Source organism: Coregonus clupeaformis, chromosome 29 (genome assembly GCF_020615455.1).
Source record: "Coregonus clupeaformis isolate EN_2021a chromosome 29, ASM2061545v1, whole genome shotgun sequence".
NCBI lineage: Eukaryota > Metazoa > Chordata > Actinopteri > Salmoniformes > Salmonidae > Coregonus > Coregonus clupeaformis.
The window spans coordinates 14,885,153-15,029,331 of record NC_059220.1 but is presented as its reverse complement, the minus strand read 5'-3'; the positions used below and the strand labels follow the sequence as shown (position 1 = coordinate 15,029,331).

At 45.7% G+C, this 144,179-nt stretch overlaps 1 protein-coding gene across 3 annotated transcripts; it reads right to left on the bottom strand.

The window, feature by feature from the left end:
* Positions 1-39,960: 39,960 nt before the first annotated feature.
* On the bottom strand, positions 39,961-126,307 carry LOC121544681 (B-cell lymphoma/leukemia 11B). 3 transcript variants are annotated; one of them, XM_041854742.2, is made up of 5 exons: positions 125,269-126,306; positions 102,594-103,037; positions 43,559-45,454; positions 42,349-42,418; positions 39,961-41,488 (listed from the first exon to the last, which is right to left on the bottom strand). In XM_041854742.2, the coding sequence occupies exons 1-5, from the start codon at positions 125,324-125,326 to the stop codon at positions 41,470-41,472; spliced, it is 2,487 nt and encodes an 828-aa protein (XP_041710676.2). In that variant the 5' UTR covers positions 125,327-126,306; the 3' UTR covers positions 39,961-41,469. The 3 variants fall into 3 exon arrangements, with proteins under 3 accessions (XP_041710676.2, XP_041710677.2, XP_041710675.2); XM_041854743.2 differs by lacking the exon at positions 42,349-42,418; XM_041854741.2 differs by lacking the exons at positions 39,961-41,488; positions 42,349-42,418 and having other exon boundaries at positions 42,908-45,454; positions 125,269-126,307.
* Positions 126,308-144,179: the final 17,872 nt, after the last annotated feature.

The following is a 144,179-nucleotide window of genomic DNA, read 5'->3' as shown; positions in this document are numbered from 1 at the left end:
CACAACTGCACCGCCCGCAAACACAGGGTTCTCCAGAGGGTGGTGAGGTCTGCCCAACGCATCACCGGGGGCAAACTACCTGCCCTCCAGGACACCTACAGCACCCGATGTCACAGGAAGGCCAAAAATATAATCAAGGACAACAACCACCACTGCCTGTTCACCCCGCTATCATCCAGAAGGTGAGGTCAGTACAGGTGATTCAAAGCTGGGACCAAGAGACTGAAAAAAAGCTTCTATCTCAAGGCCATCAGACTGTTAAATAGCCATCACCAGGTGGCTTCCACCCGGTTACGTAACCCTGCACCTTAGATGCTGCTCCCCCATATACAGTTGTGGTCAAAAGTTTTGAGAATGACACAAGTATTGGTCTTCACAAAGTTTGCTGCGTCAGTGTTTTTAGACATTTTTGTCAGATGTTACTATGGTATACTGAAGTATAATTACAAGCATTCCATAAGTGTCAAAGGCTTTTATTGACAATTACATTAAGTTTATGCAAAGAGTCAATATTTGCAGTGTTGACCCTTCTTTTTCAAGACCTCTGCAATCTGCCCTGGCATGCTGTCAATTAACTTCTGGGCCACATCCTGACTGATGGCAGCCCATTCTTGCATAATCAATGCTTGGAGTTTGTTAGAATTTGTGGGTTTTTGTTTGTCCACCCACCTCTTGAGGATTGACCACAAGTTCTCAATGGGATTAAGGTCTGGGCCATGGACCCAAAATGTCGAAGTTTTGTTCCCCGAGCCACTTAGTTATCACTTTTGCCTTATGGCAAGGTGCTCCATCATGCTGGAAAAGGCATTGTTCGTCACCAAACTGTTCTTGGATGGTTGGGAGAAGTTGCTCTCGGAGGATGTGTTGGTACCATTCTTTATTCATGGCTGTGTTCTTAGGCAAAATTGTGAGTCAGTCCACTCCCTTGGCTGAGAAGCAACCCCACACATGAATGGTCTCAGGATGCTTTACTGTTGGCATTACACAGGACTGATGGTAGCGCTCACCTTGTCTTCTCCGGACAAGCTTTTTTCTGGATGCCCCAAACAATCGGAAAGGGGATTCATCAGAGAAAATGACTTTACCCCAGTCCTCAGCAGTCCAATCCCTGTACCTTTTGCACAATATCAGTTTGTCCCTGATATTTTTCCTGGAGAGGTGGCTTCCTCGCTGCCCTTCTTGACACCAGGCCATCCTCCAAATGTCTTCGCCTCACTGTGCGTGCAGATGCACTCCCACCTGCCTGCTGCTGCCATTCCCGAGCAAGCTCTGCACTGGTGGTGCCCCGATCCCGCAGCTGAATCAACTTTAGGAGACAGTCCTGGCGCTTGCTGGACTTTCTTGGGCTCCCTGAAGCCTTCATCACAACAATTGAACCTCTCTCCTTGAAGTTCTTGATGATCCAAAAAATGGTTGATTTAGGTGCAATCTTACAAGCAGCAATATCCTTGCCTGTGAAGCCCTTTTTGTGCAAAGCACGTTTTTCCTTGCAGGTAACCATGGTTAACAGAGGAAGAACAATGATTTCAAGCACCACCCTCCTTTTAAAGCTTCCAGTCTGTTATTCTAACTCAATCAGCATGACAGAGTGATCTCCAGCCTTGTCCTCGTCAACACTCTCACCTGTGTTAATGAGAGAATCACTGGATTGATGTCAGCTGGTCCTTTTGTGGCAGGGCTGAAATACAGTGGAAATGTTTTTTTGGGGATTAAGTTCATTTTCGTGGCAAAGAGGGACTTTGCAATCACTCTTCATAACATTCTGGAGTATATACAAATTGCCATCATAAAAACTGAGGCAGCAGACTTTGTAAAAATTAATATTTGTGTCATTCTCAAAACTTTTGACCACGACTGACTTGAAATCACCTGCAACTTTAATAATGGAATACTAGTCACTCTAATAATGTTTACATATATTTGCTTTACTCATCTCTTATGTATATACAGTACTGTATTCTTTTCTACTGTATTTTAGTCTATACCACTTCGACATTGCTCATCCTAATATTTCTAATATTTATATATTCCTTAATTCCATTCTTTTACTTTTAGGTTGTGTGTATTCTGTGTATTGTTATGAATTGTTATATATACTGCACTGTTGGAGCTAGAAACACAAGCATTTTGCAAACATCTGCTAAACATGTGTATGTGACCAATACAATTTGATTTGACATCTCTATCTCTTCCTAAATAACCCTTTATTCTATATAGATATAGTGAATGTGTTAAACATGTAGATTCACATGTTTTAAGAAATACCTGTATACCCTCAGTGTACAGTTTAACACATGAATACACAAACAACACGCTAACAGAAAGATATGTGTTGTCATGAACAGATTACTGATTTGCACCTTACAAATGCAGGGGTCCATTAAGTACTATAATGACTGTAGAACAAAGGCAGGATATGCCTGGGGGAATAATTGCTATATCCGTGAATTAATTCAAGCCCTCCATAAGGTGTATTTATTTAAAGGGATACTTCACAATTTTGACAATGAAGCCTTTTATCTACTTCCCCAGAGTCCAATAAACTCGTGGATACCATTTTTATGTCTCTGTGTGCAGTTTGTAGGAAGTTCCTAGCTAGCATTAGCGCAATTGCTAACTAGTGTTAGTACAATGACTGTAAGTCTATGGTAACTGCTAGCATGCTAGTAGATACCATAGACTTCCAGTCAGTGCACTAAAGCTAGTTAGCATTGGCTCGTGAAACTACCTCTAACATAGTGGATGCAGAGACATACAAATGGCATCCATGAGTTCATCTGACTCTGGGGAAGTAGATAAAGGGCTTTATTGCCAACATCCCGAAGTATCCCTTTAAGCAATTTAAAAGCCATAACAGAATGCCATCAGATATCAGTGATATTCAAATAACCAGTAACACTCGTTCTCTCTTTTCAAATTGTTTTATTTAATTTTTTCACAACGACAGAACGAGACAGAATAGTGACATTATTTACATCCAAGCTCATTCAAATGCATTTGAGATTAATCTGTAGGAGCGGAGAGCATTCACCGTTACAATGGAGACCTTTTAGCATGGCAACGACGAAACAAGCGTCCTAACATGTATTTACCTTATTCATGAGGCTATTCTCGACTATTGCTTCTCTATGGTGCGTTAACATGTATTAAGAGAGATTTTGGGAGATGTGGGTTCACAGTGAATGGGTTTACATTACCCAGCCAGCTAATAGGGTTGAGTGAGCAAATTGCGTGAACAAATTTCATGCAGTTCATACCCTTGTAACAATAATGTAATTCTATGGAGGCACAAGACTTTAAAATCCCAGCGTATTTAGGCCGATTTTGTGTACATCTTAGTAATCGATTTCATTGGATTTTAAAAGAAGCAAATGAACTGTGCTTGAACTAGCAACTACAAAGTTGAGTGACGCTACAATTTCACACGTCAATGATTAGGAGTAGAGACCAAACCAGTAAATAAGGAAAGTAAGAAGTGCTGATGTGACTTAGCGTTGTATGTTGTGTTGCGTTAAACAGGAAGTTTCAACAACATCTTAGCAGTTCCAAATCCTTTGTGTGAACTCACATTCTCTATCGAACGGAAAACAGTTGTAGATGAGAACTACAGTGTCTCTTTGTACCGTTACCTCTTTAATGAACAACTTCTGTTTAGCTTTGTTTCCCTCTTCAACTTCATCTGCATCCCAAATGGCACCCTATCCCCTATACAGTGGGGGGGAAAAAGTATTTAGTCAGCCACCAATTGTGCAAGTTCTCCCACTTAAAAAGATGAGAGAGGCCTGTCATTTTCATCATAGGTACACGTCAACTATGACAGACAAAATGAGAGAAAAAAAATCCAGAAAATCACATTGTAGGATTTTTAATGAATTTATTTGCAAATTATGGTGGAAAATAAGTATTTGGTCAATAACAAAAGTTTCTCAATACTTTGTTATATACCCTTTGTTGGCAATGACACAGGTCAAACGTTTTCTGTAAGTCATCACAAGGTTTTCACACACTGTTGCTGGTATTTTTGCCCATTCCTCCATGCAGATCTCCTCTAGAGCAGTGATGTTTTGGGGCTGTCGCTGGGCAACACAGACTTTCAACTCCCTCCAAAGATTTTCTATGAGGTTGAGATCTGGAGACTGGCTAGGCCACTCCAGGACCTTGAAATGCTTCTTACAAAGCCACTCCTTCGTTGCCCGGGCGGTGTGTTTGGGATCATTGTCATGCTGAAAGACCCAGCCACGTTTCATCTTCAATGCCCTTGCTGATGGAAGGAGGTTTTCACTCAAAATCTCACGATACATGGCCCCATTCATTCTTTCCTTTACACGGATCAGTCGTCCTGGTCCCTTTGCAGAAAAAACAGCCCCAAAGCATGATGTTTACACCCCCATGCTTCACAGTAGGTATGGTGTTCTTTGGATGCAACTCAGCATTCTTTGTCCTCCAAACACGACGAGTTGAGTTTTTACCAAAAAAGTTCTATTTTGGTTTCATCTGACCATATGACATTCTCCCAATCCTCTTCTGGATCATCCAAATGCACTCTAGCAAACTTCAGACGGGCCTGGACATGTACTGGCTTAAGCAGGGGGACACGTCTGGCACTGCAGGATTTGAGTCCCTGGCGGCGTAATGTGTTACTGATGGTAGGCTTTGTTACTTTGGTCCCAGCTCTCTGCAGGTCATTCACTAGGTCCCCCCGTGTGGTTCTGGGATTTTTGCTCACCGTTCTTGTGATCATTTTGACCCCACGGGGTGAGATCTTGCGTGGAGCCCCAGATCGAGGGAGATTATCAGTGGTCTTGTATGTCTTCCATTTCCTAATAATTGCTCCCACAGTTGATTTCTTCAAACCAAGCTGCTTACCTATTGCAGATTCAGTCTTCCCAGCCTGGTGCAGGTCTATAATTTTGTTTCTGGTGTCCTTTGACAGCTCTTTGGTCTTGGCCATAGTGGAGTTTGGAGTGTGACTGTTTGAGGTTGTGGACAGGTGTCTTTTATACTGATAACAAGTTCAAACAGGTGCCATTAATACAGGTAACGAGTGGAGGACAGAGGAGCCTCTTAAAGAAGAAGTTACAGGTCTGTGAGAGCTAGAAATCTTGCTTGTTTGTAGGTGACCAAAGACTTATTTTCCACCATAATTTGCAAATAAATTCATTAAAAATCCTACAATGTGATTTTCTGGAAAAAAAAATCTCAATTTGTCTGTCATATGTACGTGTACCTATGATGAAAATTACAGGCCTCTCTCATCTTTTTAAGTGGGAGAACTTGCACAATTGGTGGCTGACTAAATACTTTTTTTCCAATGTGCACTACTTTTGACCAATGCCATAGTAACGTACTATATAGGGAATAGGATGTCATTTAGGATACAGTTTGTGTTTAGCTTTGTTTCCCTCTTCATCTTCCTCTCTAAGTCTCTGTCCTTTTCTACCTAACATTTCTTACCAAGTCAATCAACACCTCAGGACGACGGCGTCACGGCAACAGCTTATGTGCCAGAAAACAACGGCCTCTTTGTGACTTTAACAGCTTTAACAACTCTGCAGCTATCAGAGACTGTTGAGATCTTCTGTAGTGCCAGTCACAAGACCTGCAAACAACCACATATGATGCAGGTGATTTTAACTCTACGAGTTCCCGACAAAGAACCTGCAGACAACCACATGCAGGTGATTTTATGACGTGATATGCCTGGTAACAGTCAGCTCGGAGCAGTCATCTGGAACAGAAGTCATTCTATTAGCTATTTATATTATATCGTCATATTGTTTATATTATCTTTTTTTGTGATAATTTTTTTTTAGGATAAAAAAATACAAACCAACAGACATTACACAAATACACATTTATCTCCACACGCCTTCACACCCACAGAACCTGCTTACTTGAGTGCATATATCAAAGTAGTGATTTTAAACTGTCAAGTGTTGTAGTCCATATGTTAATATTGCCTGATTTTGCAGATGAGCGTTGCAGTCGAGAGATTGATTGTTCCAGTTGAGCTATGTCCATGAATGAGGAAATCCATTGCTGATATGAAAAAATATATATAATAATGTATGCACTAATTGTAAGTTGCTCTGGATAAGAGTGTCTGCTAAATGACTAAAATGTAAAATGTAATGTGGCAGAGTGTGTGGTGCTTGCCATCATAAGGCTACCATTCTCTTGGCTGCTGTTAGGCAAATAAATCCTTCTCTGTCATCATCACCCCCCTCCATAAAGGCACTCAGTCGGGGTCTCAACTTACTGTTGAGAGTTAGAAAAGTAGAATACAAGGTGCAATTTCGACAGTCACTCAATTAGCCATGTCAGCAAATGTTGTTTAGATTGGTAAGTTAGTCTACACTCTTAGAAAAAAGGGTTCCAAAATAGTTATTTGGCTGTCCCCATAGGAGAACCCTTTTTGGTTGCAGGAACAACCCTTTTTGGCTCCAGATAGAACCCTTTTGGGTTCTATGTAGAACCCTCTGTAGAAAAGGTTCTACATGGAACCCAAAAGGGTTCTAGCTGGAACCAAAAAGGTTCGACCTGCAAAAGGGTTATTGAAAGTGTTTTCCTATGGGGACAGCTGAAGAACTCTTTAAGGTTCTAGATAGCAAAGAAATGTGTGTGTAGCCAGCTATCTAAATTTGTAGTAATCATGGTTAAATTACCGACTGGGGGGCCCCCATTGATTTTGTTAGTCACTCTCACTCAGATACTGGGCTACCCCAAAAATATTCACTGAAGGCCCCCAAAAGGCTAGGGCCGGCTCTGAATGTGTGGGTACGCAGACCCGAGAGCTACTGATACTCATGATGAGTTCTGATTTTTTCAATTTTGCACAACCCTGGTCAAGAGGGTGTATTGCATGTGTTAACTTCATGCCATGATGATACCCACAGACAGACAAACAGGCAGAGAGGGAGAAGTGCCTCTCCAAGCTCATAGAGTTCATAGACTGATGATCTGTCATGGTGTGAATAAAACTGAATTATCATGTATGATCTCTGATGAAATGATAGTAGCTTAAGTCTAGGCCAGGGTTTCTTAAACTCAGTCCTGGGGACCCCAAGTGGTGCACGTTTTGGTGGACCTTTTATGCTTACCTTTAAAAAATATATATAAAACGGTTTTAACTGAGTATGTTGCTGGTTATTATTACAGTATAATAACTGTATTATAAGTTGAACATATAAAGTTAAATTTCAAACCATGCAGTAAGTAGAGCAGCAGTAGTAACAACCTGACAGGGGAAGTGAGAAAAATACAAGGAAATTAATATTACAGTAGCAGAGAAAGAGTACAAAATGGTTGTTTAATTGAATATATCCACATGAACAGTCCCACTGGTATTCAGTACAGTATGAATGGCCATGGCCCTAAGACTGATTGGACTGTACCAGAGCCTGTAAGTGCCCCTCTGCAAGGTCCCCCTTAGCCTTGTACATTTGCCCATTTGTAAGTTAATATTTGTCTGTATCCTTTTCTCAAAAGTCACTAGAAATGAGCATTTAAACCTGTTTTTCCACAACATTTCTGGGGGCATGCCCCCGGACCCCCGTTTCTTAATTGGGTCCCCCACCAAATGCCAGAGTTGCTCCTACGCCCCTGACCTCTGGGCACTCCCAGACCATATGAGTGAATGTGCCAGGAGGACACTGGGGGAAGAGCATACAAACAGGAAGTTTTTGGGGAGTCACATAACTCATGTGGGCCAAATTGTAGTGGGTCATTTGGTGATTTGGGTTTCTTGTTGAGAATGTAATGTTGGACCCGACAGTACTCCATTTAATATCTACTGCTGGTATATGTTTGCTCCATTTTGAATAGATTGTTAATTGGTGCTATTTTGTTTTGAGAAGGAATATATATAATTTGGAGACTGCCCTTACTTACCCTTACTGTCATTATTTTGTGAATAGGATGAAATACTACACACATACTACAAATAAGGTGCCATCTAGAACCTAAAAGGGTTATTCGGCTATCCCTATAGGAGAACATTTTGAAGAACCCTTTTTGGTTCCAGGTAGAACACTTTTGGTTCCAGGTAGAATCCTTTTAGGTTCCATGTAGATTCAGAACCCTTTCCGCAGAGGGTTCTACCTGGAACCAAAAAGGGTTTTCCTATGGGGACAGCCGAAGAACCCTTTTGAAACCCTTTTTTCTAAGAGTGTAGATTTGAACCCCCGGGTACTTCATAAGCACGTAGAGCCAAACAAAGCAATAAATAAAAGAGAAGTGAATAATCAGACAGATCGTATTGCTTTTTTCATGTCCTCTAGCTCAATTGGTAGAGCATGGCGCTTGTAACGCCAGGGTAGTGGGTTCGATCCCCGGGACCACCCATACGTAAAAGCGTCTGCTAAATGGCATATTATTATTACATGGGATACCACTTTCCAGTAGCGGTGAAAGTAAAATCACAGGGGAAGCCAGAATAAAAAGCCATATTACAACCTATGTGTTGTGATAATTGCGTTGTTTGCTCTATAACCTGTTAGTTCATATGCCTTGCAAGTGTGATATATAGGCCTATAGGCCGAGACAATAAGAAGAACTCAACCACACCTTTGTTTCATCACAAAACCGGATAACAAACTCCGGTGAAGTCCACAATGCATATTGCATGTAACAAACAGTTACATGACCTACAACATGGTCAAGCAAGTGAATGTTTCAGACAATTTCGGACCACTAAACAACTATTGATTTAGAACCACGGAGAGTTACAACAAGTTGCAAAGAGCTGCATCCACTATTCCAGCACCATCACATCACCTATGCTTAGTCTAATACAGTGACAACTAAAAGATATCGAAAACAATTTAGTCCAATCAACGTAAGCTGAATATATATGTGGCTGTCCATGGTTCTGATTTCTGTGTATGTGTATGTTTGTGTGTGCGTGCGCGTGCGCGTTCGTGCAAATAGAAAATACATGTTGACTCACTCTACAATGCCATCCTCCTCTCTTTAATGTTGATGAAACGGTCTATGACTCTGTCATACTGTACACACTTTTATTTTTTGTTGTCCTAGACTACCTGGCTAAAATGCTTGCTTGCTAGCCTAACTTCCTTCCATGTGCAACATCAGCTAGTTAACATTAGCCTTCTACATCTAGCTACATATTGAACTTCCATCCTCTCAGGCCAGGGGCACAATATATGAATAAAAACGGGCTTCCCTTGACACCTTTTTTTGGTGTGCCAGGACCATTCACAGTTTAGCTCACTCAGTTTAGCTCAACACTGATTGGCTATTATTTTAATCAAGGGAGGCCAGATGCTTGCTGGCTTCCCTTGCATTCAATGCTATGGGCGGCAACAATGTCATACTCTTTTGGACCAGACAGCATTAGATAGATGGCCTACACATATAGAGACAGAGGGGCACTGTTTCGCTCGCTCGGATGCTTTCTCCGGTGAGATACATTCAGCCTCTTGTGAATTGAAGGAAAACTATGAAACACAGAGAGATTAAAGATTAATTATTTTATCTGTTTTGTTCTTGGTAAATTTTTTGGGGAAGCCTGGCTTCCCTTGGCATCCATGAATACACACCAGTGCAACTGTCCACAATGTCAGCACCTTATGGGTTCTGGTCAAAAGTAATGCACTATGTATGGAATAGGGTGCCATTTGGGAAGAAGACTTTGTCTACTGTGGTATCAATGTAATCTGCTGAAAGATGCACAATATTGTTATCGTAATAATGACCATCAAAATTATATTTTAATGCTGAGATCAGCACTGGCAGGCAGGCAGTTCCACCCCAGGGAGGGAAGTGCTTTGTACAGACAGACTGCTCCTAGATGTTATCCACCACGCAGCCAGCGCTATCAGATCTGCCTCAGACGATGTGTGGCTTCTCAAAACAGAGCTAGCGAGGAACAAAAACATCCTAGAGTAACTTCCAGGACAACTAGTAGAGGACACAGACACATGCACATGAAAACGTCCCTGTCCATGTAGATATTAAAAACGTATCTTTGTCTCTGTCTCTATCTTTGTCTGTCTTTGTCCCTGAGTCTGTGCCTCTGAATCTGTCTCTGTCTGTCTCGCTCTCTCCCTCCCTCCCTCTCTCACTCTCAATTCAATTCAGTCTCTCTCAGGGACATGGCTTGCAGGATTTTACTACTATGCACACAAATCATGACACCACTTTTTTTACATGTCTAATAAAGTGCCTTCAGAAAGTATTCAGACCCCTTGACTTTTTCTGCATTTTGTTAGGTTACAGCCTTATTCTAAAATTGATTTTTTTTTTACAACATAAATCTACACACAATACCCCATAATGACAAAGCAAAAACAGGGTTTTAGAAACTTTAGCTAATTTATTTAAAATAAATAACAGAAATATCCCATTTACAGTTGAAGTCGGAAGTTTACATACACTTAGGTTGGAGTCATTAAAACTTGTTTTTCAACCACTCCACTAATTTCTTGTTAACAAACTATGGTTTTGGCAAGTAGGTTAGGACATCTACTTTGTGCATGACACAAGTAGTTTTTCCAACAATTGTTTACAGACAGATTATTTCACTTATAATTCCCTGTATCACAATTCCAGTGGGTCAGAAGTTGACATACACTAAGTTGACTGTGCCTTTAAATGGCTTGGAAAATTCCAGAAAATGATGTCATGGCTTTAGAAGCTTCTGATAGTCTAATTGACATCATTTGAGTCAATTGGAGGTGTACCTGTGGATGTATTTCAAGGCCTACCTTCAAACTCAGTGCCTCTTTGCTTGACATCATGGGAAAATTAAAAGAAATCAGCCAAGACCTCAGAAAAAGAATTGTAGACCTCCACAAGTCTGGTTCATCCTTGGGAGCAATTTCCAAACGCCTGAAGGTACCACGTTCATCTGTACAAACAATAGTACGCAAGTATAAACACCATGGGACCACGCAGCCATCATACCGCTCAGGAAGGAGACGCGTTCTGTCTCCTAGAGATGAACGTACTTTGGTGCGAAAAGTGCAAATCAATCCCAGAACAACAACAAAGGACCTTGTGAAGATGCTGGAGGAAACAGGTACAAAAGTATCTATATCCGCAGTAAAACGAGTCCTATATCGACATAACCTGAAAGGCCGCTCAGCAAGGAAGAAGCCACTGCTCCAAAACCGCCATAAAAAAGCCAGACTACGGTTTGCAACTGCACATGGGGACAAAGATTGTACTTTTTGGAGAAATGTCCTCTGATCTGGTGAAACAAAAATAGAACTGTTTGGCCATGATGACCATCGTTATCTTTGGAGGAAAAAGGGGCCTTCTTGCAAGCCGAAGTACACCATCCCAACCGTGAAGCACGGGGGTGGCAGCATCATGCTGTGGGTGTGCTTTTCTGCAGGAGGGACTGGTGCACTTCACAAAATAGATGGCATCATGAGGAAGGAAAATTATGTGGATATATTGAAGCAACATCTCAAGACATCAGTCAGGAAGTTAAAGCTGGTCGCAAATGGGTCTTCCAAATAGACAATGACCCCAAGCATACTTCCAAAGTTGTGGCAAAATGGCTTAAGGACAACAAAGTCAAGGTATTGGAGTGGCCATCACAAAGCCCTGACCTCAATCCTATAGAAAATGTGTGGGCAGAACTGAAAAAGCGTATGCGAGCAAGGAGGCCTACAAACCTGACTCTGGCTCTGTCAGGAGGAATGGGCCAAAATTCACCAAACTTATTGTGGGAAGCTTGTGGAAGGCTACCCGAAACGTTTGACCCAAGTTAAACAATTTAAAGGCAATGCTACCAAATACTAATTTAGTGTATGTAAACTTCTGACCCACTGGGAATGTGATGAAAGAAATAAAAGCTGAAATAAATAATTCTCTCTACTATTATTCTGACATTTCACATTCTTAAAATAAAGTGGTGATCCTAACTGACCTAAGACATGGAATTTTTACTAGGATTAAATGTCATGAATTGAGTTGAAATGTATTTGGCTAAGGTGTATGTAAACTTCAGACTTCAACTCTACATAAGTATTCAGACCCTTTACTCAGTATTTTGTTGAAGTACCTTTGGTAGCAATTACAGCCTCAAGTCTTTTTGGGTATGACACTACAAGCATGGCACAACTGTATTTGGGGAGTTTCTCCCATTCTTCTCTGCAGATACACTCAAGCTCTGTCAGGTTGGATGGGGAGCGTTGCTGCACAGCTATTTTCAGGTCTCTCCAGAGTTGTTTGATCGGGTTCAAGTCCGGGCTCTGGCTGGGCCACTCAAGGACATTCAGAGACTTGTCCCGAAGCCACTCCTACATTGTCTTGGCTGTATGCTTAGACTCGTTGTCCTGTTGGAAGGTGAACCATCGCCCCAGTCTGAGGTCCTGAGCGCTCTGGAGCAGGTTTTCATCAAGGATATCTCTGTACTTTACTCTGTTCATCTTTGCCTCGATCCCCCCAGTCCCTGCCGCTGAAAAACACCCCCACAGCATGATGCTGCCACCACCATGCTTCACCGTAGGGATGGTGCCACGTTTCCTCCAGACGTGACGCTTGGCATTCAGGCCAAAGAGTTCAATCTTGGTTTCATCAGACCAGAGAATCTTGTTTCTCATGGTCTGAGAGTCTTTAGGTGCCTTTTGGCAAACTCCAAGCAGGCTGTCATGTGCCTTTTGCTGAAGAGTGGCTTCCGTCTTGACACTCTACCATAAAGGCCTCATTGGTGGATGATGGTCCTTCTGGAAGGTTCTCCCATCTCCACAGAGGAACTCTGGAACTCTGTCAGAGTGACCATCGGGTTCTTGGTCACCTCCCTGACCAAGGCCCTTCTCCCCTTATTGCTCAGTTTGGCCGGGCGGCCAGCTCTAGGAATAGTCTTGGTGGTTCCAAACTTCTTCCATTTAAGAATGATGGAGGCCATTGTGTTCTTGGGGACCTTCAATGCTGCAGAAATGTTTTGGTACCCTTCCCCAGATCTGTGCCTCGACACAATCCTGTCTCAGATCTTGGTTTTAGCTCTGACATGCACTGTCAACTGTGGGACCTTGTATAGACAGGTGTGTGCCTTTCCAAATCATGTCCAATCAATTGAATTTACTACAGGTGGACTCCAATGAAGTTATAGAAACATCTCAAGGATGATACATGGAAACAGTATGCACCTGAGCTCAATTTCAAGTCTCACAGCAAAGTGTCTGAATACTTATGTAAATAAGGTATTTCTGTTTTCAAATACATTTGCAAAAAATTTATAAAAACCAGTTTTTGCTTTGGCATTATGGGGTATGCGTGTAGATTGCTGAGGATTTTTATTTATTTAATCCATTTTAGAATAAGGTTGTAATGTAACAAAATGTGGAAAAGGTCAAGGGGTCTGAATACTTTCCGAAGGCACTGAACATGAGTCTGAAACCTTTTGGGCGATGATACCACAAACACACACACACTCACACACTGTCATACACTTGCCAAAAACAATGTGCAGTGGCGTACAAAGAGATCAGGTCATGGAATAAAATCATAATTAAACACGTCTACACTTGATGAGAACAGATCCTAGATTCCTGGGGTCTCGTTACATTATCCCAGCATGTTGGCTCTTTAGTTAATGACATTATAAAAACAGGCTGTAGTAAACATACATAACCAAATATAGGAATAGAAATATAGACAGTATATATAGTGGATGAACATGTGTCCATTTTCGTGATTATAATGACTCAGAAGTAGATCACACCATTGAAAGGAGGAAGAGAGAGAAATAGAAGAAGACAAGAAAAAATAAGTAGATAAGAGAGGAGGGAGGGAGGGAGGGACATGGGGATGCCTTTTATTAGAGAGACTAATGGTACACTTGAGTAAACCTCCTTTCCAATATCTGGTCTGATACTCTGACCTCTCTCCCTCTCTCTCTCCCTGTCTCTCTCTCTTTCTTCCTCTCTTCTCTGTGGCCTGCTTTGAATAGAACGTCTGTGAGATGTAGAGTGGACATAGGCAGGTCAGATGATTCAGATCTTAATATCGCACAATACCAGGCAGGAAGCTGAGAGGGTTAACCCTTCACATGCCCAGGACTCTACTGTATACAAGGGACTGTACTGTGAATAAGGGACTGTATTGTGTATCAGGAACTGTACAGTGTATCGGGGACTGTACTGTGTACAAGGGACTCTACTTTGTATCAGGGACTGTACTGTGTATCAGGGACTCTACTGTATACAAGGGACTGTACTATGAATAAGGGACTGTATTGTGTATCAGGAACTGTACAGTGTATCAGGGACTGTACTGTGTACAAGGGACTCTACTTTGTATCAGGGACTGTACTGTGTATCAGGGACTCTACTGTGTACCAGGGACTCTACTGTGTATCAGGGACTGTACTGTGTATCAGGGACCATACTGTGTATAAGGGACCCTACTGTGTATCAGGGACTGTACTGTGTATCAGGGACTGTACTGTGTACAAGGGACTCTACTTTGAATCAGGGACTGTACTGTGTATCAGGGACTCTACTGTGTACCAGGGACTCTACTGTGTATCAGGGACTGTACTGTGTATCAGGGACCATACTGTGTATAAGGGACTCTACTGTGTATCAGGGACTGTACTGTGTACCAGGGACTATATTGTGTATCAGGGACTGTACTGTGTATCAGGGACTCTACTGTGTACCAGAGACTCTACTGTGTATCAGGGACTGTACTGTGTATCAGGGAATCTACTGTGTATCAGGGACTGTACTGTGTATCAGGGACTCTACTGTGTATCAGGGACTGTACTGTGTATCAGGGACTGTACTGTGTACAAGGGACTCTACTTTGTATCAGGGACTGTACTGTGTATCAGGGACTCTACTGTGTACCAGGGACTCTACTGTGTATCAGGGAATGTACTGTGTATCAGGGACCATACTGTGTATAAGGGACTCTACTGTGTATCAGGGACTGTACTGTGTACCAGGGACTATATTGTGTATCAGGGACTGTACTGTGTATCAGGGACTCTACTGTGTACCAGAGACTCTACTGTGTATCAGGGACTGTACTGTGTATCAGGGACTGTACTGTTTATCAGGGACTCTACTGTGTATCAGGGACTCTACTGTGTATCAGGGACTGTACTGTGTATCAGGGACTGTACTGTGTATCAGGGACTCTACTGTGTATCAGGAACTGTACTGTGTATCAGGGACTCTTACTGTGTATCAGGGACTCTACTGTGTATCAGGGACTGTACAGTGTATCAGGGACTCTACGGTGTATCAGGGACTATATTGTGTATCAGTGACTATACTGTGTATCATGGACTCTACTGTGTATCAGGGACTGTACTGTGTATCAGGGACTCTACTGTGTATCAGGGACTGTACTGTGTATCAGGGACTGTACTGTGTACCAGGGACTCTACTGTTTATCAGGGACTGTACTGTGTACCAGGGACTGTACTGTGTAGCAGGGACTCTACTGTTTATCAGGGACTGTACTGTGTACCAGGGACTGTGTATCAGGGACTCTACTGTCTATCAGGGACTCTACTGTTTATCAGGGACTGCACTGTGTATCAGGGACTCTACTCTGTATCAGGGACTGTACTGTGTATCAGTGACTATACTGTGTATCAGGGACTGTATTGTGTATCAGGGACTCTACTGTGTATCAGGGACTGTACTGTGTATCAGGGACTGTACTGTGTATCAGGGACTCTACTGTGTATCAGGGACTGTAATGTGTATCAGGGACTGTACTGTGTATCAGGTACTGTATTGTGTACCAGAGACTCTACTGTTTATCATGGACTGTACTGTGTACCAGGGACTGTGTATCAGGGACTATACTGTATATCAGGGACTCTACTGTGTACCAGGGACTCTACTGTGTATTGGGGACTGTACTGTGTATCAGGGAATCTACTGTGTATAAGGGACTCTACTGTGTATCCGGGACCCTACTGTGTATCAGGGACTGTACTGTGTATCAGGGACTCTACTGTTTATCAGGGACTCTACTATGTATCAGGGACTGTACTGTGTGTCAGGGACTCTACTGTGTGTCAGGGACTGTACTGTGTATCAGGAACTCTACTGTGTATTAGGGACTCTACTGTGTTTCAGGGATGGTACTGTGTATCAGGGACTGTACTGTTTATCAGGGACTCTACTGTGTATCAGGGACTCTACTGTGTATCAGGGACTGTACTGTGTATCAGGGACTGTACTGTTTATCAGGGACTCTACTGTGTATCAGGGACTGTACTGTGGATCAGGGACTCTACTGTGTATCAGGGACTCTACCGTGTATCAGGGACTGTACAGTGTATCAGGGACTCTACTGTGTATCAGGGACTGTACTGTGTATCAGGGACTGCAATGTGTATCAGGGACTCTATTTTGTATCAGGGACTGTACTGTGTATCAGGGACTGTACTGTGTACCAGAGACTCTACTGTTTATCAGGGACTGTACTGTGTACCAGGGACTGTACAGTGTACCAGGGACTCTACAGTTTATCAGGGACTGTACTGTGTACCAGGGACTGTGTATCAGGGACTCTACTATATATCAGGAACTCTACTGTTTATCAGGGACTCTACTGTTCATCAGGGACTGCACTGTGTATCAGGGACTGTACTGTGTACCAGGGACTCTACAGTTTATCAGGGACAGTACTGTGTACCAGGGACTGTGTATCAGGGACTCTACTGTATATCAGGAACTCTACTGTTTATCAGGGACTCTACTGTTCATCAGGGACTGCACTGTGTATCAGGGCCTATACTGTGTATCAGGGACGGTACTGTGTATCAGCACTGTCCTTTGTATCAGGGACTGTACTGTGTATCAGGGACTGTATTATGTATCAGGGACTCTACTGTGTATCAGGGACTGTACTGTGTATCAGGGACTGTAATGTGTATCAGGGACTGTACTGTGTACCAGGGACTGTACTGTGTAGCAGGGACTCTACTGTTTATCAGGGACTGTACTGTGTACCAGGGACTGTGTATCAGGGACTCTACTGTGTATCAGGGACTCTACTGTTTATCAGGGACTGCACTGTGTATCAGGGACTCTACTGTGTATCAGGGACTGTACTGTGTATCAGGGACTATACTGTGTATCAGGTACTGTATTGTGTATCAGGGACACTACTCTGTATCAGGGACTGTGCTGTGTATCAGGGACTGTACAGTGTATCAGGGACTGTACTGTGTATCAGGGACTCTACTGTGTATCAGGGACTGTACTGTGTATCAGGTACTGTATTGTGTATCAGGGACTCTACTGTGTATCAGGGACTCTACTGTGATTCAGGGACTCTACTGTGTATCAGGGACTGTACTGTGTATCAGGGACTCTACTGTGTATCAGGGACTGTACTGTGTATCAGGGACTCTACTGTGTTTCAGGGACTGTACTGTGTATTAGGGACTGTACTGTGTATTAGGGACTGTACTGTGTATCAGGGACTCTACTGTGTATCAGGGACTGTACTGTGTATCAGGGACTCTACTGTGTATCAGGCACTCTACTGTGTATCAGGGACTGTATTGTGTATCAGGGACTCTAATGTGTATTAGGGACTGTACTATGTATCAGGGACTCTACTGTGTATAAGGGACCCTACTTTGTATCAGGGACTGTACTGTGTATCAGGGACTCTACTGTGTATCCGGGACTGTACTGTGTATCAGGGACTGTGATGTGTACCAGGGACTCTACTGTTTATCAGGGACTGTACTGTGTACCAGGGACTGTGTATCAGGGACTCTACTGTGTATCAGGGACTCTACTGTTTATCAGGGACTCTACTGTGTATCAGGGACTCTACTGTTTATCAGGGACTCTACTGTTTATCAGGGACTGTACTGTGTATCAGGGACTGTACTTTGTATCAGGTACTGTACTGTGTATCAGGGACTGTATTGTGTATCAGGGACTCTACTGTGTATCAGGGACTGTACTGTGTATCAGGGACTTTACTGTGTATCAGGGACTCTACTGTGTATCAGGGACTGTACTGTGTATCAGGGACTCTACTGTGTATCAAGGACTGTACTGTGTATCAGGGAATGTACTGTGTACCATGGACTCTACTGTGTATCAGGGACTGTACTGTGTATCAGGGACTCTACTGTGTATCAGGGACTCTACTGTTTATCAGGGACTCTACTGTTTATCAGGGACTGTACTGTGTATCAGGGACTGTACTGTGTATCAGGGACTGTACTTTGTATCAGGGACTGTACTGTTTATACTATACTGTTTGTACTCCTGAGTGGCGCAGTGGTCTAAGGCACTGCATCGCAGTGCTAACTGTGCCACTAGAGATCCTGGTTCGAATCCAGGCTCTGTCGCCGCCGGCCGCGACCGGGAGACTCATGGGCGGCGCACAATTGGCCCAGCGTCATCCAGGGTAGGGGAGGGAATGGCCGGCAGGGATGTAGCTCAGTTGATAGAGCATGGCGTTTGCAACGCCAGGGTTGTGGGTTCGATTCCCACGGGGGGCCAGTATAAAAAAAAAAATGTATTCACTAACTGTAAGTCGCTCTGGATAAGAGCGTCTGCTAAATGACTAAAATGTAAATGTTTATCAGGGACTGTACTGTGTATCAGGGACTGTACTTTGTATCAGGGACTGTACTGTGTATCAGGGACTTAACTTTGTATCAGGGACTGTACTGTGTATCAGGGACTGTACTGTGTATCAGGGACTGTACTGTGAATCAGGGACTCTACTCTGTATCAGGGACTGTACTGTGTATCAGGGACTGTACTGTGTATTAGGGACTCTACTGTGTATCGGGGACTGTACTGTGTATCAGGCACTCTACTGTGTATCAGGGACTCGACTGTGTATCAGGGACTCTACTGTGTATCAGGGACTGTACTGTGTACCAGGGACTGAAATATCCTGCTTTTTGTTCTTATGCTCTTTCAATGTACTTTCAGTTGATAAAAACATGTTGTTTGTCTATAGGATAACTGACATATTTGTGAAAATGTGATGCTTTAAGTGAATACAATTTTCAGAACGACATCCATCATTCCTACTCAGACAGTTGACTAACTTTACTTTGTCTTTGTAATGTATGCACTTTACATAGCAAGAGAGTCTCTCAAAGCATTACAGTAAATAGCATATTTATTCATCCTTTAGTAACACTAGAAAAAGGTTGGTTCTCAACCAACAAAGAAGACATTGGTTGCATGCCAAATGGCACCCTATACTCTTTGTATTGTCCCATAGGGACAAAATGTGTGCAAAATATAAGGCATAGGGTGCTTTTTTGGAAAGAGACAAGAGACACAAAGAGAGATCCCTGTGAAATGCGTCCAACCTGTCTAGCAAATATTTCCCCCTTCAGAAATGGCAGTCTCCTGCAAAATCATGGTACCACTGTCTGGTCTTGTTCCACTGGAATGTGGTAGGCCAAATGGTATGCACAAATGGGAGAAGAAGAAAAAAAGAGAGTGAGGGAGGGAAGGAGAGAGAGAGAGAGGGAGAGAGGGAGAAAAATGGAGAGGGAGAGGGGGAAAAGAGAGAGAGAGAGAGAGAGAGACAGACAGACAGACAGACAGACAGACAGACAGACAGACAGACAGACAGACAGACAGACAGACAGACAGACAGACAGATATCTTTCCCAACTCAAGGATCGTGGTGTCAACCCTTCTACACAGGAAGGACACAATGCAAAGAATAAACGCCAGCCTCTCCCGGGACTGTGCCCTGCGACCCAATGTACACCTGGCCCACCATCCCACCCTCGATCTGGACTGTCTCTATGACCATGTTCACCTGTACAGGGAGACAGTCCCCATCCTTGCCAAGACTCTCAAGGACGTCGCTTTCAACCGCAGCCCGACCTCTCCACACAGGAACAGCGGAGCAATCTCCACCCCCCCAAGATCACTGAGACAACACCCCGGACCAGCACCCTGGACCAATCAGCCACGGCCACAGCACCACCAACCTCAATGCCCACCACAGCCAGCGCAGCACAGACCACCCCAGCCCAGCTTCAGACCCACCCAGACGAGGCCAAACACCCCCCTCCCCCCCACCGCAGACCCACACCTGGAGGAGCCACAGCCTGGCAGGCAGAGCTACGCACAAGCTGTGAGAGGAGCAACTGGCCCAGCCCCCACCAACGAAATGAGTGACATCAAACAAATGATGAATCTACTATGCTCACGTGATAGGCCGAGGGTCATGGTAAGATGAGCACAAGAACTCCACCATCCTCACACTACATCCACCCAAGTGGCATGACACAAATGCTATCTTAAATGATAAACAAATCACATTTGCATAATAAGAGTTTACGTTAATTGAAAAATCCTATTTTAATAGTTATTGTTGGATTGTGAGTGTTTATCTCATGTTGAAGGTAAAGAAAAAACAGTTATTAAATATTTTTACGTTGCATGTTGGAATTTACAAGGATTGAAGTCCTCTGCTTTTGGGCTAAAGAGCAGAAACCCAGACTTCCTTAAAGAAATTGATTATGTTGATATTGTAGTACTACAGGAAACATGGTGCAGAGGTGATGTTTCCACTGGCTGTCCACTAGGTTATAGGGAGATAATCGTAACATCCACCAAATTAAAAGGAAACACACAAGGCAGAGACTCAGGGGGAATGCTAATATGGTAGAAATCTGAACTAACTCATTCAATCAAATTGATCAAAACAGGATAATTCTTTATCTGGCAAAAAATCATCAAGGAGGCTATCTTAACAGATAAAAATGTCTTCCTCTGTGCTACATATATAATAATAAGCCATTTAGCAGACGCTTTTATCCAAAGCGACTTACAGTCATGCGTGCATACATTTTTTTTTGTGCATGGGTGGTCCCGGGGATTGAACCCACTACCTTGGCGTTACAAGCGCCGTGCTCTACCAGCTGAGCTACAGAGGACCACATATTCCCCCCTCAGAGTCACCCTACTTCAATTAAGAGAGTTTCTCCATTCTAGAGGGGGAGATTAGTCACTTTCAGGCCCAAGGCAATGTGCTGGTCTGTGGAGACCTGAATGCTAGAACACCAGAAGAACTAGACACTATTAACAGTCATGGGGACAAACACCTACCGGGAGTACAGCTCCAGAAGCTCTGTCAAACACTGGGTCTGTACATAGTCAACGGTAGGCTAAGAGGGGACTCTTTTGGTAGGTACACCTACAGCTCAACCCTTGGCAGCAGTACTGTAGACTACTTCATCACCGACCTCAACCCAGAGTCTCTCAGAGCCTTCACAGTCAGCCCACTAACACCTCTCTCAGACCACAGTAAAATCACAGTGTATCTGAGAAGAGCAGAACCCAACGATGAAGCATCACGGCCCAATACATTACATGGTACTAAACAAAGACCTATAGATGGAGTGCAAACAGTACAGAAATCTTCCAAAAAGAAATTATTAGCCAAAAAATACAATCTCTCCCAGACAGCTTTTTAGCCTTAACATTCTCCTACAGCAATGAAGGTGTACATTTGGCCGTTTGGAACATAAACTTTATATTTGACAAATTAGCCTCCTTGGCTAATCTAAAGAAACATAAGAGCAAACCAAAAAGAATAGATAATGAAAAATGGTTTGATAATGATTGCAAAAATCGAAGAAAGTCATTGAGAAATATATCTATTCAAAAACACAGAGACCCAGACAACAAAAATACACGCCTTCAATATGGGGAAACACTGAAGCAATACAAACACACCCTAAGAACAAAAAAGGAACAGCACATTGGAAATGAGCTGGATGTAATTGAGGAATCGATAGAATCAAACCACTTCTGGGAGAATTTGAATAAATTAAACAAACCTCATAATGAGGAATTGGCTATCCAAAATGGGGATATGTGGAGAAATCACTTTGCAAACCTCTACAGCAATATAACAAAGAACCCAGAACAACAACATATACAAGAAAAATTACAAATCCTTGAATCAGCAGTCAAAGACTATCAGAATCCTGTGGATACCCCAATTACAGAACAATAATTATTGGAAAAACTTTGCACTCTCCAACCCAAAAAGGCCTGGGGTGCTGATGGTATTTTAAATGAAATGATCAAATATACAGACCACAAATTAAAATTGGCTATACTCAAACTGTTCAACATTATCCTAACTGCAGGTATTTTCCCCGATATTTGGAACCAAGGATTGATCACACCAATCTATAAAAATGGAGACAAATTTGACCCAAATAATTACAGAGGAATTTGCGTTAACAGCAACTTGGGGAAAATACTCTGCAGTATAATAAACAGCAGACTACATCATTTCCTTGATGAACACAACGTCCTAAGCAGAAGCCAGATTGGATTTTTTGTAAATGATCGTACAACAGACCACATTTACACCCTCCACACTCTAATTGACAAACAAGTAAACCAAAACAAAGGCAAAATCTACTCATGTTTTGTAGATTTCAAGAAAGCATTTGATTCAATTTTGCACGAAGGTCTTTTTTACAAACTAATAGAAAGTGGTATTGGAGGGAAAACATATGATGTTAATAAATCAATGTACACTAAAAACAAATGTGCGGTTAAAATTGGCAACAAGCAAACAGACTTCTTCTCTCAGGGATGTGGAGTGAAACAGGGCTGCCCAATAAGTCCAACACTATTTATCATCTACATTAATGAATTGGCAAAAACATTAGAAGAATCGGCAGCACCTGGTCTCACCCTACACAACACTGAAATCAAGTGTCTGCTGTACGCAGATGACCTGGTGCTACTGTCTCCCACTAAGGAGGGGTTACAGCAGCATCTAGATCATTACATTTACATTTTAGTCATTTAGCAGACGCTCTTATCCAGAGCGACTTACAATACATTTTTTATTTTTTTTATACTGGCCCCCCATGGGAAACGAACCCACAACCCTGGCGTTGCAAACGCCATGCTCTATCAACTGAGCTACATCCCTGCCGGCCATTCCCTCCCCTACCCTGGACGACGCTGGGCCAATTGTGCGCCGCCCATGAGTCTCCCGGTCGCGGCCGGCTGCGACAGAGCCTGGATTCGAACCAGGATCTCTAGTAGCACAGTTAGCACTGCGATGCAGTGCCTTAGACCACTGCGCCACTCAGGAGCAGCCGGCCGCGGAGCTCAGGTTCTGTCAGACCTGGGCTCTGACCGTTAATCTAAAAAAACTAATATTATGTTATTCCAAAAAAGGTCCGGAAATCAGGATGACAAATATGCATTCTATTTGGACACAGTTCTATTAGAACACACCAAAAATTACACTTATCTAGGACTAAATATCAGCAACACCGGTAGCTTTCACATGGCTGTGAATGAGTTGAGAGACAAAGCAAGAAGAGCTTTCTATGCCATTAAAAGGAATATTAAAATCGAAATTCCAATTAGAATCTGGCTCAAAATGTTCCAATCAGTTATAGAACCAATTGCTCTATATGGCAGCGAAGTATGGGGTCCGCTCTCTAATACTGAATTTACCAAATGGGACAAGACTGTATTGCAAGTGCAAAGAAAAACTCAAAATAATGCATGTAGAGCAGAATTCGGCCAATACCCCCTCCTTATTGGAATAGAAAAAAGAGCCATCAAATTTTACAACCATCTAAAAACAAGTGACCCCAAAACATTCCATCACACAGCTCTACTATGTCAAGAGATGAAACAAGAGAAGAGTCCCCTCAGCCAGCTGGTTCTGAGGCTCAGTTCACTAACCAAAACCAACCTCATAGAGCCTCAGGACAGTACTCAGAAAATCTGGCCCAACCAAATCATCACAAAGCAAAAAGAAAAATATATCACCTATTGGAAAGACACCACAAAAAAATCAAAGTAAACTTCAATGCTATTTGGCTCTAAACAGACAGTACATGGTGGCAGACTATCTGACCACTGTGACTGATAGAAAACTGAGGAAAACAATGACTAGGTACTGACTCAGTGTGCACAGTCTGGCTATAGAGACCGGTTGTCACAGGCAAACCTGGCTGCCCAGAGAGGACAGGCTGTGCTCACTCTGCCCCCTGGGGAGAGGTAGAGACAGAGCTGCATTTCCTATTACACTGTGACAAATACTCAGACCTAAGAGAATCTTTCTTTCCCAAAATTATCATTCAGTACAAATAATTTGAAACTATGAAAGAGGAAGAAAAAATCAAATATTTATTTTGTTGAGACTGGTCGACAACTATTGCTTTAATGTATTGTTATTCTCATTAATATTGTTGTTGTAGTTGCTGTTAATGGTAATCCCATTTCAACTACTACTATTATTATTGCTGTTGGTCCCACCATTTTTGTTATATGTATACTTTGACAATGCAAATCATTTAACTTGCCATGTCAATAAAGTCTATTGAATTTAATTTAATGGAATTGAGAGAGAGAGAGAGAGAGAGAGAGAGAGAGAGAGAGAGAGAGAGAGAGAGAGAGAGAGAGAGAGAGAGAGAGAGAGAGAGAGAGAGAGAGAGAGAGAGAGAGAGAGAGAGAGAGAGAGAGAGAGAGAGAGAGAGAGAGAGAAAGAGGGAGAAGATGGAAAAGAGAGAGAGAGAGAGAGAGAGAGAGAGAGAGAGAGAGAGAGAGAGAGAGAGGGAGACAGAGAGACGGATAGAGAGAGAGAGAGAGAGAGAGAGAGAGAGAGAGAGAGAGAGAGAGAGAGAGAGAGAGAGAGGGAGAAAGATGTAAAGAGAGAGGGGGGAAGAGAGAGAGAGAGAGAGAGAGAGAGAGAGAGAGAGAGAGGGAGACAGACAGAGAGACGGATAGAGAGAGAGAGAGAGAGAGAGAGAGAGAGAGAGAGAGAGAGAGAGAGAAGCTTGATGGAACTCTCCCTTTGATAGCATGTACAGTATGTACAAATACCACAATTCAAACTGCCCTTTTTCTTTTCATCATGGGAGTATTGCAATAACCGTTCAATCAGATCGCAGGCCCAGATTTCCAAAAGGTCCATTTATCTCACCAACGCACATATACAAGCGATGGAGGGAGAGAGGGAAAATATGTAATGATAATTCACTGCTCAGACAATGAAAGGGAAGAAAAGATGTTATCATTAAATAAAATATTTAGATACAAGTATAGGAACAGGTTTTTTGTTGGACTCGAAGGGGAAGGGCTTTTGCTTATCAAATACAATCTGCAAGAAACACAATTCCCCACCACACACACACTTCATCTCCCTCCTCCCCGGGAACCTTTCATCATTGCGGTTGCCACTGAAAGAGAAGGTGACCAGTCTCGCTATGTTAGTCTGAACCTTGCTCAAGTGGAGTTAGATGTCTGTCAGTCCTGTCTCCCTCTCTCTCTCTCCCTCTCTCTTTGTCCCTCTCTGTCTCTCTCTCCCTATCTCTCTCTCCCTCTCTCTCACTTTCTCTCTCTTTGTCTCTCCCTTCCCCCTCTCTCTCTCTCCCTCTCCCTCTCTCTCTCTCTCTCTCTCTCTCTCTCTCTCTCTCTCTCTCTCTCTCTCTCTCTCTCTCTCTCTCTCTCTCTCTCTCTCTCTCTCTCTCTCTCTCTCTCTCTCTCTCTCTCTCTCTCTCTCTCTCTCTCTCTCTCTCTCTCTCTCTCTCTCTCTCTCTCTCTCTGTCTCTTCCTCCCCCCCTCTCTCTATCCATCTCTCTCTCGCTCTTTCTCTCTGAGGGTAATGGTTTGAGGGGGCTGTGGATAAAGAGGTTGAGGGGATGGTGGTGTGGGCTATGGGGTTATTAAGAGGAGGAAGGGGTGGTTGCTTTAATAGTCCTGAGGCATGGTCCTAGGGCTCAGGTCCTCCGGGAGGGGAGAGAGAGAGAGAGAGAGAGAGAGAGAGAGAGAGAGAGAGAGAGAGAGAGAGAGAGAGAGAGAGAGAGAGAGAGAGAGAGAGAGAGAGAGAGAGAGAGAGAGAGAGAGAGAGAGAGAGAGAGAGAGAGAGAGAGAGAAGAAGCAGAGGAGAGTTGAAGACGCTACGCAGGATAGAGGAAAAGAAAAGCAGGAGGGAAGGATGAAGATAAATGCCTTTGGTCATGAAGAGTAATCCCATCCCTCCATTTATCAGCCAGGTAGTCCTGAGGCATGGTCCTAGGGCTCAGGTCCTCCGGGAGGGGAGAGAGAGAGGGGGAGAGAGAGAGAGAGAGAGAGAGAGAGAGAGAGAGAGAGAGAGAGAGAGAGAGAGAGAGAGAGAGAGAGAGAGAGAGAGAGAGAGAGAGAGAGAGAGAGAATTAGAGGGAGCATACCTAAGATCACACAGGACACCAGATAAGACCAACCAGCTCTAACAGTCTCATGTCAGAATTAGACGTTCATCCATGTTTCTGAAACGTAAAGCTTAGACATTTACTCCGAAAGGCAACTCCAAATGGTTAAGGTTTGGGGTAGGTTAAGGTTTGGGGTAGGCTTAAAACAAAAATATCCTCCCAAGTGGCACAGTGGTCTAAGGCACTGCATCGCAGTGCTAGCTGTGCCACTAGAGATCCTGGTTCGAGTCCAGGCTCTGTCGTAGCCGGATGTGACCGGGAGACCCATGGGGTGGCGCACAATTGGCCCAGCACCGTCCATGGTAGGGGAGGGTTTGGCCAGCAGGGATGTTCCTGTCCCATCGCACACTAGCGACTCCTGTGGCGGGCTAGGCGCAGTGCACGCCGACTCGGTTGCCAGGTGTACGGTGTTTCCTCCGGCACATTGGTGTGGCTGGCTTCCAGGTTAAGGGGGCACTGTGTCAAGAAGCAGTGCGGCTCGGTTGTGTTTCGGAGGACGCACGACTCTCAACCTTTGCCTCTCCCATGTCCGTACGGGAGTTGCTGCGATGGGACAAGACTGTAACTACAAATTTGATACCACGGAAAAGGTGGTAAAATACCAACATAATAATATCACAATCAACTTTTTATCGCTGGATTCGAACATGCAACCAGAGGCAGATCCGCCCATCCGCCATTCCCGTCCATAACACCCTAGCAAAACTGAAACCCACTTGAAGGTAACAGCACTCACTTGCCCCTAGTGGCTGGTTTCCACATCATCTCCTGAAATCTTCAGACATGGATGGACGCCAAGTACTGACTTGTATCACGGTTGACCTGGCTGGATAAGACAGGAGAATTACACCAGATATGACAGACTCACCCTAGCCCCTCGGCACATAGACTATTTCAGCATAGATACTGGAGACTGAGACAGGGGGGTCGAAGGATATTGTGGCCCCGTCCAAAGTTACCCCCGGACAGGGCCAACCAGGCAGGATATAATCCCACCCACTTTGCCAAAGTACAGCCCCCACATGAAGTATAGAACCCTCAGAAACAGGTCAGAGTGGTTCTTCCAAACAGGACCCGCTGGCTGCTTTAACCTCTGGGTTTCTGGACCAGGTGATTGCCAAGCAGGAGGAACAGCCAGAGAAGGTCCAAATGAGATCCAAAGAAAGTGTAGATGACAGCCAAAATGGATGCCATAGACAGAGAAGAAACGATAGTGAAAGACGGCAAATATACAGGAAATGCCAAGGCAAGGCCAGAGAGAAGGGCTTATGAAAGACTGAAATGGTGCCTGAGAAGGTTGAGAGAAGAGACAGAAACATGTAGGTGAGGGAAAGAAACTAGAGGCAAAAACAGACAAGAGCCAGGTATTAGACTGAGAACCCAAGGTAGGGCCAGAGAGCAGTCGAGGAAGGGCTAAGTGGGGGCCAAATGGGTACCGCAATAGGGCCAGGCCAGATATGGCCAGAGCAAAGTCAGAGAGGAGCCACAGCAGGGCAGATGGAGGTTGAAAGGAGATCAGAGGGGAGGCCAGATGACGGATCAGCTAGAGAAAAGACAGAAAGGTTGAGGTCCACGTTAGAGAGAGAAAGAACCAGAGCGAGAACCATTCAGACAGCAGTGGGCTGAAGGCCAGAAAAGAACATGACTGTATCTCTGAAAGGAACCCTGCTCTGGCCTGATTCCCCCTCCTGTCTCCCACAATAAAATAACCAATGGTCAAGTCCAGTTTAGTCCTTAACATGTGAGCACAAGATGATCGCTGAGGGGGAAGAGATACTTTATAGTGGTGACTAATGCCTCTCATTTGAAATGATGTGCTGCTCTAAAGCATTTTGAATTATTAAGGAGGTTTAAAAAGTTGAGCCAACCTTACGAGCAGTACTTATTGTAAAAGTGGGGTGAAATGAAATGGGTAAATGGGGGGAAAGTGAGAACAATGGACATAATATTATATTTAGAGGGGGTTCATATGAACCTGTAATAATATGGTTGATTTCCATAGATACTTATGACAATCCTCTCTTTGTCCCTGCCCCCCACCGGCCTTCCCCCCCTCAACCACCTAATGTACATATTGAATCACGATTAATATCCAACCAGCACTCAGCTTCCCCAGGTCTGTCAGAGTCAATAGATCCCCAGCTCTCTGGTCATTGACCCTGTGTCCTTCTGAAGCCTCTCTGGTCATTGACCCTGTGTCCTTCTGAAGCCTCTCTGGTCATTGACCCTGTGTCCATCTGAAGCCTCTCTGGTCATTGACCCTGTGTCCATCTGAAGCCTCTCTGGTCATTGACCCTGTGTCCCTCAGAAGCCTCTGTGGTCATTTACCCTTTGTCCATCTGAAGCCTCTCTGGTCATTGACCCTGTGTCCCTCAGAAGCCTCTCTGGTCAGAGCCAGTGTTCACTTCGCTAGTGTTTAATAACCGGATACAGGTTTTCTTTGGGGCCTACAGTAGGGCTTTTCACTGCAGCCAGATGAAACAGCAGAGAGCTGTGTGAAGCTGTGAGGTGGTGGTGTGTGGCCAGCCCCAAACAACAGAGCCCAGAGAGCACCATGTTCACCAGGGGCCTGGTTTTACACAGCCCTTTCATTTTGGTCTAACCCCATGCAGTCGCTGCCCTCAGGAGCAAACCATTGATTACGCCTTTCAGGGGGAGTGAAAATAAAGTGAATGCTTTTTCATTCTTGTAATAGCTGATTTTTCTTGTTCGTATTGGACTATGCATGGTTAGTGGGAGAAAAATATGTCTGCTAGGCTCAGGGAGGGAGATTGACGGAGTCCCATGGGGCTCTGCTCAAAGGTAGTGCTCTATATAGGGAGTAGGGTGCCTTTTCAGGCGAAGCCACGGCGTTAGTTTCTATTGTATTTACAGAGACACAGGCCTGAGGAAGCGATCGGTAGTGTTGTGTACTGTAGTGTAGCTAGTGTGTTTGTGTGTGTGGGGGGGGGGGGGCTCATCATAACTGGAGGCTGACAACCTTGAAGCAAAGAAGCCTAGGCCAGCAGAACAGCATTCTCACGTTCTACACAGAGAGCTTGCATCCCAAATGGCACCCTATTCCCTATATAATTCACTATGTTTGACCACGGCCCTGGTCAAAAGAAGTGCACTATATAGGGAATAAGGTGCCATTTGGGATACAGACAGAGTTTCCCATCAGGGCAAGTGATAGCGTCACCCATCCCAACCTCCGGGCATTCCCAGGATAATTGCAGGCTATGACAAACAAATGAATGTCTGAGAGAGATTTGAAAAGGAGCAAAACTAAGAAATAAGGAGGTTGGGATGGGTGACGCTAATAATATTGAGGAGGATTTACATTTGCGGCCGGCGGAGTAGGCATGCATTTCAGTGGCGGAGACTGAGACACTTTCCCCTGACAATAACACAGCGTCGACTTGGTAGCATACCTAGAGCAGTCCCATCCCTGACCTCAATTTGCGGACTTCCTTAAAGATTTGGTGGAAATGTTGCCCTTTAGTCTGCTAGGTAATTACTAGTATTAGGATTTCTCCTTTGGGAATAATGCAATACCTCTGTCACTCGGCTAGCTTCCATACTGCAGGCCAGGTGGCGGGCCAATCGGTTCCTGTGGAATCCACAGCATTCATCTTTTGGACACAGACTCATTGGGCTGTAAATTAGAGACTAATTAAAACGTACTCATCATCTTAACACCATGACACACACACATACTGCACAAACACAAACACACACACACACACATCACCTTTTAACGGCATCATGCTGATAGACTAGACAGGAACACATGGCTACAGCTAACACAGTGTGGAGATGAGATTTGAGCGGGGAGTACATGTACAGTGTTATGTTCAGTTTGTTGTTTTGTCATCCTCTTAGCCAGTTGAGGAGCAGTGGAAATCTAATGCTGGGAATTACTTGGCATTGGGGTATAGGGGGAGTGTGTGCGCTCATTCACATTTGTGTGTGCATGTGTGCGTGCGTGTTCGTAGAGATAGACAGGTGAAGAGGATTAGTTGTAGCTGTATAATCCACTGCTATGCTGCTTTACTCACATCACAGGTGTCCTTATCTACTGACTGGTAAATACCTCTGGACGATAGATCACTCTTTCTCATAGCTAGAGGGATGCGTCTCAAATGGCACCCAATTTCCTATGTAGTGCACTATACTTTTGACCAGGACCCATAGGACTCTGGTCAAAAGTAGTGCACTAGATAGGGAATAAGGTGCCAAACGGGACACAACCAGGGTGTCATAACGAGGCGTTTTATACCAAGGAAATGTATACTGTACGTAGTGTGTGTGTTTGTGTGTGCGTGCGTGCGTGCGTGTGTGTGCGTGTGTATGTGCGTGTGTGTACGTGTGTGTGTCCACATGCTTATGTGTGTATAACAGAAAGGGACAGAGAGAAATATGACTTTGGAAGAGAGCAATAGGGAGAGAGAGAGAAAACCCTTGTTGGAAGGAAAGAAGAGCCCTCCTAGAAGATCTTACTTTTTGGGCGTTTGCCATCGGCCCCCAGGAGCAAAATGGACCCCATGGGTAAAGAAAGAGAAAGATACAGGGAGAATGAATGGAGATGGACATTGTGTATGTATTTTCTGCAAGACAGGTTTGTGCCTATCAAGGCCATCTGGTTCTAATGGAACATCAATTGATGTGAACAGGAACAGAGACCAATTTGTTTTCTCACCAGGGGGCTGGAGAGAGGGAGAGAGGCTGGCTGGCTGGTGAACCCCCCCTCCCCTCTTCTCCCTCTCTCCCTCTCTCTTTCTCACACACAGAAATATATGTGTACACCAACACAACACACACACACACACACACACACACACACACACACAGAGAGATATACTCATGTACACAAACACACAAGCATAATGCTCTGTCTTCAAATGAAATAGGCTCCCCGTTGGCACTGCTAGGGATCATCTCTCGTCACTGAAAAGGCCCAGGGCTATACGTGTGTGTGTGTGTGTGTGTGTGCGTGTGTGTGTGTGTGTGTGTGTAGTGAGGATATAGGGATGGCCAGAGGGAGGTGGAGGAAAGGGCAGATCAAGATACACTATGGGCAGCAGAACTCCTGACAACCCTGTGTGTGCGTGTGCGTGCGTGCATGTGTGTGTTTGCATGTGTATGGTTGTGTGTATTGGCTAGGGGGGGTTGGCTGGCATTACAGAGGGGGATTGAGTAGCGGGGAGGGAGAAGGGAGGGGAAATAGCCTGATTGGGCCAGCTGGCAGGCTCAGTCCTTTGTACAGCCCAGCCTCTCATATTGTCTGTTCAGTTTACAAATAAACATGACAGGGCTAGGACTGAGCCACTGTTAAAGAGGTGTGCCACTGTGTGTGACTGCCAGTGATTGGTGCTGCACTTACTGCATTTTATCAGACTTACCTTAACCCAACCCTAGCTTCATGTCCACATCCCAGTTCACCTTAACCCTAACCCTAACATACAGGGCTGTACAATTGGTTGCATAAATCCCTCCCTCCTCCCTCCCCCCTCCCCGCTCCCGCCCTTCTGCTTTCCCTCTTCCCTCTCTCCCACTCTCCCACCCTCCCTCCCTCCCTCCCTCCTGCCCTCCCTCCTTCGCCCTCCCTACCTCCTTCCCTCTCTCCTGGCCCTGGGAGCTACTTTGTCTTAATTACCTCAGGAGGAGCGGTTGGCCCCTGAAGCAATCATCTTTGTTTGTTAAAACAGCCGTTATCTGCCTCAGTAAGGTCTATAAATAAAACATGGACCAGTTTACAATGTCATGTTCCTGAGGACTACAGGACCCCAGTCTGTAGCTACTGATCACAACACAACACAACCAATAACAACATCCTCCCTGAACACAGCAGAGAAGAGCCATAATAAGAGAGAACAGAGAGGATTTGATTTGATTTATTAAGATCCCCATTAGCCGACGCCAATGGCAACAGCTAGTCTTACTGGGGTCCAACACATAACGAAAAAGACATTACAGACAAAATACTTTACAATTTACATACATTTAAAAACATGAACATGTAGTGTGTGTGTGCATCTATCAGTTACACTATCCCCCCCCGGTAAGACCTGTCATGGCTGAGTGATCTAGCGTGGGCAGATTGTAAGTTCCCATAGATGTAAATAACCTCTTCCTCTGGTTCAAGGTGGAACTTCAGTCCACTGTCATTTGTTTATTTTATTACCACCGACGCAACGCCTATAGTGAGGGAGGGATGGAGGGAGAGGGGGGAGAAGAGAGGAGGGGAGAATGGGTGGCAGTGAGGGTTGGGGAGTTGGGGGAGGAAGCCAGAGGGGTGAACGGTAAAGGACAGGGGATGGTGGCAGAAAGTGAGAGAGATAAAGAATGGAATAAGAGAAGGGTAGCAAAGAGAGAGAAGAAGGGGTTAGGGAAAGAACAAGAAAGATAATGGAGGATAATGGTGGCATAGTAAGAAAAGGGGGGGGTGAGGAGTCTATAGGAAGTAGAGTCACCATAGAGTTGCCATGGCAGTGGCATTCTATGTCTCTGTAGTAGTAACCAGCTGGAGTCATTCAGATACAGTGGGCTGACTGTGGTCTGGGCTGCTGCTACTGCATTCACATACATAATTTGCTTCCCTATGGGCCCTGGTCAAAAGTAGTGCACTATATAGGGAATAGGATGTATTTTGGGACACTAGGCCGCCAAACACAGCTCACTTCACACTAACGATTTATTCTGCATCCGATTGGTATACCAAATAAATAAAAAATATGATTAGCTCACAGTTATTTCATTCATAAAATGGTAGTTTAAAATGGACACAGAGTGGTTATACAATTATTTGTTAAATATACAAACACAACTTCAAGAGGCCAAATGACAGAACATTTGTTGCCAAATTGGCAGTAGCCTTTTTTTTAAATAACTGGATGAACGTGAAAACAAAGAGCGGAGGTAATGAAAAGGGAGGAAGTGGGTGTGGGCGATGTGAATCCACCAGCAGGTTATTTGTATAATGACAAATATTGTAACTGTAATAAATATGAGGTAAGACTAAAGCCTATCCACGGGAAGCCGAGAGATAATGATGATGCTGATACTGTCTCAATGGTTCAACAAATCTCTCTCTCTCTCCCTCTCTATCTCTCTCGCTGTCTTTCTCTCGCTCTCTCTCGCTCTCTCTCGCTCTCTCACACTCTCTCGCTCTCTCTAGGCCTATAATCTAAATGTTACACTAACCTCCTCTCTATTTAAAAAGAGAATCGCCTTCAGTGGTCAGATTCTGATCCAATCTGCTGGCTTTAATGTAAGCAGATTCACAATCAGAGGATAAAGGAGGAGGAATCCAATCAAACGGAGGCGAGAGGAGGAGAGGGAGACGCAGGAGGAGAAGGTGGGGGGAGAGAGAAGGCGCAACCATCTAGGTCAGTGTGGTGAATGACTGCTACAGGCGATAAGATTAGAGCAGGGAGAGAACGGAGCGCGATGCTACGCCTTTCACTGAGAGACGCAGTCAGAGACACACCACTAAATCATCCAACACTGAATATAACGCTGCTGAACACGTTCGCCTCTCTGCTTCTCTCTTTTATTTTACCATACAGACATGCTAATGCGTATTCTTTTCCTCCCTCCCTTTTTGCACGTCTTTATTGTGTCCTTTTATTTTAATTTTTTACATGGATGCCAAAAATAGAGTGGGGAGGATAATGTATCTTTGCATCGACACAATTGTGGGTGATTTAAAATGAATAAAACTTTTTTTTTCATCTTCCCCTCCCTCCCTCCCTCCCTCCCTCCCTCTATCTCTTCTCTTAGCCTCCCAATTCGCAGACACCACCACGCCCTCCACTTTCCTCTTTCTTCCTTCCCCAGTTCTAAAGCTTAACATCATTGTCTCAAACCGCCTTTCTTTCATCTTAAGACAAAGATTTATGTAAATCTTTGGGCCCGGCATTAATGTGAGGCTCCGTGTGAGAAATAGCATCCCTAAATCACAGTATTGTTATTGGAAATGACAAGGCTGCCTGCTAATCCCACAATGTGATCATCCAAAAGTGTCATAATGCGGTGTGTAGGCAGGCAAATCTGAATATCAAAAAGACACCTCGTGCCGGCAAGCACCTCTCCTCTGTTGCATACGCCTAGCTTCCTTCATTACTATACTTTCTCACAGACACACTTTTTTTCTGTTTTTCTTTTAGAAAACGCATCCCGTTTGTCACTTAGCTAATAGAAATAAAAAGCAGTCAAATGAGAAGTTTGACTGATTTGAACTGTTTGTAGTTTGGTTGCAGCAGGAATCGTATTGAACATACATAGCCTGGTTTTCCTTTCTTTTATTTAGTGTTTTTTTGCCTCATTTGAGCCGAACAATGCAAGGTTTGATTTAAACCTCTTTGTAATTGAATGTGTCACAAATGGCACCCTATTCCCTAGTCCACTACTTTTGACTAGGCACTGGTCAAAAGTAGTACACTATTGTATAGGGAATAGGGTGCCATTTGGGACACACTATCGTCTCAGTGGGTGTAATTAGAAGAGAAGATAAATTGATCCGTTTTCTTTGTTTCCGACGTCTTTATTTCTAAACAATTGGATGATGCTTTGTAATACAATGATACTGATACATTGACACAAATACAATGCAACGTTTCAACATTACCTCACTCATGATTTCATGTTTCAACATTTTAAATTGAGTCAATTCCTTCTGTACAACTGTATGTGTTTATAACACATATTTTTATTGTACATTGTGCGAGGTGGGTAGGTTGAGTGAACACAGAACGATTTGCGTTCAATAGCCACATCTGATCAGCCTCCAATGCAATGCGTCAAATGGAACACTCCAACACTCCACATTTCAGGGATCAAATTATCTCAATAAAACTTTGATCAGTCTTGTTGTAATTTGACATGCTTCTGAAACTGTCAGAGAGAGAGGGAGATGAGACACACACACAAACACACACACACACACACACACACACACACATGAAAGAAGGGATAGTGAGTGATACCACTACTGCTTTTGGAAATACCCATGAAACAGGCATGCCAATCAATTGGACAAGGACAAGAGTGGTGAATTATAATGTTAATAATTACCAAGGAAGTCTAGGGACCCTCTGATTCGCCATGACACCCTCATTCAAACACCGTCTACAGAGACAAGCTTGTTCTTTTACCATAATTAACTATAGCCCTATCTCTCTCCTTTTTTACATTTCCTTTCCTTGTTCTTTCACCCTCTCCCCCTTTTCCCGGCCTTCGCTCTGGGTGTCTGACACTGACACCGTCTCCCACAACTCCTTTCCTCCGGCTGCTCAATCCCTCGCTCCATCCCTCCTTTCTTTATTTACTGTACCTCTATCTATCTCTCTCTCTCGCCTCCCCTCCCTCCCCTCTGTCCTCCTGTCATTGCTGCATTCCAGTCCTATCAGTGCAGTCCCCTGTGAGGGGTTTTGTCAGAGAGAATAGCCATGTTCATCTTGAAGCCTTAAGACCTACTGTACCTGACAACACTGTGGCTTTACGCTGTCGACCGACAGGGGCTTAAGTCAGTTGAAGTTGCCTTCTAATGAGTGGAGGAGAGGGGAGGCGCGAGAGAGAGACAGATAGAGAGAGAGGGGGAGAGAGATTAAGAGAGAGAGAGAGAGAGAGAGAGAGAGAGAGAGAGAGAGAGAGAGAGAGAGAGAGAGAGAGAGAGAGAGAGAGAGAGAGAGAGAGAGAGAGAGAGAGAGAGAGAGAGAGAGAGAGAGAGAGAGAGAGAGAGAGAGAGAGAGAGAGAAAGAGAGAGAGAGAGAGAGAGAGAGAGAGAGAGAGAGAGAGAGGGAGAGAGAGAGAGGGCGGAGGCTTGCTCACCCTGACGGGCAGAGAGGAGAGGAAAGCAGAGCAGAAATGATTCCTCCATACCTCCTGTATAACCCATATGTGTGTGTACAGTATGTGTGCGTGTGTGTGTGTGTGTGCGTGCGTGAGTGTGTTGGCTGTTTTAATTCCCACAGTAGTTTTAGGCAATGGAAATAGCCAGGCTGATTATTGAGAGGGAGATGTTTCTGCTGTGTACTAAGAGACATCCACATCCCACATTTGTATTAGGATGCGTATAGTTGTACCCAAGCACCAATATGTCGTAGGGAAAATTAGCCATTCTACTTTGACAATGTTTTGTCTGGTTGACCCTGTGTGTCTCAGTGAGTCCATCCTAATACCTTGACACTTCCAGACACGTCCTCAGTTATGTGTGTTTCAGTGTGTGTCTGCTTCCATCTTTAGTTTGGTAAGTAATACTCTTTTAAATGTAATTTTTATTTATAAGTAATTATTGTCTTTCTATATCTCACTTCCTCTTCACCGGTGATAATCCCTCCTGATGGGGACTTCAAAGTGCCGGCCAGTCAGGGTTTGGTTGAATTAGCCCCATTGCCTTTAAACTGATGCCAGATCACAACCCAGTCGCCCCAACCCAACACAGCCACTCAGTCAGTCAATCAGTCAGTCAATCAGTCAATCAGTCAATCAATCAATCAATCAGTCAGTCAATCAGTCAATCAGTCAATCAGTCAATCAGTCAGTCAATCAGTCAGTCAGTCAGTCAATCAGTCAATCAGTCAGTCAGTCAGTCAGTCCCACTCACTACACTTTCCCTACACCACCACTAATAGTGAAGCTGCATTTATTAAGAAGGACAGAAAGAGGCAAATTCAATCAAAATAAGATAGGAAGGAGGAATGTGAAACTCTGGTGAGGGAGACCACTACATGATAAATGACCTCTCTGAGTATTGTTTAGGTCTCCCTGGCTCTCTGTGTTTCTAGGTAGTGTGTACTGTATATTTGATATGATATTGTAAGGTTATGTGATCTGGCAAGCGTTGCCTAGTGAAAGTCATGTGGTAAGTGAAAATCATGTGGTTTGTTAATGCAGTGGAAGCTCAGTTTTGATTCCCTGTTGTTGGTTCACTGTCTTTTCTTGAATAATAATAATGATAGTATATTATTTATATGGTGGCGGTGGAGGACTTGTGTAATCTTGTGGCTTTTGTGTGTGTGAATGAATAGCAATATTTATATCAATTAAATATTCAGTAAATGCTCATGCTCATGTTTATTCAATAGCAGAGTGAGTGTGTATATGACTGTGTGTTGAGAGAGAGTGTTGTTATTAGAGTGTAAGTTCATATGAGTGTTGATAGCGTGAGTTTATATGAGTGTGAGTGTTGATAGTGTGAGTTTATATGAGTGTGACTGTTGATAGCGTGAGTTTATATGAGTGTGTGTTGGTATGAGCGGCATGTAGAGGTCTTGATGATGGGAGCTAAGTCAAACTCAACAGCCCTGCTCAGATCAAGCGCCCGCAGAGCCAGCCCGTCAGTCAGCTTAGACACCCTCTGCAGGACCCCAAGAGGGGGACTGTACCGGTACAGTACAACATCCAGTTCCCTTCTTCAACCCCTCTACGTCCTACCCACAACCAGCCCCAATGAGCCGGCAGGAAGCAGATAGAGTGACAGGGATCAGTGTCTGCAGTGCAGAAAATTTGACACCAAGGATGCCTTCATATACCCAGGCATTTATGTAGGTATATCCTGAAGTGGAGTTTAGAAGTGGTTTTGGTTGAAAAGACAGAATAAGTGTGATGGTATTTGATTAGTTTTGATGCACATGGAATTGCAGAGGGCGAGGAGGAAGAGTGAAAAGTGTTATTTTGTACGTTTCATGTCAGATTTATTATTTTCTATGTATTTATCCATTTCTAAATTGCAGAAGTTCCATTACTTACAAATGTGTGTGTGTGTGTGTGTGTGTGTGTGTGTGTGTGTGTGTGTGTGTGTGTGTGTGTGTGTGTGTGTGTGTGTGTGTGTGTGTGTGTGTGTGTGCGTGCGTGCATTTGTCCTGTTGCATAATGTGGTGAACATGCATCTTTCTGATGCATTTCAAATAAAAAGCGTAGAGACAGGCCAAGTGATGTCTGAATGTCATGTTTACTGTAACGAACCAATGGCATTGGACTCATCAGGCCTGAGAACGACGGAACACTGTCCTCACCTCAGTGACATCATAGACAACACAGCCAATTGCAGCCTAAAGAATCAGTTCATGTATTTAAATAAAGTGACATCACACACAGCATAACATCCCCACTCAAAGCCCCCAGCCCTCCCCCTGTATGTCCAGACACGCACTACTTCCCTTTGTATTCGAACATTATTACATATAAAAAATTACAGATTTCTCCATGTCTTTATCCCAACCATGTATTAATCTTTAAATACAAACATGAAAAAAAATCTAAAAGGAAATAGTAAAATTATTGAATGTCAAACCTAAAGAGTGGAAAGCAGCAAAGCACTTTGTCTTTTTATTTCATAATTCAGGACAGGCATATTAACGTCAACTCGGTCTCTCTTGTAGAGGGGCTACTGGCCTAGCCCAATACACCTGAACCTCTGAAGGAAAACAAAATGAATATACCCACAGACTGGGCAGTGTTCCATTAATATATCTATACACAAAGTGAAAACCATCAACAGCCTAGCTTAGCTAAACTCTGCTTGGTGATCTGTCTACTGTGCCCAGGGGCGGACAAACAGTGCAGCCAACATGGAATAGCTCTTAGCACATATCAAAGCACCAATATTTTAAGGGAAACATAAAATCGTAAAAAGAAGATAAAACACAGGTACGGGTGTTCTGTGCTGCTAAACAGTTGGAGGACAGTTCTGTACATCTAAGTGAGCAGGTTTAATATACACACCCTGGTTCTGACTGATTGATAGGTGTCCATATGATTGTAGTCAGGTACGGTAGCTACTAACTGCCTGTAATTGTAGCTTCTGGTTTGAGGTGAGTGCAGCTTGTAGCTTTGATCGTATCCATCCAGCCTCGACTGCTCTGCATACACCTCATGGTTCTGTGAGAGACGATGTATAGGAGTCCAGATATATTAAGGTATCCAGATATATAATCTCCCTGCACTTCATAAGAGACTTTACCATATTTTCTCTAATGTGTGTGTCTTTTTCTACACACTATATCCATGTCCTTTCTCTGACTGGTGGCCACATCAGAAGAGTTAGCACTTGCAAGAAACAAAATGACACAAAAAAGCGAGAAATGTAACTGCTTGTATTTGTGCTCTATTCTTCTCATGCTGTGAAATCTGTGGGTTGGCAGGTCAGGTTCCTGTACAACTGACACACAGGTCACCAAAGGTCAAGGGTCAAAGGGCAGCTAGATGACCCCAAAGAGAGAAGGTCACCCAAAGAGAGAAGGTCACTGCCAGTGCCAGTTAGAACACATAGAAATGTTAACCTCTAAATAAAATGAAATAAAAACTAAATATATGTCAGGGTAGTCATAGAAAAATATGTACAACCATTAGAATAGTAAACAAAAACATCTACTTGTATATTTTTGTTGCTAAAAGGTCAAACAACCTTTTATTTCCCTGTACAATAAGGTTCATTTCAACAATGCAAATACATCAGGGGTTTTTTTGCCACTATTTTATCCTGCCAAATTAAAGAAAACATATTGTGGCAGCCTGTGAATTGTATCTTGAAGTTGCAATGTTGTCCCCCTCCCCCAAATAAGATAATGACATACAGGTACTTAAAGTACCCTTTCTCACAAAGGATGCACATACAAGTTAAAAAATGCAAGCTTCTGTAGAAAGACAGCAAGTGCCTACACAGCCATGAAGACTACATTCCAGAAGCAGAATACAGATACCTGTCAGTATTTTACTGCAAAGCAATAACAATGTTCCATAGTTTCTACGAGGGAAAATTTCTGACGTTATGCAGCTGGCCACCCCCTTCCAAGTTTGTTACAGTTCACTTTTTTTAATGAATTTATTTTCATTTTATTACACCCAAGGCAGAATAAAAGTTACTAAAACTTAAGACTTTTACAGTTACAGTGACAAAAACATTTTTAAAAAGACCCACAATTTAAATTGGACTCCAAAATAAAAATAAAAAAACATCTTTTTTTATATTTTTGTAAAATGCCCAGGCATTCTCCAATATTACAAATACTGGTATACTTTTACAGTAAACAAGAAAAATGTCATATATATATATATATATATATATATATATATATATATATATATATATATATATACTAAAACCCCATCACCAAAAAAACAATATACACATCGCCACCATGGCATTCAGAGAAACTGTATAAGCAAACATACACACAAATATTATTTTACCCTTGTACTTGTTTCAATACTGTAAACGTATTTTAAGACAGAGTGCACTAAATTATGTTTTTGTTTCTGCAGTTCCTGATTTTAGTCCAGTCTCTTCCTTGACTATTGTGTGACATAACAATCCGCTCTGGCCATGTTTCTAGGGATGCAGTCCTGACATAACAATCCGCTCTGGCCATGTTTCTAGGGATGCAGTCCTGACATAACAATCCACTCTGGCCATGTTTCTAGGGATGCAGTCCTGACATAACAATCCACTCTGGCCATGTTTCTAGGGATGCAGTCCTGATTTGAAGAATTTGATATATATCTATATAGGTTTATGCATTTCTATGTACATATGTATACATATATACACACACAGACACATCAATGTTGTGCTGGGTACTCCTAACCTAAATGCAGCTATGTTTTATTTTTAGAAGTAATATCTCTGATATTCTATTGAAATTTCATAAGCAAATTAGAAACTAAGTTGACATAAATTTGATACATTGTTTTCATTTTGTTCAAATCCTTTGCATCACAAAAGTGTTGCATTTGTCTTGAGAGACGGTGAATAGGAAGATCAGTATTCAAGGCACACTCATGTCAAATTGAATGGCAGTACAAAAAGTGTCCCAATAAATTAATTTTCATTTTTATAGTAACAGTATTGGGAAAGCCAAGCTTATAGCAACGCTGGCACTTCAATATCAGCTGATCCCAAACTCTAGAACCCTTCACCCAGGCCGAGTAAATCCAGTCAAAGTAATTTTTTGCTCAGAAGCCATATTTTCCATTGTATTTTTTATTTATATTTTTTGTGTGTAAAAAAATGATTGACAAATCATAATGCGGGTCAACTGCAAAGAGATGTTAATGTTTTTCTCTCTTTTTTTTCTTCTCAATGACAGATTTTTACCTCAATAAAACATTTTTGCTTGGATGTCAAAGGTCAACTTGAGAGGGTTGGACAGGGGTACATTATTCAAAATAACAAGGAGTGGTGATTTGGGTAAAGGTTGGTGCTTGCTGAAGACCGAAAAATCTTTCCTAAAAAGCTCACACAGCTGTGCATTCTGTGTGTGTCAGAGTTGCTACTTCTTTCAGAATGCGTTCAACTACACATCACAGGGAGCCCTGAATGAGGAAAGAAAGAAAAAATAGTCTTACTGTTTGGGCACACGCTCAACAGAATTCTACAGACACTGTTTGTATCTATAACTGTGCAATTTACTGGTCTGCATACCACTAAGTAACTAACTGCCACTGGTTCTGTCTCACAGCGAACTAGACCATATTAACCAGAAGAAAAAGATAACATCAGAAACATTTTGACTATGGCACACTATACAATAAGACTTTTTACTATACAGGTATAAATTCATTTTTTCAAAATGATTGATAGATATTTCTAGAAAGAAAATGCATAGGGCAGTGATATCATAAAACATTGTCACTGAATGTATGTAGAGTTAATAATAATATAGAATTACATTTTAAGGTACGTAATTCTCATCTGGTTAAAACAGTCCGCTTTGGTTGTGACTACTACCACCACCCAGCCCCTTCCTAAACCACCACCCAGCCCCTTCCTAAAATGTTGATGACATATTACTTTACCAAGAGAAACATTAAATATGAATGATCAAAACAGAGAAAGCAGAGTTTAAGAAGATACACCTTGCCTACAGTATGCAGTTTGAAATTACTGCCAGGTATTGCACTCTGAGTGAGACTGAGGGTGATGAGACTGTCTGTAATGCTACTCTGTGCTGAATGTCCGATAGGGAGTTTGTAATAGTGCTGGGAGTTGTAATAGTCAGCTGGCAGGAGAGTGAGACAGTGTGTATCAGAGATGAGGGACGGGGGATTGGGGGGAGGGTATAATATATCCCATAATCTGTGGGCACGGGCGATTGTGTTAAACTCATCCATGGAATGATAATGAAGGGGTGAATGATATCATAAAGAAGAGGGAAGAGACCCCTATAGCTCACCCTAAGATCTCCCTGCTCTCTCTCGCTATAAAGCTCCGCAGTTTAGCCCGACGGTTTAGCCATCCTACAACTGTGTGATAAAAGATAGAAAACATCAGTATGTGCATTGTCATAGCATTTATGTTATGTTTAGTTGGATGAATTAGGGTGAGTTTAGGAGGAGCTGGTTTAGATGCAAACAGTGTGAGAATACTGTGATTCTATAGAAATACACAATGTCTCTGTGTTTCTAGCGTTGTCTGTCAGGGGTGGGTACTAGGTACAAGTAAGCAGCTGCCTTTGTGATCATCTGTTTCTTCTTCGTCTTCTTTCTTTTTAATTTGTGTATTTACTCGAGAGGAGGCAGGGTTTGTGAAACCCCCGGATCCTCTTTAGATTTACTGTCATAAATGACATTCAGTGCTACATATCCAATTAGATTGACATGTTTAAAGTCAGTTCATGCTACAATGCCAAAGGATTGTTGTCCGCTCACGTATATCCTATCATGTATAACAAACAAAAAATAGCTTTCTCAGTTATGCTTAAAAACATTTTTGAAGGTTAAATTCGGCTTCTCTTCAAGAAATTACAAGTTTAGTTTAAATATACAATTTTCTATAAGCAGTGACCTAAAGATTATTCAACTGTTTTTTTTCTGTCTGCTAAAAAAATCTCAGGATATCCTCTGGGTTTAAAAAAAAATGAAATAAAATCCCAGCAATTAACATAAAAAGTTAAACAAATTTAAAAATGACAAAATAAAAATGTACATGCCAAAATATTACAAAATCCAATAAATACAGAAATTATTGCACAGTTAAAGGCTCCACAAATTTTATCATTTAATTAATCCTCTGATCAACCGTTAAAAAGGATCTTTAGCCAAATGAGGCAGTTTAGACCGGCTTTAATTGGTGCTGTTAATATCTGTTTGTTTGTTTGTTTAATTGTTTTTCTCAGTTGGCAGTTTCTTAGGCAAAAACATAAAATTAACCCAAAATGCGATATTTAAGAAAAAGAGTATCCAGCTACCCCCTTTTGTATTTGTTTGTTTTTCAAGGTTGTGGCGAAAGAGGCAAAATAGGAAAATCTGGCTTAGCTTCTCTCTGTTCAATTTTAACCTTGTTGGTCATCAAATGTTCCCCATGCCACTTTTTCATGTGTTTCTCGAGAGTGCTGTACACGCTGAAGGGCATTTGGCAAATGTCACAGCGGTACACTTCCTTACCCATCTGCCCGTGGGTCTTCATGTGGCGTGTGAGCTTGGAGCTCTGGGCGCAGGCATAGTTGCACAGCTCGCACTTGTAGGGCCTCTCTCCTGTGTGGCTGCGCCGGTGCACCGTCAAGTTGCTGCAGTTCTTGAACACCTTGCCGCAGTACTCGCAGGTGTCGCTCCGTCGGCTCTCCTTGGAGCCGGGCCGGCCGGATCCCAGGCCCCCCAGGTGAGGGGTGCTACCCCCGCTGGCTGTGCCGCTGCGCCCTGACAGGCCACCGTCCAGGAGGTCCCCGGGAGGCGTGGAGAAGCGCAGGCTGCCGTTCTCAGACGAGTGCTCGGAGGAGGTGCCGAAGGGAGATTGTCTGGAGTCGGTGAAGCCTAGGAAAGGGTCTTTGATGAAGTGTCGTGAGGCGGCATATCCCACCAGCCACTGAGAGTAGACGTTCTCAGAGGGGATGAGTGGTGCCGGGGGCATGTCCAGGTCCTTCTCGATCTTGATCCTCTTGTTAGAGGAGTTGGACAGGCTGGGGCTGGTGATTGGTGTGGGCTTGCGGGGGAAAAGGCTTGAGAAAGAGTTGCCGGAGCCACAGTTCCTGCCGTTAACAGTGGGCCTCTGGTGATCCCTTTCCATCTGGTGGTGATGGTGCTCCCTCTCCATCTCTCCCACCACAGAGTCCTCGTCCCCAGTGTCCCGCTGCTCGTCGGACCCCCTCTTAGAGACGGGCATCCGATTTTTACGATTGTCGACTATCAAATTATTGTACTGCTGTATAGTGCTCAGGCCCACGTTCTCCACCATCTTGCCCAGGGAGAGAGAGTTCTTCTCGTCTGGCGACGGCTTGGAGCCGTTTTCACGGTTACGGTAGAACTCCATGTTGTCCATGCTGAAGTTTGACTCCGGCCTGCTCTCGTTCTCCATCTCCTCTTCCTCCTCCTCCTCTTCCTCCTCTTCGCCCTCACCCCTGAAGTCTCCCTCTCGGTTCTTCATGCCCTCTCCGGTCACGTCGCTGGTGCCCGGCTCCGGGGAACTGGTGGTGGAGAGCCCGTCGTCAGACCTCCCTGTCATTGAGCCAGACTTGTGCATGTGTGTCTTCATGTGTCTCTTCAGCTTGCTGGCCTGGGAGCAGGCATGGTCGCACAGCTGACACTTATAGGGTTTCTCCCCGGTGTGGCTCCGCCGGTGGACCACCAGGTTGCTCTGGAACTTGAAGCTCTTCCCGCAGAACTCACATGACTTGCTCTTGGCCTGCGTCTGGGGTGGGGTGGTGCTGTTGGGGGGCATGGGTGGTAGGGGCGGGGTGCTGAGAAAGGGTGACTTGGGGCTTGGCTGGAAGGGGTTGGGGTTGAGCAGGCGGTGCATAGGGTTGGCCCGGCTGGGCGACAGAGGAGGGGTGGCCACGTTGTTGCTCCCCGCCAGTTCCCGGAGCCGCCTGGAGAAGTCCATGGACTGGGCCTCGATGGCCATGGGCGTCAGCCGCATCACCCTCTCGAAGGCACTGGGGTGCTGGGAGATGAGCCCCATTTCCTCTGCACTAAGGCGTTCCAGCCGGTGGGGGTCCAGGTGGTGGCGGGGCAGGGGGCTAACGAAGGGCGGCGTGTTGGGGAGGCCTCCGCGGTTCTCCAAGAAGCCTGGTGGGGGCTCCCGGAGCAGGGGCCCAGTCATCCTCAACAGGTGGAAGGGGTTGTTCTCTCCCAGGAAGTTGGTGAGGGGGGACTGTGGGATGGAGTCCTGGCCCATGGGGGGCCCAGGGATGGTGATGCGGGGGGTGAGCGACGCACTGGAGGGGTTGGACTCCAGGTAGATGCGGATGCCATGGCTGTTCTGGGCGTGCTGCAGGAGGAACCAGGCGCTGGGAAAGGGCTGCTTACATGTGGTGCAGATGTAGCTCGAAGGCTCGTCCCTGCCTCCTACGACACAGGAGAAACACACACAAGAAAGAAAATCATAAAAACATGTTCTTCAAAACAAAATATTTTAGAATGAATTCAATGACAGTAACTTCACATCTATCTGAGGAATAATATTGAAATTTTTAGTGGAGTGTTTAGTGGTATTTGGTAGTCAGTAAAAATACAGCAAGTTTGGTGTTTCTGTATGATGAAGCTGGTGACTGAGTTTGTATTTCTGTTGCCATATTTCCTTACAATAAACCAATTTCTTACGTATGGGCAGTGAACCAACTGAAACACACCTGGATATCTGATATTTGTAGGATTTAAAGTCATTAGTGATAAACATGGTTGTCACCCGGTCATGTGTTGATTTATACAAAGAGAGGAACTTTGCAGAGAGAGAGCCGTCAGACAGACTTTTGTTGTCCACTTCATATATGCCTAATACATCCAGTGGTGGAAATAGTCTTTACACATCATGTTGTCACGTAACAGGGACATACTGTACTTATCATGCTTTTGACAAGCGCATTTCCATAGTCACTGTGGATTGGCAGACGTGGTGGGAACACTGTACCTACCAGTTTAAGTGCTCTTTAATCTCTCCTCCATACAAATCTCAAAATTATTACACCATGCAAGTGTGTTTTGGTGTTTGTTTTGGTGTGTGTGTGCGTGTGCGTGCGTGTGTGTGTGTGTGTCTATCTTTAAAATCCGGGAAGCCCTCCAAGCAGAGGGACTTTAATCATCACCGAGACGGCAAAGTAATATGGCTCTATGCTGAGAAAGTACAACTTAAAGTGTGATTTAAGGAACTCTCATTGTGACTCGAGGGAACAAATAAAAAAAGAAAGGAACGAGAAGAACTAAATAAAGGCTAATATGTATTAAAGATAAATGACTGCTAATAAAGAAGGAGAACGGAGATGGAGAGACTGAAATGGAGGAGTAAATTATTACTGGTCTTAGGGTTGTTATTTGGTATTTAACTGACATCCACAGGGTGCTTTGTGTAATTCTAGACACACAAATTCAATCCATTATAGCTGAAGATACTTCACAGCGTTTGAGAAAATATTTGGTGAAGTTTTAGGTTTTTCTACTGTTACAGGTCTCCCTCGTAAAAGAGGTCTTCTGACCTCAACAAGACTTCCTGTATAAATGAAGGTTGAGTACAATTTTAAAAAATAACAAGAAATGTATAACTCCTTTTCTCTGTGTGTGGTTGTTCAACTTTGCAAAGGAAGAGTCACTTTAATGACTGTCCACACACATTTAGACGGCTCAAATATTGACTCTGTCATCATGGACACTACAGTATAACCAAGACCTCCCAGGTTCACGTTCCTACATGAGGCAATTCCACCCACAAAGTCAGGACAGAAATCTAACAATTCAACCTGCACAGACAGACAGACTCTATCTATCAAAGCACATACTGTATCTTAGGAACTAAAACCCAAAACTGCTCTGTCCTGTTTCCCTCAGTGATTCCACTCATATCAATAGGGATTGGAAAGTGTAAACAGAGCTATGGCTGCAATCAATTCAGCACGGCTCAAGTAGGGAGGGAGAAAAAGAGAGAGAGGGCGAGTGAGAGAGACAGACAGACAGACAGACAGACACAGAGAGAGAGAGAGAGAGAGAGAGAGAGAGAGAGAGAGAGAGAGAGAGAGAGAGAGAGAGAGAGAGAGAGGGTGGAGGCCTGCCCACCCTGATGGGCAGAGAGGAGAGGAAAGCAGAGCAGAAATGATTCCTCCATACCTCCTGTATAACCCATATGTGTGTTAACAGTATGTGTGCGTGTGTGTGTGTGCGTGCGTGAGTGTGTTGGCTGTTTTAATTCCCACAGTAGTTTTAGGTAATGGAAATAGATAGATAGAGAGAGAGAGAGAGAGAGAGAGAGAGAGAGAGAGAGAGAGAGAGAGAGAGAGAGAGAGAGAGAGAGAGAGAGAGAGAGAGAGAGAGAGAGAGAGAGAGAGAGAGAGAGAGAGAGAGAGAGAGAGAGAGAGAGAGAGAGAGAGAGAGAGAGAGAGAGAGAGAGAGAGAGTTTCTAGGCTCTGGTGCTTGGCATAGCTTTGTACCTTTAACAGTACATAACTAATTGAAGGCCCAGCCCCTGTGTTACACATGCCGGTTGGGTAATGCCAAGGGGACTCGTTACCGCGGCGACACAAACAAGCTGAATATTCAGCACATACAGTGAAAATGGATGCTAAACACAGACTGCCACGTTCCTATGGGGGACTGGTGTAAAACACACACACACGTATAAAGTGGGAAATGGTAATTGTGCTCAATTATTAAATGAAAGCTTTCTGTTTTGACCTAATGCTCCAATTTAGAGTACAGACGAAAACATAATGCTGCTGTAATTGTTTAAGTATTTGATTCAGAGGTTTGTGCCTGTGTGTGTATGTACATTAAGTATGTCTATACTCTATACACAGAGGAGCAAGAATAATAATAAATAATAATAATTTGGTGGGTGCTTATATTTGTCCTATTTCATATATTTGTGTGAACTGGAAATGTGTGAACTGGAAATGTGTTTTTTGCATATCCCAACTCCCCCTGAGACACTGTCATTGGTCCACAGAGTAGAGAGCTCCAGAGAAAGGCTGTATAGGGAGAAGGATAGTCAACACACAGTGTGCCTGCATTGGACATGGCTAGAAAGGATCCAGCTTTTGTCAGAATTCACTTTTCATAGCAGGTTTAGGAGAACTTACGAAGCAGGTTAAGGTTAGGAAAAGGGTTAGGGTTAACAAAAAAAACAAAAAAATTGACCTAAATTTGACAAAAGCTGAATCCCATCTAGACATGACCATCTGCATGGCCTCTGATGGTATGTAGGACATGATGCAGATGTAACACAGATGTTCAACCCAGAGTAGAAGGTCTATTCAGGTCACTGAAATATGATTAGACCATCTTGTTATTATTTGAATAATAACAACTCCTCTCGATACTTCACGAGGGATATGCAAAAACAGTCAATTCATTTTGCTGAAACAAAAAGTTCCTAGCTGCATATTTTCATCTTTAAAAATAATACATTCATAATTCATCATAAATTGTTCATATTATTAAGAAAAAAATTAAAATTGCACTGGTCTTATTTCATTTATGTTAAATTGTGAATCATGCACTTAGTTTAGTAAATACTAACTAGCATGATTATATTTGATTTCAGGGCTAATAAAAGTGAGGGGAATCTACAAACCTGATCAATCAATATGACGCCATATAAACGCTACACTAAAGCCACATAGAACTACTGCTCTAAATACATCTCCAAGAAAAACTATTTCTGAAATCGCCTTTTAAACCTTATACTACACTGTAACGTCCAATGCTTTATAAAATAAAAAAACAGGTAATTTTTCTTTAACACTGTAACATTTGCACCGATCAATTATCGCTATCTGTGATGTCAGCTCAAAGAATGACTCAATCAATCTGTCTGCACGGAAAACGTTTAAACCACGTCTTCACGCATGGCACTTAGTAGGGCTGCATTGGAAATGTCTGGTGTAAAAGCATTTCCCCTGCATTGAGCTGGGATGTAAGGAGATGTTTATGCGTGGCTGTCTGACGTGTGTACAGTGTGTGTGTGTGTCTCGTCTGTTAAGGAGGAGGAACAGCTGCTCACCTCAGTACTGAAGCATGACTGCTCCAGCCCTGGCCCTGTAAACCCTTTGACTTAATTATAGTGGACACACACACAATGACCCCCCTTCAGGCTACACATTAAGGGCCTGCTGCCCCCCCCCCCCACACACACACACCACCACACACACACGCTCATACCCACAAACAATCCCCTGTAGCTTCCTTATCCCGTGTAGCTCAGTTGGTAGAGCATGGCGCTTGCAACGCCAGGGTTGTGGGTTCGTTTCCCACGGGGGGCCAGTATGAAAAAATGTATGCACTCACTAACTGTATGTCGCTCTGGATAAGAACGTCTGCTAAATGACAAAAATAAAAATAAATAATAATAATAATAATACACAAAAACACACACATTATTCCACCCCCCAACCCCCTCCATCTGACAACAACACCCCTCCCACATTTCCCCTCTCTTGTTTTATGGCCGAGTCCTTTTCAAAGCCCTAATGCTCCATAAAGGAAACACTGGAAAACTACCAGGGCCTCTGTTTTTAACACCTGCCCCTGTTTGCCCTCTCCCTTAATTTCTCTCTCTCTTCTCTCTCTCTCTCTTCTCTCTCTCTCTCTCGTCTCTCTCTCTCTCTCTCTCTCTCTCTCTCTCTCTCACACTCCACTCCACTGTACTGGCTGAACTTCTTCAGCACACAACAAATTTCATTGGGGGCTGAAGGTCAATAAATGTCATTCATTTCTGCCCCACAATTAAGCGGGAATGACTGTCCTCCCCTGTCCGGGATCCTCTCCCTGGGATGGTATTAGTGCCCTCTGATGGAGGGACGGAGGGATGGAGTGGGCCGTGAGTTTATTGAGTATTTTTCAGTGTGTACCCTCCCAGGGGGAAGGAGTTTGACGCAGATGGCAAATAAAGTATGCAGCCCGAGGCCAGAGCACATTATGTTAATTCTAATGTCAGCTGTACTTTAATATACAGCTCTATTTAATCACCCCATTATTTCACATTTCCATATGAAAAAAAGGGTGAGAGCGGAAAAACATGCATCACTGCTTCTGCTCTCTCTCTCTCTCTCTCTCTCTCTCTCTCTCTCTCTCTCTCTCTCTCTCTCTCTCTCTCTCTCTCTCTCTCTCTCTCTCTCTCTCTCTCTCTCTCTCTCTCTCTCTCTCTCTCTCTCTCTCTCTCTCTCTCTCTCTCTCTCTCTCTCTCTCTCTCTCTCTCTCTCTCTCTCTCTGGGGTGCTGTGGTTGTGCACTAGTGTGGATGACAATACATACACACACAACACATTCTGAACATACTGATACACACACATTGAGACACAAATGGTTGGACTTGGATCGTGACTTGAAGGAGACCTGTTTCAACACCTATAAAGATACCACATCCTCTCACACTGTAGAGGAGATCCTCTGTACTGCCAGTCTCGCTGAGTATCAACCAGACAGACAGACAGACAGACAGACAGACAGACAGACAGACAGACAGACACCACTCCCAAGGACACACTCCCATTTCACCATGACCAATTCTTACTCTACCGCCATATGCAGAATGTAAAGAATAAAACTCCAGTTCCCCAAGAAAGGAAAGTTCCTCAAGTATAATGAGAAGAAACGGTGAGTGTTGAAGTCTTAAAGAAGCAGTAAGGGGGAGAGTAATGATCTTGTTTTCCACGAGACACACTCCCATTGTGAAACAGCTGCTGCTTGGAGATGAGAGAGAGGGGAGAGAGAGGACAGAGAGCAGAGAGAGAGAGGGGGGAGAGAACAGGGAGAGGGGAGAGAACAGGGAGAGAGAGGACAGAGAACAGGGAGAGAGAGGACAGAGAACAGGGAGAGAGAGGACAGAGAACAGGGAGAGAGAGGATAGAGAACAGGGAGAGAGAGAACAGAGAACAGGGAGAGAGAGGGGAGAGAGCGGAGAGAGAGAGGGAAGAGAGAGGACAGAGAACAGGGAAAGAGAGGAGAGAAAACAGGGAGAGAGAGGACAGGGAGCAGAAAGAGAGAGGGGAGAGAGAGGGGAGAGAGAGAACAGAGAACAGGGAAAGAGAGGACAGAGAACATGGAGAGAGAGGACAGGGAGCGGAAAGAGAGAGGGGCGAGAGAGGGGAGAGAGAGGACAGAGATCAGGGAAAGAGAGGACAGAGAACAGGGAGAGAGAGGACAGAGAATGGAGAGAGAAAGGACAGAGAGCGGAGAGAACAGGGAGAGAGAGGACAGAGAGCGGAGAGAGAGAGGGGAGAGATCGGAGAGAGAGAGAGGGGAGAGATCGGAGAGAGAGAGGGGAGAGAACAGGGAGAGAGGACAGAGAACAGAGAAAGAGAGAACAGAGAGCAGAGAGAGAGAGGGGAGAGCGAAGGGAGAGAGACGGGATAGCGAGGACAAAGAACAGGGAGAGAGAGGACAGAGAACAGGGAGAGAGAGGACAGAGAGCAGAGAGAGAGGACAGAGAGCGGAGAGAGAGGGGAGAGAAAGGACAGAGAACAGGGAAAGAGAGGACAGAAAACAGGGAGAGAGAGGACAGGGAGCGGAAAGAGAGAGGGGAGAGAGAGGGGAGAGAGAGGACAGAGAACAGGGAAAGAGAGGACAGAGAACAGGGAGAGAGAGAACAGAGAGCGGAGAGAGAGGGGACAGAGAGCGGAGAGAGAGGGCAGAGAGAGGACAGAGAACAAGGAGAGAGAGGACAGCGAGCGGAGCGAGAGAGGACAGAGAGTGGAGAGAGAGAGAGGGGAGAGAGAGGACAGAGAACAGGGAGAGAGAGGACAGAGAGAGAGAGGGGAGAGAGAGGACAGAGAGCGGAAGAGAGAGGGGAGAGAGAGGACAGATAACAGGGAGAGAGAGGACAGAGAACATGGAGAGAGAGGCCAGAGAGCAGAGAGAGAGAGGGGAGAGAGGATAGAGAGCGGAGAGAGAGGACAGAGAAAGAGGACAGAGAGCGGAGAGAGAGAGAGGGGAGAGCGACGGGAGAGAGAGGGGAGAACAAGGGGAGAGAGAGGACAGAGAACCGGGAGAGGGAGGACAGAGAGCGGAGAGAGAGAGGACAGAGAGCAAGGGGAGAGAGAGGGGAGAGCGAGGGGAGAGAGAGGACAGAGAACAGGGAGAGAGAGGACAGAGAGCAGAGAGAGGAAAGAGAAAGAGGACAGAGAGCGGAGAGAGAGAGGGGAGAGCAAAGGGAGAGAGAGGGGATAGCGAGGACAGAGAACAGGGAGAGAGAGGACAGAGAGCAGAGAGAGAGGACAGAGAGCAGAGAAAGAGGACAGAGAGCGGATAGAGAGAGGGGAGAGCGAGGGGAGAGTGAAGGGAGAGAGAGGGGAGAGCGAGGACAGAGAACAGGGAGAGAGAGGACAGAGAACAGGGAGAGAGAGGACAGGGAGCGGAAAGAGAGAGGGGAGAGAGAGGGGAGAGAGAGGACAGAGAACAGGGAAAGAGAGGACAGAGAACAGGGAGAGAGAGGACAGAGAATGGAGAGAGAAAGGACAGAGAGCGGAGAGAACAGGGAGAGAGAGGACAGAGAGCGGAGAGAGAGAGAGGGGAGAGATCGGAGAGAGAGAGAGGGGAGAGATCGGAGAGAGAGAGAGGGGAGAGAACAGGGAGAGAGGACAGAGAACAGGGAAAAAGAGGACAGAGAGCAGAGAGAGAGAGGGGAGAGCGAAGGGAGAGAGAGGGGATAGCGAGGACAAAGAACAGGGAGAGAGAGGACAGAGAACAGGGAGAGAGAGGACAGAGAGCAGAGAGAGAGGACAGAGTGCAGAGAAAGAGGACAGAGAGCAGAGAGAGAGAGGGGAGAGCGAGGGGAGAGTGAAGGGAGAGAGAGGGCAGAGAGAGGACAGAGAACAGGGAGAGAGAGGACAGCGAGCGGAGTGAGAGAGGACAGAGAGCGCAGAGAGAGAGAGGGGAGAGAGAGGACAGAGAACAGGGAGAGAGAGGACAGAGAGCGGAAGAGAGAGGGGAGAGAGAGGACAGATAACAGGGAGAGAGAGGACAGAGAACAGGGAGAGAGAGGACAGAGAGCAGAGAGAGAGGACAGAGAGCAGAGAAAGAGGACAGAGAGCGGGATAGAGAGAGGGGAGAGCGAGGGGAGAGTGGAGGGAGAGAGAGGGGAGAGCGAGGACAGAGAACAGGGAGAGAGAGGACAGAGAACAGGGAGAGAGAGGACAGGGAGCGGAAAGAGAGAGGGGAGAGAGAGGACAGAGAACAGGGAAAGAGAGGACAGAGAACAGGGAGAGAGAGGACAGAGAATGGAGAGAGAAAGGACAGAGAGCGGAGAGAACAGGGAGAGAGAGGACAGAGAGCGGAGAGAGAGAGAGGGAGAGATCGGAGAGAGAGAGAGGAGAGATCGGAGAGAGAGAGAGGGAGAGAACAGGAGAGAGGACAGAGAACAGGGAAAGAGAGGACAGAGAGCAGAGAGAGAGAGGGGAGAGTGAAGGGAGAGAGATGGGATAGCGAGGACAAAGAACAGGGAGAGAGAGGACAGAGAACAGGGAGAGAGAGGACAGAGAGCAGAGAGAGAGGACAGAGTGCAGAGAAAGAGGACAGAGAGCAGAGAGAGAGGGGAGAGCGAGGGGAGAGTGAAGGGAGAGAGAGGGCAGAGAGAGGACAGAGAACAGGGAGAGAGAGGACAGCGAGCGGAGTGAGAGAGGACAGAGAGCGCAGAGAGAGAGAGGGGAGAGAGAGGACAGAGAACAGGGAGAGAGAGGACAGAGAGCGGGGAGAGAGAGGACAGAGAGCGGAAGAGAGAGGGGAGAGAGAGGACAGATAACAGGGAGAGAGAGGACAGAGAACAGGGAGAGAGAGGCCAGAGAGCAGAGAGAGAGAGAGGGGAGAGAGGATAGAGAGCGGAGAGAGAGGACAGAGAAAGAGGACAGAGAGCGGAGAGAGAGAGAGGGGAGAGCAAGGGGAGAGAGAGGACAGATAACCGGGAGAGGGAGGACAGAGTGCGGAGAGAGAGAGGACAGAGAGCAGAGAGAGGAAAGAGAAAGAGGACAGAGAGCGGAGAGAGAGAGGGGAGAGCGAAGGGAGAGAGAGGGGATAGCGAGGACAGAGAACAGGGAGAGAGAGGACAGAGAGCAGAGAGAGAGGACAGAGAGCAGAGAAAGAGGACAGAGAGCGGATAGAGAGAGGGGAGAGCGAGGGGAGAGTGAAGGGAGAGAAGGGAGAGCGAGACAGAGAACAGGGAGAGAGAGGACAGAGAACAGGGAGAGAGAGGACAGGGAGCGAAAGAGAGAGGGAGAGAGAGGGAGAGAGAGGACAGAGAACAGGAAAAAGAGAGGACAGAGAACAGGGAGAGAGAGGACAGAGAATGGAGAGAGAAAGGACAGAGAGCGGAGAGAACAGGGAGAGAGAGGACAGAGAGCGGAGAGAGAGAGAGGGGGAGAGATCGGAGAGAGAGAGAGGGAGAGATCGGAGAGAGAGAGAGGGAGAGAACAAGGGAGAGAGGACAGAGAACAGGGAAAGAGAGGACAGAGAGCAGAGAGAGAGAGGGAGAGCGAAGGAGAGAGAGGGGAGAGCGAGGACAAAGAACAGGGAGAGAGAGGACAGAGAACAGGGAGAGAGAGGACAGAGAGCAGAGAGAGAGGACAGAGTGCAGAGAAAGAGGACAGAGAGCAGAGAGAGAGAGGGAGAGCGAGGGGAGAGTGAAGGGAGAGAGAGGGCAGAGAGAGGACAGAGAACAGGGAGAGAGAGGACAGCGAGCGGAGTGAGAGAGGACAGAGAGCGCAGAGAGAGAGAGGGGAGAGAGAGGACAGAGAACAGGGAGAGAGAGGACAGACAGCGGGGAGAGAGAGGACAGAGAGCAGAGAGAGAGAGGGGAGAGCGAGGGGAGAGTGAAGGGAGAGAGAGGGCAGAGAGAGGACAGAGAACAGGGAGAGAGAGGACAGCGAGCGGAGTGAGAGAGGACAGAGAGCGCAGAGAGAGAGAGGGGAGAGAGAGGACAGAGAACAGGGAGAGAGAGGACAGAGAGCGGGGAGAGAGAGGACAGAGAGCAGAGAGAGAGAGGGGAGAGCGAGGGGAGAGTGAAGGGAGAGAGAGGGCAGAGAGAGGACAGAGAACAGGGAGAGAGAGGACAGCGAGCGGAGTGAGAGAGGACAGAGAGCGCAGAGAGAGAGAGGGGAGAGAGAGGACAGATAACAGGGAGAGAGAGGACAGAGAACAGGGAGAGAGAGGCCAGAGAGCAGAGAGAGAGAGAGGGGAGAGAGGATAGAGAGCGGAGAGAGAGGACAGAGAAAGAGGACAGAGAGCGAGAGAGAGAGAGAGGGAGAGCAAGGGGAGAGAGAGGACAGATAACCGGGAGAGGGAGGACAGAGTCGCGGAGAGAGAGAGGACAGAGAGCAGAGAGAGGAAAGAGAAAGAGGACAGAGAGCGGAGAGAGAGGGGAGAGCGAAGGAGAGAGAGGGGATAGCGAGGACAGAGAACAGGAGAGAGAGGACAGAGAGCAGAGAAGAGGACAGAGAGCAGAGAAAGAGGACAGAGAGCGGATAGAGAGAGGGGGAGAGCGAGGGGAGAGTGAAGGGAGAGAGAGGGGAGAGCGAGGACAGAGAACAGGGAGAGAGAGGACAGAGAACAGGGAGAGAGAGGACAGGGAGCGGAAAGAGAGAGGGGAGAGAGAGGGGAGAGAGAGGACAGAGAACAGGGAAAGAGAGGACAGAGAACAGGGAGTGAGAGGACAGAGAATGGAGAGAGAAAGGACAGAGAGCGGAGAGAACAGGGAGAGAGAGGACAGAGAGCGGAGAGAGAGAGAGGGGAGAGATCGAGAGAGAGAGAGGAGAGATCGAGAGAGAGAGAGGGGAGAGAACAGGGAGAGAGGACAGAGAACAGGGAAAGAGAGGACAGAGAGCAGAGAGAGAGAGGGGAGAGCGAAAGGGAGAGAGAGGGGATAAGCGAGACAAAGAACAGGAGAGAGAGGACAGAGAACAGGGAGAGAGAGGACAGAGAGCAGAGAGAGAGGACAGAGTGCAGAGAAAGAGGACAGAGAGCAGAGAGAGAGAGGGGAGAGCGAGGGAGAGTGAAGGGAGAGAGAGGCAGAGAGAGGACAGAGAACAGGGAGAGAGAGGACAGCGAGCGGAGTGAGAGAGGACAGAGAGCGCAGAGAGAGAGAGGGGAGAGAGAGGACAGAGAACAGGGAGAGAGAGGACAGAGAGCGGGGAGAGAGAGGACAGAGAGCGGAAGAGAGAGGGGAGAGAGAGGACAGATAACAGGGAGAGAGAGGACAGAGAACAGGGAGAGAGAGGACAGAGAGCAGAGAGAGAGGACAGAGAGCAGAGAAAGAGGACAGAGAGCGGATAGAGAGAGGGGAGAGCGAGGGGAGAGTGGAGGGAGAGAGAGGGGAGAGCGAGGACAGAGAACAGGGAGAGAGAGGACAGAGAACAGGGAGAGAGAGGACAGGGAGCGGAAAGAGAGAGGGAGAGAGAGGGGAGAGAGAGGACAGAGAACAGGGAAAGAGAGGACAGAGAACAGGGAGAGAGAGGACAGAGAATGGAGAGAGAAAGGACAGAGAGCGGAGAGAACAGGGAGAGAGAGGACAGAGAGCAGAGAGAGAGAGAGGGGAGAGATCGGAGAGAGAGAGAGGGGAGAGATCGGAGAGAGAGAGAGGGGAGAGAACAGGGAGAGAGGACAGAGAACAGGGAAAGAGAGGACAGAGAGCAGAGAGAGAGAGGGGAGAGTGAAGGGAGAGAGAGGGGATAGCGAGGACAAAGAACAGGGAGAGAGAGGACAGAGAACAGGGAGAGAGAGGACAGAGAGCAGAGAGAGAGGACAGAGTGCAGAGAAAGAAGACAGAGAGCAGAGAGAGAGAGGGAGAGCGAGGGAGAGTGAAGGGAGAGAGAGGCAGAGAGAGGACAGAGAACAGGGAGAGAGAGGACAGTGAGCGGAGTGAGAGAGGACAGAGAGCGCAGAGAGAGAGGGAGAGAGAGGACAGAGAACAGGAGAGAGAGGACAGAGAGCGGGAGAGAGAGGACAGAGAGCGGAAGAGAGAGGGGAGAGAGAGGACAGATAACAGGGAGAGAGAGGACAGAGAACAGGGAGAGAGAGGCCAGAGAGCAGAGAGATAGAGAGGGGAGAGAGGATAGAGAGCGGAGAGAGAGGACAGAGAAAGAGGACAGAGAGCGGAGAGAGAGAGAGGGGAGAGCAAGGGGAGAGAGAGGACAGATAACCGGGAGAGGGAGGACAGAGTGCGGAGAGAGAGAGGACAGAGAGCAAGGGGAGAGAGAGGGGAGAGAACAGGGAGAGAGAGGACAGAGAGTGGAGAGAGAGAGGACAGAGAGTGGAGAGAGAGAGGACAGAGAGCGGAGAGAACAGGGAGAGAGAGGACAGAGAGCGGAGAGAGAGAGGGGAGAGAGCGGAGAGAACAGGGAGAGAGGACAGAGAACAGGGAAAGAGAGGACAGAGAGCAGAGAGAGAGAGGGGAGAGCGAAGGGAGAGAGAGGGGATAGCGAGGACAAATAACAGGGAGAGAGAGGACAGAGAGCAGAGAGAGAGGACAGAGAGCAGAGAAAGAGGACAGAGAGCGGAGAGAGAGAGAGGGGAGAGCGAGGGGAGAGTGAAGGGAGAGAGAGGGGAGAGTGAGGACAGAGAACAGGGAGAGATAGGACAGAGAGCAAGGGGAGAGAGAGGGGAGAGGGAGGACAGAGAGCGGAGAGAGAGAGGACAGAGAGCAAGGGGAGAGAGAGGGGAGAGTGAGGGGAGAGAGAGGACAGAGAACAGGGAGAGAGAGGACAGAGAGCAGAGAGAGGAAAGAGAAAGAGGACAGAGAGCGGAGAGAGAGAGGGGAGAGCGAAGGGAGAGAGAGGGGATAGCGAGGACAGAGAACAGGGAGAGAGAGGACAGAGAACATTGAGAGAGAGGACAGGGAATGGAAAGAGAGAGGACAGAGAGCGGAGAGAACAGGGAGAGAGAGGACAGAGAGCGGAGAGAGAGAGGGGAGAGAGAGGACGGATAACAGGGAGAGAGAGGACAGAGAACAGGGAGAGAGAGGACAGAGAGCAGAGAGAGAAAGGGGAGAGAGAGGACAGATAACAGGGAGAGAGAGGACAGAGAACAGGGAGAGAGAGGCCAGAGAATATGGAGAGAGAGGACAGGGAGCGGAAAGAGAGAGGGGAGAGAGAGGACAGAGAACAGGGAAAGAGAGGACAGAGAACAGGGAGAGAGAGGACAGAGAGTGGAGAGAGAGAGGACAGAGAGTGGAGAGAGAGGGGAGAGAGAGGACAGAGAACAGGGAGAGAGAGGACAGAGAGTGGAGAGAGAGAGAGGGGACAGAGAGCAGAGAGAGAGAGGGGAGAGAGCGGAGAGAGAGAGAGGGGAGAGAACAGGGAGAGAGGACAGAGAACAGGGAAAGAGAGGACAGAGAGCGGAGAGAGAGCGGAGAGAGAGAGGGGAGAGCGAAGGGAGAGAGAGGGGATAGCGAGGACAGAGATCAGGGAGAGAGAGGACAGAGAACAGGGAGAGAGAGGACAGAGAGCAGAGAGAGAGGACAGAGAGCAGAGAAAGAGGACAGAGAGCGGAGAGAGAGAGGGGAGAGCGAGGGGAGAGTGAACGGAGATAGAGGGGAGAGTGAGGACAGAGAACAGGGAGAGAGAGGACAGAGAACAGGCAGAGAGAGGACAGAGAACATGGAGAGAGAGGACAGGGAGCGGAAAGAGAGAGGGGAGAGAGAGGACAGAGAACAGGGAAAGAGAGGACAGAGAACAGGGAGAGAGGACAGAGAGTGGAGCGAGAGAGGGGAGAGAGATGACAGAGAACAGGGAGAGAGAGGACAGAGAGCGGAGAGAGAGGGGAGAGAGGACAGATAACAGGGAGAGAGAGGACAGAGAACAGGGAGAGAGAGGACAGAGAGCAGAGAGAGAGAAGGGAGAGAGAGGACAGATAACAGGGAGAGAGTGGACAGAGAACAGGGAGAGAGAGGCCAGAGAGCAGAGAGAGAGGACAGAGAAAGAGGACAGAGAGCGGAGAGAGAGAGGGGGGAGAGCGACGGGAGAGAGAAGGGAGAGCGAGGGGAGAGAGAGGACAGAGAACCGGGAGAGGGAGGACAGAGAGCGGAGAGAGAGAGGACAGAGAGCAAGGGGAGAGCGAGGGGAGAGAGAGGACAGAGAACAGGGAGAGAGAGGACAGAGAACAGGGAGAGAGAGGACATAAAACATGGAGAGCGAGGACAGAGAACAGGGAGAGAGAGGACAGAGAACAGTGAGAGCGAGGACAGAGCACAGGGAGAGAGAGGACAGAGAACAGGGAGAGCGAGGACAGAGAGCAAGGGGAGAGAGAGGATAGAGAACAGAGAGAGAGACAGGAGAGCAAGGCGATGCCACAGTGTGTGTCATCCACGGACGTAGCCTCGCACACCACGCATACACACACATGAATACAGTTACAGTCGTGAATAAACACAAACAGTACACATACACACACACAGCAAAGAGACAGAGGATGTCCCAGAAGTCCCTATAGTCTCAACCCAGATGAGTTGCCAAGGATACATGATACATTGACCAATCACTGTCCAGACTGGCAGGACCATCCTGTTATCCAAAGCAGGTGATTTACCAAAAATGTTATTCTCACACAGCTAGCTTCCTCTATTGTGACAGATCGAACCAATCATAGCACAGTAATTTGCTCTCTCCAAGCATTGAAAATGAGGGAGAATGCATTAAATTGGATGTCTGTGTGTTTGAGTGTAAATCACACCAAATAACTGTGAATGCATTTCACCACTATTGGGTTTTCATTGCTATCCGACTGCATTTTATGAGATTAAAATGAAAGCTCAGAATCCTTATCCGGTATCGGTTAAGTCGTCAGAGGGAGAGAGAAAGAGGAGGGAGACAGACAGACAGAGAGAGGGCGAAAATAATACTTATTTTCATTCATTTGGCAAATTGGCATTCACTTGTCATTATAAGCTTTGAGAGAGAGAGAGATTTGCCGAGCTGCCGAAACAAATTGTATTCACTGCTGACTAAAGGAGGGCCATCTCCTGAAGTTTGAGAGATGTTCTCCAACAACACAACAAAAGATCTAGGTGCTAAACTGAAGAGAAAGCGGCATAGGGGAGGAGAAAAAAGGCCTATAGGATCTTCTAATTAGGTGCTCATTTGCTGACATTGGTTTTTACTGCGGGGACCTCATTTAGTCTGTCAGTAAGCCATTATCCAGCGCAAAGAAGTCTGCTGTCCTGTAAGAGTCCTGTTAGGGTCTGGAAGGCCTTTCTCTCTCTCTCTATTAGTGGAAGCGTGCCGTGTTGGGCTGGCCCCATGCCTGTGTTTGGTTTGGCCCGCGTTCACACATCTTTGGCAGGAGGGCTGTTGGATGGCTTACAGAGGGAGAGAGCTAGGGAAAGACGGAGAGAGGGAGCGAGGGAAAAGTGTGTGAGAGGAACGTAGAGAGAGAAAGAGAGGGAGGGGAGAGAGGGGAGAGAGGGGAAAAGGAGGAGGAATGGATTGTGTGTAGTGCCCAAGCTTCAAAACTTATCCAGAAATAATCTGGAACAAAAAGACCTCAGACCTTCAATTGTCCATCCATTGAATAACAAAGTGATGGAAGTATACAAACTCCATAATTCTTAATTATTCTCAGACTATTATATGTTTTAATAATTTCATACATATTAAATAATATTTTTTAAATATTAAAAATATAAATATGGGCAGTAATTCCCTAAATCTGAAATAAAATAGTATATCTTTCATAATACTTTCCTAAACTCTGTGGGAGGGGGGGGACAAAATATTACTGAACCTCAATTTTGCATAGAAAGACTCAAAAGTACATTCCACAGGGGAATGTATGTGAAATAAACAGAATATTTTGAAAGCCACCAGAAGAGCACATCAAACACATGCAGTCATCAGACAAAATATTTTCCCACTTTTCTGTGGATTAATCAAAGTTGTTGCATGCTCCACTGCAAAGGGACACAGGGAGAAATGTAAACAGGTGTGTGTGTTTTGTGTGTGTGTGTGTGTGTGTGTGTGTGTGTGTGTGTGTGTGTGTGTGTGTGTGTGTGTGTGCATGTGTGCAATGTGTGTGAATTAAACTTCACCTACATAACTATTCTGAATTTAAACACACTCTCTCTCTCTCTCTCTCTCCCTCTCTCTCTCTCTCACACACACACACACAAACATAGGCTAAGATCAGATCTGGGTTTGCGACACAGAGTAACCTAGGTCTGTTTTCCTCCTCAGAGACTGGTGGTGGGCAGGAGACAGAGACAGAGACAGGTGGTGGGCAGGAGACAGAGACAGAGACGGAGACTGGTGGTGGGCAGGAGACAGAGACAGAGACAGAGACAGGTGGTGGGCAGGAGACAGAGACAGAGACAGACAGAGACGGAGACAAAGACAGAGACTGGTGGTGGGCAGGAGACAGAGACAGTGACAGAGACTGGTTGTGGGCAGGAGACAGAGACAGAGACAGAGACTGGTGGTGGGCAGGAGACAGAGACAGAGACAGGTGGTGGGCAGGAGACAGAGACAGAGACAGACAGAGACGGAGACAAAGACAGAGACTGGTGGTGGGCAGGAGACAGAGACAGAGACAGAGACTGGTGGTGGGCAGGAGACAGAGACAGATACAGAGACTGGTGGTGGACAGGAGACAGAGACAGAGACAAAGACAGAGACAGAGACATAGACTGGTGGTGGGCAGGAGACAGAGACAGAGACTGGTGGTGGACAGGAGACAGAGACAGAGACTGGTGGTGGACAGGAGACAGAGACAGAGACTGGTGGTGGGCAGGAGATAGAGACAGAGACTGGTGGTGGGCAGGAGACAGAGACAGACAGAGACGGAGACAAAGACAGAGACTGGTGGTGGGCAGGAGACAGAGACAGAGCCAGAGACTGGTGGTGGGCAGGAGACAGAGACAGATACAGAGACTGGTGGTAGACAGGAGACAGAGACAGAGACAAAGACAGAGACAGAGACATAGACTGGTGGTGGGCAGGAGACAGAGACAGAGACTGGTGGTGGACAGGAGACAGAGACATAGACTGGTGGTGGACAGGAGACAGAGCCAGAGACTGGTGGTGGGCAGGAGACAGAGACAGATACAGAGACTGGTGGTAGACAGGAGACAGAGACAGAGACAAAGACAGAGACAGAGACATATACTGGTGGTGGGCAGGAGACAGAGACAGAGACTGGTGGTGGGCAGGAGATAGAGACAGAGACTGGTGGTGGGCAGGAGACAGAGACAGACAGAGACGGAGACAAAGACAGAGACTGGTGGTGGGCAGGAGACAGAGACAGAGACAGAGACTGGTGGTGGGCAGGAGACAGAGACAGAGACAGAGACAAAGACAGAGACAGAGACATAGACTGGTGGTGGGCAGGAGACAGAGACTGGTGGTGGACAGGAGACAGAGACATAGACTGGTGGTGGGCAGGAGACAGAGACAGAGACTGGTGGTGGACAGGAGACAGAGACATAGACTGGTGGTGGACAGGAGACAGACACAGAGACAGAGACAGAGACAGAGACAGAGGGAGGAGGTACATTAGGTAAATGAGGACTGTATGTATGCTGTGTGTAAGGAATAGGGTGCCATTTGAGAGTCATCCAGAGACGCTCCAGCCCTGCATCCTGCTATGATGAATGCCATTGTACACCTTTCCTCTGTTCTGTTCTAACCAGGCAGGCAAGAGGTGGGTGGGTGGCTGGTGAAAGGAGACAGAGCTGCCTGCCTGCCTCCACGCCGCACCGTATTGCATTGTGGGAGCTCCCCTGCTGTTTGTCCCTGGAGTGTTGTGATGTGCGCTTTTCAAAAGGCCTCATGTCAGCACCGCTGCCTCATTTAAAAGGCAGACTCCCCCCCCCCCCCATTTGCATCTCACCAAGTCTAACACGACCAGCCATATGTCGTCAAGACAACAACAAAAAAGAAACACAAGACAATGGTGACAAATAAATTGACACTACCCATCCCCCCTTTCCTTTTTTTCAGCATGTCAAAAAAAAAACGTTTGAAGAAGATGAAGGTTGAAAATGAAGGGAGAAGACAGAGGGAGAAGATGAAGGGAGAAGACGGAGGGAGAAAATGAAGGGAGAGGATGAAGGGAGAAGATGGAGGGAGAACATGAAGGGAGAAGATGGAGGGAGAAGACGGAGGGAGAAGACGGAGGGAGAAGATGAAGGGAGAAGATGAAGGGAGAAGAGGAAGGGAGAAGACGAAGGGAGAAGATGAAGGGAGAAGATGAAGGGAGAAGATGAAGGGAGAAGATGAAGGGAGAAGACAGAGGGAGAAAATGAAGGGAGAAGATGGAAGGGGAAGGGAAGGAAAGAAGGAGAAAGTGATGTGGCAGGGTTTTGAGAACGGCCGGTAGGCAGCACATTCCATCCCTCCCTCTATCCAAACAAAACCAACCAACAAAACAAGCAGGAGAATTGGCTGTGTTGAGGAGGAAATGCTCAGGCATGATGATGTGAAGCAGCGTTCAGTAATGATGGTCCAGTCCCTTCAGAAAGTATTCACATCCTTTGACTTTTTCCACATTTTATTGTGTTACAGCCCGAATTTAAAATAGATGAAATTGAGATTTTTTGTCAATGGATGAAATTGAGATTTTTTGGTCACTGTCTTACACACAATATCCCATAATGTATTGCGACGCACAATTGTCCCAGCGTCGTCCGGGTTTGGCCGGTGTAGGCCGTCATTGTAAATAAGAATGTATTCTTAACTGACTTGTCTAGTTAAATAAAGGTAAAAAAAAAAAAATACAAAAAAATAATAATATGGTCAAAGTGGAATTGTTTAAAAAAAAATTACAAATGAATTATGAATGTATTGAGTCAATAAGTATTCAACCCCTCTATTATGTCAATAATAAGTTGCATGAAATCACTCTGTGTGCAATAATAGTGTTTAACATGATTTTCTAATGACTAACTCATCTCTGTACCCCACACATCACAATTATCTGTAAGGTCCCTCAGTCGAGCAGTGAATTTCAAACACAGATTCAACCACAAAGACCAGGGAGGTTTTTCAATGTCTCACAAAGAAGGGCACCTATTGGTAGATGGGTTAAAATAAAATAAAAAGCAGACGTTGAATATCCCTTTGAGCATTTTTGAAGTTTTTCATTATACTTTGGATGGTGCATCAATACACACACAGTCACTACAAAGATACAGGTGTCCATCCTAACTCAGTTTCCAGACAGGAAGGAAACCACTCAGGGATTTCACCATGAGGCCAACGGTGACTTTAAAACAGTTACGGAGTTTAATGGCTGTGATTGGAGAAAACTGAGGATGGATCAACAACATTGTGTTAGGCCTACTGCTGCTAGGTAGCTCTCTCTCTGCTCTCTCCCTCCCCTCTGTCTGTCCTTGATTGCAGGAGTGAAGTCTGGTGTGCGGGAGTCAGGGTTCCAGCTGCAGCTCATTCACCATAATCACCTCAGCCTTTAAGACCCGGTCAAACTTTCCACTCATCGTCAGATCATAGTCAAGACAACCATGTTAGTCTCGCTGCCGACTCAACCTGTCTGTTTTCGCTCTTGTGTTTTTTGGACTGTTTATTTACTTTTTCTCCTGTGCCACAGATATCTGGAACCTGACTCCTGCCTCCGCTTCACTCCTGCCACCACCATCCTGCTCTCCACTATCGGGCCTCTCCTTTGGACTCACCACGGACACTAGGACATTACGGTACCACACCTGCCCTGACCTGGATCTGTACCCTCCCTGTAACCTGGACTTGCTCTTCCCCATTTATTGGAAACCTGGACTATTGAACATTATAATAAACCTGTTAAAACTTCTCTGGCTTGGTGTACTTGTCTGCATTTGGGTTCTATCCAGTTAAATCATAACAGTATGATCTGACCAACATGAACCCAGCAGACAGTAGCTCGGATACCACCCCAGAGTGCACTCAAATTTGGACTGCCATAGCCAATCAGGGCATTCTACTTGGCCAACATGATACCCTGTTTAAGACGATTGCTGAGGACAGTCAGGTGCTGCTTAATCAGGTTCAATTACTCACCAATCAAGTGTCTGCCCTTACTACCCCTTCAGCCCAGATCAGAGAGCCTTTTGTTCCTGCTCCAGAGCGCTATGACGGGAACATGGGAACCTGTGGCGCATTTTTTGACTCAATGCTCGTTAGTGTTTGAACAACAGCCCCTCACCTACGCCTCAGAAAGAGCCCGTATTGCCTACCTTATCAACTCTACTAGCGGTTCCGCTCGTGCCTGGGGATCCGCGGTCTGGGAGAGTCAGTCGGACATTTGCAACGCTTACGTGGCCTTCACCACGGAGATGAGGAAGGTTTTTGACCACCCCGTACGAGGCAAGGAGGCTGCGAAACGGTTGTTTTCTCTCGGCAGGGGGCTCGTAGTGTGGCGGAGATGGCAGTGGAGTTTCGGACTTTAGCAGCAGTGAGTGGTTGGAATGACGAGGCATTACAAGGAGTGTTCATCAATGCTTTGTCTGAGACTTTAAAAGATGAATTGGTGTCATATGATGAATCGCCTACGCTGGATAATCTTATTTCACTCACTATCAGGTTGGATAACCGGATTCGGGAGCGCCGCCGGGAGAGGAGTGTTAGTTCCAAGCAACCTGTCTGTCATCAACAAACTCCTTCCTGCATCGTCCCTACGGAGAGAGCCGTGTCTTCCCGAGTCGATACGAGGAGCACTGAACCCGAAGCCATGGAGGTGGGTCGTGCACGGTTGTCCTCAGAGGAGCGTGCACGTCGTATTCAGGCTCGGGTCTGCCTGTATTGTGGAGAAGCTGGTCATTTCGTTCCTTCCTGCCCAGTTCGTCCGGGGAAAAAGGGCCGGCTCATCATTTATGGGAGAAGTTTTGGTGAGCCGAGCAGCGGATTCTTCCTCTTCTCCCCGCATTCTGCTCCAGGCATCCCTCCAGTGGCAGTCCCAGAATTTCTCTGTTAGTGCGCTGATTGACTCTGGTGCCGACGAAAGCTTTTTGGATAGAGAGTGGGCTCAACAAATGGATTTGGAGACTGTTCCTATGGACTGTCCGCTGCAGGCTAAGGGTCTAAATGGACAATTGTTGACCCGCATTACCCATCAGACTGTTCCTGTTTGTCTTAGAGTGTCGGGAAATCATCAGGAGAACATTCAATTCCATATTATCGACTGCCCACAGACTCCCCTGGTCCTTGGTATCCCCTGGCTCATAAAAACACAATCCACACATTGATTGGGTGACAGGTAGCATTGTTTCATGGAGCACATTTTGTCATGTGAATTGTTTGTGTTCTGCTCAGACTCCTGCCAGTACAGTGCCTCAACCTCCACTGGAGTCCATGGATCTTTCTGCTGTTCCTGACGTGTATCATGACCTGGCATCCGTTTTCTGCAAACACAGAGCTACTTCTCTTCCTCCTCACCGGCCTTACGACTGCGCCATTGACCTCCAGCCAGGAGCCCCGCTCCCCAGCAGTCGCCTGTACAATCTCTCCCGGCCGGAGACGGAGGCTATGGAGAACTACATTCGGGACTCCTTGGCGGCAGGTATTATGCGTCCTTCCTCGTCACCTGTAGGAGCGGGATTCTTTTTGTTGCTAAGAAGGATAAGACCCTCAGACCCTGTATTGATTACCGTGGACTTAACAACATCACCATTAAGAACAAGTATTCTCTGCCTTTGATTAATTCTGCTTTTCCCCTCCTTCATGGTGCTACCATCTTTACGAAACTGGATCTACGAAATGCGTATCACCTGGTGCGCATTCGTAAGGGTGATGAATGGAAGACTGCCTTCAACACACCCTTGGGACATTTTGAGTATCGGGTTATGCCTTTTGGGTTGTCTAATGCCCCTGCTGTTTTTCAGGCACTAGTCAATGATGTCCTTCGGGACATGTTGAATCGGTTTGTTTTTGTCTATCTGGATGATATCTTGATTTTCTCAGAGTCCTCCCAGGAACATGAACTGCATGTGCGCCAGGTGTTGCAAAGGTTGTTGGAGAACAAACTGTTTGTGAAGATGGAGAAATGTGAATTTCATGTGTCTGAGACCTCTTTTTGGGGTTACATCATAGCTCAGGGGAGCTGCGGATGGACCCAGCTAAGATCTCTGCTGTCACGGACTGGCCAGCTCCCTCTACCCGCAAACAACTTCAACGATTCCTGGGGTTTGCGAACTTCTATAGGAGGTTCATCAAGGACTACAGCCGCATTGCGGCGCCACTCACCGCTCTCACCTCCATCTCACGACCGTTCCCTTGGAATGAAGGGGGCCGAATCAGCGTTCGAAGAACTGAAACATCGCTTCGCCTCGGCTCCCATTCTGATGCAGCCGGGACCCCGACCGCCAGTTTGTCGTGGAGGTGGATGCATCCGACACTGGGGTAGGTGCAGTGTTGTCACAACGTTCTCCTGAAGATAACAAACTGCATCCCTGTGCTTTTCTCTCAAGGAAACTTTCTCAGGCAGAGAGGAATTATGATGTTGGAAATCGTGAACTGCTCGCCGTTAAGCTGGCTCTCGAGGAGTGGCGACATTGGTTGGAGGGGGCGGAACAACCCTTCATCGTTTGGACGGATCATAAGAATCTGGCTTACCTCCAGTCAGCGAAGCAGCTCAACCCCCGTCAAGCCAGGTGGGCACTATTTTTTGGGAGATTCAATTTTTCTCTGTCTTACCGTCCTGGGTCACGCAACGTCAAGCCTGACGCCCTGTCTCGTGTTCATTCGGCTGTTGATACTGGTAGTAACCCTGAACCCATTTTGCCTCCTACCTGCAGTATTGCAGTCATCACATGTGACATCGAGGGGATTGTTAGACAGGCTCAACATCATCAAGCTGACCCTGGGAGGGGTCCTCCTAACCGGATGTTTGTCCCTGAGTCTGCTCGCTCCCAGGTACTTCAGTGGGCTCACTCGTCTCCCCTTACCTGTCACCCTGGAGTTTCGCGGACCCTTGACTTTGTGCGACGGAAGTTCTGGTGGGCCACGATGGAGGCGGACACTCGAGCCTTCATTGCTGCTTGTACGGTATGTGCACGAAGTAAAAACTCCACCCAGGCCAGCGCTGGTCATCTACGACCTCTACCTATACCCAGCCGGCCCTGGTCGCATATCGCTATGGATTTTGTCACTGGACTTCCCCCCTCATCTGGTAAGACTGTCATTCTTACGGTGATTGATCGTTTTTCTAAGTTCGCTCATTTTTTGGCCCTACCTAAACTGCCCACTGCCAGAGAGACGGCTGATATTTTGGTGAACATGTGTTCCGCTCTCATGGTCTACCCACGGATATTGTCTCTGACAGGGGTCCCCAGTTTGTCTCCCAGGTGTGGAAAGCTTTCTGTAAAGCTTTGGGCATTACATCCAGCCTGTCCTCTGGATATCACCCCCAGACCAACGGGCAAGCCGAGAGAGCGAACCAGGAGATGGAGACCGCACTTCGCTGTGTCACTGGGTCTAACCCTGGGTCATGGAGCTCCATGCTCCCCTGGGTGGAATATGCTCATAACACCTTGACTAACGCTTCCTCTGGTTTGTCTCCTTTTCTGTGTGCTCTGGGTTATCAACCTCCCCTGTTCCCTTCCCAAGAGAGGGAACTTGCGGTACCCTCGGTGCAGTCCCACATGCGCCGCTGCTGCAAGGTCTGGAGGAAGGCCAGGGTAGCTCTGTCCCGAGCTTCGGCGTACATGCAGAGGCAAGCCAACCGTCACCGGTCCCAGGCTCCCGGTTACTCTCCTGGTCAAGAGGTATGGCTGAAGTCACGGGACCTTCCATTGAAGGTGGAGTCGAAGAAGATGGCGCCTCGTTTTATAGGACCGTTCAAGATACTGTCTATTGTTAACCCCCTGCGCGGTTAAGCTACAGCTTCCTGCCTCCCTACGGGTTCATTCCACCTTTCATGTTTCCCAGATTAAGCCTGTGTCGGTTAGCCCTTTGTGCCCGCCCTCTCGTCCCCCTCCCTCCGCCCAAGATCGTGGGTGGGGGTCCGGTCTACACTGTCCGGCGACTTCTGGATGTTCGCCGCCGGGTCGTGGGTTTCCAGTACCTGGTGGATTGGGAGGGTTATGGTCCTGAGGAACGTTCCTGGGTGCCCAGGAGCTTCATTGTGGATCCTGCTCTGGTTCGTGAGTTTCATAGGTTACATCCTGATAAACCCTGTCGGCCGCCAGGTGGCGTCCGTAGAGGGGGGTACTGTTAGGCCTACTGCTGCTAGGTAGCTCTCTCTCTGCTCTCTCCCTCCCCCTCTGTCTGTCCTTGATTGCAGGAGTGAAGTCTGGTGTGCGGGAGTCAGGGTTCCAGCTGCAGCTCATTCACCATAATCACCTCAGCCTTTAAGACCCGGTCAAACTTTCCACTCATCGTCAGATCATAGTCAAGACAACCATGTTAGTCTCGCTGCCGACTCAACCTGTCTGTTTTCGCTCTTGTGTTTTTTGGACTGTTTATTTACTTTTTCTCCTGTGCCACAGATATCTGGAACCTGACTCCTGCCTCCGCTTCACTCCTGCCACCACCATCCTGCTCTCCACTATCGGGCCTCTCCTTTGGACTCACCACGGACACTAGGACATTACGGTACCACACCTGCCCTGACCTGGATCTGTACCCTCCCTGTAACCTGGACTTGCTCTTCCCCATTTATTGGAAACCTGGACTATTGAACATTATAATAAACCTGTTAAAACTTCTCTGGCTTGGTGTACTTGTCTGCATTTGGGTTCTATCCAGTTAAATCATAACACATTGTAGTTACTCCACAATACTAACCTAATTGACAGAGTGAAAAGCAGGAAGCCTGTACAGAATAAACATATTCCAAAACATGCATCCTGTTTGCAATAAGGCACTAAAGTAATACTGCAAATGTGGCAAAGCAATGACATTTTTGTCCTGAATAAAAAGTGTTATGTTTGGGGCAAATCCAATACAACACATTACTAAGTACCACTCTCCATATTTTCAAGCATAGTGGTGATGGCATCATGTTATGGGTATGATTGTAATCGTTAAGGACTGGGGAGTTTTTCTAAATTGTATGTGTGGGGTACAGAGATGAGGTAGTCAGTCAAAAATCATGTTAAATACTATTATTGCACACAGTAAGTCCATGCAACTTATTATGTGACTCGTTAGGCACATTTTTACTCCTGAACTTATTTAGGCTTGCCATAACAAAGGGGTTGAATACTTATTGACTCAAGACATTTCAGCTTTTCATTTTTAATTAATTTGTAAACATTTCGAAAAACAAAATTCCACTTTTCAGTTATGGTGTTATTGAGTGTAAGCGAGAGACTGAAAACCCCAATTTAAACCCTTTTAAATTAAGGCTGTAACACAATAAAATGTGGAAAAAGTCAAGGGGTGTGAATACTTTCTGAAGGCACTGTATTTGACTGGAGAGGAAGCATATAGAATAGAAACAGGTCGACCCATTCACAGAACACATCCAGGATAAAATAGAGGTTAAGATGCTAATTTACCATTTCCTAGTTAATACTATACCACTATCTTTCTCTTTATAATAATAATAATAATAATATGCCATTTAGCAGACGGTTTTATCCAAAGCGACTTTTTTACGGTCCCGGGGATTGAACCCACTACCCTGGCGTTACAAGCGCCATGCTCTACCACTTGAGCTACACGTTCTCTCTCTCTCTAGCCCCCTAGTGTTGTCAAGATACCAGCATTTTGACATTGATATCAATAACAGGTTTAGTATCACAATACTCGATACCAAAACGATACCAAAACAATACCACAAAAAAGAAAGAAAAAGTGTATTAGTCAAAGTCACAGAATGTCACTTGATCCAGACAGACACACTCAGTTACTGCTCTGTTCAATCGTTGGGCATCTTTTGAGTTTAATATCATTACATTTAAAGACAGCCACGTATGCATTAATTGAATAAATTATACAATCATACAATAAATGTGACTTTTTTTCACCAATTTAACTACAAAACAACATAATGGTAAACATTTATTTGAATGGTACATCTCTATTGATAAACTGGGTAAATCAAGGTGTAGCCTAGGTCTATTCACAATACATGCATATTATTCAATAGGAGTTTAGTTATTGAACTTGTTTTAGCAGATTTCATGGGGCTACAGATGACAAACAATCCCTTCCATTTAGGACTTATTTTATTGGCAACTGCTAGGAGAACATATTATTTTATTGTACTGATCAACAACATTTGCATAGAAGAAGCAATCTCTTATTTTATGAAAGTGTGCATAGTCTCTTTAAGAAAGTAATGACGTCATTTGCAAGGCAGAATGTGGCTGTGGAATCTGACTTTGGCTATGGAATCTAGTGGAAACCAGGCGGGAGGCGAGGGAGATGAAGTGAATGAGTTTTTGGTGGTGAGGGAGACGAAGTGAATTAATAACGTTTTTGGTGACAATCAGCTTTGAAATCAGCATATTACGGTTTGCATATTATCACAAACAAAGTAACAGGGTAGTGAATTCAGCTGTAGCCTAAGCTAACAAGGAAAGTTAGCCTACAATTAAAGCTGGAAGCTACCGCTATTGTCTTGCATTGTAAAAGTGTTCTAGCCTGTATGGACATTGTTCTGCAAACAGTAATGAACAGTTTCAGTATTTCTACATACCTTGTTGCATTATTCAAGCATGTTAACTTCTGTGCATCATGAGTGGGGAGGTAATGCAGCCCAGACAACTCTAGTAATGATTGAGGAAGAGGAGCAGGTACTTTGCTCTTCACACTATAAAGGGGCTGCACTGATAGGCAGACTTGATCCTCTCAATCACGTGAGACACATTTGACAGAAGTACCGAACGTAAAAATAATTCTAAAACAGAATAGTTTTTTCCCCCCTTTTTTTTTCTTCAAGAGCCCTCCTTCAGCCCCAGTAGAGGGATGTCACACCATTATACAGCCCTGCTGGCCTTAGAGTACAGCAACCAATACAAATGCTTATTACGGAATTATTTCAGTTTTCGCTATGATTCAATTTGCAGTAATTACTGCGGCCGGCGCTAATAAAAAAAAAATCAACTACCAGTTAGGAGTGTTCATTCCATCTCAATGTATTCATCCTCGCCTGGCTAATGGCCCAATTTTCTCCCCTCGCTCCTCAATAAATATTGCTGGAATTACAGGTTAAATAGCTGAATTAAATCACGGCTATTATGGTAGGCTGCAGTGCACCCGCTTGGCTCGGCTGCATGGGGCTGAGGGAGGAAGGGAGGGAGAAATGGAGCAAGGGAGGCGGACGGGGGCTAATCTCTCCATATACAATTACTGGGGAAGTGCCAATAGTCAGACAGTCCACGATTAATGTCACGAGTGCCATCAAATTATTACATTCATTCTTCACCAGGCCTTTAACATGGAAGTTAGACAGGCCGGTGTTATTACGAGACCAACTAGGCTCTATTAGGGAGGGAGGGAGGGAGGGAGGGCAATATCAAGCTAATTATTATATGAATAACAGACACAATTTCTATTATGTAGCCACCTTTCACACTTAAATGTACATACTTGTAACTGTTCATACAGAGAACTGTAAGTCAAAAATCAAATATACTACACTATCTATAGTATGTGTTCCAATGATCACCTGACTCTCATTAGCAACCTCATGCTTAGTTCTAATCACTGCCTTTTCATCCCAGAGATCAACCAAGGCTGTGTGTGTGTGTGTGTGTGTGTGTGTGTGCGTGCGTGCGTGCGTGCGTGCGTGCGTGCGTGCGAGAGAGAGAGAGAGAAAGAGAGGTTGGGGGTGGTGCGGGTGATAGGTCACAAGGGAAGATAAATCCCACTTCAAACCTGTCCGTCCTGTTAACCAGGGCTTAAAGAGATAACCTAGGGATCTCTGTGCTGTTCTAACCTGGCTCTTTTAAGCCAGCCACTGCCCTTTGAACACTTACGTGTTTAAATTATTAAGGCTCCAGATTATATTCATTATGTTTCCTTCACTCCTTACTATGCCCTATTTTCCTTCTTTCACCTTCTATCTCTTTCTCCCTCTCTCTTTCTTTATATCTATACACTGTACCTCTCTCTCTCCCTCCCTCTCTCTCTCTCTCTCCTCCTCCTCCTCTTTCTCTCCTCTCTCTCTCTCTCTCTCTCTCTCTCTCTCTCTCTCTCTCTCTCTCTCTCTCTCTCTCTCTCTCTCTCTCTCTCTCTCTCTCTCTCTCTCTCTCTCTCTCTCTCTCTCTCTCTCTCTCTCTCTCTCTCTCTCTCTCTCTCTCTCTCTCTCTCTCTCTCTCTCTCTCTCTCTCTCTCTCTCCCTCTCTCTCTCCCTCCTCCTCTCTCTCTCCCCTCCCTCTCTCTCTCTCTCCCTCTCTCCCTATATATCTCCCTCCCTCTCTCCCACACTCTCTCTCTCTCTCCCCTCCCTCTCTCCCTCTCTTTCTGTAATTATCATTCTCTCTCTACCTTCCTCTCTCTGTCTCACTCCCCTTCCTCCTCTATAGATTTCATTCCACAGAGGTACCTTAATCGCAGCACGGCAGTCTAAGGAAACACCAAAGGACTGGTAACTGCATCAATAGACTGACTACAGTATTATCCTCAGCCAACCAAAGGCTGCGTAAGCCCTTTCTCATTTACATACAGGAAGTTGAGCCATTATAGCCCTAAGAACCAGGACACAACCAGCCAGCCAGCCATGCCCAAGTGTGTGTGTGTGTGTGTGTGTGTGTGTGTGTGTGTGTGTGTGTGTGTGTGTGTGTGTGTGTGTGTGTGTGTGTGTGTGTGTGTGTGTGTGTGTGTGAACCCCCTCCCTCCTCCTCCTCTGGAAGGAAGGAGTCAATGTCACCAAGCACTCATTTGCATTTAGAACAAAGATGACACAGGGCTTGGGGCGCGAGGTGGGGCCTCCCAGCCGTCCGCTGCGCTTGTCGAATGTTTCCTGACATTTCTTGCATTATTAAGCCCTGGGCTTTATTATCATGCCTATAATCTGGAGAGGTCTCTGACCCCCTGGATTCTCACCTTGAATCAGTAATGTATTGTTTATTACGATCATAGCAAATCGCATAGAATCAACAATTACATACAAATTTAGATCACGCCGTGTGTAGGAGAGGCTGAGGAAGTGCATTACAACCTGTAATTTAAATGGATTTTTATTTGGATTTCATGTAATGAACATACACAAAATAGTCGAAATTGGTGAAGTGAAATGAAAAAAATAACTTGTTTCAAAAAAATCTAAAAAATTAATGACGGAAAAGTAGTGCGTGCATATGTATTCACCCCCTTTGCTCTGTTTTTGTTGTCTTATTTCTTGTTTGTTTCACAATAAAAAATATTTTGCATCTTCAAAGTGGTAGGCATGTTGTGTAAATCAAATGATATAAACCCCCCAAAAAGTAATTTTAATTCCAGGTTGTAAGGCAACAAAATAGGAAAAATGCCAAGGGGGGTGAATACTTTCGCAAGCCACTGTACACTACCAGTCAAAATTTGGACACACCTACTCATTCCAGGGTTTTTCTTTATTTTTACTATTTTCTACATTATAGAATAATAGTGAAGACATCAAAACTATGAAACAACACATATGGAATCATGTAGTAACCAAAAAAGTGTTAAACAAATCAAATATATTTTATATTTGAGATTCTTCAAAGTAGCCAACCTTTGCCTAGATAATAATAATAGTAATATGCCATTTAGCAGACGCTTTTATCCAAAGCGACTTACAGTCATGTGCGCATACATTTTTACGTATAGGTGGTCCCGGGGATCGAACCCACTACCCTGGCGTTACAAGCGCCATGCTCTGCCAATTGAGCTACAGAGGACCACAGCTTTGCACACTCTTGGCATATGTACGTACAGTATTATGTATTTACTGTATGTATGTACAGTATGTATGTACAATATGTATGTACAGTATTATGTATTTACTGTATGTATGTACAGTATTATGTATGTACAGAATGTATGTATCTTTAAGGAATACCTGGGATAGTATAAAAGTAATCATTCTACCCCCCCCCACCACACCCCCACAAAAAAAACAAAAATACGATAAAAAACATTTTAAAAAACAAAAAAATATATATATATATGAAAATATATATATATATAAAAGAAATGAACATTATAAATATACTCTACAAATAAAAACATATTTTAAAAAACAATTGTAAAGTGGTTGTCCCACTGGCTATCATAAGGTGAATGCACCAATTTGTAAGTCGCTCTGGATAAGAGCGTCTGCTAAATGACGTAAATGTAAATGTATGTACAGTATGTATGTACAGTATGTATATACAGTAGTATGTATGTACAGTATGTATGTATGTATGTATGTATGTATGTATGTACAGTATTATGTATGTACAGTATATATGTACAGTCTGTATGTACGGTATTATGTATGTACAGCATGTATGTGACAGTATGTATGTACGGTATTATGTATGTACAGTATGTATGTATGTACAGTATTATGCATCCACCCATACACAAAAATGTATGCACGCATGACTGTAAGTCGCTTTGGATAAAAGCGTCTGCTAAATGGCATATTAATTTATTTATTAATTTACAGTATGTATGGCCTAATCCTAAACTGAATACATGTGTTCCTATATTTACTGTCACAGTATGGGGTCAAAGAGAGAAAGTGTATGTGTGTGTGGGGGGGGGGTGGGGGTAGATTTAGGGTTACAATTAGGGTTAGGGTTATGGGTAGGGTTAGGGGTTAGGTGTTAGGTTTAGGTAAGGGTTGGGTTTAGGGAAAATAGGATTTTGAATAGAGTTAGGGTTAGGATTTTGAATGGAAATACAATACATTTTGTGTGTGTGTGAGAGATAGCTAGAAGCAGGCAGAGAAAACGAGAGAGAGAGAGATACAGCATTTATGCATGTGAGAAAGAGAAATAAAGAGAAAGAGGACGGAGGGCTGTGTGTCCTCTCAGCAGCAGGGAATCATGGGTGATTTACGAAGTGTAAATGAGGCGGAGGAATCTGCCAGCAGCTTTTTTTTTTTGCCTGTTTGACATACTTATCTCTCTCTCCATCCAGAGGCTGGGGTGAACATACAGAGAGAGAAAGAGACTCACACACACACACACAGTAGACATCTGCTTCCTATTCTCTAACCCAGACCAGACTAGACCAGCTAAATCCTCCTGTGGACAGCTTCACTTCAAGGGGATCAATGCACTCTGCACTCACACACCCCTCCTATTCATCCCTTGCTCTATCTGTCTATTGCACTCTCCCTTCTCCCCCTCTCTCTCCCTTCTCCCCCTCTCTCTCCCTTCTCCCCCTCTCTCTCCCTTCTCCCCCTCTCTCTCCCTTCTCCCCCTCTCTCTCCTTTCTCCCCCTCTCTCTCCTTTCTCCCCCTCTCTCTCCTTTCTCCCCCTCTTGATGCAGTTGGACACCCCTCCTACTCACCTCTCCCCTCTCTCTATTGCTCTTTTCCTCATCCCTCTCTCTCTGCAGTTTATTCATCCCTCGCTCTCTCTCTGTCTATTGGTCTCCCGTTCGCGGCCGCCGGCTGCAACTCAGCCCGGGATCGAACCCGGGTCTGTAGTGACACCTCTAGCACTGCGATGCAGTTCCTTAGACCGCTGTGCCACCCGGGAGGCGTGTGTGAAGTTGTACTATAAAACCAGTGTATTTTTGTTTGTTTGTTTCAGTGAAGTGGTTTGAGTGTGTTAAGATCTTAATATCACTACATGGGCTTTCTGAAGTGGGTGTAATGTCTCTACAAAAATAAAATAGAGGATCACACAGAAACTTTAATTTAAAAAGCTAATTTAAGGAAATCAAAAAATATATAACTATATAATTTGAGCACAGTAACTTGGCACTCAGCGTAACATCTAGCCATGCTGTGAATAAATGTAGTATAATGTAGCTGTTAGTTAACTGAATGTAGACTGCATTACATTCACACAGAAACAAATTATTCCTTGGAAAGCCCAGTCAGATGTCTACACAGCTAGCCTCACCGCAGAAGCTTGTGGCTTCAAACCAAAACGTGCTTTGCAATATAGGCAACACTGAAACTCAGCTCCTATAACATTATAACATTAACCATACGTAGCTGCTCTGTCCATTTCTCTGAGCGAGGGTCTGACAATTGACATGAGGTCTATGTGCCTGTCAAGGACAATCCCTTCTCTCTCTGACAAAGTGACAAAGACACTTTGCTTTTTCTTTATTTTTTTTATTTTTTTAGACGACCTCCTCACGTCCCATAGTGCATTGCAATGGTTGGTCCCCATCTCCTCACGTGAGATTAGTTAAATATAGGATGAACAGGATCGGGAAGAGAGGAGGAGGGGAGGGGGGAAGAGGTGTTAGAGGGGGGTCTGCCTCTGCATTATTTCTTATGAATTTTGAACTAACACTGAGCAGCTTAGAGAAATCAGAATGAATTAAATGAATTAGCGGAGACTGGTGACAGTAAGTAACGTGGTGGAAGGCTGAGGCTGAGGCTGGAGCTGGCAGTGGTATTAAGACATACACTTCAATAAAGGGCCTTCACTCCAACCCTGGTCTGGAGCAAAAGAGGGAACAGAGGAGGAGAGGAGAGAAGGATGGGGTGTCATGACAGCTTAGACACCTGAAGGCCAGATGATGAGGAGGAGGAGGAGGAGAAGAGGGAGAGAGAAAGAGGAAAGAGCGACTTCTCCTCCCTCTCCTGTCACATGCTACACTGTGGAAGGGTGGGTGACCTACTGCTAACCATAGCACAATGCAAAGTACTCTGAGGGCTCACAATAGGCCCTATATAAATATGATCATTTAGTTTTTCTAATTGTAGAAGCAACATAAAAGTAGTACCAATGTGCCCTGTGTCTGTGGTTTGGACCCTGTGTCTGTGGCCTGGGACTTGTGTCTGTGGCCTGGGCCCCGTGTCTGTGGCCTGGGCCCTGTGTCTGTGGCCTGGTAACAAATTAGATGGATTAACAGAGAGAGGGCCAGAACGCAAATCCCACTCAGGGTCTTGAACGGACCTCATGAGGTGGGCGAGGGGACCGAGTGGGGGTACAGGAAGGGGCCCCGTTGTGGCATAATCCCCCCCACCCTTAGCGCCCTAATCCTGCCACACACAATAAGGAAAGTGGGTATAGGGAGCAGGGAGGGAGGGAACCCCAGGACACACCTGCTTCCTGCTAGAGCCCACCTGGGTGTGCTGCCTGGTAAAGAGGCTGGAGGAAATATGTGTTAGATTAAATTAAATGATTAAAATAAACAGTGTTGTTGGGACCTCTTGTTGAGTTAGGGTGTGAATTTGTTATTTTATGTGTACGCACTGTGCTACAATTGTAATGGTTTGATTTTGAAGTAAAATTGAAATATGATGGAATCTCTCTAACCTAGAAATATGTTTTGCTCTATCATAATGAAAAGATTGTTTCGAGAATATAGATTTTTTTATTTGTCTGTCTGTAAGCACTGTGTGGAAGCAGCCATAGCCATCGTGCCATAAACCTGATTTGCACTGGAGCACAATCCAACAGATTTTTGGACAGTCTCTCTTGTCCGTCCCCCGCGCCAACAGCCCCCCCCCCCTTAGGAAAGACTGTCGGCCAAGTGGGAGTCTCCTGGAACACACACAGCGGGCCCTTTCTTAGACTGTGATGTAACAGTGTACCTCTCTTCTGAGTAAGATGTATTACATTGTAGACTGACGAGAGAGAGAGAGAGAGATGGTGAGAGAGAGAGAGAGAGAGAGAGAGAGAGATGGTGAGAGAGAGAGAGAGATGGTGAGAGAGGGGGAGAGAGATAGAGGTGGTGAGAGAGAGAAAGAGAGAGAGAGAGATGGTGAGAGAGAGAGAGAGAGAGATGGTGAGAGAGAGAGAGAGATGGTGAGAGAGAGAGAGATGGTGAGAGAGGGGGAGAGAGAGAGAGAGAGAGAGAGAGAGAGAGAGAGCGATGGTGAGAGAGAGAGATGGTGAGAGAGAGAGAGAGAGATGGTGAGAGAGAGATGGTGAGAGAGAGAGAATGAGAGAGAGAGAGATGGTGAGAGAGATGGAGAGAGAGAGAGAGAGAGAGAGAGAGAGATGGTGAGAGAGGGAGAGAGAGAGAGAGAGAGAGAGAGAGAGAGAAGAGAAAGAAAGCGTTCCTCCACAGGAAGACAACATTCCAACATTCCCTTTCTTTCTTTCTGCTCTGCTTTCCTTTTCTTAATGATAGCCACTGGACTTTGGATTACACTTCCAATAAATTATTTTAATTTCACCCATTTTTATACTATTTAAAATGGCTTTGTGTGAATGCAACAACAAAAAATGGCTGCCTATATGAGCCTTTCCTCTCCCTTCTGTCCCAACCTAGCCTGCTGCTTCACTGACCGCTCTAAGTGTCTCCATAGATCACCACCATGTGAAACTAATTTGGTGGAGAGAGATACTCCTCAGATGAAGAACAGGAAAGAAAAGTTCTGCCACGCTTATTTGCACGGTAGTCAGTGGAAATACGATACGATACAGCGGTGGAATTTGAGGAAATTCAGGAGAGGAGTCTGGGTAATGGGGGGGACGGGGGGGAGGAGGGGGGATGGAAGGATGGTGATGTCATAGCTACAGAATAAAGCAAGTTTCCCTCCTGCTTTCAGGTGACATTATTACTAGGACCAGGAGTTTTACCGGACCCCAGGTTACATTATTACTAGGGCCAGGAGTTTTACCGAACTCCAGGTTATATTATTACCAGGACCAGGAGTTTATCCAGAACACATACTGAGGGACTGGGATGGAGTTTTATTTATCCTTTGCAGGAGCTACGGTATATAACAAAATATTGGGAGAGTAGAGACAGGGAGAGGGGGAGAGGGGGAGAAGGGGAGGTGGGGAGAAGGGGAGGTGGGCAGGAGGGGGGGTGGGCAGGAGGGAAGGTGGGCAGGAGGAAGTGGGGAGGAGGGGAGGTGGGGAGCAGGGGAGGTGGGCAGGAGGGGAGGTGGGAGAAGGGGAGGTGGGGAGAAGGGGAGGTGGGCAGGAGGGGAGGTGTGCAGGAGGGAAGGTGGGGAGGAGGGGAGGTGGGCAGGAGGGGAGGTGGGCAGGAGGGGAGGTGGGCAGGAGGGGAGTTGGGCAGGAGGGCGAGTGAATGGAATGGGAGAAGAGGAGGTGGGGAGAAGGGGCGGTGGGCAGGAGGGTGGGTGGGGAGAAGGGCGAGTGGATGGAATGGGAGAAGGGGAGGGGAAAAGAGGAGAAGGGTGAGTGGAGGGAAAGCCAGGCAGGGTCAGTTATGGTCAGGCTCTGTGTGTTTATGTAGTGATGGCAGAAAGAAAGAGAGAGAGAGAGAGAGAGAGAGAGAGAGAGAGAGAGAGAGAGAGAGAGAGAGAGAGAGAGAGAGAGAGTCCGCTCTGGCCTGGGAGAGCAGATCCAGACCAGATGAGGGTTAGAGTGGGGCATGGGGGGAGAGAGAGAGGGAGGAGAGGAGAGGAGGATGAGGATGAGGTTACAGGTCTGTTCCAGAGGACCTTATAAGGTTTGATCACTACATAGGTCTCTCTTCTGACAGGAGACTATCAGAGGACCAGCTATCCCACAAACCTCCACTCAGACTGTCCCAGAGGACTGACAATTAAACAATACAACCAACACTGAACCAACAGATCTGGGTGCTGCATTTAACGTCACTGCACATTTAGGAGGGTTAGATTTAATCAGAATTAATCAGACATTTCTTTTTTGTTAAGGTCAAGTCTACTCAATTATACTCTTCTACAAGATCATTTACAAAACAGACCAGAGCAAACAAAATATAACAAAACAGAAGAGAGCTCCATTTGCTATCAGCGGCCATTTTCAGAGGTGTGAAAGGCTTTTTTAACAAGCACCTGTAAAAGGTAATCAGGCGTACCAAACACAGTCAGTAACAGTGCCAGACATTTTGCCTGGCCCCATCGCCGTCTCCAAACGAGGGGAATTGCCTGCAATAATGGACTAATTACACAATCACCCAGTCCAGCCTAGCCATACACACTGACGTTATTTTAAAACAAAACACACAAATTCTCTCTCTCTGTGTGTGTGTGTGTGTGTGTGTGTGTGTGTGTGTGTGTGTGTGTGTGTGTGTGTGTGTGTGAGGAGAATACAAAACCCAAAAGCAGGGATGGAGGGAGAGAGAGAGAGTAGAACTATAGAAAGGGAGAAAAAGGGAGGAATAGAGAGAGAGGCTGAGAGAATCGAGTCGGTTTGAATGAGGCCACAAAGCCAGGTGTGATGTACTGTACTGTCTGGGAGGGAAGAGGAGGGGAGAGGGGAGAAGGGGAGGGAGTCCGTCAGGGCTGTGTGTGTCTGGATAAGATTACAAAGACATCTTAACACATACAGTCAGAGGCTCCCACTTCTTTAAACACAGCCAGTCCCCTTTTGGTCAAGGCCACGATCACTCCACTTACATGAGGTACTGCAGACCAGGCAGGCAGATCTAAAAGCAGCTCCACACAAAAACACTCACTCTGACTTCACAGAAAGCTTTACAGTGCTTCAGGTGTTTTCTCATCCTTTTGGTTTGATGGATAAATAGCCATCATTGAGTATTTCAATAGTGTATATACAGTGTGGAGAATGCCGTGTTTGGGAGTGATTTTGAATGGTGTTTGAGAAGGTTAAGTCTGGTACACAAGTAAAGGGCCCTACTTACGGCCTACCATAAAGTTTTGCAGAGTTTCCCTCTCAGAGGAGAGCGACCGTATGTGGCCTTGTAAGTGGTAAACGAAGCAAACTCCTCCCTCTCACCATGTCCCTCTCTTTCTCAGACGATAAAAACAAAGCGTTTAATATCACGATTGGGATTAAGTTAGGAACTTAACGGGAGGAGAGAGAGAGAGAGAGAGAGAGAGAGAGAGAGAGAGAGAGAGAGAGAGAGAGAGAGAGAGAGAGAGATCGAGATCGAGATCGAGAGAGAGAGAGAGAGAGAGAGAGGGAGGAAGAGAGAGAGAGCAGAGAGAGACAGAGAGAGACAGAGAGAGAGAGAGAGAGAGAGAGAGAGACAGAGAGAGACAGAGAGAGGAGAGAGAGAGAGAGAGAGAGAGAGAGAGAGAGCAGAGAGAGACAGAGAGAGAGAGAGACAGAGAGAGAGAGAGACAGAGAGAGAGAGAGAGAGAGAGAGAGAGAGAGAGAGAGAGAGAGAGAGAGGGAGGAAGAGAGAGAGAGCAGAAAGAGACAGAGAGAGACAGAGAGACAGAGAGAGAGACAGAGAGAGAGGAAAGAGAGAGTATGTAGTGGTGGAAAAAGGCTGTCGGTCCAGTAAAGTGTAGAGAGGCTGGTGGTAGTGGGGGGTATGACATTCACACAGTACGGCTGTCTCCATGCTAACTCAAACCAGGCCCACTCCCATAACCAGTCCAATCTGTTTTCAGCTCCATACCCCATAATTCTGACACACACACACCCACACACACACTGAGACACACACACACACACTGCTCACATACTCACACACCCGTACCCCACCCACCCGCAGCAGAAGAGGGACTTCAGAAATGTAGCAGGCCGTCTCGACCCTTAAAGAGACAGTGTGGCGCTAACGCACACACACACACACACACTGAGGTGAGCGGAGCAACATCGAGAACAATTATACTGGGTGGTATGGAGTTTTAAAAAGAGAGAGAAAAACCATATACCATATCTATTGCTTTGTAACAGTTCCAGGTCTAGGCTCTCTGGTACAGTACAACACAAGAGGTTAAAACATGCAGAGACAAGACCTCTGCCCTCCCCTTACTCCCAGCCTTTCCATTGGTCAGATCCATAAGTGAACAATAAGGTGTAGTGTAACAAGTGAAAAAGGGAGATATGGGTCCCCTAGCACCTTATCCTGCCAAATATGTGAGGGCTGGGGAGGGTGTGGGGTGAGGAGGGAGAGGGAGAGAGTAGGGGTGGTGAGAGGAGGGACAATGAAAAATAGCTTGAAAAACGAGAGCGAGAGCGAGAGCGAGAGAGAGAGAGAGAGAGAGAGAGAGAGAGAGAGAGAGAGAGAGAGAGAGAGAGAGAGAGAGAGAGAGAGAGAGAGAGAGAGAGAGGAGCGAGAGAGAGAGAGAGAGAGAGAGAGAGAGAGAGAGTGAGAGAGAGAGAGAGAGAGAGAGAGAGAGAGAGAGAGAGAGAGAGAGAAGAAAGAGAGAAACAGAGAAAGAGAGACTGACGCATTAGCAAAGCTCTTAATTTTCATTGGGTGAATTATAAATTCTGATCAGCACTCCGCTGTTGAATAGTAAACTCTGATCGTTGCCCGCGCTGGCACCCTGTCATGCCACTCTCACAGCAGTAAAATAAAATGACATTTGGCTGAGGGGACCTCAGAATCTGGCAAAGGGGAGGTGGCACAGAACAAAGACTGCAATAAAACAGAGATGTAAAAAAGAAGAGAGAGGAAACGTCAACATAGGACGTTGGCTGAACTCAGTCCATCATCTCTCAAACGGGAACAGTAAAAACCCACGTTTCTAGCATCTACTGGTCTTTGATTGTTGACAGAGGCCTGTCCACACACAAACACACACACACACCCACACACACATAAACACCACAGGAGGCTGGTGGCACCTTAATTGGGGAGGACGGGCTCATGGTACATGGACTTGCTCATATCTATCTCTCCGATTTGGTCCTGCCGTACATACCTACACGTACGCTACAGTCACAAGACGCAGGCCTCCTTATTGTCCCTAGAATTTCTAAGCAAACAGCTGGAGGCAGGGCTTTCTCCTATGGAGGTCCATTTTTATGGAATGGTCTGCCTATCCATGTGAGAGACACAGACTTGGTCTTGAATTTAAGTCTTAACTGAAGACTCATCTCTTCAGTAGGTCCTATGATTGAGTGTAGTCTGGCCCAGGGGTGCGAAGGTGAACAGCAAGGCACTGGAGTGACGAACCGCCCATGCTGTCTCTGCCTGGCCGGCTCCCCTCTCTCCACTGGCTTACTGGCTTACTCCACTGGGATTCTCTGCCTCTCACCCTATTATGGGAGTCACTGGCTTACTAGTGCTCTTCCATGTCGTCCCTAGGAAGGGTGCGTCACGTCGTGGCAGGTTTTTTTCCGCTATACTCGACTTGAGTGCTCTTCCTGTCCGGTCTTGCGCCCCCTTTGTGGGCTATACTCAGCCTTGTCTCAGGGTAGTAAGTTGGTAGTCTGTTGATATCCCTTTGGTGGTGTGGGGGCTATGCTTTGGCAAAGTGGGTGGGGTTATATCCTGCCTGGTTGGCGCTGTCCGGGGGTATAGTCAGATAGGGCCACAGTGTTCCCCGACCGCCCCTGTCTCAGCCTCCAGTATCTATGCTGCAATAGTCTATGTGCCGGGGGGCTAGGGTCAGTCTGTCCTATCTGGTGTAATTCTCCTGTCTTATCTGGTGTCCTGTGTGAACTTAAGTATGCTCCCTCTAATTATCCTGTCTTATCTGGTGTCCTGTGTGAACTTAAGTATGCTCCCTCTAATTCTCCTGTCTTATCTGGTGTCCTGTGTGAACTTAAGTATGCTCCCTCTAATTCTCCTGTCTTATCTGGTGTCTTGTGTGAACTTAAGTATGCTCCCTCTAATTCTCCTATCTCTCTCTCTTTCTTCTACCTCTGCATTGCTTGCTGGGATTGAGGCTGGGTTTCTGTATAAGCACTTTGTGACATCTGCTGATGTAAAAAGGGCTTTCTAAATACATTTGATTTGATTTGATTTTATTAGTAATGGCTGGAACGGAATGAATGGAACAGTATCTAACATGTCAAACACATGGTTTCCAGGTGTTTGATACCATTCCATTCACTTGATTCCAGCTGTTATTATGAGCTCTCCTCCCCTTACGACCCTCCTGTGATACACACACACACAGACTGTAGGTGTGAAGCTCAGCCCAACTAGGTTTCTGTATGTGTGTGTGTGTGTGTATTAATTACGTGTATATTTGGATGGCCTATATCATAATAGTCCCCAGCTGGCCTCTGCATCCGACTTCCCTTAAACTATGCTGTTAAAAGCTGGCTGGGCATTTAGAAACACAGTGTGTGTGCTTGAGTAGCAAGACGGCAGGACACCAGTGTGTGGGTACAGGCCTCTGTTCATCATGTAGACTAGGGGGCTTCAAACCTTATCTGCAATTATTTTACCTACAGACCGTGAAGTTGCCCGTTTCCAGAGGCCTTCCGTGACTGATCATTCTTCACTCTATAGTTCTCCTCCCTCTTCTCCTCTTTCTCTGTGGACTGGATAGGGGCCTGTATCAGGGCAGAGCCCATATGTGCATTGAACCAGCCAAGGCCTTAAGATAAACTCTGACACACACACACCTGTGCCGTGTGTGTCCCAGCTAACATCCCTGGTGCCTGCTCCAGAGCTCTGGTCAGCCAGATAGACTCATCCACCATTTATCCATCGCTCATTACACTTTAACTACGGCCATTTAGGATTCACGTCTGTATCTGTGTGTGTGTGTGTGTGTGTGTGTGTGTGTGTGTGTGTATGTGTGTGTGTGTGTGTGTGTGTATGTGTGTGTGTGTGCGTATGTGACCCTACTGTACAGCAGAGCACACTGACTGAATGCAAGCAGCAGATCTCTCTCTCTGTGTCTCTCTGTCTCTACCCCCTGTCTCTCCCCCTGTCTCAGCTGCTCCAATTAGGCTGGGCCGATGGGCCGAGGGGCCGATGCTCTGCTGCACTGGCCTCAGTCTGATTAGATTTACCATGCTACCTCTCACTTTACAATTAGGCAGATGGCCAGCGCAGAGCCAGAGGCCACAGCACATGGCACACTCTGCCCAGCTAACACAGGCCGTGAACCAAGACATGGATTCACTGAGACTGAGGCTGAGAGAGGGGCCCTGAGAATGGGTGGGTACATACAATACATTCACAGACTATCCAAACCTAGCACCATGAATGGTGACGGTGATATTAATGGTTTGTGAACAATGAAAGTGATAACAGTCAATTGAATTTATATAGTTCTTCTCCCGGTCATCAAAGCACTTTACATTGTAAAGGGGAGGGGACTCACCCATGACCATTCCAAACCCTGTCCGTGCACAAAGACAGGAAATGCTGCATGTGTTCTGTCACTGCGGGTGGCCTGGCTCTACTGTAATGTACTGTATATACCTAGCTCTAGTCCACAGGTTTCTCCTAATAGTATGGTCTGGGTTGAAGGAGGAAAAAATGAAAACTCCAATAGTAATTATGGGAGGGGAGAATGTAACCATACAAAAACGCTCCCCTACCTGCAATTTCCTCCGAGGTATGCTTTCTATCTCCCTGCTGGATGCGTGTTAAAACACCTCTCAGGGGAGCCAGTTGAAATATCAAGGCTTTTTCCCGCTGTGTGTGTGTGTGTGTGCGTGTGTGTGCGTGTGTGTGTGTGTGTGTGTGTGTGTGTGTGTATGTGTGTGTGTGTGTGTGTGTGTGTGTGTGTAAAATGATAATGTAAAAATGAAAATGTATAGCCCAAATACTTTAAGCTGCTTTTATTTTCTTGGAAAGAAGGAGATGCTTTCTCAGAATGCATTGATTCAGAGAGAAAGAAAGAAAGAAAGCCTCCTCTGGTGTTTTTTGTTAACAGTGATGTTGTATAGATACATCAATTGAACTACTGTAGCTGTGCGTTAGCTGCGCCCCTGTGTTTGTTTCTGACTGGATAATTCTGGGTGTCTGCTAAGGCAGAGCTTTGATACGGGCTGGGATTGGGTTAAACCAGGTATCCAGTGTAGCGTACCCCAGCCACAGCTCTATACCCCAGCCCCATACCCCAGCTCCATACCCTATACCCCAGCCCTATACCATATACCCCAGCCCCATACCCTATACCCCAGCCCTATACCCTATACCCTATACCCCAGCCTTATACCCTATACCCCAGCCCTATACCCCAGCCCTATACCCTATACCCCAGCCTTATACCCTATACCCCAGCCCCAGCCCTATACCCCAGCCCACTAAATTCTGGGGAATGAAAATGAAATTACGGCCAGAGTCTGGTTCTCAGTAAAAGGAGACAAACACACACTCTCATTTTACAGAACTGCCACCCAGAATGTCCCTCACATCAAATAAATAGAAAAATACAGTGGCACCGTCCCACCAAACAGGGTGTGTGTGTGGAAAAGGGACTCTGCTGTGTTAGCTAAACCACACTACCCACTGGTGGCAGACAGGGGGTTGGGTGGGTGGGGGGGGGGGTTCTATGAATGATGTCACAGGACTGTAAACAATATGAAGCTCTTTTGCCGACTCCGAGGGAAGGGGCTAACCATGTCCCTGAGGATGGGTAGCGTGTGGTGTTTATAGCGTGTGGTGTGTGTAGCATGTGGTGTGTGTAGCCTGTGGTGTGTGTAGCGTGTGATGTTTATAGCGTGTGGTGTGTGTAGCGTGTGGTGTGTGTAGCGTGTGGTGTGTGTAGCGTGTGGTGTTTATAGCGTGTGGTGTTTATAGCGTGTGGTGTGTGTAACGTGTGGTGTGTGTAGCGTGTGACGTTTATAGCGTGCATTGTGTGTAGCGTGTGATGTTTATAGCGTGTGGTGTGTGTAGCGTGTGATGTTTATAGCGTGTGGTGTGTGTAGCGTGTGGTGTTTATAGCGTGTGGTGTGTGTAGCGTGCGGTGTGTGTAGCGTGCGGTGTGTGTAGCGTGTGGTGTGTGTAGCGTGTGGTGTTTATAGTGTGTGGTGTGTGTAGCGTGTGGTGTGTGTAGCATGTAGTGTTTATAGCGTGTGGTGTGTGTAGCGTGTGGTGTGTGTAGCGTGTGGTGTTTATAGCGTGTGGTGTGTGTAGCGTGTGGTGTGTGTAGCGTGTGGTGTGTGTAGCGTGTGGTGTTTATAGCGTGTGATGTTTATAGCGTGTGGTGTGTGTAGCGTGTGGTGTGTGTAGCATGCGCGTGGTGTGTGTAGCGTGTGCTACCTTCCTAAACAAGGGGATCAACACGCATTCGTCAGGCTGTGCCGCCCTCAGACGTTTAGACATACAGACACAACAGAGTACTGGTAACAGATACCAAAAAAAACACCTTCTCTTCTAACAAACAGCCTCCCTTGGTTCCTTGTAATTGAGGTTTAAATCCTCTCCTAACACCTTCTCCTTCATCCCTCCACACCACCAAACATGCATTATTCCAGCGCAGGTCTCTAATCCTCCCAGTGGTTAACAGAGTGAGAAATTAGCTTTAGTTAAGTGGTGATTTCAGAAGGCTAAACCACAGTGGCCCTACTGTATTGTCACGGCTACTCCAGGCTGGAGAGGAGAGGACCGGGACGGCTTGTTAGGTCTGGAGGATTTAAAGCAACACTCAGAGAGCTGGACTAATTCCTGGGAATGCTGTATGCGTTGTAGGAAGAATGAACAGCGCTCTGTCGTTCCGACCTGGGAGAGGCGAGGAGAGCGGCGGTGGGCATCCGATCAGAATGAGGTGCGCGCAGTGGGACGGGTAATCCCACGCGGCCTACACCAGAGACGCCATTGTGTGACACTACACAGAGGACACACACTCTCTATCTCTCTCTTTACCTCTAACTCTCTATCTCTCTGCCTCTAACTCTAACTCTCTATCGCTCTCTCTCTACCTCTCTCTCTCTTCCAGCAAAAGAGGCTTTGCACCATAAATGTGTCCCCTCGCCTCAGTCCTCAGCCTAGGACCTCTTAGACAGGAGCCTTGAGGGGCTTACCGTGTGCATTACCTTCCCCAAGCTCGCTCTGTGTGCGTGCATGTGTGTGTGCGCGCGCATGTGTGCGCCTGCCTAACTGCACAAATTCAAATATTTTATGGAGACTAAAACAAATGCTGTTAGGTTGACACACCCAGCGCGACAGCAGCTGAGAGAGTGGAATACATGGAGGGAGCTTGACTCCTGAATATTGTCGTGGATTCTGCCTATGAAGCCAGCGAGTGAGACGCAGCATTTTGGCAGAAAGATAAATAAACACTGGGTAATTTCTGAAGCTGTATGTATGCATGAAAAAACACACCCAACCAAAATATATCTTTAAAAATCCTTCTGCGACTGATCTTCACTCAATTCAAAAAGCATGTAGTAGCCTTTAAAAGTTATTTCGTACCAGAGTAGTTGTGACATAGTTGGAAGGATCGCTCTTTCCCTCTGTACACCATAACCTCCACAATTCAGGAAGGAAAAAACTCTAGGAGAGAAAGAAAGGGAGAGCTACCAGCGTGTGCCAAAACATTTTGGCGGGGCGATTCCAGTCCAAATTACTGTCAACTTAATTCCCCTGCTGTGGGGTAGGAAAATACCAAATCTGCCGCCATGTTCCATGTGACTACCATAAAGCGGCATGCAGCAGTGTGTCTGATGGTTTAATGTGGGAGACTAACTCCTTACAGTTTTAACGTTTAACTTTTCACTGTGCTGTGTGCGTGTGAGCATGTGTGCATGCGTCTGTGCGTAGACACAGAAGTGTTCCATCAACAAAGGAATTAAGGTGAGCCCATTTTTTTACCTTTTACTGCAGTGGGCTAAATTAGGGTCACAAAGAGTGATTTTTGGTAGTCTTAAACAAATCTACTTTGAAACAAAAGTATACACCTCACACACATGGTTATGTGCTTTAAAAATGTATTCAATTTTGAGTTTGCATTCCAATATTACTATATACATCACAGAAGACTGAAATATAACAAAACTGTTTGACATAGAAACACCAGATTTTCGTAGTTATTATTGTTATTATTTTTATTTAATTATGACAAATATGAATAACTTTCCACCCATGAGGCCAAAGGGGGCACTTTTGGTCATTGACTGCAGGAAAGGGCTACAAGCGCAGTTTTAAAAGCACAGCTTTGTTAGCTAGCTACCTAGTGAAATACACCTTAAGCAATATGTGCAGTGTATGGAAAGGTGAGTTTGTGGTTCGCTGGGTTAATGTGCACTTAACATAAATACAAAACTCAGGTGTTTACAGTTGTGAGTCTGTGGGGCCAAGCAAACACTTACACAGAGTTACACAGTTTCTCTCCTGTAGAGAGTGTAAACAGAGGTGTGTTTCTCTAAAGCTGCACAGTTTCCTGCTCTCAGTGACACATGGCTGGGGAAACGACCTCACTCTGCAGCTCTACTCAACCACCTGACTTGAGACACCACAGAGAGAGAGAGAGAGAGAGAGAGAGAGAGAGAGAGAGAGAGAGAGAGAGAGAGAGAGAGAGAGAGAGAGAGAGAGAGAGAGAGAGAGAGAGAGAGAGAGAGAGAGAGAGAGAGAGAGAGAGAGAGAGAGAGAGAACATAGTGGCAGAATACCTGACTTAAGGAAAGCTTTGACTATGTACAGACTCAGTGTGCATAGCCTTGCTATTGAGAAAGGCCGCCGTAGGCAGACCTGGCTCTCAAGAGAAGACAGGCTATGTGCACACTGCCCACAATATGAGGTGGAAACTGAGCTGCACTTCCTAACCTCCTGCTAAATGTATGACCATATTAGAGATACATATTTCCCTCAGATTACACAGACCCACAAAGAATTCAAAACAAACCCAATTTTGATAAACTCCCATATCTATTGGGTGAAATACCACAGTGTGGCATCACAGCAGCAAGATTTGTGACCTGTTGCCACAAGAAAAGGGCAACCAGTGAAGAACAAACACCAATGTAAATACAACCCATATTTATGTTTATTTATTTTCCCATTTGTACTTTAAATATTTGCACATAATATGACGTTTCACATTTCTTTATTCTTTTGGAACTTGTGTAATGTTTACTGTTAATTTTTTATTGTTTATTTCACTTTTGTTTATTATCTATTTCACTTGCTTTGGAAATGTAAACATATGTTTCCCATTGAATTGAATTGAGAGAGAGAGAGAGAGAGAGAGAGAGAGAGAGAGAGAGAGAGAGAGAGAGAGAGAGAGAGAGAGAGAGAGAGAGAGAGAGAGAGAGAGAGAGAGAGAGAGAGAGAGAGAGAGAGAGAGAGAGGAGTATTTCTACAAGTCAGGCGTGTCCTCTCCACTGGGCCTGTTTTCGTTTATTTGCGTCTGTCACTCACTCTTTCTCACACACACACACACACACACACACCATACAGTGACATTAACAACAAAGGAAACATTAATAAGTACAGCCTTTCTTCAAGGGCTAAGGGATAAAATATCATCCAATAGAATTTTCAAATGAATACGAAAGTATCCTTTCCTTAGTTTGCACAAAGCCATTGTCACCCTGACAATGCTATCAGAATCAAATGATGTCTGTTTTTTTTCCTTTTCTTACTTATTTGCACAGCAACAATACCTGTTTTACAAGTGCAGGGCTTAGCACACAATCAGAGACAAACTGTACCACTTTATCCAAACTTATCCATCAATCACATTCATTTTGTGGCTGAGAATAAAATAATCTAAGATATGATACTGTATTATAATAATACGTCCAAAAGACTAGCTTTAAAAAGAGAAACAAGTCCCAGAATTATCCGCGGAGGCCCTGTGTATTTTACAATTTTTCAGGGATTAAATGTCCTTCAGCACAATTATCTCCGGGCTGATGACAACGCTGCTCGAGTGAGACCCTGTAAAAATCTCAGAGCCCCATCTTCCATCGTTTGCCAGAGCTGTCAAGCACGGCCTGGTTCGCTGCCTTACTCCACTCCTGTGTTGAGCGTCTGTCGGCTCTAAAATCTCTTTGTTTTGGCCGCGGCCCCAGACTCTCCACGCTGGTAAAAGCCCTGGGTTTAATTTTGTCGCTATGTTCAAATCACTAGGAGACCACCATATTCTCCTTCTCCGAAGAAAAACACACACACACACTTTCTCTCTCTCTCTCTCTCTCTCTCTCTCCATTTCTCGCTCACTATTTCTCTCTATATATTTCTCTCTCTCTTACTTCTCTCTCGACTCAGTCTCTCTTGCTTTTGTGCATCTAGAGAAACACACACACACACACAAACACATATTGCTGTGTGAAGCATTTGCCAAAACCACAAGTGAAAGGCCAAAAATCCATGAGCTGGAAGTCAGAGTGGGTATGAACAGAAAGATAGAGTTGAGGAGTAGAATAGCTTCAGTAAAAGGTGTATTAACGGAGCTCTTAACCCAGCCGATAGGCCCCATGGGATAGTTAAATGGGCTCAGTCTGCAGGGAAAAGACTAAAATATAACGAGGGCGCTTAAACAACGTTTGTTAAAACGCTGTCTGAGTAAAAGGCTGTTGACTTTATGGAGTTATTACACGAGCAGAAATACCAAACAAAAGACTCTACAGCAGTGATGTCACTTACAATGCCTGAAAAATTATCCAGAGTTCACTAATTTAGAACACTCAGATCAAAACAATCAAATCACTGAAACGTTTAAATATTGGCCCGTGACATGTAGCTTAGTGGTTAAGAGCGTTGTGCCAGTAACCGAAAGGTCGCTGGTTCTAATCCCCGAGCCGACTAGGTGAAAAATCTGTCGATGTGCCCTTGAGCAAGGCACTTAACCCTAATTGCTCCTGTAAGTCGCTCTGGATAAGAGCGTCTGCTAAATGACTAAAATGTAAATGTAATAATAATAATGTGCCATTTAGCAGACGCTTTTATCCAAAGCGACTTACAGTCATGTGTGCATACATTTTTACGTATGGGTGGTCTCGGGGATCGAACCCACTACCTTGGCGTTACAAGCACCATGCTCTACCAATTGAGCTATACAGCCAGAGAGGCACAGCCACAAATCATGGAGAGGAAATGAAATGCAAGATAATAAATAAGAGCTTTGTGAAGTATGATATATGTTTTCAGGGCGATATTATTCAACACTGACAATACCCTCCATTCATTTTTCACGGAGCCCGTTTTACAGTATTGGTCCAAAATAAGTGGCTTGCTTTGAGGTAAACAATAGATTTGAAACGGCTGTCTGCGAGCGGCAGCATTTAGTCTGGCTTCTCTGTCTCATCACACTGAGGCAGGATTCCTTTGGAAAGACCCCTTCTTATTCTCCATCAATTAAAGCAGATTTTGGGGAGAACAGTAGGAGAGCAACGCAACGAAGAATAAGCTACTTCAAAACACAAATGTATGTGCCATTCATTCTTTGTATTCTCTCAATAACACCCTCGCCCCCTCCTCCTCTTCCTCCTTCCCGCAACCTCTCCTCATCTCTACCCCCCCAAACCCTCCTCCTTCTGACCTCCCTCCTTCCTCACCCCCCCTGCCTCGACAACCGCCCTCTTCCACCAATCACATCCCTGACACCAGGACATCAATTCTCGCAAGTCGCAGAAAATTAACATGCATGAAAGCAAAAAAGCCTGATCAGGAGTAATTAACATGGCTTCATATGCAAATGTTATTAATGCAGAACTATAAAGTCATTATGCAAATGTACTTTGACAAATATTCAGAGCTCCAGCCAGAGAACAGGTTTTTCTTTCTTTCCATTCTCCCTCCCTCTCTCGTTCACATTCTCTCTCTCCCTTCTCCCTCTCTCTCTCGTTCACATTCTCTCTCTCCCTTCTCCCTCTCTCTCTCGTTCACATTCTCTCTCTCCCTTCTCTCTCTCTCTCTCTCATTCACATTCTCTCTCTCCCTTCTCCCTCTCTCTCTCATTCACATTCTCTCTCTCCCTTCTCCCTCTCTCTCTCGTCCTCTCTCTCTTTCATTCCCAGCCTTCTTTTTCCGAGAGAATGTGTAACAAGTCTGTTAAGTTATTGTAGAATTGAAGGATGGATGGGCTTGTAGCGAAGTTAGTTACAGCGGGTTAGCATGGTTAGTGTGCTGATGACCAAGTCTCTCTGTGTATGTGTGTGTGTTTGTGTGTGTGTGATTAGAGAGCTGGCTGAGGCTAATGGCTGTTTGGCTCTGGAGCTAGGTAATGAACCTGTGATTATAGAGAGGGGGGGATGTATGAATATGCATGAGGCTCACTAGCTTTGATGATTAAAGAAATGTTTTATATTTAAATGAGTGCATGCAAAGTGATTAACTCGAAAAAAGGCAACGAGGCAAAAATCACAAAAGGATTTTGAAGATGCTAAGAAGAAGATGCAGCTTTCCTTTTTTATTGTCTATTAATGACTAAAACTGTTTTATTTGCTTCTCGCATTCTTTCTCTCTCTCCCTCTCTCGCTGTCGCTCTTTCCCACTGTCTCGCTCTTTCCCACTGTCTCGCTCTTTCCCACTGTCTCTCTCTTTCTCGCCCCTTTCTCTCTCGTCTTCTGTTCCGCCTGCCTTTGGATCCTGTCCAGGAGGCATGATTTGGAGAACATTTCAAACCCAGTATAAAGGTAGCACTTTCCTGGGGTTGGAAGCAGTGGATTAAGGAGCAGAGGAGAGGAGAGGTGAGGAGGAGAGGAGGACAGGAGAGGAGGAGAGGGGAAATAGAGGAAAAATTAAAGCCAGCTGAGTGTGTCTCTTCCTCTGCCGTGTGTAAGGCTAGCTAATCACTGCAGGAGCAAGTCTCTACTCACACAGCACAGCCAGGGCTAGCTAATCGCTGCAGGAGCAAGTCTCTACTCACACAGCACAGCCAGGGCTAGCTAATCGCTGCAGGAGCAAGTCTCTACTCACACAGCACAGCCAGGGCTAGCTAATCGCTGCAGGAGCAAGTCTCTACTCACACAGCACAGCCAGGGCTAGCTAATCGCTGCAGGAGCAAGTCTCTACTCACACAGCACAGCCAGGGCTAGCTAATCGCTTCAGGAGCAAGTCTCTACTCACACAGCACAGCCAGGGCTAGCTAATTGCTGCAGGAGCAAGTCTCTACTCACATAGCACAGCCAGGGCTAGCTAATCGCTGCAGGAGCAAGTCTCTACTCACACAGCACAGCCAGGGCTAGCTAATCGCTGCAGGAGCAAGTCTCTACTCACACAGCACAGCCAGGGCTAGCTAATCGCTGCAGGAGCAAGTCTCTACTCACACAGCACAGCCAGGGCTAGCTAATCGCTGCAGGAGCAAGTCTCTACTCACACAGCACAGCCAGGGCTAGCTAATCGCTGCAGGAGCAAGTCTCTACTCACACAGCACAGCCAGGGCTAGCTAATCGCCACAGTAGCAAGTCTCTACTGCAAGCTTATATTGAGAAAACATGGGCTGGCTACTCACAAGACAGAAGCTGTAGAAAATATTGGCCAATTACAAAGTCAGCTAATATAGCAGACATTGGTGGTAATAGGAGATTTTGATCAGAGTTAATTTTATTTGAGTAGCTCTGAAGATGTGTGGGTTATTGATACTGGTACTATAGACACCACATCCAGAAAACTAAACAGTCAGGCTAGTGTTTGTACGTGTGTGTGTCCTCTCAGGTCAGAGCTTGGCAACCCCAGCAGCTAATTAAATATGCATCAGGTCTGGATCTCACACACTGACACTTTATCTGAAATGCATGTGAACAAAACCGTTCACCAACAGCACTACAACAGCACTATAAAACAAGGGAGGAAAGAGGGAGGGAGGTAGAGAGAGACAGAGAGAGAGGGAGAGAGAGAGAGAACAGCTGTACAGTATACAGTGGGGAGAACAAGTATTTGATACACTGCCGATTTTGCAGGTTTTCCTACTTACAAAGCATGTAGAGGTCTGTAATTTTTTTATCATAGGTACACTTCAACTGTGAGAGACGGAATCTAAAACAAAAATCCAGAAAATTACATTGTATGATTTTTAAGTAATTAATTTGCATTTTATTGCATGACATAAGTATTGCATTTTCTATTGGGTTCAGGTCTGGAGACTGACCAGGCCACTCCAGGAACTTGAGATGCTTCTTACGGAGCCACTCCTTAGTTGCTCTGGCTGTGTGTTTCGGGTCGTTGTCATGCTGGAAGACCCAGCCACGACCCATCTTCAATGCTCTTACTGAGGGAAGGAGGTTGTTGGCCAAGATCTCGCGATACATGGCCCCATCCATCCTCCCCTCAATACGGTGCAGTCGTCCTGTCCCCTTTGCAGAAAAGCATCCCCAAGGAATGATGTTTCCACCTCCATGCTTCACGGTTGGGATGGTGTTCTTGGGGTTGTACTCATCCTTCTTCTTCCTCCAAACACGGCGAGTGGAGTTTAGACCAAAAGCTCTATTTTTGTCTCATCAGACCACATGACCTTCTCCCATTCCTCCTCTGGATCATCCAGATGGTCATTGGTAAACTTCAGACGGGCCTGGACATGCGCTGGCTTGAGCAGGGGGGACCTTGCGTGCGCTGCAGGATTTTAATCCATGACGGCGTAGTGTGTTACTAATGGTTTTCTTTGAGACTGTGGTCCCAGCTCTCTTCAGGTCATTGACCAGGTCCTGCCGTGTAGTTCTGGGCTGATCCCTCACCTTCCTCATGATCATTGATGCCCCACGAGGTGAGATCTTGCATGGAGCCCCAGACCGAGGGTGATTGACCGTCATCTTGAACTTCTTCAATTTTCTAATAATTGCACCAACAGCTGTTGCCTTCTCACAAAGCTGCTTGCCTATTGTCCTGTAGCCCATTCCAGCCTTGTGCAGGTCTACAATTTTATCCCTGATGTCCTTACACAGCTCTCTGGTCTTGGCCATTGTGGAGAGGTTGGAGTCTGTTTGATTGAGTGTGTGGACAGGTGTCTTTTATACAGGTAACGAGTTCAAACAGGTGCAGTTAATACAGGTAATGAGTGGAGAACAGGAGGGCTTCTTAAAGAAAAACTAACAGGTCTGTGAGAGCCGGAATTCTTACTGGTTGGTAGGTGATCAAATACTTATGTCATGCAATAAAATGCAAATTAACAATGTGATTTTCTGGATTTTTGTTTTAGATTCCGTCTCTCACAGTTGAAGTGTACCTATGATAAAAATGACAGACCTCTACATGCTTTGTAAGTAGGAAAACCTGCAAAATCGGCAGTGTATCAAATACTTGTTCTCCCCACTGTATGTGTGTGTGTGTGAAGTGTGTGTGTGTGTGTGTGTGTGTGTGTGTGTGTGTGTGTGTGTGTGTGTGTGTGTGTGTGTGTGTGTGTGTGTGTGTGTGTGTGTGTGTGTGTGTGTGTGTGTGCGCGCGTGCGTGCATGAACGGCTCGCAGAAGAGAACAGGAACGGAAGGAGACAAAAGTGGGCAATTAACAGATCAAAAAGGGGTCGCTCAGTTCCAGACACTCATGGCTTCATTGAAACAACAGAGCAACAAGAGCATCAGCCCTGGTAATATCTCCAGTGCAGCACATTATATCAAACGCACATTGACTCCCACACATAGTTACAGTTACAGTTACAGCCCACAGTTACAGTTACAGCCCACAGCTACAGCCCACAGCTACAGTTACAGTTACAGCCCACAGCTACAGTTACAGCTACAGCCCACAGCTACAGTTACAGCCCACAGCTACAGTTACAGCCCACAGTTACAGCCCACAGTTACAGCCCACCATTACAGTTACAGCCCACAGTTATAGCCCACAGCTACAGTTACAGTTATAGCCCACAGTTACAGCCCACAGCTACAGTTACAGTTACAGCCCACAGCTACAGTTACAGTTACAGCCCACAGCTACAGTTACAGTTACAATTACAGCCCACAGTTACAGCCCACAGCTACAGTTCCAATTGCAGCCCACAGTTACTGCCCACAGCTACAGTTACAGCCCACAGCTGTAACTGTATGGTGGGGCCGGGGGAGAGGTAGTGTATGGTGGGGCCGGGGGAGAGGTAGTGTATGGTGGGGCCAGGGGAGAGGTAGTGTATGGTGGGGCTGGGGGGAGAGATAGTGTATGGTGGGGCCAGGGGAGAGGTAGTGTATGGTGGGGCCAGGAGAGAGGTAGTGTAGAGAGGTAGTGTATGGTGGGGCCAGGGGAGAGGTAGTGTATGGTAGTGTATGGTGGGGCCAAGGGAGAGGTAGTGTATGGTGGGGCCACAGCCAGGGGCGTATGGGTAAAGTGACTCTGTCACCTGAATGCCTCGGAGCTATTACAGCTCCTCACAGATCTCAAAACTACCAACTTCCTCCTCAACTCTCTCATCAACACTCTTACTTTCACAAGTTTGGTGGCTAAGCCACAGTGCAGTCCCTTAGCTTTGAGCCAGTTCATTAAGATGGCCTTATGAGACTATTCTAAAGACTATTAAGACCATATAAGCCTTTTCAAAGGGGCTTTATGAAATAGTTTGAATGTATAGCACACATACATACCTCTGATTGGTATTGAGATGGGGTCATTTTGTTGCCTTATCCAATGAAACGCCCAGAAGAAGTGAGAAATAGCACCGCACCAATCTCCGCTCATCACTCTCTCCCCGAAATCTCCAATCAATCCGCAATTAAATAACGACAGGACAGGAAGGACTTAAATGCTCCCTCTCTCTCAGCAACTCACTCACCCACTCAAACTAGCCAACTACTTTAAGGGGTGGAAGTGGAGACGGCGGTGGTGGGGACTTTCTTTCACCCTCCCTCCCTCCCTTACCGTTTCTTACATTGTGATTGCTTAATGACATACAATTGACTATATAGTGCAATCTGACGGTCAGGGCTATTTCCACTAGTTTTCCCTAAGCGAAAGGCTCTCTCTCTCTGGGTGTTAACCTGGTCGAGCCACAGGGTAGGTGGCTCTGGCTCTGGAGAGTCTTTCTGTGTCCCACTCTCTCTCTCTCTCGCCCACACCGCTGGCTCTCCTAGCCCCGGGCTATAGTGGTAATGTCATATTTTATTTAATTAGGGTCTATTAAACATAATTAAATTGCGCTGAATCTTAAGACGGCTAAGTGGCAATATAAGGCAGTCGCTGAGCAAGGCTCCGTGTCCTGCTGATACCGGAGAGTAGGAAAACTATTGAATTCAACCCTGGAGTGGTTCCACTTCAATGGCTGCCCTATATACTCATATAACATTGACTTTCCTTACAGCAGGCCAGGCCAGGGGAGGGAGAGAATTACCACCGTAAAAGGGAATGGAATACAAGGTGTTGCAAGTGTGGAGGCCATTTTTCTACGCTGAGCGTTTTTCTGTTCTTTTTCTTTTTCCCCTTGATAAGGACTTTGGATATCAAAGAGGCTGCGTTTAGTTTTTTTAATCAACAGCCTGAAGGGAGAGAGGTTGGGTTGTTGTGTATAACACTACCTTCTGCTCTGTGTTACATTTCCTCCACAGACATACTAAATAACAAAACAGGCTATTTCAGCCAGGTTGCCTGCTGTACTGCAAACACACTCCAGAAGGCTGGTGTTTATCACTAATATACAGAGGACACTAGAGGAGAAAAAAGGGCCATGATGTGTCACATGACAGGAAGTGATCACTAAGACCTGGCCCCTCCCCTTCCTGTGTGAGAGCTGTCAGTCACAGGGTAGGTGTGTAGTGTGGTGATGAGATGGGGTCTGATGGCTGTTTGAAGCAGGAGAGTGTGCAGCCTGTCAAAACAACACATCTATGTCTGCTAGGGAGTATCCTCTCTCTCCCAGGCACACATCAAACTGCTGTTTGGACATGAAGACTTAACAGAACCGAGAGAGGCTGAGACAGAGGCCCTCAGAGCACAGAGACTGATAATGTTGTTCTGGTCACAATCAGCTGCTACTATTACTGTGGAAGCTCTCTCTCTCTCTCTCTCTCTCTCTCTCTCTCTCTCTCTCTCTCTCTCTCTCTCTCTCTCTCTCTCTCTCTCTCTCTCTCTCTCTCTCTCTCTCTCTCTCTCTCTCTCTCTCTCTCTCTCTCTCTCTCTCTCTCTCTCTCTCTCTCTCTCTCTCTCTCTCTCTCTCTCTCTCTCTCTCTCTCTCTCTCTCTCTCTCTCTCTCTCTCTCTCTCTCTCTCTCTCTCTCTCTCTCTCTCTCTCTCTCTCTCTCTCTCTCTCTCTCTCTCTCTCTCTCTCTCTCTCTCTCTCTCTCTCTCTCTCTCTCTCTCTCTCTCTCTCTCTCTCTCTCTCTCTCTCTCTCTCTCTCTCTCTCTCTCTCTCTCTTTCTCTCAGAAGCTGCCAGATTGATATATTTAAAGACGGGGGGGAAGGGGGGGGGAGTCATGACAAATGATCACTGCTTAGATAGCAAAGATACAACTTCTATAAAAAATAAAAAATAAGCTGTGTGTGTCTTCTTTTACCCTTTTCCATTTCATGTTGAGAACAAATGGAAGTGGAAAGGTTTAGCCTAAAATAATACTTTACCCTGCTAGGAGGCAATTATGAATGGTGGTCGGCTGCAGGCTTGTGTTTAGCCCGACGCACAAGCTGACATTCAAGCTTCTTAATCGCTTTCTGAGGACGCCGCCTCTGTTCCTCGCCCTGCTTTCTATCCCTCACACCCCATTCTCTCGCTATCGCTCTCTCTTTCTCTCCCCATCTCTCACACTAATTTAAGGTGTAAAATGTACTCCTATAAAAACAGTAATATGATTTACAAAGGCACATTTCACCTGTCCTTATTTTAATCCTCCTTGATTTGTAGAATATTCTCTAAATTAAACGCTAGCAAAAAATAACTTATTAAGTGAATCATCTTGAATATATTTCATATGTAAATTGTAAAAGACTGTGAGAAGAAATCAGAAACATTAAATGTTATTGCTGTGGTTTAATTTGCTATTGGTGCTACACATGTCCAATTTAACCTCTAATATGTTTTTCCTTTTTAATCTGAAAATTATTTCCAAGTTATGTTATTAAAATAAATATTGTGCAGTTCGATTTTTCACAAGCATAATTTATTTTTAAATGTTGTGCTGATTTCACAAAAAGACTATGCAGTAAGATAGTTGTTTATAATATGTGGTAACACTTTATTTGGATAGTCCATCTGTAGATGCTCTACAGACTATCTACAGACTATCAAATATGTATACTAAATCCCCTTAACGTGACCTCAAATTAATAATATCAATCAATTAGTGCACATGCCTGAGTACACTTCTCAACGCAGGCTCTACGCACCAGCTGTGTGATGTCATTAAGTAGTGTACTATTTACAGTCTATTATTTCTCCTTCCTTGGAGAATAAGAGCACAACATAAAAAAATAAAAATAAGATCAAGCTTAAATTTAAGACACATTTTGAACAAGCCTCAAATTACCGTATCAAATAGCCACTTGTGTTTATGTAGCTAGCTCTATAAAAATAGCTAAACTGTTAAACTGCACAAGGAGCTGCAGTGGAGTGCATTCTAAAGCAGAGAGGAAGGGACCTTCTGAGAGGTGTTGAGAGGAGTTACACAGTGGTAAAATATTGCTGAAGTTCCCCTAAACACTAGTGTTTTACAGCACCGGCCAAACCGCAGAGCCCACACACACTGAAGTGCAGAAGTATACATATGGAGTCACAGACTTGGGAGTGCAGGAGTGTACTGTACATAGTCACAAACTCAGTGCAGAATAGTACTGTTCAGTTCTAAAATACTACATAGTAGCCATCAATCCTTTGTTTTATATAAAATACTGCATTCGAGGGCAATATGAAAATATTCAGATAAGCCTCCACATATGTTCTCTGTCTGTAATGACTACCAGTCTGAATCAGGAAGCAGTGTGGAGCCACTTCCTGATTATTAAGGGACATCTAAATACGTGAGGTATCGTAGCGGTGGCGGCAAGGAATAAATAATATTTGCTGCTGCGGGTTACCTTCACAAATAACGATTTCAGAAAGAAGGAAACGGAGAAGGAGGACAGAAAGAAGAAAGGGAAAAGAAAAGCTGTTATGATTCAGACAGAGTGAGTTGGTGTCATAAGCCGCTCCCCTGCGTTGGTTTCCCCCCCGGTAACTCTGTCCATCCCAGAATTTAAAAAATGATGAGACCCATTTCCTCTGCGTTCCCTCTGGGTTTCTTTGTGGAGGACTTGGCTGTTGTGAAAGATAACTGTGGCGGAGAGGAGCTCTCTCTCCCTCTCACTCTCCCCATGCCTCCAGCTGTCTAAACTAAAATGCCTCTTTACCCCACTGAATAGGAAACTACCTATTTTAATCCTGCTCAGTTTTTCCTCTTTTTTTTGCCTGTTTGAATCTTAATGAGCTTTTCACCTTTTAAGCAGATGGCTTAGACTGGATTTCTCCATGAGAGTAGGTGTGAGTCTCTCTGTCACGTTTTACACAATTTGTTTCAACTAGCCGAGTCCTTGAGGGGGTTTTAGGGCTTTGAGTGGGTAATGTGCTATTTCTCCTCTCTCCTCTCTCCGCACGGCACCCGCTCTGCCCTAATGAAATCCGCTGAAGGAAAAAACAGCTCTCCCTTTCTCTCCTTCTCTTTCTCTCTCCCTCTCTCTCTACTCTCACTCTCTAATTTGGGGCTGAGCACTAGCACAATCTCAACAGGAAGCCCCTGTCTGACTGCTACAGAGGTAAATGAGAGGAGAGAGAATGGGGGGGGGGCATCAGTTCTGGAGAGCTGTGTGACAGGCAGACAGACAGACAGCACAGGTTTCTGTGTATGATGATTTAGTGCAAGTGAGAGAGACAGTGCAGGTCTGTATGTTTTTAGAGAGACAATGCCGGTCTGTATGTTTTTGTGTGTGTGGAAGAGAGAGACACATTGACAGTTACAATAAGAGAGAGAGAAAAAGAGAGAGACAGAGTAATAGCACAGATCTGGGTTCTTCTCTTTTCCATCATCATGTCTACATGCATGTAGCATTACTGTCCACATGCAATTATTGTGTTGTATGATCACACTCAGGAGGATAACATCAGCTGTGTGTGTGTGTGTGTGTGTTTGTGTGTATGTGCGCGTGCATGCGCACTGTATATGTGTGTGTGTGTGTGTGACCTACCGGCCAGGACACTCTCCTGCTTGGGGCAAATTCCTTTGGTGGGCGTCACCATCAGCCTCTCGTCCTCCGGTGTCACCTGGATTCCGATTTCCACCGGTTCCACCACTTTCCTCAGCTGGCAGTGGCCGTGGCGACCCTGGTTCTGCTGCTGCTGGTGGGGCGGGGAGGGACTGCTGCGGTCCGCGGCCATCTTGTCGTAGCAGCCGTGGCCTTGCAGCAGGGCCTGGCACTGCTTCTTCTTGTGCTCGATGAAGAGAAGGATGTCTCCCAGGGGGAAGTTCATCTGACACTGGCCACAGGTGAGCAGGTCGTGGTCAACCAGACCCATAGCCAGGCTGTTGGATAGGCTGGGGTCCAGCAGGGCCGGGTGGGACAACAGGGAGTGAGGGAGGGTGAGGGAATCAGCCACGGACAGTCCGCCATCCACATGGTCAGCCTCCGCCGCTGTGGGGGAGAGAGAGAGAGAGAGAGAGAGAGAGAGAGAGAGAGAGAGAGAGAGAGAGAGAGAGAGAGAGAGCGACAGAGACAGAGACAGAGACAGAGACAGAGAGCGAGAGAGAGAGAGAGAGAGAGAGAGTATTATAAATAGTGTGATTTGTTCCGTGGAAGTGTAGAACAGAGCTCTGGGGTATAGAACTCTGCCTGCATTGCTGTGGAGTCAGCGATTTTCTGTTCTCCCTGATTGCTACAACCACCACACACCTGGCAGAGCCCTCCCTGAATGTGTCATCTCAAACATGCACGTACACGCTCACACACACACACACACACAGAGCGGCGAGCAGCAGACATTTTGATAAATCTGCATGTGTGGGACTGAGACTGAGCAGAAAAGTCAGTGCTATTAATATTCAACAGAGAACTGGAGATGATGGAAGTGAGGGAAGAGAAATAGAGAGAGACAGAGAGAATGAGGCATTGAGATAAAGAGAGAGAAAATAGCGACTGAAAGAGATATAAAAGAAAGACAGAGTGTGAGGAGAAGTGAGCGTGAGACGGATCCACAGAGGGCAGAAGAAGAGAGACAGAGAGACAGAGAGAGACAGAGAGAGACAGAGAGAGAGAGAGAGACAGAGAGACAGACAGATAGAGAGAGAGAGAGAGAGAGAGAGAGAGAGAGAGAGAGAGAGAGAGAGAGAGAGAGAGAGAGACAGAGAGACAGATAGAGAGACAGACATAGAGAGAGAGAGAGAGAGAGAGAGAGAGAGAGAGAGAGAGAGAGAGAGAAAAAAAGAGAGAGAGAGAGATAGAGAGAGACAGAGAGAGAGAGGTAGGGAGAGAGAGAGACAGAGAGAGACAGAGAGACATAGAGAGGGACAGAGAGACAGAGAGATAGAAAAAGAGAGAGAGAGAGAGAGAGAGAGAGAGAGAGAGAGAGAGAGAGAGAGAGAGAGAGAGAGAGAGAGAGAGAGAGAGGGAGGGAGAGAGAGAGAGGGAGGGAGAGAGAGACAGAGAGAGAGAGAGAGAGACAGAGAGACAGAGAAAGAGAGAGAGGGAGGGAGAGAGAGACAGAGAGAGAGACAGAGAGATAGAAGAGAGAGAGAGAGAGAGAGAGAGAGAGAGAGAGAGAGAGAGAGAGAGAGAGAGACAGAGAGAGAGAAATCCCTTAAATTTAATTGAATTGAGAGGGAGGGAGGGGGGTATTTGCAACGACCATGAAAGCATGAAGCTCTGCAGATCTGCTGGCTGATTGTGTCACCTATATAAACAAGAGACCACAGAACACAGAACATGCTCTTAGGCCCTCTACTCTCTCTCTCTCCCTCCCTCTACTCTCTCTCTCTCCCTCCCTCTACTCTCTCTCTCTCCCTCCCTCTATCTCTCCCTCCCTCTACTCTCTCTCTCTCCCTCCCTCTACTCTCTCTCTCTCTCCCTCCCTCTATCTCTCCCTCCCTCTACTCTCTCTCTCTCTCTCTCCCTCCCTCTACTCTCTCTCTCTCTCTCCCTCCCTCTACTCTCTCTCTCTCCCTCCCTCTACTCTCTCTCTCTCCCTCCCTCTATCTCTCCCTCCCTCTACTCTCTCTCTCTCCCTCCCTCTACTCTCTCTCTCTCTCCCTCCCTCTATCTCTCCCTCCCTCTACTCTCTCTCTCTCTCTCCCTCCCTCTACTATCTCTCTCTCTCTCTCTCTCTCCCTCCACTCTCTCTCTCCCTCTTTACCCCCTTCCTCTCTCATTGCATCCATTTTGAAATCTCATTCTCACCTTTCAACACGCAGCTACAATCGCCTCTTTGTAGTCCCAGGCTCTCGCTTGGTGTTGCCACCTTCAGCGTAGGCGACAGAGCCCTGACAAAAAGCCCACCAGGGACGTCCTATACCAGGGACGTCCCCCCTGACCACCAGGGACGTCCTATACTTCTACCAGACACACACACTACTGTTGCTGTTTTATTTGACAGTTTACCCCCCCCCCCCTCCCCCGTTCACCAGGCTTTGAGCTGAGCAGAATGTCTCTCTACTGTACTACGGTTGCTGTGTTGTACTGTGGTGCTCGGGTTCAGGTTCAAGCGGGCAGACAGCATGTTTGTAGATACCTGGGGCTGTATATAAACTGTGATGCTATCGCCACGACAGTCATAGCGAAGATGTTATCATCACACACATACACCAGCGGTGCAGGGTAAAAGGGAGAGAGAGAGGGAGAGAGAGTGGAGTCAGGAGAGAAGCTGGGGGTGAGGACAGAGGTGAAGACAGGGGTTAGAGTCAGAGAAAAGAGAGAGATATAGGAGAGGTAGAGGTAGTGTGAGGGGGGTAGAGCCACTGTTAGAGAGAGGTAGATAGAGAGAGAGGAACAAACACCATTGTAAATACAACCCATATTTATTTATTTTCCCTTTTGTACTTTAACTCTTTGCACATCGCTACAACACTGTATATAGACATAATATGACATTTGAAATGTCTTTATTCTTTGGAACTTGTGTGCGTGTAATATTTACTGTTAACTTTTTATTGTTTATTTCACTTTTGTTGATCCATTTCACTTGCTTTGGCAATGTAAACAAATGTTTCCCATGCCAATAAAGCATTTTGAATTGAATTGAGAGAGAGAGAGCGAGAGAGAGAGAGGGTCGAGGAGGTTAAGGTAGTGTGAGGGGGGGTAGAGCCACTGGTAGAGAGAGGTAGATAGAGAGAGAGGGGAGAGAAGGTAGAGGTAGTGTGAGCCCCTGGAGCGCTGCTCAGGTAGCCCTGTTTACATGTCCTCCAGGACTCTCTCTCTCTCCTCCACTAATTTTAGATGATGGATCACCAGCAGGCTGTGCATCCTTCTGCCATTTGTCAACGCTCCAAATTATAAATGCAGACAGATGTGTAATGTCAAACTGAGCACAGGCCACTGGATTTACTGTATGATCGCACCGTTAGCAGGGGTTATTTTAGCTCATGTTTATTTTTAACAGAAACAGCCAGAATGGGTTCAAAACATCATCCTCAATTATCAGCACAGTAAAATTATATACAGGACATTAAATGGATAGAAATTATGTGTTTAATTTGATTACATTTTATAAAATATTTATACATTTAATATTATAAATAATGATTATTTACTAACATACCTATGGACCCTGCAGCAATATGAAGAATAATAACCTATAATTTGCATTCTATTGCTTTCCTGTTTCCTGATCTGGGAAGGATGACCTCATAGTGGAGGAGATAGGGACAGGAGGGACACTTTGCTTCAGCTTCTCTTTTCCAGCATCATGTCTACATGCATGTAGCATTACTGTCCACATGCAATTATTGTGTTGTATGATCACACTCAGGAGGATAACATCAGCTGTCTGTGTGTGCGTGTGTGCGCGATCGACAGAGACCCGATGTGCCCTGCAGGCATAGGCAGGCCATCTGCGCATCAAATTAGGCTGCAGTGGTTCTCCTATGTAAATTAACAGGCCACTGAGATCATTTTACACACACAGCTATTAACAATAGTGTTATCAGGCACTCTGCTGACCCAGTTGACCATCCCAGGCCTCAGCTCCTCAACTCTCCATATGGAATATGACGGCCTGTTTCTTATAATGATGTTTGGTGAATTCATTGTTCTAAATTTTTTTCATATAAATGCAAATAAAGTGAATTAGAAAATCTAGCAATATTTAGACATTGAACACAACTGAAGATAATTTTGCATTTAAATATTCCAATTTTATTTTCAATGAATAAAGGTGTACTAAATACAAGCCCTCGCTTAACGTGAGTCTCGGAGTGGCAGTCACAGGGGATGTGTGATGCAACCGTGCGTAGTGTATGTCTTTGCACTGCATTGTGGGAGCTGCGGTCTATTTCATGCTGTGTGTAGAGAGAGGTGTGTGTGACAGGAAGTGACTGAAGACAGCCCAACACTCTCTTCCTGATCAGGACCAGTGAATCACGGCCTAGTCAATGTTGCTCTCTGATTTACCCTAAGAGGTGTTACTCACAGCAGACCAAATATTGATGCCAGAAGGGTCTGGGTCTTATAGACTACATCAGTGGTGATAGTGGAGTTAGACTGGGCTGACAGGGCTCTGGACTCGAGAAGACTGGCATGAGTCAACAAACAAACATCGTTCTCTCATCCATTAACAGCAAGCGTTCCCAAATTATGGGCTAATAAAATCCATCCATTGAGGAGAGGCAGGACAGAAATTAAAGCAATATGGCATTGTTTGTCTAACTGTCACCCGACCGGGTACAGGCTCAAAATCCAAGGCAGGCAGCCCTATTCCCGATGCACCTAGGTACACACACACACACACACACACTGTCATCCACGAAACCCATTTGCTACCACCCCCGGTAACCATGCTGTCACCTAGGTAACATTACGTCTCATTTTTTCTCTGATCCCTCAGAATTGTCAAATGTTATTAATCTTCATCTAGCACGCTCTGCAGGGACTGGAGGTCCGCGTCGCAAATAGCACCCTATTCCCTATATGGTGCACTACTTTTGACCAGGACCCATGTGGCTCGGGTCAAAAGTATTGCACTATATAGGGAAGAGGTTGCCAATTGGGACACAGCCTACAGACTAGGGGAAGATAAGGAGGAAAAAGACAGAGGATGATATCTCCATAGTGGGGTTTAAAATGGACTTCTACCCATAGTGCATATACTGAGATATAGTCTATACAGTAGGTCTAATACACACCAAAGACTCCATGTATTTGACTTGTATTGAAGTCCGTTTTTTTTAGTTTTTTTTTTAGAAAGTAACATTTAAATAAAATGTCTATTTGTTTTCTAACTGACAGATTCTCTGTGTTTTTTTCTCTCCGGGACGCATCATTAGCAGGCCTTGATGATGTTGGTAGGTTGTTGCTCAAGATGGCTTGGCGTGCGTCTGGGTCTCTCTTAGTAAATGACAGATGCGAAGGCAGGATGGAAGAAGCGCCTGACTTTGGCCTACTTTACCCTAATAAGGCTGGCTGTCTGGTCAAAAGTAGTGCACTATATAGGGATTAGGGTGCCATTTGGGTCAGAGAACATACTAAAGGCGTGTCCAGTAGCGGGTGTAAAGCACAACAACCCAAAGCATATTGAGCGTCTAAAAAAGAACGACAAGCCACAGAATTCTTCACAATCCAGTAACCAGCCAGCTCATTGTACCGTCACACATATTTTTTAATTTCAGAAACACTCCACTCAAAAGTGTTTCTCTCAAAGGGGAATGGAGTTGTTGCTGACAAGTATTTGGCCAATCAGATTGTGTGTCTCGCTGGCGAGCGGCGAGCCCAGAAAAAAGGCCCACAGATTTATAGAATATGGCCCGGGGAGTGTGTCAATATTCTACGCTAACTTTTGCCATGGTAATAATCGGGGTGATGAGAGAGGAGAGATGTCATGTTAATATCTTGGGGTAAAGTGTTCCACTGCTTTCCTCCTCTGTTTCGTTTGTGCCTCGCTACAAACACACTTTTAATAAAGCGAGACTGTTCACATTTTCCACACTGCAAATAAAACCCTGAAGATAACAACCCCCTATTCACACACACAAATGTGATAACGTTTAAACTACAATGCTTTTGAACCTCTCTCTCTCTCTCTCTCTCTCTCTCTCTCTCTCTCTCTCTCTCTCTCTCTCTCTCTCTCTCTCTCTCTCTCTCTCTCTCTCTCTCTCTCTCTCTCTCTCTCTCTCTCTCTCTCTCTCTCTCTCTCTCTCTCTCTCTCTCTCTCTGTCTCTCTCTCTCTCTCTCTCTCTCTCTCCCCTCCCTCCCTCTCTCTCTCTCTCTCTCTCTCTCTCTCTCTCTCTCTCTCTCTCTCTCTCTCTCTCTCTCTCTCTCTCTCTCTCTCTCTCTCTCTCCCATTCACTGTTTCAGACAGTCAGAGGTGGCTAATTAAGACAGCACACGTCATTTTTGACTGATTTCATATTGTTTCTTACTGGCACCATAAACTTCCCCATTTAAATCATGAAAGCTCCTCTAATTCTGTCCAGATAGAAAGCTCTCCTCTGTGCCAATTAAGACCATTCATAGTGGTGCTGCTGCATCTGTGTTCCACGGGGAATGGGGAAAGGAAGGGGTCTGGGGTAGGAATGAAAGCCAGAGAAAGTACCTAATCAAATTGTAAAAGACAGAGTTTACTGTTTGTTCACTATTTCTGTCTGCACCATGCTATGCTACTCTGCTCTCAACAAGGCTGCATGTTTGTGGCTGAGGATGCAGACGGTTCCACCACACACACACACACACACACACACACACACACACTACACATACACACCACACACACACACACACTCACAGAGACATAAAGCAGATGCACATTCACACACACATACAGAAGAACCAAACCCTCACCTGCCTGGCATATGCACACAGACAACATCTACTGTAAGTCACAAACTTCCCCAAGCCCAACATATAGTCAACCTACCCAATGTTTACCCAATGTTCACCCAACGTCCATTAAACTGAGGAAGAGCCCTGTCAAACTTGACAGTTATTACAAACACACACACACACACACACACAAGCTATGCCTAGACACACATAAAAACATAGACGAAGAGACACACTTCCACTGTACAAACACACACACACTTCCACTGTACAAACACACACACACACACACACACACACACAAACACTTCCACTGTACAAACACACACACACACACACACACACACACACACACACACACACACACACACACACACACACACACACTTCCACTGTACAAACACACATACACACACACCGCCCCATCCCATCTCTGCCAAATTCTAGAAGGGGATGTGAAGAGTGTGGCGGAGGTAGCACATACAGAGCATAGTACGACAAAAGGTGTCGAGACTCACAGCCGCTCATCACACACAACAAACAACCTGCCGCAGTGCGCTGTGGCGAGGCCCAGAAACAGACACCCAGGCCTGGGTACACACCCTGCCTCGCTGGACCCACAACCAGACATGCAGGCCTGGGTACACACCCTGCCTCGCTGGACCCACAACCAGACATCCAGATCTGGGTACACACACTGCCTCGCTGGACCCACACCAGACATCCAGGCCTGGGTACACACCCTGCCTCGCTGGATCCACAACCAGACATCCAGGCCTGAATACACACACTGCCTCGCTGGACCCACAACCAGACATCCAGGCCTGAGTACACACACTGCATTTCACAAGAAGTGGGCCCAGCTAGAAGCATTTTTCATTAATGAGCGTGACACTTTAAGTGCGTCTCCAAGGAGTCTAGCAGGTATGCTGCTTGGCCTGATATTTAAATGCTGAATCTGAACTAAGAGACCATGCACTAACAGAGACACATAGCTGGGCAGGTTGGAACAGTCCTACTGTACGGAACATGTATCGGACAGGTAAGAGAGTGTGTGGCAAAGCTACAGAGAAGTCCAAAACCTACACCTGCATAGAAAACTACAATCTGATTGGTTCCTGGGTTAATTACTGGACTCTGATTGGCTCTAAGGTTTGCTGAAACTTTCCACACACAGCTGTAGCAGAGAACACACACACACACGGTAAGAAGTGTGTGAATGATGTTTACATTTGTTTTGAATTAGAATGATTTGAGCAACGGAGTTTGAACACACACACACACACATACACACACAAAGTAATGAAGCTGTAAGGTTTGATTTCAAGGTGTGTGTGTGAGTTTGAGCTTATTTTAAAGAGAGAGAGGGAGAGAGAGAGAGAGAGAGAGAGAGAGAGAGAGAGAGAGAGAGAGAGAGAGAGAGAGAAGAGAGAGAGAGAGAGGGAGAGAGGGAGAGAGAAGAGAGAGAGAGAGAGAGAGAGAGAGAGAGAGAGAGAGAGAGAGAGAGAGAGAGAGAGAGAGAGAGATACACAGTGTGTCGGCCTGACGTGCAAGTAAGTGTGTAAATTGCAGCCGAGACCACTTGAGATGCATGTTTCCCAGACAGAATGGAACTTTACACAGTGAGGTACACTACTGTTCAAAAGTTTGGGATCACTTAGAAATGTCCTTGTTTTTGAAAGAAAAGCAATTTTATTGTTCATTAAAATAACATCAAATTGATCAGAAATACAGTGTAGACATTGTTAATGTTGTAAATGGCTATTGTAGCTGGAAACTGCAGATCTTTAATGGAATATCTACATAGGCGTACAGAGGCCCATATCAGCAACCATCAGTCATGTGTTCCAATGGCACATTGTGTTTGCTAAGTTTATCATTTTAAAAGGCTAATTGATCATTAGAAAACCCTTTTGCAATTATGTTAGCACAGCTGAAAACGGTTGTGCTGATTAAAGAAGCAATAAAACTGGCCTTCTTGAGACTAGTTGAGTATCTGTAGCATCAGCAATTGTGGGTTCGATTACAGGCTCAAAATGGCCAGAAACAAATAACTTTATTCTGAAACTCGTCAGTCTATTCTTGTTCTGAGAAATGAAGGCTATTCCATGCGAGAAATTGCCAAGAAACTGAAGATCTCGTACAACGCTGTGTACTACTCCCTTCACAGAACAGCGCAAACTGGCTCTAACCAGAATAGAAAGAGGAGTGGGAGGCCCTGGTGCACAACTGAGCAAGAGGACAAATACATTATAGTGTCTAGTTTGAGAAGCAGGCGCCTCACAGGTCCTCAACTGGCAGCTTAATTAAATAGTACCCGCAAAACACCAGTCTCAACGTTAACAGTGAAGAGGTGACTCCGGGATGCTGACCTTCTAGGCAGAGTTGCAAAGAAAAAGCCATATCTCAGACTGGCCAACAAAAAGAAAAGATTAAGATGGGCAGTCTGAGATATGGCTTTTTCTTTTCAACTCTGCCTAGAAGGTCAGCATCCCGGAGTCACCTCTTCACTGTTGACGTTGAGACTGGTGTTTTGCGGGTACTATTTAATTAAGCTGCCAGTTGAGGACCTGTGAGGCGCCTGCTTCTCAAACTAGACACTATAATGTATTTGTCCTCAGTTGTGCACCAGGGCCTCCCACTCCTCTTTCTATTCTGGTTAGAGCCAGTTTGTGCTGTTCTGTGAAGGGAGTAGTACACAGCGTTGTACGAGATCTTCAGTTTCTTGGCAATTTCTCGCATGGACTAGCCTTCATTTCTCAGAACAAGAATAGACTGATAAGTTTCAGTAGAAAGTTATTTGTTTCTGTCCTTTTGAGTTTTATTGCTTCTTTAATCAGCACAACAGTTTTCAGCTGTGCTAACATAATTGCAAAAGGGTTTTCCAATTACCCTTTTAAAATGATAAATTTGGATTAGCAAACACAACGTGCCATTGGAACACAGGACTGATGGTTGCTGATAATGGCCCTCTGTACACCTATGTAGATATTCCATAAGAAATCTGCCGTTTCCAGCTATAATAGCCATTTACAACATTAACAATGTCTACACTGTATTTCTGATCAATTTGATGTTATTTTAATGGACGAAAAAAGTGCTTTTCTTTCGAAAACAAAGACATTTCTAAGTGACCCCAAACCTTTGAACGGTAGTCTTTGTTGTAGTGGATCCAGCCCAGCTGTGGACGGAGTGGAGCATCACACACTGTTAGACCACTATAGAGACCCAGGGAGTACCGCATATCAACCTGTGGACGGAGTGGAGCATCACACACTGTTAGACCACTATAGAGACCCAGGGAGTACCGCATATCAACCTGTGGACGGAGTGGAGCATCACACACTGTTAGACCACTATAGAGACCCAGGGAGTACCGCATATCAACCTGTGGACGGAGTGGAGCATCACACCCTGTTAGACCACTATAGAGACCCAGGGAGTACCGCATATCAACCTGTGGACGGAGTGGAGCATCACACACTGTTAGACCACTATAGAGACCCAGGGAGTACCGCATATCAACCTGTGGACGGAGTGGAGCATCACACACTGTTAGACCACTATAGAGACCCAGGGAGTACCGCATATCAACCTGTGGACGGAGTGGAGCATCACACACTGTTAGACCACTATAGAGACCCAGGGAGTACCGCATATCAACCTGTGGACGGAGTGGAGCATCACACACTGTTAGACCACTATAGAGACCCAGGGAGTACCGCATATCAACCTGTGGACGGAGTGGAGCATCACACACTGTTAGACCACTATAGAGACCCAGGGAGTACCGCATATCAACCTGTGGACGGAGTGGAGCATCACACACTGTTAGACCACTATAGAGACCCAGGGAGTACCGCATATCAACCTGTGGACGGAGTGGAGCATCACACACTGTTAGACCACTATAGAGACCCAGGGAGTACCGCATATCAACCTGTGGACGGAGTGGAGCATCACACACTGTTAGACCACTATAGAGACCCAGGGAGTACCGCATATCAACCTGTGGACGGAGTGGAGCATCACACACTGTTAGACCACTATAGAGACCCAGGGAGTACCGCATATCAACCTGTGGACGGAGTGGAGCATCACACACTGTTAGACCACTATAGAGACCCAGGGAGTACCGCATATCAACCTGTGGACGGAGTGGAGCATCACACACTGTTAGACCACTATAGAGACCCAGGGAGTACCGCATATCAACCTGTGGACGGAGTGGAGCATCACACACTGTTAGACCACTATAGAGACCCAGGGAGTACCGCATATCAACCTGTGGACGGAGTGGAGCATCACACACTGTTAGACCACTATAGAGACCCAGGGAGTACCGCATATCAACCTGTGGACGGAGTGGAGCATCACACACTGTTAGACCACTATAGAGACCCAGGGAGTACCGCATATCAACCTGTGGACGGAGTGGAGCATCACACCCTGTTAGACCACTATAGAGACCCAGGGAGTACTGCATATCAACCTGTGGACGGAGTGGAGCATCACACACTGTTAGACCACTATAGAGACCCAGGGAGTACCGCATATCAACCTGTGGACGGAGTGGAGCATCACACACTGTTAGACCACTATAGAGACCCAGGGAGTACCGCATATCAACCTGTGGACGGAGTGGAGCATCACACACTGTTAGACCACTATAGAGACCCAGGGAGTACCGCATATCAACCTGTGGACGGAGTGGAGCATCACACACTGTTAGACCACTATAGAGACCCAGGGAGTACCGCATATCAACCTGTGGACGGAGTGGAGCATCACACACTGTTAGACCACTATAGAGACCCAGGGAGTACCGCATATCAACCTGTGGACGGAGTGGAGCATCACACACTGTTAGACCACTATAGAGACCCAGGGAGTACCGCACATCAACCTGTGGACGGAGTGGAGCATCACACACTGTTAGACCACTATAGAGACCCAGGGAGTACCGCATATCAACCTGTGGACGGAGTGGAGCATCACACACTGTTAGACCACTATAGAGACCCAGGGGAGTACCGCATATCAACCTGTGGACGGAGTGGAGCATCACACACTGTTAGACCACTATAGAGACCCAGGGAGTACCGCATATCAACCTGTGGACGGAGTGGAGCATCACACACTGTTAGACCACTATAGAGACCCAGGGAGTACCGCACATCAACCTGTGGACGGAGTGGAGCATCACACACTGTTAGACCACTATAGAGACCCAGGGAGTACCGCACATCAACCTGTGGACGGAGTGGAGCATCACACACTGTTAGACCACTATAGAGACCCAGGGAGTACCGCATATCAACCTGTGGACGGAGTGGAGCATCACACACTGTTAGACCACTATAGAGACCCAGGGAGTACCGCATATCAACCTGTGGACGGAGTGGAGCATCACACACTGTTAGACCACTATAGAGACCCAGGGAGTACCGCATATCAACCTGTGGACGGAGTGGAGCATCACACACTGTTAGACCACTATAGAGACCCAGGGAGTACCGCATATCAACCTGTGGACGGAGTGGAGCATCACACACTGTTAGACCACTATAGAGACCCAGGGAGTACCGCATATCAACCTGTGGACGGAGTGGAGCATCACACACTGTTAGACCACTATAGAGACCCAGGGAGTACCGCACATCAACCTGTGGACGGAGTGGAGCATCACACACTGTTAGACCACTATAGAGACCCAGGGAGTACCGCATATCAACCTGTGGACGGAGTGGAGCATCACACACTGTTAGACCACTATAGAGACCCAGGGAGTACCGCATATCAACCTGTGGACGGAGTGGAGCATCACACACTGTTAGACCACTATAGAGACCCAGGGAGTACCGCACATCAACCTGTGGACGGAGTGGAGCATCACACACTGTTAGACCACTATAGAGACCCAGGGAGTACCGCATATCAACCTGTGGACGGAGTGGAGCATCACACACTGTTAGACCACTATAGAGACCCAGGGAGTACCGCATATCAACCTGTGGACGGAGTGGAGCATCACACACTGTTAGACCACTATAGAGACCCAGGGAGTACCGCACATCAACCTGTGGACGGAGTGGAGCATCACACACTGTTAGACCACTATAGAGACCCAGGGAGTACCGCATATCAACCTGTGGACGGAGTGGAGCATCACACACTGTTAGACCACTATAGAGACCCAGGGAGTACCGCATATCAACCTGTGGACGGAGTGGAGCATCACACACTGTTAGACCACTATAGAGACCCAGGGAGTACCGCATATCAACCTGTGGACGGAGTGGAGCATCACACACTGTTAGACCACTATAGAGACCCAGGGGAGTACCGCATATCAACCTGTGGACGGAGTGGAGCATCACACACTGTTAGACCACTATAGAGACCCAGGGAGTACCGCATATCAACCTGTGGACGGAGTGGAGCATCACACACTGTTAGACCACTATAGAGACCCAGGGAGTACCGCATATCAACCTGTGGACGGAGTGGAGCATCACACACTGTTAGACCACTATAGAGACCCAGGGAGTACCGCACATCAACCTGTGGACGGAGTGGAGCATCACACACTGTTAGACCACTATAGAGACCCAGGGAGTACCGCACATCAACCTGTGGACGGAGTGGAGCATCACACACTGTTAGACCACTATAGAGACCCAGGGAGTACCGCATATCAACCTGTGGACGGAGTGGAGCATCACACACTGTTAGACCACTATAGAGACCCAGGGAGTACCGCATATCAACCTGTGGACGGAGTGGAGCATCACACACTGTTAGACCACTATAGAGACCCAGGGAGTACCGCATATCAACCTGTGGACGGAGTGGAGCATCACACACTGTTAGACCACTATAGAGACCCAGGGAGTACCGCATATCAACCTGTGGACGGAGTGGAGCATCACACACTGTTAGACCACTACAGAGACCCAGGGAGTACCGCATATCAACCTGTGGACGGAGTGGAGCATCACACACTGTTAGACCACTACAGAGACCCAGGGAGTACCGCATATCAACCTGTGGACGGAGTGGAGCATCACACACTGTTAGACCACTACAGAGACCCAGGGAGTACCGCATATCAACCTGTGGACGGAGTGGAGCATCACACACTGTTAGACCACTATAGAGACCCAGGGAGTACCGCACATCAACCTGTGAAAACCCTGCATGGCGTCACGGACACAGACTAACCAGAACACTACACTACAGCCTGAACCCAAATAGCACCATATTCCCTATTAAGTGCACTGGCCCGTAGGGCTCTGGTCAAAAGTAGCTCATTATATAGGGAATAGGGTGCTATTTGGGACACAATCTCTGTCTGCTTCCCTCACATACCTGCACACTGATAGACAGGTATAGCCTCCTCGCCAAACATCAAAACACAGAGAGAAGGAGAGAGAGAGAGAGAGGGAGGAGGATGAGGCGTTCCTCCCGGAGGAGAAAACAAAGGCACAGGACACGCAGGAGGAGGAAGGAAGAAGGGAAGAGAGGAGAAAAAGGAGGGAATATGCGAGCATATTAATCATAGCGACCAGGCAGACATTTTGTTAAATTGCCCTGGGGAGAATGCCCTGTCTGAGAAAGGAGAGAGGAGAGGAGAGGAGAGGAGAGGAGAGGAGAGGAGAGGAGAGGAGAGGAGAGGAGAGGAGAGGAGAGGAGAGGAGAGGAGAGGAGAGGAGAGGAGAGGAGAGGAGAGGAGAGGAGAGGAGAGGAGGAGAGAGAAGGAGAGGAGGAGAAAGAAAGAGAGAGAAAGAGAGGAGAGAGAAGGGGAGGAGGAGAAAGGAGGAGGAGAGAGGAGGAGAGGAGGAGAGAGAAAGATGAGGAGGAGGAGAGGAGGAGAGAGAAGGAGAGGAGGAGAGAGGAGAAGAGGAGAGAGAAGGAGAGGAGAGAGAAGGAGAAGAGGAGAGAGAAGGAGAGGAGGAGAGAAGGAGAAGAGGAGGGAGAAGGAGAGAGAAGGAGAGGAGGAGAGAGAATGAGGAAGAAAGAGAAGAGGAGAGGAGAGAGAAGGGGAGAGAAGGAGAGGAGGAGAGAGAAGGAGAAGAGGAGGGAGAAAGAGAGAGAAGGAGAGGAGGAGAGAGAAAGAGAGGAGGAGAGGAGGAGGAGAGGAGGAGAGAGAAGGAGAAGAGGAGAGAGAAAGAGAGAGAAGGAGAGGAGGAGAGAGAAAGAGAGGAGGAGAGGAGGAGGAGAGGAGGAGGAGAGAGGAGGAGAGGAGGAGGAGGAGAGAGAAGGAGAGGGGGAGAGAGAAGGAGAGAGAAGGAGAGGAGGAGAGAGAAGGAGAAGAGGAGAGAGGAGGAGAGGAGGAGGAGAGGAGGAGGAGAGAGGAGGAGAGGAGGAGGGGGAGAGAGAAGGAGAGGAGGAGAGAGAAGGAGAGAGAAGGAGAGGAGGAGAGAGAAGGAGAGGAGGAGAGAAGGAGAGAGAAGGAGAGGAGGAGAGAGAAAGAGAGGAGGAGAGGAGGAGAGAGAAGGAGAGGAGGAGAGAGAAGGAGAGAGAAGGAGAAGAGGAGAGAGAAGGAGAGGAGGAGAGGAGGAGAGAGAAGGAGAGAGAAGGAGAAGAGGAGAGAGAAGGAGAGGAGGTTTGAGGATGTTGTAGGGCTAGCCGCCAGAGAGAGAGAGGTGTTGACAGTTAGAATGTACAGTAACTGTGGTGTGTTAAAGCTTTTATCATCTGAAACATCCACACTAGGAGCCATCAAAAAGCCACCACCGCTCACTCTAACTCCTACTACCTACGCCCCATCCCCCCACGACAACACATACACACACACATTTAGTAAATATGGCTTTCTACTCTCTCTCAATCCAACTACTAGTGCTGCATGCCACCCGCACACACAGCCTAAGAGCTCCCCCTAGCAGGTGAAAGGAAGCACATCTAGAGAGAGATGAAGAGACAGAGAGAGAGAGAGGAGAGAGAGAGAGAGAGAGAGAGAGAGAGAGAGAGAGAGAGAGAGAGAGAGAGAGAGAGAGAGAGAGAGAGAGAGAGAGAAAGGGGGGGGCGCTAGTTTCAGTGACCATTTGTTCTCTTCATGTGGTATTAGAAGTGGGGACATTGATGGTACAATATTAGTAGTCTATCAGGGACATTGATAGTACAATATTAGTAGTCTATCAGGGACATGGATGGTACAGTATTAGTAGTCTATCAGGGACATGGATGGTACAGTATTAGTAGTCTATCAGGGACATGGATGGTACAGTATTAGTAGTCTATCAGGGACATGGATGGTACAGTATTAGTAGACTATCAGGGACATGGATGGTACAGTATTAGTAGTCTATCAGGGACATGGATGGTACAGTATTAGTAGTCTATCAGGGACATGGATGGTACAGTATTAGTAGTCTATCAGGGACATGGATGGTACAGTATTAGTAGTCTATCAGGGACATGGATGGTACAGTATTAGTAGTCTATCAGGGACATGGATGGTACAGTATTAGTAGTCTATCAGGGACATGGATGGTACAGTATTAGTAGTCTATCAGGGACATGGATGGTACAGTATTAGTAGACTATCAGGGACATGGATGGTACAGTATTAGTAGTCTATCAGGGACATGGATGGTACAGTATTAGTAGTCTATCAGGGACATGGATGGTACAGTATTAGTAGACTATCAGGGACATGGATGGTACAGTATTAGTAGTCGATCAGGGACATGGATGGTACAGTATTAGTAGACTATCAGGGACATGGATGGTACAGTATTAGTAGTCTATCAGGGACATGGATGGTACAGTATTAGTAGTCTATCAGGGACATGGATGGTACAGTATTAGTAGACTATCAGGGACATGGATGGTACAGTATTAGTAGACTATCAGGGACATGGATGGCGGTTGGACAGGCGAACCAACGGCCATCTAATCAGGAGAATTTGTTTAGGCATGCTGCTTTCTGAAGCCATTCTCTTTCACTGAATAATGAATTATTCACTACTCTCAAGATGCTTTTTGTGTTTCTCTCACACACAAACACATACACACACACCAACAACAACGGTGGGTGACATCAGGCTTCCCTAAAAACAACAGTACCAGGGATTTCTACCTTGCTCTTTCTGCTTCTAAGCTCTGTGAATATTATGAATGTATATTTTATGGTCCCTAACACATAAAATAATAGTATTCAAGCCTTTTTCGGAATTCATAAATTAGGGCCACATTAGAATTATTAAAACATTGTGATCCAATCACAAAGACTATCATCAACCAGCTTTGAAACGGTTAAACCAAAAGGTTCATGGTGTTAATAAAAAAAAGTGTATTTCAGTTATTATTAATGTATTTTTTATTGCAAACAGCACTATTGAGCTCCATGCAGATGTTAATTCTCACCGAGACACAGAGAGACGGGCAGCAACACCTCGATCACACCTCAGAATGAGCACTGTTCATTCCTCTGCCTGCCTGTTTGTCTCTCTGGGTTCTCTACAGAACAAAGACCAGCTCAGTGGGGTTTCTCTCTGGTCCCCCTCGCTCCCAACCCAATGGCATCTCAAGTGGTCGCTGCTGCAATTTAGACACTGTCACACGCCGGGCTGTGTGTGTGTGTGTGTGTGTGTGTGTGTGTGTGTGTGTGTGTGTGTGTGTGTGTGTGTGTGTGTGTGTGTGTGTGTGTGTGTAAACGTATGTCAGACACTACAATAGGACCTCTCAGCACCTCTTCATATACTCTCTATAAATCATAAATTGCTGTTTTCTAGTTTTAACGGAAATATATCACATAAATGTTAATGGTTTAAAACCTATAAACTTATTGGGCATAGTGTGTCAAAATTACAAAATTATTAGGAGTAAATTGTATTTACTAATAAATAAATAAAAACTATCAAATACTTCAATGTAAATATATAGAAAACATATATTGGACTCCGTACCCATACAGAATAACCACATCACTTACAGCAGCCTATATCAGTGATAAATTACCCTCTGAAAATAACATACCGCTTTGGCGCAGCATACAGCTTTGACGCAGCTTACCAATGATGGTGTTTTAATTTCCATGTGTGAAAACATGCTTAAATCAAAATTTTCGAAAAATAACATATTCAAACAGATATCCATGCCGCGCTTGGAAAGGTTTCAATGTTTCACACATATTGAGTGGTGGGTGGGTCGTCAAGCTCACAGAGAATGTGTGTGTTTTAATGTAGCACACACAACCTCAGAGCTGCTGCCGAGCCTGTAAAACTATTGAAGTGCAACACTGCAGAGTTTGCAGCTCTCCCTGCCTTCCATCGCTGAGAAGAAAACATCTGAATAAGCCAGTGCAACTGAAACTTTGTAGAAGCCGGCTGTCTCAAAGGCACTTACGGCTAATCCTGACGAAGACCTACACTTAACTACCACTGAATGATTGAACTTGTTGATTAGAAGGCAGATGCAAACACAGACACATATTTTACTGTCTTCTCAAGAACTCCCCCTTAAGTAAAAAAGGTAAGATAAGAGGAGACGTAGCACACTGTTTCACCATCGTATATCACAATAATATTAGAAATGAAGTAATTCCAATAAAGATTGGCAGAAAACACTTTTTGGTGACTTCAACAGAAAGAAGATTTAATTAGGTTTAATTAGGTCCAACAGATAAATCACATTTTTATCTTCCTCTACACAAGTTCTCGGCCATCAAAACAACAGCTTTTGCTACATTAAATATTGGTTGCTTCAAATGGATATATGATCTAATAGTGCATGAAAAAATTATGCTGATTTTGGTGATGCCGTATGTGCAGGTGAAATTGTGAATTCACATGTGTGAATTTGCATATGCATGCTTGTGTGTGTGTGTCTTCAACCATAAATCCAAAAACCATTGCGTCTCTGACACATAAATGATGAAATGTACAAGCACCATACCACAGCTTGCAGCCAGCTCTCTTCCCATGTCTGAACACCCATCATTTAGAACTGAATATCACTTTCCAGACAGGTTTGACCTGCTAGACATCGAGACTTCCCCTAATCATCCAGTCATGGGCTGTACTGTACTATTCTACTGCGGCATTCAAAACTCACTGAAGGCCGACCCTTACCAAGGTTTTAATGTTTTAAATGAGTGTGTCTGCATACACAGTCCACACACACACAGTCCACAAACACACAATCCACACACACACACACACAAACAGGCAAACATGGTCGTGCAGAGCAACCATGGTGTAGTGTGTGTGTGGACTGTGTATGCAGATACACTCATTTAAAACATTAAAACCTTGTCAGGGAGGCATGGTACACTATGAGGCCTTGTGTGTGTGTGTGTTTTCACTATGTCAGGGAGGCAGGGTACACTATGAGGCCTTGTGTGTGTGTGTTTTCACTATGTCAGGGAGGCATGGTACACTATGAGGCCTTGTGTGTGTGTGTTTTCACTATGTCAGGGAGGCAGGGTACACTATGAGGCCTTGTGTGTGTGTGTTTTCACTATGTCAGGGAGGCAGGGTACACTATGAGGCCTTATGTGTGTGTGTTTTCACTATGTCAGGGAGGCAGGGTACACTATGAGGCCTTGTGTGTGTGTGTTTTCACTATGTCAGGGAGGCAGGGTACACTATGAGGCCTTGTGTGTGTGTGTTTTCACTATGTCAGGGAGGCAGGGTACACTATGAGGCCTTGTGTGTGTGTGTTTTCACTATGTCAGGGAGGCAGGGTACACTATGAGGCCTTGTGTGTGTGTGTTTTCACTATGTCAGGGAGGCAGGGTACACTATGAGGCCTTGTGTGTGTGTGTTTTCACTATGTCAGGGAGGCAGGGTACACTATGAGGCCTTGTGTGTGTGTGTTTTCACTATGTCAGGGAGGCAGGGTACACTATGAGGCCTTGTGTGTGTGTGCACCCTCCTACCGATCTAAGGGTTGTCTCAGGAGTAGGTTGACACTCAGATTGTCACTCATATTTCTTACATCACCTCAACCACAGTCTAACATTGGAGACAACACTAAAACAGGCCTGTTCTCTCTCTCTCTCTCTCTCTCTCTCTCTCTCTCTCTCTCTCTCTCTCTCTCTCTCTCTCTCTCTCTCTCTCTCTCTCTCTCTCTCTCTCTCTCTCTCTCTCTCTCTCTCTCTCTCTCTCTCTCTCTCTCTCTCTCTCTCTCTCTCTCTCTCTCTCTCTCTCTCTCTCTCTCTCTCTCTCTCTCTCTCTCTCTCTCTCTCTCTCACACACACACACACACACACACACACAGACAGAGACAGACAGACAGACACAAACACAGACATCTTTGCAATCAGATCTAGGTCTGATAACTCAGAAAAGCTTTAGTTTCCAGAACAACAAGGTACATGAATATATATGACACATGCCGATATAAGGTGTGTATCTCATAGGCCAATTTTAAACGTTTTACTGTCTGGTGTCCTGCAGAGTTTAGTCAGAATAAGATGGCCGGAATTGCCCCTCCACGGGACAAACAAAACATTGCTGCTATTTGAATCCATTTGCATGCCAATGACAACAGCAGTGATGAAAACAGGATGGGGTGACTAGCTAGAGGAAAAATCTCTGTGTTTGATAAATGATGGTAGGTTGACTGGAGCTGAAGCCATCACACACAAACCTGAGTCCAGAGGACTGACTGTTATAGATATAAACACACACACACACACACACACACACACACACAAAGATCAAGACACACACACACATACAAGGATTGACAGGCATACGCGCACACACACAAAAATGATTGGGCCATAAAAGTGAGAGGTGTGTGTGTTGGAGAGAATGTGCAGAGTACACAGTCCTAACAACACACAACACATTGGACTCAGGTGACATCACCGTGGAGGGCCTCTGTTCTCAGTTGGCTGGCTGGATTAGACTCTGACACTACTTCAGAATGCCATAGAAGAAGAAATGATGGCTGGATTTAATTGATTTGAACTTGATACCTTGAAAGTGCTCTTTAGAATTTGACCAGGCTATCTTTGTTTCACAATTCTTCAGGTCTGGTTGGTCGTTTTCAGGGTAGCTAGACTCTAATAAACGTTTTTGTGTAACACTATGCTACTACCAAATTGTAGAAAAGGTAACAATTATCTTGTAGTTTAAAAATTCATAATTTAACACTTAATCAATGAACAGGTGTTTCATACACGCTGATGTATGATGTAAAAAATAGAGATAGGGTAATAATTGTTTCATAGAATGTCCGCGTTTCCTGCTAAATCTCTCATCGGCTTTCAGCTATCGGCTCACGGCTCTCCTCTATCGTGCCACGACACATCCGTGGCTCTGTGCAAGCAGCGCTCTGAAGACACTGCGCTCCTGCTCCTAACTGCGTTTTTTCTGCCTGCCAGTATAGCCTACACTTGTACAGGTCTCCTATAGTAGGTAGGCTATACCTACAGCTGTAGCCTAGACGTCAGAACCTAGAATCGTTACAATAAATTGGTGATAGACATCTAATAATAGCCTACAAAGACGTTTGGACACACAATTGACTATTGCAAATAGAGATGTTTTGCGAATCAACTGCTAAATTAATTGTATAAACAACAATGGAGGACATATCCGCAAATCATCATTCACCAAAAAATATAAAGGTAAATCCATATTGTCAAAACAGAAAGTAGGCTGACATTCAATTATCTCTTTATATCGCGAGAAATCTGTATAATTAAAATATGAATGTAGCATATATACACCATGCCAAGGTATTGTTAAATTACTTCAGCTGTCAACATCGCTCTATAATAATTAAATTCGGATTAAAAAAGCAACAAAGCAGAGATAATAAGGTTGGTTGCATGCGTTGGCTTACCTGGCGCGAGATATCTGACTAGTGCTCGAACAAGGGGAGGATAAATCTGTACAATATTTATATATTTAAATTGGCTTATGAAATTAAACATATATTCGGTTCACTATAACAAAAAATAACAGGGATACCGGCTTTGGATGTTTGATAAAAGCTTGGTGGTTTGATAAAATGCATATTGTGTTTTATTAGACTAATATGAAAACGCTTGGAGATGTGATCGTTTTCTGTTTGCTAGGACACACAAGTTAAATGTGTAATCTCAACACCATGTGTCAATAGGTTACATCGCTAGTAGATTAATATTATTACACTTACATTGTTGGAAATGTATGACTTAAATTGAGTGCACAAATGCATATGAGTGGACTATATACAGGAACTTGAAAGCCTGTTGAAACAGAATAATGTATAACATAGGCTTTCAGAGTAAGACAGCAATGTCAGAGGTCCATGCATTCACTGAAACCAGGTATTGTTCATGGTTTTCCACTTGGCCCCATATGACTTAGTGCAGCCAGATACCTGACGGCCTAAAAGCACCAACAATAGCTTACACTTCACAGTTCAATTGTCTGTTTGGAAGAGAAGACGGGTTGATGGTGAAATACCAATATAAATGTCATTAAGATGCTGTATTTAATAGACAATTAATAAGGTAAAGCTCCTTTTTAATTTATACAGCTTTCACAAAAGTAGTCTAAACTATTATCCTATGCATAAAGTATATTTAACTTAAATGTTATGCGTAAAAGAACAGAGTATAGGCAACATGACATCTTTACTTTTTAAGGAAATGTCATTGTTAAATATTGAATAGACTATTTAATTTATCCAATTAATTATACTGTCAAATGCAATTATTTATAAACTAGTGAAACCTTGTCACATTCCGTAGTTCAAAACTCTTTTTTTTCTAAACCTGATGTCACGCACTGAAGAGTTCACTATAACCTCACTGAAGTTGATCAAATTAGCCAAATGTGGCAGTAAAGACAGAAGTCATACAATTACACATCACATTTCACTGAATTAAAAAACATGTAAATAGTCCATTCATGAGTTGTGTGTAATTGAGTGAAAAGCAGGTACTTACGTGCTATTAATTCTCTCTGTGACACGTGCTGTGGGTTCCCCTGCTTGCGACGGGACATTGCCCTGGCATTTACACTTGCATTGCCCGGAGACCAGCACTCTGAAGGATGGGCTCGCTTCCCTCCTATGGCCTCCACTTGCTCTGCACTCAACTTTTCCCGGGACCTCCAAAAGACCGAGGCTCCTGCTCTCGGACCGCCGGCCGTGGTGGGTGGTTGATCGTGCGTGGTGCTATTGGCTAGTGGTCCCCTCACTCGGAGATGCGAAAGTATCTTTTGCGCTTCGCCTCGTCGGTCCACTCTGCCCCTGTGTTTGTGACGAGACCGTGGATAGCCTGTGCTATACCTTCAGTTCTCTTTCACCGCTTCTCTCTGTAGGCTACTCACACCATTTGGTAAAAAGGTGTGTGAGAGAAGTGAGATCTGTCCGAGTAGAAAAAAAGATATCAGAAGTGGGGGAAATATCCTTGGATGTTTGACGGCTGTAGTGAGTGACAGTTGGGATCAAACCCTGGCGAGTGTCCCTCCACCTTGTGAGAGATGAAGAAGAATGAGAACGCAATGGTCAGTGCGCGCGCTGACAGCTCGGGGTACACTGGGTATCACTGTGCGTCCAGTCAATGAACTCTGAACTCTGAACTTATTTCGTTTCTTCTTTTAGAAACAAACGCAAAAATAAAAGAACAAATCCCAAACATACACAATTACAATAATTGATAGTACAATTTTACAAAATGATGAATCCAATTTTTCTTCTCGGGCACTTGGGTATCGCCAAGTGATGGGCACTTCTGTTGGTGCAGCCTTGAGCATCAGCATGCAATGCCAGGTACTTTTCAGTCTCCTCAACTCCAAGTGCTCTGCACCCTTGTACGGCTCTGTGGAGACCGGGCACACAGACTGCCACCTCTTTTCTCAATAAATCAAGACCTGCACGCTTTTTTCTCCCCTTTCTCTGTATGAGTGTGAAGATGGCGTAGTGAGTCCTGCTTCCCCCGAGCTCTCGGTTTCTCTGTGGCTAGGGCTGTCTCCGTACAATGGGATACAATTCAAGTTCAAGTGCGGACGTGACGTTAAGTCTACAGTGAGAAAGAAAAACTGCAGACTGCAAGAGCACTGGGGGCGACTAGTGGTGGCTTTTCACAACTATCGGATCACCAGCAGCAAGCCGTGGACAGCGCACTGCCGCGGTCTCTTAGATAGAGGGGAGCAGTGGACGGAGCCAGTCGCTCTCTCACTGCCTCACACAGACAGACACACGCGGAAGGGAAAGTCGCAGTGTTCAGAAAAAAAAGTCACGTTATTCTTTATGTTCAAATAACATTTTCCATTGACCAATATGGCCTAATAATACAATAAGATTGTTTGTTGATTTTTTGCAGGGACCGGCTGGACAGTTTTGCATAGACCTGCTGGACAGTTTATAAGACAATTTCTATCAAATGCATTCATTGTCATCCGTCAAATAAAATGTATTATAAATATTATTCAAGTGGTTTTTGTTTACATATAGGCCTTAGGTAAATTATTTTATAAGTGGATGACCCTTGTTAAGATTTAGTCAACAAGGTGTTTTTTTATAGGCGCGCATTTCTGTATGCGCTTTTGACGTCCTATTCGATTACAATAGGAGCTAAGAAGGAGGTGGAGAAATAGACATTGATATAAAGTTCTTGGAATTATAACGTATTATGTGTCTTGTTACATTTTCCATTTAACAACATTTGACCAGTATTCTGTAGTAACCTTCCTTCTGCTTGACAATTTGCCGTTGGAATGGAACACATTTGAACATAGATTAATTTTTTCAGAGATTTTATCATAAAATACCAGAACTTCTTTACTCACTGCAAATTATAAAAAATAAATACTGGAAGTAATGTTGATGTTGATTAGTCATAGCCTAACTGTCTGCAACATTTATTTTTCAACAAAAAGTGTAGCCTAGGCTACTGTAGTGTATGTTATTTATCTCTGAACAGGTTCTCCGCAGACATTCATATATTTACATTTAGATTTATTCGGAGTTACATATTCTGTCATAAATGTATCATGACCTAGTAAAAGACGCAAAGCAAAGTCCGAGCTTTAAACACGATTCATTAGAGTTCGATCAAATACATAGTGAATGTGCTTTGGCTATCTGTGCACTTTATTACAGGGTTATGCCTAGACCACCTGGGTATCCTATGGTCTGTGTCTTATTCGTTATTTACATAGTTTACACATGATTCGGGCTCACATGTGTAGCCTAATGTAAAAGCGTCCAATGATTTATCAGAATAATTAAATACAGGCTACGTTTTTTTTTTAATGAAATGAAGTATGAACTATTGATAATGTGACAGTTCATTCCTCATTCCTGCGTCCTTAATTCAAATCTATTTATCTCCAGATTCCAATATGGTTTTTACCAGTATGGTACCAGGGAAGCATTTCATATGGATCCTCTTTTGCCCTAATTATGCACACTGGAGTTCAAATCCATGATCAGGGCCTTGTCAACACGATGATACTCATAAATTACAGAAATACACTTCCAAGTAGAATAAACTCAAGATGAAAATGAGAAACCCACACTGGGGCCCAGAATGAGAAACAGATCCTCATCACACTGTGTCAGCAGCATCTATATAGTAGGCCTACAATGCAGATGATCTCCTCCCCACCCTCTGCTCTGCAACCCCACTGCCTGCCTGCCTGTGTGGGACTGCTCCACTGCATGTGAGACTCGGAGACACCCAAGAGCATGGCACTAAGTAAAATAGTGGGTTTGAGCTGAACGTCTCCCCTCTACCTACATGGGGCTGTGGTGGTAATCTCCTGCATGTCTTACTGGGAGCTGATTGACAAGGCAGGGGATAGGCAGTAGTAAGGCAGGCGGTAAGGCAGGCAGGCAGCAGGGCAGGCAGGCAGCAGGGCAGGGAGAGAGGCAGGCTGGCAGACAGCAGACAGGCAGGCAGGGCAGGGCAGGGCAGGGCAGGGCAGGGCAGGGCAGGCAGATTGTGTGTTAGTGGGGGGTGAGGGGATCATGACAAGTAAGTTATTGTGTAACTCTGATGAAGATATTTGGGACAATTTACAAATTAATTAAATTGAAGAGGTGTGGAGGGGAGCACAAAATAACTATCGTTTTGACATGTTTGATGCAAAGGAAATATAGTATTCCACACAATCTAGAGTGGTTCTGTTCTGGTGAAAAGAAGGGCACTATGTAAGAAATAGGGTGCCATTTGAGATACACTATGACTGAGCCTGTGCTGTGGTAATACATACATCTGATTTTCATCTAGCAAGTGATGCGGAGCTGCATATTGTTCCAACACTCCCATTCAACTTTCAACCCAGACGTGCTATCTATCTATCTAGACTTTTTAAACCTTTATCTATAGTAGCCTATATATGGTGACAGGGATTCACTTTGTTGAAAACAACAACTTTTCACAGACATTTCCTAGTGGAGGGAATTACTAGGCATCAGAAAGAGAGGTGGGGGGTTATTTTTCACTAGACATGAAAGGTAGGTCAAAAGTCAAAAGCAAACTCTCTGGTCATCCTTTCCTTTCCACATTTCTATGACGTTGATTGGCTCAGCTGATGCCAATTCCTATAGCTATTTAACACCCATCTCCACATCTCACTAGCTGGATTTGTGGGCAAACCCCCAGCAAAAACCCAGCAAACCCCCTGGAAAAACTTCCCCTTCCTCTTCCTCTAGCCGTATTTTAATCCGTGCATCATGGCTTCACGCCGTTCCGTCTCGAGATGTTCATGCATATTTATCTCCAAGTCGTGCCGGGTCAGGTATTCATCCATCTGCATACCTCCATCTCTTCTCCCTCTCTCTGTTGATCACGGGCAAATCCAAAGGCCTGCTATCCCAGGGTTTAATACCCGGTGCGTACACGACGCGGCACACTGGCTGAGCCTCCCCCTCGCATCTAGATTAGGGGGAAAGAAGGGTTTGTTCCTGTGCCAGGTGTTGTCTGCTCCACAGTTCTTCTCATCTGCTGAGGAACCATGAAATACGCTTCTTTAAGCCTTAGTGGCCTGCCGCTCACTGCTGGCTGAGACCGAGGCTGAGACTGCCGCTACTGCAGAGCACTGTGTAAAACCACCGCCGTGCTGCGTTGAATGGACTTTGTTCAGTCTTCCACATCGCCTTGAGTGCTCTTCCCTTCTTCTCTCTTTGTCGATACCAGTCCTTTCGCGGCTCGTCTTGGCTGGGGCCCCGAGCTTCAGCTGTCTTCAGTAGCAGCTTGACAGACTCAGAGCCAAGCGCTTTCCTCCTTCCCTCCCTCCTTTCCTCTTTCCCTCCCTCCTTTCCTCCCTCCTTTCCTCCTTCCCTAAATACACCAGCACCAGTGAGTGGGAGGATATAAATAGACATTCTCATGCTCATTTACAATAAAAGGGGGGATTGCAGGTTCTTCCCAATGATGTCTTTGCCGTACTGTATAACAGAACACCCACCTCCTATTTGGAAGGATATATCCAACCGTTTTGTCCTCGCATTACTTAGCTGAAGGCATTAAGTTGAAATGTAAATCATTTTCATGTTTAAGACTAAGTATATGCCAATGGTTTTGGTTTTAGGTGTTACGGAAAGTAAGGTATGAGATTAAGATTAGTATTCATTTGTTGGTTCATCACTGTAGTTAATTCAGTGGTCAGAGAGAGGGACTAAGTAAGTGGAATATAGGATTCGATCCCACTGCGAGCCTACTGTTGGGCCCTGGTCAAAAGAAGTGCACTAAATAGGGAATAGGGTGCCATTTCGAACACTCCTGTCTCATTCAAAGGTCACCAACTGACAAATCTTCCATATTTTGCATCATACTGTAATCACAGCAGAGCAGAGTGAAATGTTCTCATAATCAGACCATTTCCTCATCATCACCCAGGTAAAGAAGAAGAAGTGAACTGTCCATGTGAGTTGGCTGCATGGCTTATCGAGGCTCTTAGAATGAGCTCCTCATCCTTTTTCTCTCCGCTCTCAGACCCGTGTTGGGCAGGAGTAGTCACCTCTCTATTGCATCATTTCCTCCCTATTGAAAGTTCCGGGCCAATACCTCTCTGAGCTGAGGACCATCAGTGTTATAAGTTAAGAATGGATCATCGTCAACTTTCAGTATTTTTCACTCTCACTCTGGAAGATACAAAAAATAATCATCAGAGGACTCAACACTTCCCTCCAGAATATCGTATTAAACAGAGAAAGAAAGAGAGGCAGAGAGAGAGAGAGAGAGAGAGAGAGAGAGAGAGAGAGAGAGAGAGAGAGAGAGAGGCCGAGAGAGAGACAATTGAACAGGTAACAGTGCTGGGAGATATGAATGTGACAGTGCTAATTCCTCTACAGCCCTGTAACGTCTCCCAGACAAAGACTTGTAATGCAACAGTACCCTCTGTTGGCTAGCAGCTGCCAGATGCAAATTACAGGCCTCTGTTTACGCACCCAATGCACAGAGCAGGTTTAGCTCGCTCATCGCGATTTGGGACCTTAACCCCAACCTCTCTACCCCCGACTACCATTCCTGGTAACCAATACCCCACCCCACCCTTCTCTCCGGACGCAAGGGAAGAAGAGACTAGAAGAAAAGCCTCGTTTGTTGTCTTCAGTGGTGTACTACAGTTCTCTTCAGTTCTCTTGTTCTAGACCTGTCTGACTGCCTGAGTCCATTTGAAAGTCAATGTTAAGTATGATTGATCGCATAGAGCTACATCTTTGCATAGGCCCCTAGACGGTGTCTACACTGTAGCCAAATGAATAGATAGTAGGTTGATTTGAAACATTACCTGTCCTGAAATAATATTCACTTTGGGTGTCCTCCTTACTGGGTTAATGTTTCATTAAAAAGGTATTGGTGGTTTTATTTTCTTATTATAGATGTTGAGAATAAAAGGCAACCTTTAAAGTGCTAAAGAGTGCTCCCAAGATGTTCTCCACATGATTCAAGTGTTTGAGGGGGAGCTCGCGAGCAGAGAACAAGCCCTTAAGCACAATTAAGAATATCAAAGTTGAAATTATTCCTTTTAAAGGGAAAATGCTAATGATAGGTTTATTTAGAACAACTTAACACATTCCCCTGCTCTGCTCAACTGAAGCCGATGTGCTTATTGACTCACACACTTCTTCTCTCTACTCTTAATCAAGAAGGGTTGGGGTGTTTTTCTTTTTTCAAAGTTAACTTAATTTTTTTGGAATAATTAACGCTATTACAATTAACTGACGTAGATAGGAGGGTTGTGTTTGTCATTATCTCTGATGCATTATATAATGAGGGTAAAAACAACCTAAAAAACTATGAATTTTTAACTCACAGAGCCAGAACTGTCTTTATGCGGTAATTAGATATGCATTCAATTACCAGTTGTATTTATGAGACTGCCTTGTGATGTCGTAACACTTTGATATGTTATGTGCTTGTTTTCATTTTTTCTTGTTTCTTTCTTATTTTTTGCAAGGAATTGAATAGAAATTGTATTCAAGTTAATATTGTTGTAACCTATTGTATCCATATAGACTGATCTCATTTGACATATGTTTGATTGAATTGATCACACATTTTGACAGGGCTCTCACTCTTTCTCTTCTCTCTGTCCCTCTCTTTCCCCGCACACACACACACACACACACACACACACACACACACACACACACACACACACACACACACACACACACACACACACACACACACACACACACACTCGCTCGCATGCACGCACACACGCACACAACAGAGAGAGAGAGAGAGAGAGAGAGAGAGAGAGAGGAGAGAGAAAGACAGGGAGAGAAATGGCCCATCACTCCAGTAAAGGAATGTGCCCTTTAATTCCCTTTTCAGCAAGAAAAGGGAAATAAAAGTTCAAGAGTCCGTCCCAAATGGTACACTATTCCCTACATGGTGCACTACTTTTGACCATAGGCCTCTGGTGCTCGGTTCAAAAGCAGCGCACTACATAGGGAAAAGGGTATTATTTGGGACGCGGCCCAAGATGCTTTGGTAATAAAGATGGGTGATATAAAGCTGTCTGGATGCTCCAGGATGCTCCATGCTTCCAGCTTTCTGTCAGTATCGAGACTATCCACCCCCAGTCCAAGAGACCAAGAGGCCGGGGCCAGACGCTCTCCGACCCCTAATAAAGTATAAATAAACCGGGTTGGGTATGCCAAGGGACCCGCTTGATCTCTTTAGGAAGCCCACTCTCTCCTTTAAGAGAACCCCAATGGGACATTGTTGGCCCACACTGAGATGCCCGGCCAACAGATACAGTGGGACTAAATGTGATTGTTGGAGAAGAAAAATGGCAAGAGAGTGTGACTAAATTATTTAGTTTGGCAGTTGGATGGTCGGTAGGGCAGGCATACTTTCCAGGAGAGAGGGAGAGACAGATGGAGAGAGAGTAACACATTTGTTCCCCCCCCCCATCCACCCACCCACCACCCCCAGGTGCCACTCAAATCACCAAATCCTTTTGTTTAGCCAAGCTTTTACCTTCTCCATCTGGTGAAGTTGCCCTCAACTCGGCGTGCCTTTTACATGTGCTCCTGTTGTGGGACGGCGAAAATGTGCCCGCAAACCTTGTTGTCATCCCCATGTGACAAACTTAACGGAAAAGTTTAAATACTCTCTAATATTTCCAGAGTATCAGAAAGCCACTCTTCTCATTTACATACAGTGCATTCGGAACATATTCAGACCCCTTTACTTTTTCCACCTTTTGTTACGTTACAGCCTTATTCTAAAATGGATTAAATACGTATTTTTCCTCCTCAACCTACATACAATACCCCATAATGACAAAGCTAAAACAGTTTTTTAGACATTTTTGCACATTTATAAAAAATAAAAAAGAGAAATACCTTATTTACATAAGTATTCAGTCCCTTTGCTATGAGACTCGAAATGTTGCTCAGGTTCATCCTGTTTCCATTCATCATCCTTAAGATGTTTCTACAACTTCATTGGAGTCCACCTGCGGTAAATTCAATTGATTGGACATGATTTGGAAAGGCACACACCTGTCTATATAAAGCCCCACAGTTGACAGTGCATGTCAGAGCAAAAACCAAGCGTTGAGGTCGAAGGAATTGTCCGTAGAGCTCCGAGACAGGATTGTGTTGAGGCACAAATCTGGGGAAGGACACCAAAAAATGTCTGCAGCATTGAAGGTCCCCAAGTGGCCGTCCATTATTCTTAAATGGAAGAAGTTTGGAACCACCAAGACTCTTCCTAGAGCTGGCCGCCCGGCCAAACTGAGCAATCGGGGGAGAAGGACCTTGGTCAGGGAGGTGACCAAGAACCCAATGGTCACTCTGACAAGGCTCTAGAGTTCCTCTGTGGAGATGGGAGAATCTTCCAGAAGGACCATCATCTCTGCAGTACTCCACCAATCAGGACTTCATGGTAGAGTGTCCAGACGGAAACCACTCCTCAGTAAAAGGCACATGACAGCCCGCTTGGAATTTGCCAAAAGGCACCTAAAGACTCTCAGACCATGAGAAACAAGATTCTCTGGTCTGATGAAACCAAGATTGAACTCTTTGGCCTGAATGCCAAGCGTCACGTCTGGAGGAAACCTGGCACCATCCCTATGGCGAAGCATGGTGGTGGCAGCATCATGCTGTGGGGATGTTTTGCAGCGGCAGGGACTGGGAGACTAGTCAGGATTGAGGGAAAGATGAACGGAGCAAAGTACAGAGAGATCCTTCATGAAAACCTGCTCCAGAGCTCTCAGGACCTCAGACTGGGGCGAAGGTTCACCTTCCAACAGGACAACGACCCTAAGCACACAGCCAAGACAACGCAGGAGTGGCTTCGGGGCAGGTGTCTGAATGTCACGGACTTGAACCCGATCTAACATCTCTGGAGAGAAATTAGCTGTGCAGCGACGCTCCCGATCCAACCTGACAGAGCTTGAGAGGATCTGCAGAGAAGAATGGGAGAAACTCCCCAAATACAGGTGTGCCAAGCTTGTAGCATCACACCCAAGAATACTCGAGGCTGTAATCACTGTCAAAGGTGTTTCAACAAAGTACTGAGTAAAGGGTCTGAATACCTATGTAAATTTTTATTTGACAACATTTATTAAAACCAGTATTTGCTTTGTCATTATGGGATATTGTGTGTAGATTGATGAGGGGGGAAAAACAATTTCATCAAATTTAGAATAAGGCTGTAACGTAACAAAATGTGGAAAAAGTCAAGGGGTCTGAATACTTTCCGAATGCGCTGTATACTGTAGGCATGAGTGTGTGTAATAATTTACCATATTTGGTGAATAGCTGCATGTTTTAAAATAATATGTAGGCCTATGAGCCTGAGTGCCTGCATCCTGTGTGTATATGTACATGTAGTGTCACTACAGTTTTCACCCCTTGTTGTTTGGCTTGTTGAAATAAGAGGACGAACAGTGGCCTTTTACCTGTTAACCTTCGACCTGTTGTCACTGACCTCAAAAAATGTTGGTGGCAAAACACTCCTGCTCCATGAACAGCTTCCATTTCTGCCAGTTATTGTGGCAGCCCTCAGTCTTATAAGGACCGTGGCAGCCCTAATGGTTTGTGTATCATGACCCATCTGAAGCCTATTGAGTTACCAAGCCAACAACATTTCCTTATCATTTCAACAAATACTGAAATAAGAAAAAGAACAGGGCTCTCTTGTGTTACTCTTGTGGCTTCCCCAACGGTCTATCTTCATTACCAAAACTATTCACCTTATTTTCAATGGAAATATGGGCGGGGTCTGTTTAGGTTTTTTTGTGGGGGACTTCCGGTTAAGCACGTCCAGCCAATAGTTTGCAGCTAGCTAGCTAGCTAACTAACTCAGTATCGCTTCTCACAACTTTCCAAACATGGATTCACGCAAAACAGGTATTTTATGTTCGCTAAGGGGATGCCACAATAACTGGCAGAAACGGAAGCTGTTCATGGAGCAGGAGTGTTTTGCCACCAAACATTTTTGAGGAGCGAGTGAAGTGGTGAGGCGCCTTTTGATTTGCACCCACCTCCTAAGGACGAGGAGTCTCTTCGGCTTTGGCTTAAAGCATTGAACTTGAAGAAACCACCAAACCGACCCTATGTGTGTTCCTATCACTTGGTGGACAAAAGGCAGACTGAAGAGCATCCTTTCCCTGAGAAGTGGCTGGGCTATGATGCTCCAGTACACACCAGAAGGCGACTTAAATAAGGTGAATAGTGTTTGGAGTTTTCTTAAGAACAAAGGCAGTTTTTCTGTCTGTGTGTCTACATGCTTACATTACGATTACACAAACTGTAACTCAATATCAGCTTAACGTGTGTCATGTACAGTGAGGGAAAAAAGTATTTGATCCCCTGCTGATGTTGTACGTTTGCCCACTGACAAAGACATGATCAGTCTATAATTTTAATGGTAGGTTTATTTGAACAGTGAGAGACGGAATAACCACAAAAAAATCCAGAAAAACGCATGTCAAAAATGTTGTCAATTGATTTGCATTTTAATGAGTGAAATAAGTATTTGACCCCTCTGAAAAACATGACTTAGTACTTGGTGGCAAAACCCTTGTTGGCAATCACAGAGGTCAGATGTTATTTGTAGTTGGCCACCAGGTTTGCACACATCTCAGGAGGGATTTTGTCCCACTCCTCTTTGCAGATCTTCTCCAAGTCATTAAGGTTTCGAGGCTGACATTTGGCAACTCGAACCTTCAGCTCCCTCCACAGATTTACTATGGGATTAAGGTCTGGAGACTGGCTAGGCCACTCCAGGACCTTAATGCGCTTCTTCATGAGCCACTCCTTTGTTGCCTTGGCCGTGTGTTTTGGGTCATTGTCATGCTGGAATACCCATTGACAACCCATTTTCAATGCCCTGGCTGAGGGAAGGAGGTTCTCATCCAAGATTTGACGGTACATGGCCCCGTCCATCGTCCCTTTGATGTAGTGAAGTTGTCCTGTCCCCTTAGCAGATAAACATCCCCAAAGCATAATGTTTCCACCTCCATGTTTGACGGTGGGGATGGTGTTCTTGGGGTCATAGGCAGCATTCCTCCTCCTCCAAACACGGCGAGTTGAGTTGATGCCAAAGAGCTCGATTTTGGTCTCATCTGACCACAACACTTTCACCCAGTTCTCCTCTGAATCATTCAGACGGGCCTGTATATGTGCTTTCTTGAGCAGGGGGACCTTGCGGGCGCTGCAGGATTTCAGTCCTTCACGGCATAGTGTGTTACCAATTGTTTTCTTGGTGACTATGGTCCCAGCTGCCTTGAGATCATTGACAAGATCTTCCCGTGTAGTTCTGGGCTGATTCCTCACCATTCTCATGATCATTGCAACTCCACGAGGTGAGATCTTGCATGGAGCCCAAGGCCGAGGGAGAATGACAGTTCTTTTGTGTTTCTTCCATTTGCGAATAATCGCACCAACTGTTGTCACCTTCTCACCAAGCTGCTTGGCGATGGTCTTGTAGCCCATTCCAGCCTTGTGTAGGTCTACACTCTTGTCCCTGACATCCTTGGAGAGCTCTTTGGTCATGGCCATGGTGGAGAGTTTGGAAACTGATTGATTGATTGCTTCTGTGGACAGGTGTCTTTTATACAGGTAACAAACTGAGATTAGGAGCATTCCCTTTAAGAGTGTGCTCCTAATCTCAGCTCATGACCTGTATAAAAGACACCTGGGAGCCAGACATCTTTCTGATTGAGAGGGGGTCAAATACTTATTTCCCTCATTAAAATGTAAATCAATTTATAACATTTTTGACATGCGTTTTTCTGGATTTTTTTTGTTGCTATTCTGTTTCTCACTGTTCAAATAAACCTACCATTAAAATTATAGACTGATCATTTCTTTGTCAGTGGGCAAACATACAAAATCAGCAGGGGATCAAATACTTGTGTATGTGAGTCTTACCTGTGACTTTTCAACTTGTCACTCAGCCAACGAATATTGAAATTAGAACAAGGAGATGGACCTCTTGACTCAATCTTAGGTCAGGACAGTGGAGGGGAATTCTCAACAGCCACTCTTAGCCTAAAGCTTATTAGATGACCAAATCCAAGTTGTTTCCAGATTATTTCAACAAATATTGAAAATAGAAGAAGAGCAGAAGAAGAATATCCTGGGTTGTCTGTGCGCCACAATACTGTGTATGAGTGTGTGTGTGAGAGTATGTGACCCTCAACACGGGGGGCTCCTCAGGTGTACGTGCTTAGTCCCCTCCTGTACTCCCTGTTCACCCACGACTGCGTGGCTGCGTGTGACTCCAACATCATCAGTAAGTTTGCTGACGACACGATAAGGGGTAGGCCTGATCACAGACGGCGATGAGACAGCCTATAGGGAGGAGGTCAGAGACCTGGTAGTGTGGTGCCAGGACAACAACCTCTCCCTCAACGTCAGCAAGACAAAGGAGCTGATCATGGGATACAGGAAATGGAGGGCAAAGCACGCCCCCATCCACATCGACGGGGCTGTAGTGGAGCGGGTCAGAGCTTCAAGTTCCTCGGTGTCCACATCACTAAGGAATTAACATGGTCCCCCCTCAGGAGGCTGAAAATATTTGTTAGTCTACACCTAATGCGACAAATTACATTTTAGTTGAGCGAGACAGTGCGCTGCATCACAGGTATGTACAGTGATGGATAGGGTTGGCTGCATCTGTGCCTGTCCTCACACAAGTTACCTATAGTTTAACCTGATAACAACAGCTCAGTAAATATGGCCTTCATTAACATGGAGCAGAGCTGTGTGTGTGTATGTGTGTATGTGTGTGTGTGTGTGTGTGTGTGTGTGTGTGTGTGTGTGTGTGTGTGTGTGTAGACAGTTTATAATATTGAGGTGAGTCAACATGATGCATTTACAAGCAATGCTATCACTTCCATTTGAATCCTGTCCCATTCATTCATACTGACACACACACACACACACACCCGGACCATATACATACTGTCCCAATACAGATGATATATATATTTTTTAAACAGGAACAGATTTGAGGGGCTAAAGGGGGGATGTGATTGGCTCAGAGTGTCACCGGTGGGCAGTGAAGGTGTGTGAGACCTGGCCTCCCTGCTGGAGAGGAGGATTACTACCTGGTGGTCAGTGTAAGTGAGGGACAATTTATGCACGCACACACACACACACACACACAGAGAGAGAGAGAGAGAGAGAGAGAGCAAGACACACACAATAACACTGACAAACACACACACACTCACAATAACACTCACATAATAACACACACAGATCTGATGGTGAATAATGGCATTGCCATAGGAGACGGGCAGTTCCAGCGCTCTCCCAACTCCATCCAGCACCATCAGCACTTTGAAAGATTAAGTCTTCCTACCTTTCCTTATTCCCCCCCGTCGTCTCTCTGCCCCCTCCAGCCCCTATCTGCTTGTTTCACATTTCCCCCGCTCCGCTTGCTACACCATCTCTCGCCGGCCCCACGATTCATCATTGGCCCATCAGCTGGCGACCACGGACAGCAGCAACGCTGCAGTGGAGAGGTGAACAGCAAACGGCCGCTTTGTCATTCAGCTTTATCTACCATCTTACTGTCATTCCTACACTGCCCACAGCTACAGCTACAGCCACAGCCCACAGCCCACAGTTACAGCTACAGCCCACAACTACAGCTACAGCCCAAAGCTACAGCCCACAGCTACAGATACAGCCCACTGCTACAGCCGACAACTACAGCTCACAGCTACAGCCCACAGCTACAGCTACAACCCACAGCTGCAGCTATAGTTATAGCTACAGTCCACAGCTACAGCCCAAAGTTACAGCTACAGTTACAGCTACAGCCCACAGTTACAGTTACAGACCACAGCTACAGTTACAGCCCCTAGCTACAGCCCACAGTGCACGCCCCTAGCTACAGCCCACAGCGCACAGCTGCAGCTACAGTTATAGCTACAGCCCAAAGCTACAGCCCAAAGTTACGGCTACAGTTACAGCCACAGCTACAGCCCACAGCTAGAGACCACATTTACAGCTACAGCCCACAGCTACAGCCAACAGCCACAGTTACAGCCACAGCTACAACTACAGCCCATAGATACAGCTACAGTTATAGCTACAGCCTATAGCCCAAAGTTAAAGCTAGAGCTACAGTTACAGCTACAGCCCATAGCTAGAACCGACAGCTACGGTTACAGTTACAATTACAGCCCACAGTTACAGCCCACAGCTCCAGTTATGGCTACAGCTACAGCTACAGCGACAGCTACAGTTACAGTTATATCCCACAGTTACAGCCCACAGCTACAGTTAAAGCTAGAGCTACAGCTACAACCCACAGCTTCAGCTCACAGCTACAGCCCATAGCTATAGCTACATCCCACAGCTACAGCTACAGCCCACAGTTACATACACTGCTACAGTTAAAGCTACAGTTACAGCTACAGCCCACAGCTACAGCCCACCGTTACAGCCTACAGCTACAGCCCACAGCTCACAGTCATTGGCTATAGCTACAGCCCACAGATACAGTTACAGTCCACAGTTACAGCCACAGCCCACAGCTACAGTTACAGCCCACAGTCACAGCTACAGCCCACAGCTGCATCCCACAGAGCACAGCTCCAGCTAGACCCCACATCCACAGCTACAGCACACAGTTACAGCTACAGTTAAAGCCACAGCTACATCTATTTATAGCTAAAGCTACAGCCCACATCTACAGTTACAGCCCACAGATACAGGTAAAGTTAGAGCTACAGTTACAGCTACAGTCAGTTACAGTTACTTCTACAGCCCACAGCTACAGCTGGTTACAGCTACAGCTACAGCCCACTGCTAAAGCCCACAGAAACAGTTACAGCTACATATATAGTTATAGCTACAGCCCACAGCTACAGTCACAGCTACAGTTACAGTTACCACTGCAGCCCACAGCTACAGTTACAGCCCACAGTTGCAGCTACGTTTACAGCTACATCCCACAGCTACAGCTGGTTACAACTATAGCTACAGCCCACAGCTACAGCAACAGCCCACAGCTAGAGCTACTGTTACAGTTACAGCCCACAGCTACAGTTTCAGCCCGCAGCTACAGTTACAGTTACAGCCCACAGTTACAGCCCACAGTTACAGCCCACAGTTACAGCCCACAGCTACAGCCCACAGCTACAGTTACAGTTACAGCCCACATCCCACAGCTACAGTTACACCCACAGCTACTGTTACAGCCCACAGTTACAGCCCAAAGATACAGTTAGTTACATCTACAGCTACACCCACACCCACAGCTACAGTTACAGCCCACAGCTACAGCCCACAGCTACAGTTACAGCTACAGCTACACCCACAGCTACTGTTACAGCCCACAGTTACAGCCTAAAGTTACAGCCGACAATTACAGCCCACAGCTACAGTCCACAGCTACAGTCACATCTACAGCTACACCCACAGCTATAGTTACAGCCCACAGTTACAGCCCAAAGATACAGTTACAGCCTAAAGTTACAGCCCACAGATACAGCCCACAGATACAGCCCACAGCTACATCTACAGCCCACAGCTATTGCTACAGCCCATAGCTACAACTTCAGCTACAATTACAGCTACAGCCCACAGCTACATCCCACAGCTACATCTACAGCCCACAGCTATTGCTACAGCCCATAGCTACAACTTCAGCTACAATTACAGCTACAGCCCACAGCTACAGCTACAGCCCACGGTTACAGCCCATAGCTACAGCTACAGTTACAGCCCACAGCTACAACTACAATTACAGCTACAGCCCACAATTACAGCCACAGCTACAGCTACAGCCCACAGCTACAGCCTACAGCCACAGCTACAGCTACAGCCCACAGTTACAGCCCATAGCTACAGCTACAGTTACAGCCCACAGCTACAGCTACAGTTAGAGGCCACAGCTACATCCCACAGTATACAGCTACAGTTACAGTTAAAGCCCACAGTTACAGCTACAGTTATTTACAGCTACAGCCCACAGCTACAGTTAGTTACAGCTACAGCCCACAGCTAGAGTTACAGCCCACAGTTACAGCTGCAGCCCACAGCCCACAGCTACAGCTACAGCCCACAGCCCAAAGCTACAGCCCACAGTTACAATTACAGGCCACAGTTAAAGTTACAGTGCACAGCTACAGCTACAGTTACGCTACAGCCCACAGCTACAGCCCACAGCTACAGTTATTGCTACAACCCACAGCTACAGCTACAGCCCACAGCTACAGCTACATCACACAGCTACAGCTCACAGCTAAAGCCCACAAGCTACAGTTACATCCCACAGCTACAGCCCAAGCTACAGCTACAGCTAGTTACAGCTACAGTTACAGCCACAGGAGGTTGGTGGCACCTTAATTGGGGAGGACTGGCTCGTCCCCCCAGCAGCCTCCACTGGTTACAGCCCACAGCTACAGCCCACAGCTCCAACCCACAGTCGAAGCACCAATCACCAACAAACCAGTCTAGACACACACACACAGCCAACCAGTCTGGAGAGACCAGAGATTTCCTCTCTCTCTGGGCAGTATGTATGTGTGTGAGATATCCAGGAGGAGAGTAGACCAGTTGTCCTGTGCCCTAACCTACAGTAGGTCCTCACACAGAGGGGGCTTCATGTACAGACACACAGGGAGATGGTACAGTATAGATAATGTTACACTCTGCCTCAACTGACCCTCTCTAGTCATACCTACTCCTGTAGTGCAGCTGCATCAGTCATAGGAAAGAGTAGACACGAGTCTACAGTCTTCTCCCTCTGTGATGCAACAAGAATACAGTGAAACTATACATATCTCTCTCTCCCCTTCCCTCGCTCTGTATTCTCTCTCTCCCTCTTTCTCTCTCTGTCCCCCCTCTCTCTCTCTCTCTGTCGCCCCCTCTCTCTCTCCCACCCTGCTCCTTTCTGTCTCCCCCGATCTCTCTCTCTCTGCTATGCCTCAGTGACAGTAAAACAGAGTTACTAATAAATAACTTTCTCATTAACTGTCGTCCGCTGCCCTCTCCTGGTCAAAATATCCCTTCTAGTGACTTCACAGTACTGTCTCCTTCAATAGAATAGAATTGTTGCAAATTTATTTTTGAAAATGTACACCAAATGTATAGTCCAGTAAAACGCATGAACTGACTCACACCCAAAAATGTTTAAAGTGGTGCTGACTAACTGAGAATAAACTGTATGAAGATAAAGAAAGTTGCACACTATATCAGCTCCCAACAATTTAATGGGTACATTTCATCATTAACGTTAAGGCACTCGGTTGAGGCACTCCGCTGAGGCACTCCGTTGAGGCACTCGGTTGAGGCACTCCGCTGAGGCACTCCGTTGAGGCACTCGGTTGAGGCACTCCGTTGAGGCACTCCATTGAGGCACTCCATTAAGGCATTCTGTTGCTGAAACATTGGTGATGAAGTTTACCCATGAAATTGTTGGGAGCCGATATAGAGCGTCGACTTGATTTATTTTTACACCAAGTGTATGGACATTGACATGGACTCCTAGGCATGCTAACACACAAACACGCATGCACATCCTCATACACACACACACTGCAAGTCCTCCTCCAGATCTGTCCCATGGCTCTCTTACTGAGCAGAGTTAACACTGCACAGTACGTTCCAATCATTTTTTTTATGATTCAGCCTACTAACTGTAAGTCGCTCTGGATAAGAGCGTCTGCTAAATGACTAAAATGTATATGAAAGCACAGTTAAATATTAATTACATAGTGGGTTGTGTGTGTGTACAGTGCAGTACAGTACAGCAGCTTAACTCCTGGTAAAGATGTAGGATCTTAATTTGAGCCAGTTTGCTACAGCAGGAAAATAATCCTGCAGGAACAGGACATTTGAATTATTATGTGGATTATAATGGACATTTTTGCAGGGGTTGATACATTTTCCATAAGGGAAAATAAAATCTGAAATTTCTAAGTGGAAATTACAAAATTCAGAAGCCTTTTAAAATATCAAATACACTACAAGTTTTACATTTCCTGCATTGCAAAGTCCTCCTGCAACAGGTGATCAAATTAAGATCCCACATCTGGTCAATCCTTAATCAAATAATAATGAGCGCTAGGCTATATGTCAACAGGGCCTTGTAATGCTGCCATATCAGCAAGTACAATGGGAGAGGGTGAGGCAAACAGCTCTCTGTGAAGGGTATGGATCCCTTAGATCCACTTTAATGTAATTACACTTCAATAAGAACAATTCAAATATTCAATGAAGACACATATCCACATACACACACACACACACACACACACACACTGCTGTGCCTGGATGGTGTGCTGGGATGTTAAGCGTCCAGGCCCACGGTAAAGGGCCAGTCCTGTCCTAATGTCCCTCCATCAGTCCCCAACCCTGGTTCCTGACCTAGAAACCACAGACCCGGCTGCCACAACCATGCGCACCGTGCGAGTGTGTGTTCTCATCTTCCCTCCCCCAAACCCCCTTTCTGCCACCGCTGCCCTGCTGACCAGTTCGGGGGTGAAATGAAGTTACCTTGGTGACAGGCGATGGTCAAGGCTGCTCAGGTGGACCGAGGATAGTGGAGTGTGTGTGTGTTGGGGGCTGAGGAGGAGACGAGATGGCTTGTGGCACGAGGCTCTCCTGCCTGCTCAGCAGCCTGACTGCCAGGCCTAATGTCTGCACCGGAGGAGAGGGATGGAGGGATGGAGGGAATGGAGAGAGAAGGGGGGGAGCAGTGGGGGGATAGATAGGGAGGGGATGAAGGTCAAGGAAGGGATGAGAGCAAAGGTGATGGAAGGTTCGGAAGATAGGAGGAAGGTAGAATGGATAGAAACACAATCCAGTTTTATTTACAAGAGGAGAGAGGTTACACTTCTGTAATTATAGAAACACAATCCAGTTTTATTTAAAAGAGGAGAGAGATTACACAATTATAGAAACACAAAAATCTCT

Excerpts from the sequence above, each read along its gene's own strand:
- LOC121544681 (XM_041854741.2), bottom strand. The coding sequence starts at position 125,326 with ATGTCCCGTCGCAAGCAGGGGAACCCACAGCACGTGTCACAGAGAGAA. Across the intron at positions 103,038-125,268 it reads ACAGAGAGAATTAATAGCAC|CGGCGGAGGCTGACCATGTG; the intron begins GTAAGTACCTGC and ends TCTCCCCCACAG. Across the intron at positions 45,455-102,593 it reads GCAGGAGAGTGTCCTGGCCG|GAGGCAGGGACGAGCCTTCG; the intron begins GTAGGTCACACA and ends CCTGTGTCGTAG.